The sequence below is a fragment of the Glandiceps talaboti genome, chromosome 2 (assembly GCF_964340395.1).
Source record: "Glandiceps talaboti chromosome 2, keGlaTala1.1, whole genome shotgun sequence".
Taxonomy (NCBI): Eukaryota; Metazoa; Hemichordata; class Enteropneusta; family Spengelidae; genus Glandiceps; species Glandiceps talaboti.
The window spans coordinates 27,405,837-27,550,015 of record NC_135550.1 but is presented as its reverse complement, the minus strand read 5'-3'; the positions used below and the strand labels follow the sequence as shown (position 1 = coordinate 27,550,015).

Below are 144,179 nucleotides of genomic sequence, written 5' to 3'. Positions count from 1 at the left end.
TCCAGCCAGTCATTATTACAGTGAGACGTTGAGTACACTTCGATATGCTCAAAGAGCCAAACACATCGTCAATAAACCTATTATAAATGAGGTTAGTAAATACTAAGATTATACAGTAGAAATCCCATCAGTTTATAATTGCCAATTAGCTGTCTTCTTTCTCTGACTATCTTAAGAGTTGATGAAACAGATGACATTTCTCCACCCACTACCATCAGTGAAGAATTTGATCATTTTTGGCAAATTTAGTATGATTTAATGTTCACTGTTTGCTAGATTCAAGTTAATTTTTAATGTATGATAATTTATGGGACATGATTTTGACCTTTGTCAGGACAACTAATCAGGTCAAGGCATTAATTTACATTAACCTAAGGGGTTGCATTTTTTCAGTGTCGTTACCATAGCAATTATACCATTCATACATTGATGAATTGATGTTAGCCATATTTTATCAAAAGATATAGAATTTTCTGAAAATTGAGTGACAGGGCGATTGTTTAGTTCAGAAAAGCAAACAAATAACACAATGTTTTGATTCCTTAACTGTCTTGAAATTGTTACCACAATGTGAAACTCAGCATGTGCTAGGTTTTGGAATTAATACTTTACAGTTTAAGTGGTAGTCCTAATTCTAAATACTCAGAAATAAAGACCAAATTAAGTAGAATTAATTTGCATTAAAGATAAAAGGCGTTAAAGAGTGATAAATAATAGCTAACTAATTACAGCTTTACTGCAGTCATGCTCAATTTATTATTTCTTGTTTTTTTAGTGATTTTTCTACTCTTTTCATTTTTGCAGGATTCCAATGTAACACTTATACGTGATCTTAGAGCTGAAATAGACAAACTGAAAACAATGTTGGAAAGGGCCAACATGGTAAGATAAATGATATAAAGGAAATAGCTTGCATTGTTGTAGAGATTAAACAAATCTATTGTCAATGTGCTGACTTTTAAATGACAGATTCAAAGATTGCAAACTACTAGCTAATCATATCCTGAAGTCGATTATTTTGATGTGTTAATTATTTATCTTTTGCATGTTTTTACAAAGCAAGAATCAAGACTTAACTTTCTGTCTGTCTGATTTCTGTCTGTTTGCTTGTCTGTCTGTCTGACTGTTGGTCGGTCTGTCTGTCTGTCTGTCTGTCAGTTTGTCTGTCTACCTCTGCATAGGGTTATATTTGTTCCTGTTCACTTTCACCATTTATTTGCCTTTATTGACCTGTATTGTTTAACTTGTAGGTGTTGGTGATTTAGTGTTTGTTGACTCACATATTGTTATTTTTATCAGAGGGGATCTCAGTCATCATTAGCTGGTGATGGCTCCATATTTGAAATGCTGCATAAGAATGAAGAAAAGGTTGAATTACTAACGTCAGCTTGGGTTGACAAGTGGACGGAGGCTGCTTCCATTATGCAGGTATAGGGAATCACTCACTGTCTGTGTTTTATACACTCTAAACAATGGTAACAGTTTGTAGTACTTTCACTCTTTGAAAATGACAGTAGCCATGTCACGTAAGAATTTACCAGTTGCTGAAAACACTTACATATATTTCTCCAGTAGCTGTATGCCATGACATTGCATATAATACTCTTATTTTGTCAGTTTTGAGGTGTCCAGACAAAATGTTAAAATTGACCGATTGTCATGTTTAACCTTGGCCTGTATAAAATCTAATCTCAAGCATTTGTCTTCAGACGGCATGAAAATAATGACTTTGTCTTCAACTTGGACAGACAGGGCCCCAATATGTCACTCATATTTTCCCTGGAGAACTAAGAAAAATTACATCTGATTAAAATGCTTTGATCAGATGTTACATACTGTAATTATCATAGACCAATAAAAGATTGGCATTTTTGAAAGGTTTAGGATATCGTGAATTCTATTCAAGCTTGACAACAGTGAATAATGTGATAAATCAACATATGTGTATTGCATGTAATCTTGCACAGATTTCTTTATATGCCTTTTTACAATGCATTGATTGTAGTGGATGAATTGGAAACAGTTGGCAATGAATTATTTCATATTAAATAGTATTGATGAAAAGAAAATTTGCCCGGTTTGTTTTGCCTTGTATGTAACATAGTAACATCTCTGTTTTGTTGCCAGGAATGCAATGTAGGTATAAGAAGAAGTAACGTTGGTGTCATCGTAGAATCTGAATTACCTCACCTTATTGGAATGGACGATGATTTATTGAGTACAGGGATAATTCTATACCATCTGAAGGTAACCTTGGTTGACTGTTTAGTTACATTGTATGTCTTCAAGCACTACTGCCAACACTCACAATTATCTCACTCTTACTTGGTGCCAATATTTACATACTAGTCTTACTCATGAGGTGGATTTCATAGACGTTTAATAAATTCAAGGTGTTTTCAAGGATGATATCAATTAGCACAAAAACTGAAGATGTGAAAATTTTACGAAATTTGAATGTGAAAGTAGCATGTACAAAATGTAGGTTAGTCTTGCAACAAGACCTCAGATCTGTGCTCAAACGATTTCAAAATAAAAGCTGAGAATGACAGTACCTCTGGTGCACAACTCCAGGGTGTAAATGCCCTCGATGTGCACCTTAGGTGCAATGTGACATTCATTCACCTAATATCAAAAGAAAGCCAGATAGTCTAGCAGCTAAACTACACGTAGGTGTGTATTATTAAAGAAGAGTCACATTATCGTGTGTAGAGTTCTAAGTACATGTACCCCGTAAGGTATCTGAATGGATGACATCAATAATCCTGACGCCATACACAGTATACAGTCCTATATATCATAGTATTGTGTGTCTGGAATATTGCACTCAAAGCTTTACCAATATGTTTGAGAAGTTATGGTAATTACAAATTTTGGGAACCATACATTAGATAATATCGATCTTATAGCCACGAAAGTGATTACAAATATTATGATAAAAAGTGTACAGGCTAAAATGGATTGAGATATGAATGCTACCCTTAATTAATATTTTCCTAAATTGTTAGATTAATAAGTTGTAAGACTATAGACAGTGGAGGGGAAACTTACAAGTATGTTACCCATACAATAATACAAGCTTTATAAGATATGGAAATACAGACTGTGTTGGTAAGTGATGTCACTTTCAAACCTGTATGTACGTTAAATACCATTGTGTTAAAGATCTAGCACTGGTGCTATCTATCTCCATGATAGTTAAAAAGTTTGATTGGTTTGTTTATCATAGGAAGGTGAAACCAGGATAGGGAGAGAAGATGCCGCAACACCTCAGGACATTGGTAAGACTTCAGTCTACTTTAACATCCTATCACCCCTGTATTACTTGTCTTGGTATGTCAACATTACTGAGATCTCTTTTAGGTTGTCTGAGCCACCAAAATGGTACATATAATGCAAGTGAGAGTCTATAGTGTAAAATCGTGCTCAGCTAATAAAACATATCAGAAAGTAAAGAAGAAGAAAACCATCAGTTGACAAACAGTTCATGGATCAATGGTCACTGCTTCAAGACTAGAAGTACATTGCCCTGTTATTGGTTTTGAGTAGTGATACATTATTTATTGAAGAGATATCAATGGCAGATACAGACATTTCTTAAAATAAAGTTTCTATTATTGATAGAAAACAATTCAGTGTTTCTTTCTTTCCATTTTATATAGTATTAAGAGGACCAGCACTTGAAGAGGAACACTGCCGTATCATCAACAACGGTGGTGTTGTTACATTGTATCCATGTCAGAACTCAATGTGTGCTGTTAATGGCAACGATGTCACTACACCAACTCAGCTGACACAAGGTATACACACATCACTTGTATTTCTTGCTATGACAGAAACCCTGTCCTCAAGTCATTCTTGATATGACTGTACTTGATGTGTAGAGTTGCAGCGTATGTCAACACTCTGATATTTTAGTTGAAGATTCATCATTGTTTGCCTGCAGGGGATGTTGACAAAACTAATGAAACATTTTAGTAGGGTAGTGAAAGCTATACAATAACAAATTATGTAGCATCCATCCAGCCCCCACAGCAACAGTGTACCTAGAGTAGTGTCGTGTGAAAGTTATACAAATGAATTATGTAGCACCCACCTATGGCAGCCCCCACAGCAACAGTGTACCTAGAGTAGTTTTGTGAAAGCTACATGACTGAATTATGTAGCAACCCCCCCCCCAGCCAGCCAGAGGCTGAGCAACAGTGCACCAAGAGTATAGTGTAGTGAAAGCTAGATAACTAAATTAGATTATGTAGCACTCGCACAGTCCAAACAGCAATCATGTACAAAGAGCATAATGAATTTATCTATGCAATTATGCCACGCTCACCCAGCCCCCACCATAAGAGTTTACTAAGTGTAGGTGAATGAAAGCTATACAATTATGAATTATGCCACACTCACCCAGCCCCCACCATAATAGTACACCAAGACATATTCTGTAATAGCATGTAGACTTCATTGAAGGTTGATGAAAGGTATGAAACAATGAACACTTAAACCGCCCCTCCCCCCACTTACACAAGAATGGAAAGAGAAATGAACCTCAAAAGTACACGTACTAAATACTGTGCTTTCTGAAAAGTAATTCTTTGAAAGAGTTCAACGAAGTGACACCCCTGATTCAAGTAGGACAGACCAACTCGATTATAAGGAATAACAGAATAAGACTACCATGACTCTTTGAAGAGGTAGTAGCAAGACATTACCATCAAACCTTGGCAACTTGCCTTCAGTCTCGGGTCATGGTCCATCGACTGTGAAATCAATTTATTTAGGAAGTAGATAGTACAAGAAATTAAGTTGTCATTGTGAACTCCACTTGTCTTTCACTTTATATCCCCCAGTGTGTTCTCAATTTATCACCAAAATAAATCACCATGGGCACCTTTTTCACGTCCAACATTTTTTTTGGATGGATTCTATTCCACTATTGTATTTTTTTACAGCATCTGTAGAGACCAGAGATTTGAAAGTTTTTGACTTAGGTGTGAAGGTTATAGAGAAATGTCCTTGTTTTATCTCTATGCCATGGTATTGTTCAAAGTATTGCAGGGTTTGTTTGTGATGATACTCCACTCCCTAGCATTTAAAGATCCATTATTGTAAGGCTTTTAATGGGGTCAATTGCCTGCATACAATATATCTCATTGTTTGGCCACACTTCTTATCTGAAAAAAATCATAGCACTGACCAGAGAATGCATTTAATGATCTTGGAGAAGGGTAAGGGTTTGGCCGATGTCATGTGATTTGAAATTGTGTTGTGTTGTGTTGTGTTGTGTTGTGTTGTGTTGTGTTGTCTTTTCACTCTGACAAGTAACCTAAAATTTAAGATATTTTTTATTTTGACTTCATGAGTTCATACTTAATTGTAACGTGAATATTAGCTTTTAGGCAAGGGTTAGAGATGGAATACATTCTAATAATAAATAACTAAAATTTGAAAAGGTAATTGGTTAATTTTGAACATTATCAAATAATGTCAAGGTTCCTTGTCGATAACAACTGCTAGCCTTCTCAAATCTCATCCAGTACTCCTAATTAAATCTGTAACAAAGATGTTGACACCTTTGAGGTATCGAGTACTAATCTGAAATCAATACTATTCAAAATCAACAGCTTTACAAACAAACCTGATCACTGTATATGTGTTTTGCCTTGTAATCCAAACCACCTATTGGTAATCTTTGATATTGGATATTTGCAGGACATTGAACTTATTTATCCAAAATGTTTTTTGTTCATAGCCTCTGTTCTGATCTTTCAAATGCCGTGACCAAGGCAAGGTGAAATGTACAATAGCAATGACGGTGTTTGCAGACTATAAGATATATCAAAGTATAAGGGTGTTCCAAGTTTTATTGTGACAAACATGAAAGGCCAGGTTGTAAAATGGTGGGCTTTCTATAGAATCTCATTATGGAAGAGTTTTGTGATGATTGTAGGGTGCCCTTAATCTGAATAGCATGTGCATCATTACCATGTCTGTTTACAAGCAGTATGGATGGCATATAACCAAGAAATAGTCAGTGTAGATTAGAATCACCTGATGTCTTTTGTTGAAATTTAAAGGAATTAGAGTATAAAGTACTCAAGCAAGGTTAAAGAAACATTTATTTGCCTTCAATAATTAACAATTTGTTCAATTAAACTTTTCCAGAAGATGTTAAGCAATGGAAAAGAACTTGTGCATAAAGTACTAATTAACATATTATAGAACATTTCATATTTGTAATAGGAAGCAAACCTCACCATTCTAAATGTATGGAGCTTGTATAGCTGTCAAGTTGTAGGAAATGTATAGCTGCAGTCATATGATATAGCACCCTCTAGTGTTGAGAAATTGAATTCTTTTTTTTTTTGAGCTCGTGAGAATGATGAGGTTAGGTAGTCTGTCGCCACCTAGTGGTCAGCTTTAAATAATTTTACCAACAATATTCAGTAAATGCAAATTACTGGTTATGATAAAGTAATCCATCATTTTGGTTTTAAAGCAAATAACAACTTGAGATCTAAAGTACTGTGTTCATATCTGAGTGTCAATGATAGGTTTTGAAGCAGCCAAGCCCACCTCTACAAATGGAATTTCAGTAATTCGCTTTTATTTTCTTATCCATTGTAGACGTTTGTGCATAGTTTGAACATCAACTGCGTTGTTGCTGTGTGTCTTTCAATGGTAGCCAGTGTATAGAGTATGAAAGCGCTCAACTTTTAACAGGAGGGTGTGACCTTATTTTTGTGCCTGGTAGTTTTGGCATCTAGCCAGTTTGAGCATTAATCACCCAATGTCAATAATTTAGCGATTTCATGTTAATGCAGTTTACTGACATTTTCACCTGTATACCGGAGGTCTCACTGCTGGGGGGCACTTAAAAGGTTTGACTAAAAAATGACAATCAGAATGTCTTTGATATACTCAAAATGCTGAAACACAAGTAATATAATTTTATGAATGACTTTTATGTCATATGTAACCATACAAGCACCGATTGATAATTTTTTTTAATGAGATATTTTGATTTCACATAGCAGGATGGGCAAAATCTGATCACAGGTCGTATGGCTGCTGTGACAGGACAGTCTAAAATATGTGAGTCCAGTGAATAGGCTTAGGAGTAGTATACATGTATAATTATTTTCAATTTAATGGTCTAGCTATCCTGTCTGGCTTTACTCTGGAACTATGCTTTCATTTATATCACAGCAAATAATGTTGTATGGACTCATTTATGTGTCAACTGTATGAATGTCTGGTGTTCCTAATGCTGGACAGAGTGGTTTAATTGTATATTGAATTTTAATATTTGTAAATAATGTAGGCTCAGTAAACTTCTATTTTCATTGGTTTTTAAAATTTCTGTACACACAACAAGTGATTTTGATATTAAGGGCTTTAAGAAAAGAAAATGCTTTACTTAATTATTGCATATTTATTCAAGTCAAAATGGACCGTAAAAATTACAATTATTGATGAAATGATAAGAATCATAAAAAGTTAATTGTTTGATAGCATATACTGTAAAATAAATGTAAAATTGCAAAAAAAAAAGAAACAAAAATAAATTATTGAGACTACCTGTGTTTCAAATCGAACAAAATACAGTACATGTACAAATACAAACAAAACAGCTGTTTTGCATTTTCTATAACAGTTACTGTGAAACCCCATTGAAAACCAAACCATTACTTTATGTGTCTAGTGAAACCAGCTATTAGTTGGTATTATAATAACACACTGCAAATGGAATACAAATAAGTGTACATTATATGTTCCTCTCTGCATCACAAGTGATTTCAGGACAATCGTTCTCATAATTTATGTGGTTTTTTTTAGTGCCTGTAACCAATTTGAGGTCCCATTCTTTTGTGAAAATGTAAAGTTACCAGCCAGTAAAACTATGCTAAGCATACACCATACACCAAAACCATGCATTTAATCCTAGCACAGCTCAATAAATGTAGAACAGAAATGTTTCGTGATTTACATAGTCAACAGAAAAATTTAGTTTGAATTTACTTTGGGAAAACAGTATCACAACACAAAACAATAATTGATTGTATCATGAACATAAAAGGACTCCAATTTAACATTTTAATGAAAAACACAGTAGCAATATTTTGCATTTACCAAAATAGGAAAAAAAATGGAGAAAAAATTCAGTGGGAACTGGATTGAAATACCCATGTTTATCATTCTGTAATTTGATTTCACAATTCTTTCCTGCCATAAGTTCATTGACCAGTCAGTCTGTTAGTCAAATACTCATAATCCACACATGTGTACATTATAGTGTCTCCTTTTTAGCTAATCTGCAAGAATTTATGACAATTTGAAATTCCAGACTTGATGGGCATAAAATGCAAAGAGAAATTGTTCTGCATTTTGTAGCTGTTGACATTCATGATCTCCTGGATTGTGAGTTTTTGTTAGCATTTTTGTATTTTTTTTCATATTTAGGTCACGTAAATACCGATGTTACCTGTCCACCCATTGTAAACACTATGCTGTCATATCTCATCCCAAGGGTGTATACTCATAGAGCCCCTAAAATACTGCTGGACTATTGTTCATATTGTGCTAAGAAGAAAACAAGATAGAATAGTATTGTTTGCCATTCAAGTAAAACGAAGGGTCACTTGAAGAATAGGGGGTGTGCTGCCTGTAACAGCAGTGATATTTTCTTACACTCAATGCCAGCTACCATCATCAAGCATGTAACAATGAGACCGCAGCATGGCTGGACATGTTGCTGAGCAACCGTTTCTTCAATTCAGATTGACCCTGTGACCTTGGCAGACTGCCAATATGGCAGCTATTGTCACCTGTCCAACGTGGTGTACTATATACCAGTTGCAGACAAGAGACCTGAATTGTAAATTCTAATTAGTTTGTAGTCTAAGGAAGTCTCATGAGAGATGTTATAGCTTTTCACCAAGAGTTCAGTCCACCCAGGGTTCCTAACTTCTAAATATGGAGTTGATATTGGAACTATTTGCTGAATCATATCTTTTTGTCATGTTGTGTATAGGTGCTGTTATCCTATTGGGGAAAACCAATATGTTCCGGTTCAACCATCCTGCTCAAGCAGCTAAACTCAGGGAAAGAAGAAACGTAAGTGATTTACTCCTCGTAATGTTTTTGCACTCTTTGCTTACACACCTACACGATCATAAACCATCAATAACATGGTTCAATAGCAGGAGACAATTGTAATTTTATCAAGCCATCTTCTTAAAATTTCACTGCAAGTTTATGACCACATATATCAAGCTACTACTGTACGCCTACCAAAGTGCTACTGCTGAAGGAAAAAAGTTGCGTACTTCTCTTTAACTGTGAGTAAAGCAACATAAATGCTTTGTGTTTTTAATAACCTTGACAGACGCTGTTTTTTGTTTTCTTTTCAATCTCTCTCTGTGAGCACTAATTGTAGATAAATGGCATATTTTCTTGCAGGCAGGGGAGATTATAAGGCGGTCCTCTGTAATCAGTAGACTACAAGTAAATATCTTTCTATTTTCAATACCTTTCCATGCCGTACGTGTGTCTGCATTGCTGTGTTATCACCTCTCTCTATCCATCACTTAACTAAGTTGTTTATTTCATATGTCAAAATATCTTAGCTTGGCTTGTAATTTCAGCATTGATTCCAGCATCAGTGCTATCTTTGCATTTATTGTCTTTGCAGTCATGTAAGATTCATTTTGGTCATTCAAATGGGTCTGAAAAAATCACAACTTCTAGCACTTTGACCTTAGACTTGATTTGAAAGACCAAAGGTGGGCTCAGGGGAGTGGGATGTTGTGGCGGTCCTTCTTCATCAAGAAATAACTTTCTTTATGTACAAATTTTATGAAAAATGATAAATTTATATAATGTACATGGCTGTACAGTACATCTGTTCATGTGTTAGAATGATCAATCATGCAGCTACAAGTTGAAAAATATGCACACTGTCAAAAAGATCAGGCAGGCCATTTCGTCAGTACTTTGAACATCTACATATGAGCTGTTTTGATACAAAATATGACACTTCAAGTTCAAGTCTTGATTGTAAGTAGTGTTTTGTAAATCACAAGTCTATCAAAGTATGGCTGTCATTTCAAGTGACCCATTTGAGTTACCAATCGAAAAGTCATTTTTTCGTACTTTTCATCTTGCTATGCATTTGATCCGTATTTTGTATTGCAACCATGCGTTAACCCCATCTACATAAACCCTTGTCTCCCTTGCATCCATTAGTGTTGTCATCATGATTTCATATCTCCTCACATATTATATGTACATGTATTTGCTGTTATTATATTGTGATTGTGTCGAGTGTTATGTGCTGTTCTTCAAGACATTGTCAACAAGTATTGAGTGACCTGACTCAGAGTGCATGTATTGACAAGCTGTTGGGGGTCAGACAACAACTCAAGTCATGTCAGATTTTATACATCAAAATTTCCAACCGTTACGAACTATTGGCAATGGCCCAGCAGTTCTATCCATGCGGGTATAAGTTAATTATTGATGTAAAATGAATCAACCGTCATATAGATACAAATACAATGAAATCTTGAATGTTGATCAGATGCAAAGTATTTGGCATTCAATAAGTAATTTCATCCAAATCATAATTGACTTGTTTCAGTTGTCATGCACTGAGTGACCCCCATTGATGGTGTATTTGAACTTTTGAAGTTCAATATGTTATTTTTGTCACTTTAATATGATTGCACTACATGCATGATGTGTGATTTAATTGTATGGTGTATGCATGTTGAACTGTGTTGAACATTTTGTCAGAATGAATATATACACAATTTTGATATATTTGTTTATTATTTGACTGTCACCTTGATAATTTTCCTGCATGTTCTGAGACAGATTTGTGGTATTTGTCTTCTTTTACAGTCGAGTTTATTCACCATAAAAGCTGCACCAGAGCCAGTCACTAAAGTGACCTCTGACGATAGAGTGAGTACCCCAGCACTGGATTTAGCAGTATATTATCATGGCAGTTCATCATATTCTCTCAGCTTCTCCTGCAGATTGCTTGCCTGATATCCCTGCACACTGCCAACAAACCAAATTGCACCACAAACTTATACAACTGCACTCCAACTTCTAATTGCATCCTTTTCTCTCCACCTAGCTTTATCCATTGCATCCCAGAATGTCAGCAGCTGTGCATTTAACTACTTTGCCATGGTTCGCTGGTCTGCCATTTTGTTTGTCATGACACCCATAGCATACATGTTTTGTGTTACTTTGTATTGTTTTCCTTTGTTGAAACCATGTTTGAAAGTTGTAGTGTCAGCACTTGAACCTCCAGCCTGTTTGTAAGTCAGTTTATTGTCATGAAAGTTTGTTTTACGATTACTTCACTTTTTGGAAATAAAAAAGCCTGACATTTTGTAGTTGTAAGAAGCCATAATATGTTAATTGATCGTGTCAAAATCCACACTCTCACAATACAAATTATGATTAGTCTCACGTTCTATAGTTCTTGTGACAGTCAACCAGTGTTTTCTTGTTGTTGGTAAATGTCTACTTTTTTGTTCGAAGAAGCAGCAAATCCATTTTCTCAGTTCAGACTTTGAGTCACAAATATTTACAATGCCTGGTGTTGACTTTAACATGAGGTGCATTAGTAGTGTTTGCAGAATGTTACTAAGAATGTAGCCGTTTTTTTTAGAGTTGATGACGTTATCATTTTCAACGTATTGTCACCCCTTAGTAAAACACTATTGAAAGTAGTTGTTTGTGTATGACTTTTCATACATGTAGATGCTGTTTATGTCTCACTATGCATTGATATGTTTTGGATGGCATAGCTTTGGTATTTTATTTCTTTTCCCTTTCTTTTGTTTTAAATTTTTGTCCAATATTCAAAAAGTATGGACTTCTTTAGGATATGTTACAGTTTTACTTTGTGTACTTTGTTTCTTTGTTTCTTTTTTGCTTTTTTAATGCTTTGTTTAGTAATTTTTTTCCACTAAAATCAGGTTGTTACACTCAGCCAATCAGGAGCCTCATTTACCTTTTAAAGGCAACAAAGTATTGGCATTTTTGCAGTATAACATTTCATTATGTGAACCTTTTTTACAGTACCAACATTTTTTTTTCTTCATATTTTCAGGATTTTCACATCATATAAGTTTTCTTTTCCTCTGTAGTGATTTTTTCATCACCATGTTGTCTAGTTATTATAATTTTTGCATATTTTCTTCGTTTATTTTTACTTTTGTGCATCAACCCATCATGTACATCAATTTCCATATCATCTCAAAAAGATTGCATGTATTCTTGTATCCTGCCATGATTCCCCTCTCCCCATCCAACTTTTCCCTCAATCCTACATCCAAATATTCCAGCATTCCTTTGCACACATTGTAGTAAAGAATTATTTGCATTTATTAATGTTCTCCATATATTGCAACCCATTTTACCCTTTCCCTTGATCATATTGAGTTTGTTTTCCAAAACTAATAGGTTATTGAAACATTAAATCTTTATGTGTATCAAACATAATTTTAACACAAGATTTTGTTAGTATGTCAGTTATTGAAACACAAAGTTGAATAATCATAGTGTAATTGTTATTTATATTACTTATAAAACTAAAAAAAAAAAAAAACGGGAACATTTTGAAAACATAATGTCTAAAATGCTGTAATAGCTTTAAGAATATGAACTGTCAGCCTCCAGAATATGATTACAAAACTTTTCATCACAGACAAAATTGAACCATAAATTTATCATAAACATGATTTCAAAATTCAAGTTTTGAAAATTTGATGTACAGAGATAAAACTTAACTTCATAAATAGTTTTCACCTGAGAATGAAGTTGCTAATAAATAAAAGATATACTAATATACTATAGGATCCCTAAAGACAGTTTTGTAATACATAATGCATATACATGTCATACAGACAAGTAGGGCAGTGTTGCTTATGTTGTCTTTTGTTTCTTTTTACAGTCTCAACAAATGACGCTGACAGTAGGTGGTACACTGACTCGCAATATTTCAACAAATTCTCTGGGGTCACTTGCACCAGAAGACACCACTGTGGATGCTAGCCTACCTAGCCGAAGTCCTGTGTCACCCATCATGATGTTCAACCCTCAGTAAGTACAATAACTAATCCATAGAATTGTGTTTTTTAGAGCAAGGTGCAATTCTCTAAACTAATCTCTTACCAGTTGCATTCATATACTTACCATTGAAAACAAACCCAATAAATCAGTGATGGTAGTCATTTGTTAAGTTTTCAAAAGAAATATTTCAAAAAAAAGTTGTTCTTTTACGGAGCTTTGCATGTAGGTGGGGATTTTATTGTTGATTAACAAAGACTTGAGATATCTTAAAGGGTCAACTCTATGCCATGGTTTCCAATTATTGTTTGTTCTCTCTTAAACTTAAAGGCTTGAAATTGAAATGCAGCAAAAGATTGAGACAGAGAAGCTTGAGGAGACCAAGTGAGTAGACATTGTGTTCTTATGTTGTAGTACCACTCTAGTTCACTACTTGATGTCGTACCTTTGTTCTTATCGTGCAGTGAGTACTCTAGTTCGGTACTTCTTGTCGTATGCTTGTCTCTTGGTGTAAGATTGTAATATATGTTGATAATGGTAACTCTAACCTAGTGGGGATTGAGCTGTGAAGTTGATCAACACAGGTCTCTCTCCACACACAGACCACACAATGATTTGCTAAACTGTCGTAACATTCGCTACATTCCTGGCAGAAACTTATGTCATTAGTCAGTTCTGAGAGAATTATTGGATGAAGACAGAAATAACAAATTTGTAGAAGGAGTACATTCCAAATTGATTACATGTGTGAGATTCATGAGAGTGAGAGAAGTGAATGTTCAAATGTTAAAGACCACAGAGTGAATTGTTAAACTGCGTCACTATTGTAGCATTCAATGAAATACTGGATGAAACATATTCAATGCTATGACCAATTCTGACAGACTTATGATGTTTTGAGACCAGCATAATGAATTTGTAGAAGGCATACATACCATATTAACAAACTTAAGATAGGTAAATGTGCAAGTGTTACAAGTTGGATTATCTTTCAGGTAGACATGATATACTTCTTTACCTTGCCTCAAGTTTGTAGCTTCTTGTATGTGTACAATGCAAGAGTTCATTTTGTGATTCATTGAATTGGTTGATTTTCTTATTGAACACACATATGGAGTGTGTATAAAATTGAGAATTGTATCTAGTGGAGCTTTCAAACTAAAAATATACTCAGTCTGACTGTCATAAACATAGATCAAAGACATAACATTTGTAATTGTAAATCTTATGAAGTATTCCACATCTATTTTCAAAATTGTCCCATTTAATACTTCAATGCTATGTGCACCAGATTTTTCATCATTTTCATGTTACTCAAATTTCTGTGTTTCTTTTAGACGAAAACTTGATGAATTGAAGCAGGTTCATAAGGAAGCTGAAGATGCTCATGCTGTCAGACAGGAAGAAATGAAAAAAATGAAAGAATTATGGCAAGAAGAAATTGACAGGGAAAGGAAACAACTTGACAAACTCAAAGCCAAAAATGAAGAAGCAAAACTGAAACATGAACAGGAATTAAATGAAATGAAGCAAAAACTTGAACAAGAGAAAATGGCAGGTAAAGTACATGCATTCTTCTTCTGTTATTTGTTTTCCAAATCTTTGAATTTGACTCTTTTCATTCCAAAGTGTAAGTTTGGTAATGTGAGAATGAAGCTAGCAAATTGCCTAATTGCTGTGTTGACCTCATTTTGGTGTACAGAAATGTTAGATATTTCTATACATGTAGTTCTTTGTTGTTACCTCCGTAGTTTACTGTCCATTGTTCGATGGTCTTTCATCTTCACAGAAATAGCAGAAAGTGAGGAGAACATTTCCTTTGTCATAATTTAATGAGCTTGAAAAGTTGATCAAAATTGTAGGGGTGCCTTTGTGTAGCAACATCATGTTAGTAGTCAGATACTGTATATGTAGTACAAGAGGATTATACATTTTCAAAGGGCTCTATAATGGATTAACCCCCCCCCCCCCCCCATACAACTTTTGCTTGATAAAAAAGGACTTGCTTAATTAAACACTGACTTATCTTATGAACAGATACATTTTGCAAAACCACAAAAATGTTGGTGTTTTATTTTCAATTAATGGACTGATTTTCTTGTGTTTACAGGTGAGCGGACATTATCCACTGAGCTTCAAAAACTGAAAGAAGAAATATCAGAGGATAAAATAGCTTCAGCCGTCCAAACAGATCTTGCTCTTTCCCATGTTTTGGAAGTTGCAAATGTAAATGTCAAAGAACTAGACCAAATGGAAGTTGGGAAGAAAAGAATAGCAAATATTGAACTTCTTCAAAAGCAGTCCCAGAAAAAGGCAGAGGAAACTATCAACAAGCAGAAGAAAAAGTTTGAAAAGCAGGAAAAAGCAAGTACAGAACGAATCAAACGGGTAGAAAAACACTTGAAGAAAATAGAATATGCAAAGGCAAAGTATCTTAATGAGAACAGTAACAAAAAACAACTCAAACCCTCTGGAATGCAGGATTTGTCGTATCAACAACCTGCAAGACGGGAATCTAAGACATTGAAAACTGGTGCTAAACCCAAAAGAAAGCTGACACCTACAGGATCTCATCCTAGAGATTCAAGGTCTAGAACTCAGAGCAGTGATGACAGTTCTACAACAGAGAGGAGCTCTAAAACAACTCGCCCTGTGTTTTCTAGACTCTATCCTTCATTTGAAGGGGAGAGATTTAAATTTCTAAGGAGACGACATCACGACAGCAGTCCAGATGAATATTCATCAGATAGAAGGAGAGATGACTCACCAAATGCCAACTTTTCCAGAAGACCACGAGAAGTTTCTGCATCTCCTGCTAGAAGGCAGGTGTTCCCTGTTCCACGAACACCGGGAAATCTAAGCAGGTCCCAGAAAAATTTACCTAGTGCTGCTAGTTCTGTTAGGAAAGGACCGGTGCATGTTGGAAGAGGGGTTGGCAGAGGCCCAAAAAGTCGACTGCTTGACCCAAGACTGAAATCTGTGGCTGTTTGCCAAAGTATGAATGACATTGCATGCCAGACACAAACAAGTGAGCTAGCAGACTTGGCAATTCAAAGAAGTCGCAGCTTAAGCCCAACATCATTTACAAGGGATATAGGTATAGGTACTGATGTAGCTGTAGAGACTGTACCTGTACAAACTAAACCAAAGAGTGTGGTAACTGACAGAAAATCTGTCCCATTAAAAAGGGGCCAACCTACGGCAGCTACAAGTAAGATGCCACACAAGAAACCAGAGAGGGTTCTATCAAACAGAAAAAGAGGCTCTACCAAAAGTACCGAAAGTGATGATGCAAAACGTCTTACTGAGAGAAAGGCCAATATTAGAAAACCCTTTAGAAGGCCAAGCAGGCCACTCAGGGGAAGCCACAATACTGCAAGTGGTTCAGATGATATTGAAGTTGAATGGAGACTTACAAAGTCACAAGAACAATTGCTTCAGGGAGAGAGTGATAGTTCAACATCACCTAGAAGAGGGTGTTCTATTGAGGATATCACTTTCCAGCAGTTATCAGGACTACCTCTTGAGAGATTGCCAGGGATGAGACCAAGAGGTTTCTATGAAAGTGTGGACTCTGTCTTTGATAATGGTGACTTGCTAAGTTCACCAAGCACTGATCCTTACCCCAATGATAGTCAGCAGGGTGATGATAGATCACTTGAGGAACTTTCAGAACAAGAAGTTGACTCCTTGGATGAGGAAAATGAACCTACTTCAAAACGAAGAAAATCTGGCAAGTATGTTTCAGTGGATGACCCTTACTTATTTACAAGTCCAAGTGAAACACCATGGAGTCCATTGGAACCTAGTGAAAGTATTGATTCTGCTGTTGGATTGATGGCTACCAACGAATTTCTGTATGAACGCACACATGGATTATTTAATAGCCAAGGCCCACTTGATGAAACAGAAATTCTGATGTACAGAGATAAGGATGGTAATATCAAGGTTGGAGATCCAAGGTTTGCAACACCAGCAGACAGTCTTGATGGTGATGACGTGAAAGGTACACGTCATCCAAGAAGTGAAATATCAGTCGACAGTATTGAAGGGTCTGAAAATTTTTCAGATGACAGCCCTCTCACATCACCGAGAGATAATTCTCCTGAGAAAAGTGAAATGTTCAGAAGTGTGACCAGAGGCATTGACCTTTTAACAGACAATGTACAGAGTGAACATAGTGAGACAAACGGTTCCTCTGCAGACAGTAGAGTTTTTGTGACTCTTCCAATGTGTAGTGAGTTTGTGAACAAGGACCAGAGGAAAATGGCAGCTACCAGGCTACAAGCAAAGAAAACTCCTGTTGTAAGACCTCATGTATCCACAGAACACAGTCAGAGTCAGAGTAACTGGGAATTCAGGAATATTGCCACCATGTTTTCAAATGGAGAAAAGAAGTCTGATAAACTAGAATACAGTGACTTTGAATTTGCTGGCTTAGGCCAAATGGGAGATAAACCTTGTAGTAGCAGCCTATTTGAGGGCAGTAATAGTAGTGCAGATGTAGGGATAGATGGATTTCAGAGGCAGGAACCCACTCACGGTGATAAATATGTTGAATCTATGACTGAAAGTCGACAATTTCAGGTCTTGTCTTCCATTCCAAGAACCACTAAAGGTCCAAGATTCCCAGTTTCTATGGAAACCAGCACACAAAGTGTTATGGAGTGTCAGTATCCAGTAATAGAAAATGACACACCAAAATGTCATGTAGCGAGTCAAAGAACACTAAACATTCCAATAATTACATACACAGAAGTTACTAACGTGATACCAGAGGGTGAGGAACATTTACAGGATAGAGTATATCCAGATACTTCAAATAATTCCTCTCAAGAAATGCTGCAAAATAGTGACTATGAATATGATCTTTTGTCATCAAACATTGATACGGATACGTCAGTCGACACTGTAACCACAGACACATCTATAGAGACTGTTGTAAGTGTAACTACATTACCTACTGTCATGGACATTGCTCAAGAAAGTATTCCAGAGGATATTAGCAGCTGCCAGGCAGAAGATAATATGGCAGAAACTGATGTGGTAGACGTAGAACACACTGTCCTTTACAAACCTAGCAGCATTTGTGTTGCCATTGAACACATCACAGAGACTACTGATACCACAACAGTAAGTATGGCCCTCCTCCCTTTTTTGGACAATAATCTGTGTTCTTTAAAACACAGTCTATATTGTTACAATTTCCCATGAGATCTACAGCTTTTTTTATTTAGATCCCCCCAATCCTACTGTGCTAGTGAACACATATTGCCTGGCCATGAGGGCTATAGCACCCGTTTATTACACCCGAGGGACTGTGAGTTACCAGAATCACATGCTATTTCCTGAGGCCAAAGGCCGAGGGAAATAGCATGTGATTCTGGTAACTCACAGTCACGAGTCACATTGTAAATCATATCACCATTCAGTTATATAGAAGTAAATTATTTGAGGGGCATTGTGTTGTACGAAGACATTTTGTCCTGAATTTAGTTAACCTTCAGTTTACTCAGCATTGTAAACTGAATATTTATAAATGTGCATTTATCATTCTAGGAGCCAAAATTGATGTATGCTAACTTTGCGGAAGAAAGCCTTCCTGTGAGAAATACAGCCACAGTTGATGAAGAGACAACAACAAGTGATGTTGACCGGAGTGATCTCTCATCTGTAGCTGTCAGTGAAGTGCCTGTGAGCCACTTGGGCAAACACTCAACAACATCAAGTACTGAAAGAAAATATCCTTCTTTAGTTGATGCTTCTTTATCACAAACAGCTGATGTACCATGGTTTATTCCAACAACGACTGAAGCTGAGTCCAGTAAAGGATTACCCTATTCTGTAGCAACACTGGTTGCAAATGAAAAGGCTGTCACAATTGGACAAGCTGTAGTTGGACACCAAACTGCTGCATATGTTTCTGGTACCCAAAGTGTAACCAATGGTCCCCATTTATCTGAAGAGGAGGATACTTTTCTGGTTGACTCTCACAACAAATTACAACTCCATACAAATTTGAGTGAGAAGATAGCAGTTCTTGATCATGCAAAACAGGCACAATGTAATACTGACCAATCAAGTCTCACTGCACAAAAGGCCAAAGATACTGATGAGTGTGAAGAAATTCCACCAAAGAAGATGAAAAGAGACAATGATGACACATCATCAGAAGATACACCAACGTTTGGATCTGAGCAAATGGATACCAACAGCAATATTAGTTCAGAGTCATTTCCTCTGGAAGACCTCTCTGTTGAGGAGGGTAACACTTCAGATGAGGAATCTAGTTTTCTGGATTCCTTGAGCTCTTCAACAGATGATGGCTCTTACATTATTGAAGATCCCCTACCAGAGCGTGATGCCCTGGATGTACTGGAAGAAGAATCTGGTGAATACACTGATAGTAGTAGCAGCAGTAGTAGTGATGATGATGAACGAGAAGAGATCTTTAGACCACATCGTGAGCTATTGGATGACTCAAAAGAAAACGAAATAAAAGCTGATGTTGTGACAAGACATACTGATGATACAGACAGCATTGGGGATGGTATCATTGATGAGAAAACTATACCTGAAGACAGAGCTGTTGAATCTGCAGATGTTGGCAGTAATGTATCATATGTACCTATACCCGAATCTGCCGAAGAACTTCAATCCAGTGACCAAAGGGCTGACTATTTTGATCTAGAGGCAAATGATCCAAATGAAGGCAAAAATCTCCAACACGATACTCCTCTGATTGATAAACCGAAGGAAGAACCACAAAACAAGAATATTGATGAAAAAAGTGATGATGAAGATGCAAGCCCACCAATAGACCTATGTGACTCATCTATTGCACCAAATGATAGAATTGATGCTGAAAATAACCCAACTCTGACAGACAAAGAAAATGATAACAATGAAAGTACCGAACAGGATCCATCAGATTTGAAGAGTTCAGTGAATGAACCTGTTGAAGGTGTTGAATCTGCAATGTTTGCAGAGATAGGTGACCAACCCATCTTATTGAAGCCAGCTGTTTCAGAAACCAAACCACTGCCAGAACCAGCGAGTCTTCTGTGTGATATTACCCCACAAGAAATAAAACCTGGTGAAGTATCAGACCAGTCGTCTTCAGAGAGCCAAGATATTGAAGTGAAAACTATTCCAGTAGAAAAAGATGTAGTAGAGTCTTTACCAGTAGAAGAGAATAATAACATGTCTGTGGACCAACCTTCTATAGACTCTGAACCTTCTAATAAGCCTGTCAAAGCGACCAGTCCAGTGGCACATCCTCATGACATACTTGGTGAAAAAACTTGTGAACCTGAAGAAGGACACAGTGTTGATAATCCCAAGATGAGTGCAAACACTGGACAACCCGAAGAAACAGAATTCACTAAAGAAGATATGAATGTTAATGCTGTACCATGTACAGCTGTTGAAGGATGTATTTTACCAGAACATTCTCAAGAAACTTCATCATTTCCTCAACTGTCTTCACATACTGCACATGATGGTGAAGATATTTCTTTGTCAGTTCAGTATCCAGTTGTAAGTGAAACAGAAAATGATGGACTGAAAATCACAGATGTTGTATGTGATGCCAAACCAAAAAGTAGCACATTGGAAAATATCCCAGGGAAAGAATCAATTGCAGTTGAAACTGGCAAGAAACCTAGCAGTGTGCTGGAGACAGAACCACTTGTGGTGTCACAGTTGCATGCAGATACCTACAACACCTCTGAGGAATTTGAAAATGCCACCATCGTGGAGCAGACTGGAATATCATTTGTAACATCCACTGTAAATGATATTCCACGTACTCAAGTTGACAATTCAACATTTGCACAGGATTTGGATGAATTGAAGGACGATCTTACAGAAGAAGAGTTGGCTGAACTCAAAATGATGACAGAAATGTCCCTTTCAAATAGTGTCTCTGATAGAGATGAAATAGACAACACAATTACAATTGAAAATCAACAAAACTATAGAGGTGATGAAGAAGACAAATTAGCAAGTGTATCTGAGCAGCATACAGAGGTAACAGCCAGACTTCAGCAGGCAGTCCAAGAGGTTTCTGACTTGATTGAAATGGAGATGGTAGGATTGCCTGTTGATGTTCAGCATTTACATGGGCATGGAGTGGATGAAGATACTTCACTTTTGAGGAGACTTGTTAAACCCCACCTGATTATGGTTGAACAAGGTGTTATGGCTGGTATTTCTTATTCAGATGAGGAAGTTGATGAAGAACATCAACCATATGAAGCTGCCATGATGGAGCAACATCCAACAGTTGACCCTAATCATTACTTTATTCCTATACGGGAGGAGCCAGATGGCTGTGACACTGAGTCACCCTTTTCAAGGTCAAGTTCAAACTCATTGGACAGCTATGAAGGTGAAATGATGCCAACAGAAGACCAACCACCATTACATTCACCTGATAACTCAGCATATCACCCTGTGGTAGATAACCAATTCGCCAATCCCCACCTTGAGATGAACTCAAACTTATGCCAAAAGTCGCCAGGCTTTGAAAGTAACATAACACAATTAGAAAATGTTGAGGCTGTGGAAGAACTGCAAGCAGCATATGTTACGGATGAGATTGCATCATTACCATACACTGCCCATGCACAGGAATATGCTGAAAGTTGCCTGGCTAATCAGGAAGGTGACAAAGCAATGCCTGATATTGAAGCAACTGAACTGATTGGAGAACCTGAAGATGAGAACACTTTTTCACACATTGCTAGCACCATTGATGGATGTAAAGTTGTAGAAAATAATAATGCAACCTCGCAGAAAGATGAACCAAAGAGGCCAAGCAGTTTAAACTTGATGCCAACATACCAGCAGCAAGAACCACTTATCCCATCACATGAAAAACGGAGCCCTGGTGAATATGGTGGTAGTCCTGTCAGTGGGAAAGTTTTCTTTGAAAAGCCAAGGAAAACACTTACAGATAATGCATTGCACCGAGATATTCCACCAGTTGACATCTATGTTGCAAATGCCCAGTTGTATCGCATGTCACCTAGTGAGGCTGTTGAAGAGAATTTATCACGAGAGGTAAATCCCAAGGAGAAGATTGACCCATGTTTGTTTGAATCTAGTGTATGTCTTGAGACTGCATTTCCTTTCAACAGTGAAGTAGTTGAACTAGGTGCAGAACAACAGGTCACTAGGGCTATATCTCCTCCAGGATCCCCTGTTAATTTGTTGATGATAGGAAGAAAATCAGCACTTATGAAAGAAATTAAGGAGAATCACTCACAAAGAAATGGTCTGACTTCATTGATAGGAAGATGTAGGGAAGATTCAATTGAACCTTGGGATGAAGAACTAATGGATACTGGTGGAGATAAGGGTGGCCAAAGCAAAAGTAATGGATCCCAAAGCCAAGGGGCAACTGGTGGCAATCAGCCTCCAGCAAGATCTTCCAGAAACCCAGGCAGCTATTATTCTCACCAAGGTAGAGCCATTGGCTCCATAGCTGGAGGCAGTGACGATGGTGATGGTGATGGTGATGGTCACAGGAATAGAAGAAATGGAGCTAGTCATGAATATCAATGTCAAAAGCATACGCCTATAAAGAAAACTGTTAGTCCAAGGCGAGGCATAAGAGATCAACAATATTCATTTTCTCAAGAAAGAGTTATTGAAGAAGGTGAAAGTACATCAACTACACAAAATGTTGATGAGAAGAAGCTTATTCGTACTACAAATACTCAAAAACAGCAGGTTACCCATGTAGAGCTTACTGCTTCTGTTGTGAATAAAAGAGTTGCAGTTGAAATACGTCCAGCAACAGTTATTGCACAGGTAACACTGGGTAGAAGAGCAACTGTTATGAGAGAACTTCAAGAAAGATTTACAACAAAGACAACAGAGAAAGTCACCAAGAAAATCACAATCAAAAGTCCTTCTGTTAGTCCAAAAGTTGCTCAAAGAGTCTTTGCCTTCCCTCAACCGAAAGAAAGGACACTAGAAACAACATCCACAGACCGGCTTACACCAGAATTGGTCACTGTGTCAAGCTATTCACCAGAAGAGAAAACACTTACACCATTTTCTATGGAGACAGTAAAAGACAAGGATATGAAAAGTGAGGAAACATTTCCTCAGTATAGTGTTCTTCCACCATTGAAACTTCAGACAGGTAAAGTGAAGTCTGTTCAGAATCCTGTTGTTGTGGTGGATGTTATTTGTGAGCCAAAGACAGATGACAAACTAAATAAAGATCAACCGCTAAAACTTCCCACAGAGATGGTAATTGATTCAAAATCTGCAAATGGTGAAGTAGCAATGACAGATATCAACAAACCAATTCCAACATTAACTGTAACTATGGAAACTGATAGTGATCCAAGTGATGATCAAGGGGAATTCACAATGATATCAGATTCCAATCCACCTGAAATGTTCAGACCTACTGAGTTGGCTGAGAAACTTCAGCATGTACTAGGTGATACAGCTACTACATCGTTGTATGAGGATTCTGAACCTTTGGATACAATAGCTCAGAAAAAGAGGAAAGAGAAACCTTCTGAAGAAGGAGAACTTGAAAATCAAATTCCCAATCAAGTACCTGAAACAAAGGCAATGGGTATTTCATCAGATGCCCCATGTTCTGCACTTGTTGATGGCCACAAAAAGATAAAGCTGGACTCGAAGCCAAATGATGATATGGGAGATATCAACCTCTCACATGAAAATAGTAAGGTCACAGTCTGTGGTCAAGCAGATGATTCAATGGATGTCACTGAAAATGTTTCCACATTGCCCACTGAAGTCAAAGCACAAAATGAACCAAACAATTCCATTAAAGATGTACCTGTAATTGAGAAAGTAGTCACTACCCTGCATCAACTAAGTGATTCAGTAACTATTAATGAAGATTCACCAGCAGGAAATGAAGTTGTAACAGTCTCTGATGAACCAACCAATTCTGAGGCAGTCAGGGGAGCTATTCTTGCTATTGGTGAAGAAGTAACAGTCCTCAATGAACCAAAGGAAAACATGGCTGTCAGTCATGATTTACCTCATGTGGGTGAAGAGACCACTGTCCTCCATCAACAATGTTTTATGGATGTCACCAAAGAATCTGTGTCTGTGGGTATGGAAGGAACAGTCATCGATGAACTAAAAGACTCAATTTGTGTTAGTGAAGATTCATTTCTTGTCCCCAATCATCAAAAAGAATCCATGACTGTCAGTGATGATTTTCCAGCAGAGGTCAAAGACAGCCCTGCCCTTGATGAAACAAGTGATTCCATGGTCATTATTGAAGATTCACCTGTACAGGGTGAAAAAATTGCAGTCCTAAACCAACCAATGGATTCCATGGCTGTCAGTGAAGATTCGCCAATAGCAGATGAAAAAGTAGCAGTCATTAATCAGCCAAAGGTTTCTGTGGCCATTAGGGAAGATGCACCTGGGGTTGTTGAAATGTCTGTCTCTGATCAACCTAAGGATTCAGTGACCAGCAGTGATGGTTCACCAATAGCGGATGAAACAGTTGCAGTCCTTGATCAACCAAAGGTTTCTGTGGCCATCAGCGAACAGATGCCTGTATTGGTAAATGAAGTAGCACTCCTTGATCAACCAAAGGCTTCTGATGCTGTAAGTGATGATTCACCTGTAGTTGGTGACAGAATCATAGTCCACAACCAACCAATGGCTTCAATAGCTAACCGTGAAGATTCACCTGTGGTGGGTGAACAAGTACGTGCCTTTGACCAACCAAAGAAATATATGGCCACCAGTGAATATTCGCCTGTAGTTAATGAGGGAGCAATAGTCCTTGATCACGTGGATGCCAGTGAAGAGGTTGGCAAAGAAACCACTGTCCTTGACGAACAAAAGGATGTCATTGAAGATTCACTTGTAGTGGGTGAAAAGGTAGCAGTTCATGATCAACCAAAGGATTCCATAGCCATCAGTGAAGATACACCTAAGGTTTGTGAAAAAGTAGCTGTCCTTGACCAACCAAAGGTTTCCATCACCATTATTCAAGATCCATCTGTAGTTGGTGAACAGGTCATAGTCCTTGACCAACCAAAGGACTCCATCGTCATCAGTGATGACTCACCTGCAGTTGGTGAACACTTTGGCAAAGAACCTACTGCCCTAGATTCCATGACTGTGAGTGAAGATTCACCAATAGTGGATGAAAATGTAGTCGTCCTTGATCAACCAAAGTTTTCTATGGCTGTCAGTGAAGAGGCACCTGTAATTGGTACACAAGTAGTAGGCCTTGATCAACCAAAGGATTTCATTACTATCAGTGATGATTCACCTGTAGTTAGTGAAGAAGGAGCTGTACTTGATCAATCAAAGAATTCGATGGGTGTCAGTGAAGATTTGTCAGAGATGGAGAGAGAAACCCCTTCTGTTAATCAACCAAAGGAGTCCATAGTCCTCAGTGTTGATTCACCTGTAGAGGCTGAAACATTTGTAGTCTTTGATCATCAAAATGATCACATGGCTGTCAATGATGACTCTCCAGAAGTTAGCAAAGAAACCACTGTCCTTGACCAACAAAAGAATGTCACTGAAGATTCACCTGTTGTAGGTATAAAGGTAGTAGTCCTCAACCAACCAATGGATTCCATGGTTGTCAGTGAAGATTCACCAATAGCTAATGAAAACGTAGCAGTCCTTGATCAACCTAAGGTTTCCATGGCCATCAATGTTGCTTCACCTGTAGTGGGTGAAGAAGAAGCTGTCCTTGATCAACCAAAGGTTTCCATGGCCATCAATATGGATTCACCTGTAGTGGGTGAAGAAAAAGCTGTCCTTGATCAATCAAAGGATTCCATGGAAATCAGTGAATATTTGCCACAGATGGACAAAGAAACACATTCTGTTAATCAGTCAAAAGATTCCATAGCCATGAGTGACATTTCACCTGTAGTGGGTGAAGAAGTTTTAGTCGTTGATCAACCAAATGATCACATGGCTGTCAGTGAGTCTCCAGAAGTTAGCAGAGAAACCACTGTCCTTGACCAACCAAACATTTCCATGGCAGTCATTCAAGATCAGGCTGTAGTTGGTGAACAGGTCAAAGGCCTTGGCCCAGTGGATTCCAATGTTGTTAATGGAGATTCACTAAAGTTTGGAAAAGAACTCAATGCCCCTGAAGTTGATCAACAAAAGGGTGTCAGTGAAGACTTGCCTGTAGTGGGTGAAATTGTAGTAGTCCTTGATAAACCAAAGGATTCCAAAGTCATCAGAGATGATTCACCTGTAGCAGATGAACAAGTAGTAGTCCTACATCAACAAAAGGATTCTATGAATGTCAATGAAGATTTGCCAGAGATGGACAAATACGCACTTGCTCAAGAGGTTAGCAAAGAAATCCCAACCCTTGAGCAAGTAAGTTATTCTGTGGCTGTTGTTGAAGATTCACCCTTAGTTAGTGAGGGAGTAGTAGTCCTTGATCACCCAAAGGATTCCATGAATGACAGTGGAGATTTGATAGAAACCACTGTTCTTGATCAGCCGATGGAAATCCGTGAAGATGCCTCTGCAGTGGGTGAAAAGGGGGAAATTTGTCATCAACCAAAGGATTTAATAGCCATCAGGGATGATTCACCAGTCATGGGTGAAGGAGAAGCAGTCCTTGATCAACCAAAGGATTCTAATGTTATTTTTGAACAGTCACCAGACACTGGAAAAGAACCAACTGCCCTTCGTAAACCAAAGGTTTCTGTGCCTTTCAATGAAGATTCACCTGTACTGGATGAAGAAATAGCAGTCCTTAACCATTCCATTGCCATCAATGTTGAATCACCAGAGATGGAAAAAGAAACCCTTGCCCTTGATCAACCAACGGATTCCATGAGCATCAGTGAAGATGTACCTGTAGTGCATGAAAAAGTAGTTGTCTGTGATCAAGCAATAGATTCTATGGTCGTCAGTGTTGATTTACCTCTGGTGAGTGAAGGAGTAGCAGACCTTGATCAACCAAAAGATTCCATGGTTGTTGATAAATCACCTGTAATGGGTGAGGGAGCTCAAACAAATGATCAACCATGTGATCACATGGATATTACTGATGAATCACCTGAGATAGCCAAAGAAGCCCCTGTCCTTGAACTATCAAAGGATTCCATGGCAGCCAATAAAGAATCCCTTGCAGCTGGTGATCAAGTAGGTATTTTTGATCAACAAAGAGATCCCATGGTAGTCATTGAAGATGCACCATTAGTGGATGAGTCATTACTAGTCCTTGAACAACCTACGCATTCTATTGCTATCAGAGAAGATGCTCCTGTAGTTGGTGAAACATTGACAGTCCTTGATCAACAGAAGACTTCCAGAGCTGTCAGTGATGAATCACATCTAGTGGCTAAAGAAGCTCTACCAAATGATCAACTCTGTGATCCCATGGATATCAATGATGAGTCACCAGAAATGGGCAAAGAAACCCATATCCTTGAACAATCAGAAGATTCCCATTCCCTTGGAGTCAGTGAACAAGTAGCAGTCCTTGATGAACAAAGTGAGTCCATGGCAGTTGTGGGAGATGCACCGCTAGTGAGTGAGGGATCACTTGTCCGTGGTCAACCCAAGTATTCCATCACAATCAGTAAAGATGCACCTGTAATTTGTGAAAATGTGGCAGTCATTGATCAACCGAAGTCGTCCACAGTTGCCAGAGGTGATTCACCTGTAGTAGGTGAAGGAGGAACAGTCCTTGATCAACCAAAGGATATGAATGCAGTAAATGAATATTTACCACAGGTTGTCAAAGAATCAACCACCATTGTTCAACAAAAGGATGCTGTGGCTGTTGCCAAAGATCCACCTGTTGCGACTGCTACTGCAAGAGAGACTCCTATTGAAGGATATTCACAAGAAACTTCATCACAAATAGAGGATCTGCAGAGGTCACTCCCCCCTTCACTCACAAACGAGCCTGTAAAAGGGAAGGACAGAGTTCAAGAGGGTAAAATTTCAGTTGTAGAGAAAACCGAGACACCAGTGACTGAATCTTCACCAGAGTCAAGAAAGAAAGCTCAGAGAGTGCCCACTTTTATTCTTCTCGAAGAAAGAAAGAAGCAACTCACTGATGACACATCAAAACCAGGATTAAATGATCAAGTCAGAAATTATGCTGAAAATGGCCCAACAACAGGCACAATCTCTTCACCTTTGACAGGACACATTGACCATCATACTGGTTTCTCCATTGCACCTCCATCAGCAAAACACTTACTAAAGGAACCAGCAGGACAGGAAAATGATTCTGAGAAATCAAATAACATAATAAAACTCTACCCTCTCAAGCCAGTTGTATTCACTGAACCAAGTTCACCAAACATGACAGCAGTTTCAGATATTTCAGCAATGGGAGAGGTAGATGTAACTCCACAGAGCCAGATACTACCAGCTCAAAGTCATGAACATGAATTTGTTGAAATGCAAGCTGATAAACCTACTATCACAGAACCTCAAGCAGTACCATCAGACGAAACACCAGAGGAAGGTTTTGAGATAGTGCCTGCCACAATGGAAAGTGGTTCTGTAACTTCTCCACAATCAATTGATCTTATGACAGGTACACAGCAATTAAGTGACCAACCTTACTTGCTTGGTACTGTTGACACTGATGTTGTATCCAGGGAACAGGTTAATCCAACGTTTGCCCAACTTGAAAGTACCCATCATGTAGAAATGGCTGAGAATGCTTCTCCATCTTCAGGGTCAATTTCCATTGGCCGTCCCATTTATGAAACTACTGAAGCAGGAATTGCCAAGGAGCTAGAGCAAACAATTGCTATCTCTCATATAGTTAATCCGGGTATATCTCAAAGAACAAATGCTAATGTTGAGATCACAGGGGTTGTACTCCAGCAGGATGAACCTATAGTGACACCTAATGATACCAAATCAGATGGGCATTCAGTAGACAGCGATAAAACATCAGACACAAGAGAGAAGATTCAAAGAGTACCATCTTTCATACTTCTTGAAGATGATCAAGCTAGAAAGAAGAGACGCATTTCACAAGATGACTATAAAATGGAAAGTGATGATGGTGTACAGCCAGTTAAAGATAACAACATGGGCAGTGCAGTAACAAAGAACCATCAAGACCCAGACAGCGAAGTTGAAGAATTGTCATCCCTTGTATCTAAAGCTCAAAACACTTCTCTTCCAAAAGATACTGAAGGAGTTTTGCATGCAGATGAAGTTGATGGAGCAAAACAACCCAGTAATGCTAAAGATGGCTTTGTAGAACAAGCCCCTCTGTCTCATCAGGAGGAAAGTATAAAGACTTCCACAGAGGACCCTGTACATTCAGTGCCAACAGAAATCACCAGTGATGACAATCCCACTGACATATCAGGAGAGCAAGTAAAGGCCGAACCAAGTGAAACATATCAAAAGGCACAAATCTTTCTCCACACACTACCTCGAGAGAGTTCTGTAGATAGTTCAGAAAATGCTAGGATGACTGACACTGTAATAACACCACCTCAAAGTGTTGGAGATACATGTAGTCTGCATGAAGATGTTCCAGTAGAGTCGGCTGAATATGAGGAAGTTGAGTCTGAAGGATTGCATACAGAAGATGTTCTACCTACAGTAACAGAATTACCAACAAATGAGGAAGTTTTGGATTTACAGCCTGACAAGCCTGAAGCTGCATCTCTCAAAGATTCACCAGATCTTAAACAATATGCAGAAGATCTGCATGATGAAACACAGAGTGGTGAGAATGTAGTTTCTGGAGATCTAGAGCTACCTGCAAAGAAATCACCTGAAATCATTGAAGGCAGATCTTCGGGGTTGCCTATGTCAGATGCTCAAGAAAATGCAAAAGACCACGATGCAAGTAGTTATGAAATTCCCGAAGAACAAAAGGCTTCAGTTGTAATTACAATTGCTGAAACTACCAACCTGCTACCTAACTCTCAAGAAATACAAGTTGCAAGAGGTGATGATATCCAAAGTATGGAAAGACCAGCTGTCATAGATGATAAACCAAAGACTTCAGAACAATCACATACAGTCACTGTAAGGGATGGTGGCAAAAAATACCCAAGTCACATGCCTGTACAACATGAAAGAGTTCAAGAAGTTGAGAAGCATACAGATCTGCTCCATAAAGCAATTAGAGAGGCTGAAATGTTGCCAGCTGAAAGTGATAGAGTCGAAGACTTGCCCATAGTGTACAAAGATCTTGAACTTACACAAAGTACACTTTCTACTACTCCTACAGACCTCAGAACTGATAGTGTCGATGGTAAAGTTCCTGTACATCAGTCACCAAAATTCCATTCAGCATTGGTGAAATCAGAAACAAATGAAGGTGAAGATATTGAAGTTGTTGGGATGGTAAAACCAACTATCGTTCAAGCAAGTTTTGCTGCTCATACAGAAGAAGCACTTGAGTTCAAAGATAATAATGATCTCGGCTCCTCAGAAATACAAACTCAAGAGGGTACAGTGTTATCAGAAGAACCAAACATTACTAAACCAGTCAATCTCGAGACAGGTGACATGCAGGTACATCAACAGGTCTTGGCTGAAATTCAACTTGATAAACAAGGAGTTGATGAAAAGAATGACGAAAATACCACCTATACGGAGATTACAAATTCTCATGAAGAAGTAAAGTCACCATCAGATTATATTGACTTGAGGCCTACTGAGACAAATGGAATAAAAGAAATACCTGGTAAAGGCATGACTGATTTGGAAGGTGATGAACATCCATCCATAGAAATCACTTCAGAAGTCAAAGACACTGAACTAGTGAAAGAAGATCTTGCCTATGACCCATTGCCCAAAAAAGATCAAGACGTCACACATGATTATGTTGAAGCACCTGTTGATGTTTTAAATGAGAGGCCAAGTGTTCCACTTACTGAATCTGTTGATTTAAAACATGCTGATGAATCAGTACCTAAAGTCTTTGTGCCTAAAGAAAGATATGAGGTTGTAGAGCTGCTTCCAACTGAAGAAATGGACAGAGATTCTTTACATCAAGCAGATGCTACCATGGAAGATGTACACGTAAATGTAATGCTACCACAACAGAGTATACCAAATGAGGAGCCAGTACAAGTTTTCATTGAAAGATTTGAATATCCTGCTGCCATTGAGGCAACAGTTGGTACAACAGTTAGTCTTGAAGTTTCTGAAGTGGGCGAAATTAAAGAAGTGTTTACAGAAACATTGAATATTGACAATGTAGGTCAGGAATTAGTACAAGTGAGACCACTGCAACAAGACCAGACACTGTTCCAAGTTTCAACATCTGAAGAAGACAACTTGTTGATTAAATCAGACAAAGTCCGAGATATATCAAGGCCTTCTGTGCCAGAGAAGGTTGCCGTGTCTGAGGAGATAGCAGAATATGATACACCAAGTGAGGAATATGTTTTGCAGGAAACAATTGAATCAGTTTCATCACCAATAGAAATGCAATATCAACCAAGCCAAATTGCAAATATTCAAATCGAACAAGCAATGCCATCAGTTCAACAGCAGATGGAATCTTCAGACAGGCAAAGCCTTGAACAAGCAAGTGATACACGGCTTGATGATTCATCACAGATAATTGAAAATGATATTGTTAAACCAGCAGCAGATGAATGTCAAACTTCAGCAATGCCAAAGTCAACTGTTGACTCAACATCTGATCTGACCATACATGTTATAGATAGTCTACCTCAAGAACCAGTTGTTGAAAGTGGTCACCTTTACAAAGATAGGCATGAGGAAGCTGATCAACATTCTGATGTGAATGATAACACCCAGGAGATTGCAGAAACTGTTGATGCAAATGAAGTTATTCTGAAAAGAGGATTTCAGAGAACAACACCACCTTTCTTTCATGATCCATCTCAGTCTATTGAAGAAACACAAGTGGTAGAAGTACTTGAAATCACACAAAAACCAGAGGCTTCTGAAGGTAGTGTAATGAAAGTTGAAGATGTCATGCCACCACATGAATTGGTGGAAAGCAATGCGGAAACCATCCAGACAGAACCACTGTCAGAGCAAGTTACTGTTTCTGATTTGGAACGCCAGAGAGCAAGTGGGCTACCAACTGGCAGTATTCCTGAGTATATAAACAAGATAGAAGACGTACAGGGTGAACCAGAACCACAGCCTAATGCACAAGAAGTTATTTTTGATCTTGGTGAACAGGTATCAGTCAGAGAGTCACGTTTCATGACATTTGCAATGTTTGACATAGTTCAGGAGATGACACCCATGCCAATGGCTCTTATACCAACAACAGTTCCTCCTGATACTGCAGTCCAGTATACAGTTCCAGCCACAGTTACCAGTGATTCTCCCACCCAGCATTATATAGCTGTACAGGTTCCACATACCAAAAATGACAGTCAAAGGATGGTAACTGAATCTAGTCCATCCTATTCCTGGAGTAATGGAGTAGCTCACCCTACTGAAGTTGTGCTGTCCAAAGACACCAATAGTTGGAAACCTGCACCAGATGTCATTAACAAAGATGCATATGAGATGAACGAATACACTTTGCAACACCAACCAAATCCACAAGAGCTTACAATAGAGCTTATGAATATAACAGAGCATCCATTAGAATCATCTGGTGAATACTGTGTGATAGATATTAAGAGAGAACCACCAGAAGGAGGCATTGTTAAAATGGATTTTGATTCTCAGGAAAAGCCTCGTGATATAATAACACAAGAACTATCCAATCAATTGTATGAAACAGTTTCCCCTCCTGAAAGTGATTCAAGGACAACACGTTTGGAAACACAACCCGTACAAGATGCATCTGATACAGTGGAGCAGATGGTAGTTGATGAACAACCACCATTAAACCATATTGATGAAGATGAAGACAATTCACCGACAGAGACAATCTCCAAACAACAACCTGAAACCAGAAGAGAACATGATGAAGCAACAAAGAAAGATGATGAACCTCTCCCTCCAGAAGATGAAATATCTGAGAAAGGAGTAAGTGATCTGTCAAAGGATACAAGCAGTTCAGATATCTCACAAGAGGATGTTGACAGTGAAAACAAGGTTCAAAGAGAAAATGAAGTAGACAAAGACATTAGTAAGGAAGAAATGAAAGACCAGAATCCTGATAAAATTGGAACAGGCAAAGGAAATATAATTTTGCACACATTGAATAAACCCAGAACTGTTACCAAGACAGATTTGCCACAACAAAGCATTCCAGGTAATGAAGATTCCAGTAATATCACATCATCGAGCCAAGAAGCAGATGTGCACAAACAGATTAGGCTTTCGCAAGTTGAACCTGAAGACTCAGGATTTGTTAGTATATCAGAAAAGGATACCCCGGTAAAGACTGAAAAGCTGCCAATCACAGAACAAAACATAGTAGCTGATGAAGAAATGTTACCAGAACTGCAGAGCCAACCAACAACAGTCTATGTTTTAACAGAGGAAACCTCTTCAGATGATGATAAGAATGACTCTGTCCTTAGTAAAACCAATGTGGAAGAGAATGTGGTTTCTTTAAATCCACCAAGTGAAGATAAAGTAGTGAAAGTCATGATGCAAGGTGACACCTCAAGTACTGAAATCATTGCAGCAAAGGAAATCATTCCTGTGGAAGATTATCCTACCCAAGTAGTTGAAATCTCTCCTGAATATGCATCAAGTGAGGTGGCCCCTGAAGAAGACCACTCTCTTGAAGATGTTCTGAGTCTTCCAAATGTACAACCTGTGAAGGAGACATTGAAAAGAATGGAATTACCATCTGAGTCTGAAGTAACATATGATACGTTGTATCTCGCAACAGAAGAAGGACATTCAGAAAGAGTGAGTCCCAAGGCTATCTCAAAGGACAGAATTAACACTGCAGATACATCGAAACCTGAGGTACTCAGACAACAGGTTCCTGAAGATAAAGAAGTTTGTGATGCTGCAACCTCTGAAATCAGTCCCCAATATTCATCTGATGATTTGATACCTGAAGAAAACCAATCTATTGAAGATGTCCTCAGTATTCCAGGTGAAGGACCTGTAAAACATAAAATCATAAGAATGGAAATCCCATTAGAATCTCAAGTAACATATGAAACATTGTGCCTTGCCACAGAAGAAGGAGATCCAGAAAGAGTGTGTTCCACAGACATCCTAGAGGAAACAACTGATAGCGCACAAATTACAAAGCCAGAAGTATTAATGGTTCCAAAACATAAAGAAGAATACCATGAGACATCAGAAGAACTAACCTCTGTAACAGATACAGCTGAGCCAAGAGCTACATCTGTAACTGACATTGATACCAACGCAGCAGACAAGGAGGAAAGAACTCTCTTCTTGCCTGAAACATCAAGAGTAGCTGTTGACCCTACAGATAAAGTAACACAGGTTATTGACAAGGAACCATCTGAAGTGACAATGAAAGAATCATCAGTTGTCTGTGATGATACAAAGAAATATATACCTCTTCAAACATCTGAGGGTGATTTAAGCACCTGTGAGAACCATCCTGAAAACACCTCAAATGAGACAACACCTGCAATAGACCTTTCATTTGAAGATGTTCTGAGTCTTGCAATTGAACAACCTGTGAAACAGAGAGTGAAAAGAATGGAAGTGCCATCTGAGTCAGAAGTGACATTTGAGACGTTGTATCTTGCAACAGAAGAAGAACATCCAGAAACAGTGAGTTCTGTTGATATCTTAGAAGAAACTGCCAATACAGCAGATGCTTCAAAACCTAAAGTACTTAGCAATCAGACACATGAAGAAAGGAAACACCCCAATTTAACTCCAGCAGTGCAAGAGTCTGAGCCCGAATTTAAACCTATGCATGCTGTGTTCACTGTTGATGAGGTAACCACAGCCTCATTAACTGAAATGCAAAGTGCAGTAGATGACACTACTAACCAATCAATGCAGGCTGCAGTAGAGGTACCAAGTGCACCCATAGACGAAGACCAGATTTCATCTGTGCAACTTTCTGAGGATATAAACAATGTTGTACCCCAGGAAGATGTTTCATCACCCAATAGTAATACAGCACATGCATCAATAGAAGTGATACAAGAACCAACCCAGACACTAGAAGATCTCTTGAGTCAGCCACATGATGGACCAGAAAAGCAGAAGTTAACACCAATGGCAGTGGACTCACATGTGTCTGGAAATGCGTTTCATACACTGGCTCCTGGAGAGGCAGCTGTTTTGAGTGAAACAGTAAAATCTCTTAAAGAAGAAGTACCAGATATGGAATCATATGTTGTGATAGAAGGCCCTGACATAAGTGATACTAACCCCATTAATGAAGACACCATACACACAGTTGTACAGCAGGGCACCGATGACGGAGATGAAATGATAGAAGATACTTCACAAGAATTGACCATTGCCCCTGAGATGCTAGGTGTCAAACATGAATCTGTTAAAGCAGTATGTTTAGGTGATGGTTCACCAGAAGAGAAAATGGGATCTCCAGAAAGCCTGGCTATGTCCAGGGAGGATGCCATACTGTCAAGCAAAGCAGAAGTTCTTGAGATTAAACAGTATGAATACTCTGAGGGGAGCATAGGTGTTCTTGATAATGCTGTCATTCTACACATTGAATCTGCAACAATTGAACAAGATGAAGCATTAGCTCAACAACAAGTGACTAAACCATGCAAAACTGAGGAAGAAACTGTACCTGGATCCAAATCTAATGTAGATAATGAAGATGTTAAGATCTACGAGCAGGGCGATGTTGGAGAAATCCAGGAAATTGAGTATCAAGATGCATACATTGATGCCCCACAAGAATATGAAGATAGGCAACTCTCATATCATGTACCAGTTATTGAAAACTCTGAGGCTCCAGAAGTGTACGTTCTCTCTCCAACAGCTGAGCAGGCATCTGTAACTGTCAATAGAACAGGAAGTTTGACAACATATGTTATTTCAAGAGATGATTTTGACTTTCCAGAAGAGCAGATAGCATCTACTGATATGGATGATGACGTCATTGAGATGGTGATAGAGAAGGAACAAGTCACACCAATAGAGAGTTACCTGGACCAGCAGGCTGTAGAAAATAGCTTTAAGGAAGAGAAGCCTAGAGAGCTATTGGACAAGGATTACGTAGTAGATGTCAGGATTGAGCAAAAGCAGACTCTCCTTGTTGATGCTGGTACAGATGCATTACCATTATTTCAAACAGTTGCAGAAAAAGGTTCAGACACTGAGAGTGAGACAAGAAGGTCTAGTTCTTCAGAGGTTAGTAGTGATGGTGACACACAAATGCCAGACAACTTTGAAAATCAAGATGAAAAGCAACCTGTAACAGTAAGAGAGTTTAGTTTGCCTGCTGGCTTTGTTGAAGAACAAACTACCCTTGTATACCCAGGGGAACAACCACAGGATGATCAAGATAAGGAGGTACAATTGTACATGGAAAAGAGTAAAGATCCAAATAAATCTCTACCACCAATAATGGTAACGACTGGAACAAATACAGATGGACCAATGAAAGCAGGCCCATCAGTCAAAGACAGTATGACAGATCCTATAACACATACAGAAAGAGAGGTTGTACAGTTCAAAAGTGAAGGTACGTCACCCGTTCAGTTCTCAACAGAAATGATGGATGTCAGTACAGTTACCGATGTAGAAGTAAAGTCTGAATCTGTTAAGCCCAAATCAGCTGAAGCCAGCACTTTGACTGAGCCTGAGCAGAAACAAGTTGTTACCACTAGTACATCACCAATAGAAGGGCTTGAGAAAGAAGAAATTAACAATCTTGATGAAGACAGCAGGGAACATGCAGTATCAGTTGATGCCAGTGTTCTGACAGATCGTGCACAGGAACCAAGAACAAGGAGTATTGGCTTATCACCAATAACTGAACTGACAATGACAGAAACTGGTAGAGAGAGCGGTGAAGAGAAATCCACAGAATTAACATCTGAAACTGTAAATCCATACAACAAAGAATTAGAAGAGAGAGATCTGTCTGTAGTACCTGAAATGATTGATATTAGTACAGCCACTGGTGAAATGATGAATGCTACAGTTAAACCTTTGTCAGCTGATGCCAACACTTTGACTGAAGTGGCAGCCAAATATGTTGTTAATACAAGTACATCACCAATAGAAGGCGTGTATGACGAGGTAAATGATACACTTGATGAAGATAAAAGACAGGAAACATCAATAGTTGACACCAGTGTTGAGGCTAATCAGGAAACAGAATTGACGACAAGGAGTGTTGGTACATCACCAATAGCAGACCTGATAAGAACAAAAACTGATGTTGTAACTATGGACACTATCTTAAGTAATGAAGAAAGCCCTATTAACATTACATTGGAAACAATTGAACCTAAAATCACTGATGCAGCAGAACTTCAAACAGAAGGACAACAAACAAGGAGTCTGTCGACAGCATCTCCAATGATAGATGCCAGTACGTCTATGGATGAAAGGATTGGGGAAAGTGTCAGACGTGTGTCAGCAGATGCTAGCACTTCAACTGAAATACCAGAACGACATGTTGTTAGTACAGGTACTTCACCAATAGAAGGCATCCAGGATGAGATTAGTGATACAGTTGATCTGAACAAGAAGGAAGTGACAGTTGATGCCAGTGTTCTGACTGACAACATTCCTGCACCAAAAACAAGAAGTATGGGAACATCACCGATAGCAGAACTCTTGATATCAGAAACTGACAAGGAAGCCAACACTGATGATCAATTAGAAAATACAGACAATATAAAAAGATCTACCACAGTGATTCTTGAGACAGATGATCCCACCATTGCTGATAGAATAGGATCTGTCAGTGACAATAACGAAGACTATGGTCCACCTTCATTGTCTGAAAGTAGTGATTCCAGTACATCCACTGATGAAGAAATGGGTGGAATATTTAAACATCTGTCAGCCGATTCCAGCACTTCAACTGAAATTACTGAAAAGCATGTTGTTAGTACAGGTACATCACCAATACAAGGCATGTATGAAGAGGTAAATGAAGGCATAGGCCAGCAGAAAGAAATGGTTGATGCTGGTGCTGAAACAGACCAAAATGAAGAGCCAACAACAAGGAATATGGGAACATCACCAATACCAGAATTGATTACTGCAGAAAATGAAAAGACACCCATGGCAGAGCAGCAGGTAACCATTGGAATAATCAGTGAAGCTAATAAAGCAGTGTCAACAGATGCTAGTACATTGACTGATGTGATAGAGAAGGAAGTTATCAGTTCAAGCACATCTCCAATAGAACAACAAGAGGAAGAAGTCGATGGTAAGAGTAAGGTTGACATTGAAACAGTATCATCAACAGACCTAGCTACAAGGAACATGGGAACATCACCAATAGCAGAACTGATTGCAACAGAAACCAGCATCGGATCTGACATGGAGGAACACATGGTTGCAGAAAACAACACAGCACCTTTATCTGAAAGTGTTCAGTACATATTGAACAATGAACTAACATTCACTGAAAAATTTGTTGATGATCAAAGTGTCTCTAAGGATAAAGCTACATCACAAGACCTCGATGAGAGTTTAGTTAGTGTTGTCAGATCAGAATCACCAGTACATCCAGTTGAGCAAGAGATAGAAATTGTCAAAATGGCTGAATCTAAGCAAGACCTTGCACCTCAAGAACGAATAGTTGATGAAGGAATGCCATCCACAGAAGATGAGTTGAAAGACAAAGAGGATAACACCATGCAAATATCAATTGGTGATAACATTCAGGAAGACATTGGTGATCTTGAAGAGGAGATGAGGAATGATGGAACCGTAATTGAGTATACTGAGATTCCCATTGTAACACTTGACTATGTGGAATGTTATCCGGAAATAACCACTGCCTTCCCAGAAGATGACATGACTCAAAAATACTCAACCATGGCACTGGATCAGGAACTTCCACAGAAGAAACCTGAGAAGTGTACAATTGGAACAAATACAGATCCTTTATCAGCAGATGCTGTGGTCATGACTGAGGATGATAGTGGATATCCAACATCAGAAAATGAAAAGAGCACTATCAAGCCAACAAGCTCCCATGTTAAAGATCACAAAGATTCCTCCAACCAACCAGATAAACCAAGTAAAAGTTCCATTGGTGTTAATACTATACCAGTATTTGTTGATGCTGAAGTGGCTACTGAACCACATTATGAAGATGACACCTGTAAAGATAGACACATGGTTGGATCAATACAGATTGGACAAGTAGAACCTCAAAATAGAACTATCAAAGCAGTACAGCTGATGTCAACAGGAACCAATACCATTCCAACATTCCATGAAATTGCCACAATGACAGAGTCAGCCACCAGGGAAACTGTGGATTCAAAGAAGACAAGGAAACCTCAGATGGCTACAGCTGCTGTCAACACAGAACCATTGTCAGCAGAGCAAGCTGTGCTCACTGATAACATCAATGACTATGATATTGAAGAACAATACAATTTGCAAAGGCATGAAGAGATGAGTAGAGATGCAGAAGAACTGCCTCCACATTCATTCTTATATGATTCTGGTCTCCTTACGCTTCGTGCTGAAGCAGCTGTTACACAATTGGAAGATGTTTGTCAACTAGAAGACACCATCGCTCCTGAGATTACAGATGGTCAATATGTCACAAGATCAGTGCAGGTACCAGACATTGATGTGTTACCAAGGTTGCAAAGTGTCAGTGTTAGCCTTCAAACTGAATCTCAAAGTCCAGTGCAGACTAAAGAAGCTATCGATTCAAATCTTGACAAAGAAGATAGTGACAAACATGCAAAGGAAGAAGACATTATGAGTAATAACACAACTGAAACAGGCATAATGACCGAAACACCAAAACAGTCCTATGCTGAACAAGGTACCCAGGCAGATCACCTGGACCGTAATGTTGAGGTCAGTGAAATCTTAAGAGTAGAACAAGGTAGTCAGACAGAGAAGGCTGCTATGCAGATGTTTGATAGAAGTACTGAGATTGGAACAGAAAATGCAGAAACACCTAGAGAAGAAATGCAACTCAAGAGTATAAAACTGCAGGAATCTACATTCAGTGAGCAGGGAGTACAGGTTGAAGTGAATGGAATTGCTCCTGTAAGTGGAACCACAGATGCTGGTACTATGACAGACCCAACAGAATCATCCCTAGTCAAAGACCTTGATGAAAGCCTTTCAAAACCAATCCATGGACAAGAAGAAGCCCTTGCAAAACATGTCCATTTTAGTCATGATATTATCACTGTTAATGAAGAGGTTGATAGAGACACTGAGCCACTTACAGCTGATGCACACATGCATCTTCCTGACCAACCTGAAGCGGTAAGCATAGGAGAAGAATCTCCTAAAGAACATGAGCTAACACAGACTGAGTATACAGTAAACAACAGGGCACAAATAGCTGAGAGGAAAGAAAATGACCAACCAAGTGAAGAGCCTATACGCTCCTTTGAACAAATAGAGGAACATCCAAGAGTTGAGGCAGGAGCATCAAACATACAGTATCCACCTACTGGTAGGCCAGGAGAGATCAGGCCAACTTTTAAATCTATCACAGAAACAGCATTTGTGGATTCTGATTATGTCACTGAAGAAGAACATATAGATGCCATGAACAAGGAAAGTGACACTGAAACAGAAGCAGATGATGCCACACATTACTTTATGTCAGATATAGAGGGTAGTAGGAGTGATCAAGAAGCTGTACAGAGCAATACAGAAAGAGGAGCAGCTAATCAACCAGAAGAGGTAGATGATTTGACAACTCTGCTGCAAAGGATGGCAAGGAGCAGACAACATGCTGAGATGGTTACCAGACGGTCAAGAGATGTTCTTCCCCAACGCACAGATGTACAACAACAACCTAAGCAGAAAGAAAATGAAAAGGCTGAAGAAAAAGTGGATGACCTAGGAGAATTACTGAAAAGCCTTTCAAGACGACGACAGGAAACAGAAGCAGCAGCCCAGCGAGCAAGAGATGTTGTCACAAGATGGAGACAGTTCAGTCCAGGAGATGACCTCTTAAGCACCCCCACTACCCAAACTTCTGATAAAGAAGAAACAAACAGTGAATCAGCAGAATCAGTAAAGTCAGTAAAAGAAGATATGGATGAGGAGAACGTTCAGCCACTTTACACTGTTCCAAGACTTTATGAACTTGCAGCAAGGAGGATATTATATGCCTCGCCAACAGAATTTGTGTTTTATGATCCTAAAGCATCACTAGCAATGAACAGTGTAGTTGAAGCTATTATTCCAGAAAGTGAAGATGACAATCTTGGTGAAGTTGTTGAAGCTATCATTCCAGAAAATGAAAATAGAAACCTTGAAGAAATACCTGTTGATGAGCTAGAAATATCTCCAGAGCATGCATCCACACTACCTATGAATGATGCCTTCCAACAGTTTTTAGATAACATTAAAAAGCAGGATACACCAGTAGGTGTAAGAGAACCACCAAGTGAAGAATTGAGTGAACAAAGAAAGCAGGCCAGAGAGTCACCGGACCATACAACTCATAGAGAAGAACTTACAGAGTCCCTTACCGCAGAGTTAACATCAATAAAAGAGGAAACTGATAGGGAAACTGAAGCTAAATATGTCATGCCAGTGTTCTCAGATGTAAACCTTGACCTTGACTATGAGGATGATGAAGACTTGATGGCTCTCAGGGAGACACAAAGAAACATTGATAGTGTTATGGCAGAGATCAACATGGATGACACAGAGGAGTTTGAAGAACCAGAGGACCTGGATACGACGCATCCAGAGCTAGTTGCATTGATGGATGAAGTTGATCAAACTGAAGATGAGTTCATTCAGGAAACCCCAGAACTCCAATCAGCAGCTTCAGACAAGGAAAATGAAATCAAAGCAAGCACTCCCATAGATGATCCTTATGATGCTTCAAAAATAAAAGACTCTCAGACAACTGACATGCATGGATCTGATGATGAAGATATAGACCCAGAAGTATACAGACTTAGGGCTTTGTCCCTGTCACCTGTGAAGCCAGATAAATATGATATTCTCGATAATGAGGCTGATGAAATCGAAGATGAACAGAAGACACACAACAAAAGGTTGCAGAGTATGAATCAAAGTGACAGTGAACATAGAATAGATCAAACAGAGGCGAGGGGAACCTCTACGTCCCCTATACACACTGATGACCATGGTACTGATACACTTGACATGTATGTTCCTGCTGATGTCAATGTCAGTGACATCCTAGATCAGATGCGAAAGGAATATGTCAAAGTTAGAGGCATTCTGGATAGATCTGCAAGTCCTCCAAGGAGACCAAAATACACTGTACCAAGTGAAGACATGCCATCAGGAAGCAGCAGCAGGGATGTCATGGATTCAAATGTACCTGACTTTGATATCAGTACTGAAACTGCATCTACAGACACAGACAATATTGTGTCCACACATCGAATCAGAAGTGATGACAGCAGTCCAATACCAATCAGAAGAAGAGAGTATGACAGAGAAATCAATATAGAAAGAACAATGGAAAGGGAGATCAACACTTCAATTGATGAAGAGAGATCAGGAAGTGAAAGTGTAGACTCTTTTACTGTGGTTTATCTGAGAGAAGGGGAACCTCTACCGAGAGCTTTACTACAGAACCAAGACATAATGAGAAACCTCTTCATTAGCCATCCTTCAGTAGCAAATACGAGAACAAGTGATACTCAGACTTACATACAAACAAGAGATGAGGCTTCATTGACAGATGATTACCTCCTGAAAACAGAGAGAGAGTTAGACAATGCACAACGGCAGTATGATGACTTGCTGCAACACTTGCATGATGAGGAGGTAGCTGCAGATGTAACAGCAAGCACACCAACTGACATGTCCACTCAGACAGAGGGATCACCATGTTTGATGGTTGATGAAGAGGTTGAGACAGATGCATCTTTGAGTAATCTCTCACCATTAGAGGCAGAAGCATTGAGTAAAGATAGAGAGTTGCTTCTACAGTGGCTTGGTTTGAAATATGACAGAGCTGATTTAACAGTGCAACTCATGGAAGCAGATCTTATGCATGGTATTGGAGAAACTGATGCTATTCTGCGAGCCCTTGAAGAAGATTTCCCAACAACAGGAATGGCCAGAAAAACAAGACAGCAGGTTTTGGCAACTCGAAGGGCACAGATTGACATCTTCTTGAAAGAAAGAGAGATTACACATACTGAACACAGAAATATAATTGACATATCCTCAACTAGACGTTCAAACAGAGCATCACTCTTATCTCGTTCTAGAGATTCTCATCGTGTACGACCAATGCAAACAAGGGAGCAGTTACAACAGCTCAGACAGAACTTATTGGGTGATACTACTACAGACAGTCCATCTGACATTGATTCATTGCTTGATGAGTATAGGAGAGCAAGAGACCAATCCAGGCGGGAAATTGCCAGAGCAAGAGCAGTTCTAAAGGAGAAAACTCAAAGTGAGGGAAAGAAAGTCAAAGCAGAGTTGACACATCTCAGAAGAATGGAACAAACAAGAAGGGAGTTGGCTGCAAAAGCTAAAGAAGAAATTAGAAGGGAGAGACAACAACTGTTGATTGAAAGATCTCAGAGTGAATCTCCTGCCAGACCAAGAAGCATATCACCAGACAGACCATCATATTCTTTCATTGACCGTCCAAGAAGTGTTTCACCCAGTAGAACTTTCAGTTCAACCATTCCTGAAAGGGTAACAGCAACTGGGAGGAGGAAACCCTATGAGACGAGAGCACGATTACCAGGAACAAGGAATGACCTAGACTACCCTTCGGCAGGATATGAAATGTATACTACTCCAGACTACAAGAGAGCTAATTATGGCAGATCACATCACTTGTCATCTGAGAATATCAGATCAACAGGTTGGGGGTCCACAGAAAGACTTCAAGATAATAGATCTACAGAGGTTTCATCAAGGATAGGCAACACGCCACAAAGATGGAAGTCAACAGATGCATTGTCAAGACCTATGACTAGAACAGCCTCACCAGATGGAGGAGCTAAACCTTGGAGATTGGGGGCTGTCGGTAGAGCTAGAAGTGTGTCACCACAACACAGAATGACCAGTACTTATCCTACCAGACCTGGTGTCAGTTTCTCATCAAGAACATCAGCTGCAAGTGGGCCAAGAAATGTATCACCAGAAAGACCGGTCAGCTGGATGGGAGATCATGGAAGAGCTTATGAACTTTACAGTCCACGGAATCAGTCCCCAGAAAGACCCACTGCCAGTTCTTTGTCTAGTCAACAGGGGATACAACCAATCTTGGTGAGTACAGAAGTATAGAAACCATGTAATATCTTTACATTAGTCACATAACCTACCTCGTTAATGTGTCACTGTACATCTAAAAAGTCAAAGAAAAAACATGAAGAAAAAAATGATATACACACCATGGCATTACCAGCTATAACATATCTTGCTTGCATGGTCACAATTCAACAGCCAAAATAAATCCTTTTGATAAAGGCTATTGATATCACAAGCAGTGGTTCATGACAAGATGAGAAGTATTAACAAGGATCTGTAAGTTATAATTTCAATGAAATTAAAAACTGATCGCTATCTTTAATATGTCACTACCAAATTGATTTTTGTATGGTTTCCTTCAAATTACTATGTGAAACATGTTATATATTACAGGATGCTGTTGAAAAAGAAATTGAGCATCTGAGAGATCGTTACAGTTCTCAGTCTGAAAGTGCATATGAAGATTCAACAACACAAAGTTTTGAAGAGCTCTATAAAACTGTCAATAAGGTAGAGAGAGGCAGAAGAACATCACGCCCAGTATACATACGTTCTAGAGACTCAGCATCATCTGCACATCATCGAAGCAGAGACAGGAGTGAAAGTCCATTAAGACAGCGGTTTTCTATCGGGTCCAGAACTTCAGCCATTCAAGAAGAATCTAGTGCAGCCTTATCTGGATCTAGCTGGTCTGGCAGACCAAGTTCCTTACCTAGATCATCTTTAAGACCCAGCTCATCTGAAAGACAGACAACATCTCGGACAGGGAGCCATATTGTTGGCACAAGCACTGTGTCTTCATTAGATAGGTATTCCTCTCTCAGTACTGATAGTCAAACAGAAAGGAGGTACTCATTAGAAGATAGTGATGATGTACCCCATGACAGATTTTCATCTACCAACTACTCAAGTGCATCAGGAACATCAGACAATACAGATAGTTATGGATACAGAGGTAGAAGCCCTCAGCAATCACTCAGGATTTCATCTCCGGTAGCCTCATCAACATTTACTTCTGGCATATACAGTAGAAGCAGGAGTCCAGAAAAATATACAAGGGACAATGCTAGGAGTCAGTCTTCTATGAGTGTAGAAAGGTGAGTAATAGTGAACGATGTGGCTTTCTAACCAGGTTGTCACTGAGAAAATATTTGATCACAGACTTTTACCAATCCATGGTTATGAGAGTAGTATCATTTTGAGAACAAAAATTGTGTTTGCTATAATGTGGATACCAAAGTAATTTTTGATACCTGCAATAGCACTTTACCTCATGCTAGAAGGTCAAAACAGAACAAGAAGGTTGACTTATTCATGTATGCCTATAGTAATGCATGTGAAGTGCATGGAGCAGAAGTTATGGTGTCGACCAAGAAATTGAATGTTCATTATTTTTATGATGCGCCTAGACAGTAATATTCTATTTCAGGTACCGAGAATTGTATGTCTTTCCTGTAGTATCAAGTTATCAAAACTACCAATTATTCTGACTATGCATTTTAATAACTGTATTTTAAATAGTGATTTTTTAACCAATTATTTCAGCAGAGTGGAGTCCAGGAGAGAAACAACTACCATGTCAAGTTACAGGTGTGAAACACCAGAAAGAGACACCTCAACCAGAGTTACACAGCGTCACACAAGAACTGTGACATCAATGAGTAATTCATCTACAGAAAGTGAAAAGTCATCGACTGATAGAAACTTAAGAAGACAACAAATACTACAACCAATATGTAGGTGTAAAATGATTTCTCTCAGAAAGTTAATTTTGGGCATTTGTACAAATAGATATTTATGGAAGTAAAGTGTCCATTTAACTTTTCATGTGATCTGGAGAAAAACAGGTCAGATAGTCAAAATGACAGAAAAACGAAACATTGGACACATCAAGTACAACATAAAACATGCAAGCATATAAAAAAACATATTTATATCAGTATACATTTTTCATATTTTATGTTATTGTAACAAAAGTGAGATCTATGCAGAGTTCTGCATGTCTCTCTGCTTACATTAATAATTTGGTTTTTATACATATGGTTTAATTTCAATAATTCATATTTTTGCAGCATTGGTTTCCAGAGACTATGTGCAAATTGCCAGACAAGCAGTCCAAACACTTCTAAATGAGGTGAGTAATGTCCTTAGTCTAACTCACTCCATCCAAACCTTCAAAGGGATTAATATTTCCATAAATACCTCAACAATAAACCAATCATAAAGAAAATATTGTTGGCTAAGAAGTCAACATTTCTCATTTTATAAGTACATAGCGTTGTAATGAGTTTTGTCATTTATTTTAGTGATATTTTGTACAATGCTCATATCTATTATTCTTTTTTTGTTCCAGACCTTGTTGGCTTGTAGATTTGACCCAAGACAACCAACCCAGCCTTCTGAAGCTGGTGGTTGGAGGTAAGTGTCTTGTATGTGTAACAAGCAAAGTGAAAATATGTGCATTTGTCACCAATTGTAAAAAACAAAAACGTCTTGATTCTTTCCTTCTATATCTTACAAACTGAATATGTTTTCTTATTTTTAATTTGGACTTTCCATTTTGACACGCAGTCAGAAAGAAAACCTTTTATTAAATACTCGACCCTTTATGTTGAAAAAAATTAATACTTGCAGACTCAAAAGTTTGTGATTACAGAAGTAATTTTATATAAAATGTAAATTTTTTAAACAGCGTAACGATAGCAAGAATACAACAAAATTTGAACAATATTGTATGTTACTTTTATCTATCAAAGTTTATACGATGTTTACATTTGACAAGATTGCATATTCAAGATCATTGCACACTAAGAAGAATGGCATTGTCGAGATTGATGCAAAGTAGTTCAACAAAATATGCAAGGTTGCAGTATACAGTCCAGTTGATAGTATTAATTGTATATATATGGTCTTTATCTGTAGTTTTCAAGGTGAAGAACGAGAAGTACTAATTCTACGCAAAGAGCATTCTGACCATCCAGTACATAGGTAGGTTTAATAGCCATTTGTCATCAACAAACAACACCTAAAGTTTCCTTGTAAACAACATTTCACAGTGTGGTTTCTGTACTTGTACACACTTTGGAGATAAAAATATATCAAACTGATGTTTGTATTAAATTTTTAAGAAAATTTCAAAACAAAGTGTTAAATTTATTTTGACAATTTTCAACCTTTTTTTTCAGTTTCCTTGGTATTGGTATCATCAGGGCTCCAGCCAGGGCTGTTTATGATGTCATTAGAAACCCATCATCGAGATATCTGTTTGACAGAATGCTGAAGGTAGGAAGGCTGTCTTAAATGACATAAATTAATGCTGAATATTGCATAGAAAAGATATCTATTAATAAGATATATTCTTGACACTTTTTTTTTCTTCTAAAAAATGCGTACTTTCCAGGATTCAGTTGATTTAATGTAATCTATATGCTTTCTTCTGAATCTAGAAAATGAAAGTCATTGAGAAGTTATCTGACAACGTTCAGGTACTCTACATGCTTCATGAGACTGCCCACTGCTTCCTGAAACAAAGTAGAGATATGTGTATCGTCCAGGAGGACTCAATCAAGGTATGAAACTTGCTGTAGTCTTTTCATGAGATCTTTGCGCTTGTTTGGATAACTTGAAAGATATTCACTCATAACTTTTATATTGTATGTAAAATTAAAGTCTGCATCAGTACTTTGACATGTGATTAGCTTTCTTTATAGATGTATTTACTTTGAAAATTGTTGGCAGTAAATATCAAGATAACAGCATTATAAAATTCTATATTTCGTAGAAAAAGTAACATGTTTCAATAAACTACATCTAATGTTGAGTTCTCTTTCACTTCACAGGGTAAAAAGCATCTTGTCGTTGCTACCTCAGTACAACATCCTGATTCTCCCACCACAGAGGGCGCTATCAGAGCTGAGGTAAGAACACCATCACTTATTTTATTGCAGATATCGCCTTCCAAGGTTATATCCCTGTGTTTCTCTATCAAATACCTTTGGTTATCATCAGTTAGAATGCTCTGAGTCAATGTCAAGACATATATATGACCTTTAGTGTGGATGGAATTACAAGACGTAGTGAAAGTGTGCAACCTTCTCACTCCCACAACTTTCAAATAAAATTGACATAATTACGTGCTATCGGTACACATTTGAAAAGTAAAAGACATAAGTCACAGTGTGTGCCTCAAGAACAAAAATTTCTCACAACAATCTCATTGAGGTAGATCTTGGTTTATGTTGAATGTGCTGACTTCACTTTATATTTATTTGTCTTTCTTTGCAGGTTGTTTGTGCAGGTGCTGTAATAGAACCTGTCATTATTGATGGCAGAGAATGTTGTAAAGTGTCGTACTTAACACAAGTAAGTGCAATTTCTTTTCAAGAATAATATTATGTATGATTGGCATTGCCCTATCAAATCACATTAAATGTCTTTGGCTAAAAACTAGAAATCTTTCCAAAAGCTGAACTGTGTGTTTTGCTGCCATAATATTGAACTGTCCCGAGATTTTATTGATTCCGACTATAAAGTTATTCTATTTTACATGGTCTTCTCTTTGTTCTATCATTGTTTTTAATGCAAGAAACTAAAGGGTATTACCTTACTATCAAGACTAACTTTAAGATGCAATAAAATTATGTCCCATATGGACTCACAGATGCACAAAGACAGATAAACAGACAGAAATACTGACACACTCAGCACATCTACACATATCACTTGTCAGCTAAAGTGAGAGACAAAATAGTGATATTTTTATGATGTTTGACACATGAAAGAGAGCACAGTTTGATCTTATTTGAATTCAGTGTTTTATATTTGGGTTATCATCATTATTCTCTACAACTTGAAATCCTCACAAGTCTGACTTATATCTGATGTTTTCACCCTAGGTTGACCTTCGCGGAGAGTTACCAACAAGACTACTAAACCTCATTGCAAGAAGACAACCTCTGTGTATTGCTTATATGAGGAATTACATTGAAATTAGCAAGCAGTGAAAATCTTGTCAACTCCTACAATTTCAATGTTTTAGGCAGTTGAACACAACTGAGACAATATAGGCATGAAACAGAATGGCCATGATGGTCGAAGACATACACAGCTCCATGAATACAGACGGAGATTGATGTATGCACTGTATGCCTTACTGAGCAAACTCAGTATACTACATGGACTAAACAAGTAAAAAAGACAGTATGAAAATACTAAATATGACATTGCTACTACTTTGCCCCCGCCTATCCTACCATACAACTACATTCATCTCAACCATAGAGATTGTATTTAGTATTCCTCAAGTTACTATGTACATTGAGAGAATATATAAGTCAAGTTTGTTAATAAGTTTATGTTAGAGTTAATGGATACATACCGTATATTGTTAATATGTTATTTTGATACCCAGGTGTCCCTATAATGGTAGCTACCTCACTCCATTTATAATAACTAGATGGAGTATATTTACACTTAATAGTTAATGTACACTACAAAGCTTGATTTCAAAAAAAGAAAAAACTTCCAGAATCAAAATTTTTTTAAAACCAAAATCCACCCAAGAACACGTATGTTAATATTCAAGTGATTGGTTGGATATATTTTTGTTTTTTAATTATTATCCATTTGAAGCTGATACTTGGCGTGGGTATATGATTATTACAAAGTTAAGAAACAATATCTTCCTCCAAATTTACATAAATATTTGGTATAATAAGTTTTAAAACTTTCCATAATGGAAACGTTAATATTTTCTGATATATTTCAAAGTTATGTCAAAGGGCCGTAGAGTTGTTTTTATGATCTGAAATCTGATAGTTTAATACGACAGCATGGGTTTCAAACATTTTATAAATATTTCTGTCCATTTGTTCGTTCATTCAACATTTCTTCCATCCAGAGTTAATCAGAGTAATACTATTTTCAAATCAAGAGAAAGTAAACAAAAATAATATATATTTTTTATTTGATCAACATGTATATTGTACATAGTAGGGTGTAGCAACCTGTCAAAACTAAACGCCAGTACTATTGACTCTTTAGTACTGCACAGAAAATAATGATTACGATCAAAATGCATGTACAGCTTATTATTTATTTTGTAATTTATATTATTTTCAGTGTTTTTTCAGAGTGGTGAAATGTACCCTTTTTATGCCCTTTTCTCCGACAAAAAAAGGCAATTGAAGCTACCATGACTATGGAAATAGCTTGGCATATTTCTTACTTACACGTAATTGAAAAGAAGGCTGTCCATCTTGTTATGTATGTAGACTTTAAAGACAAAAAATGCCAAATAATATGCTGTGAAATTATTGTGTGTGGTTAATGTTTCGCAACGAAATGTGTAAATGTACGTGTTTGTTTCTGCATGCTTTCTATGATAAATTGAACACGCAACATATAATATAAATGATTTTGAATTCCATCCGTATAAAGTAAATATTTTGATGTATATCACCTGTGGATATTTTACCCATTTATGTACAGTTCATGTAACATTTTATATTACCCCTCTGGATGTACAGTTTAAAGTGTCCTTATGAAGAAAAGATGAAATCCAAAATGGGGGTTATTTTTGTATGAATAGAAAGAATTACTGAATTTTTAAAAAAAAAAAGATAAATTCGGGACTATTTTTTGCATTCACTCCATAGAGTGCCATATTTATGAGACAGATGTTTACTGATATAACACCTGTCTGCATGCCTTACATGAATATTTATATTGATAAGTACAGAATAATGGAAAGGTCATTCAGAGATCAAAGGTCAAACTGGGTTTATGGTGTAGTGTAATATCATGAATACCTTTTATCCATTATATGATACCTATACAACTATGCAGCTCCGTTCATACTTACTATATCAATTACCATATCATTCTAAGCACTGCTACTTCATGTTTTCAGATGCTTACTTGTAAAACACCATTTTTTTTCATAGAAATAAAATGATCTATTATTAAATAATTGTGATGTTTTGTTTTTTTCTGTAACATGGTTTGAGTGTTTTCAACCCCTCCAGTAAGATGCAAACGACCTGAGCCTGTGACCCAGAAATATAATGCCACCAACACAGACTTTGTAATCAAATTTGAAAAATGTCGTCATTTTAATAGTCCAACATTTTCAGGTAACTCCCCTCCCTCCTCCCTTAACAATTCAAAGAACCCCTTCAATCTAACTACCCTCACAGCTCAATATTTCCATATGGGGGTGTGCGACCCAAGTTGAAAACATCTACCCATGTACAATCCTACAAAAGACCAAATGTTAGGAATTTCCAGTCACACACAGACCAATACTACTAAGGATTACTGTTGCTAAGGATTGAAGGAGAAAAATCTCAGGGAAAATCTCCCAGTCATTTACCTTTATTCTGTTGCTGTTTCTGTTCTGTTTATGAACTCATTCTGTTTCTAAAGCATGTGGACATTTTCTATGTTATCGACCCATGATTAGGGAATTTCTGATGAAAAGTCGACCCATGTTTAGGGATTTTTTCGTTAAAAAATCGGGAAAGTGGTAACATGAAGACAGTTACAAATCATTTATACTATTGGCATTTCTCCTGGTGTCGTTGAAGTATAAGTAAGCTTTCGAAGTGTACAACATATTATAGTAAAATGGCCATCAAACGCATCAGCTTATACTATCTTTTCAAACTCAAATTGAATAAATCATAAGCTAATAGCTTGGAGGAAAATACGAAAGCACTGCTGACGACATTCATCGGAAAAAGTTGGTCCATATCTAACTAGAAAGATGTCACGGTTACCATAGTGATGTAATGTAATGTACAATGTACGTGTATGCTGAATTCAGTTCATAAAGATAGCTCAACTATATGTCAAATAATAGATGATTGGTGATAGCAGTGCATGTAGTAATGACGAGGTACTATTAAAGTCCATAGTATAAATGTCCTACACAATTTAACCTCTCACAGTCCCTCTGAAACAGACTAAAATTACTCTGATAGGCTTCGTTTAACGTTCCCATAATCGGTCTAAAAAATACAAAAAGGCCTCGTTTAACCTCTCCCCTCCCCCCATAGTCCCTCTGAAACAGACAAAAGGTACTAGGAGAGGCCTTGTTAACCTCCCCATAGATCCTATGAAACATATTAAAGGTACAATGATAAGCCCACAGTCTTTCTAAGACAGACAGTATGGATGTAGCATTTCTATAGAATGCTAGTATTGGGTGGCTGGTTGGTTGGTTGGTCGGTAGGCCGGTCGATCGATCGATTGATTGATTGATTGATTGATTGATTGATTGATTGATTGATTGATTGATTGATTGAACATACGGACGAGCGGATGGATAGATGGATTGTTGGATGGAGGGATGTGATAAAACTATAGTCAGCCAGTAAAGTTTTGATTTGGGTATTTAAACATAAACGCATGAGTTGTGATGATTTTTCTAACTTACAGTACATTTAACATTAAATTAATAACATACTTTGTTATTGAAAAGACATACTTATCCCTATGAACACTTACTTGTATTGCAATGTTTTCCATATGTCAACTCTTTAGTAACCATTAGGCGTATTTATCAAAGGAATGGATTGGAAAGCCATCTGGCTGTTTCAACAGGATAGGCATACTTAATGTTGTTTTATTTGTAAAGGTTAATTCATAAATAGGTTTACCGTTCACTGGTATCAATGGTTTTCAGAATTCTCGGAGGATTTGTGGAATTTCATTCCCATACTTCACAAGATGTATGTGTTTTCGCCAATTCAACATCGACAGTCAGGGTTTACAAAGTCACCAGTTTGGACTCAATTGCCAAGTTTATATGTAGCAAATTTTACAAAATACGAATTCATTTAATAGTCTAACAAGAAATTTGACGTGTTCTCAAAGGTTCTTGATAGAGGCAGACCATATAGGAAAGTTTTCCTATCGCAAGAGGGCGTCGTGAGAGAATATTAATACTCCCAATTGAGGAAACATTTCTCTTGTTTAATACAATTGACCAGGAACATTTTCACCAAGAATTTTAAGAATTTCGGATCAATGAAGTCCCATGTAAATATTTCAGTTAGTTTATAACTGAACGTGTGGTTTTGTTTATCAAAGACAAATTATCACTTAGCAGACCACAAGGTAGAAAACAATAACGGTAAAATAAATAATACAAATGCGTGTTGGCGGCATGTAGAAAGTTCTTTGTACATGACCCGTAGCTCGGTAACAGAGTTTGGGCGGGTACATACAAGTCGTCTGAAGACACGCCATCTATGTCACGTTAGGTCACACTACATAATCCTTCTATTTGGGTACATAAACACTTTAATGCGTTCAATATGTATAATGAAAGTACAAACATGACAAATGTCACATACTTGTTCGTTAATACACTCTATGAGATCGAAATACTGACAAACACCAAAACTGGTAATACGGGTACAGTATACAGTGGGTTTTAAATCAAACAAACGGTAGATAAATATACTTCGGTGAATAAACAACCAAACATATATTGCTATAGTGATGTGAACACGGTGCGGTTGTTTTACAATAGTACATACATTAGTCGGTATTTCAGAAATCTCATAGCGTGCGATTTATCGTTGTTTTAACAGAGGTCCCGTAGCATGGCTATTTCTAACATGACGGAGAACAAAATTCCTCGTATCAAGTGGTCTTCGAGTTTCCCGAAGGCGTCCATTTACAACAACTAATTATAGATTGCAAATTGATATCTGTTAGCGGAAAAGCTAGTTGGCCATACATAGTAAGATACGTTATTAATATTGTGTGATTCACCATTCTGTATGTATGGGTGTCTAATTGCAGAGACAGTATCCGTTATTCGTCAAGGGACTGTATGACATTAATCATAGTGACAGTCATAAGAAAAAGTCGCATTTCCTTCCTTGTTGCCATTAAACTAAATTTAATATCTTAGTTTCTAGGTGTCAACCGTCTGAAACAAAAGGCAAGACACATGGTAGTACTTTATTGACCTTTGTCCCATCCATATATCGTAAAATTTGGGGATCGCGGGACGGTCTAAAATAGCATGACAGCGAACGTAGCCATGGTATTGGGACGACGGTGACTTACTGGGACGACGGAATTTTGAACTCTTTAAATATAACAGTAAACAAACCATCTTTAAAATCTTTTTTCAAGGACTGAAATAATACCAAACTGAAAACCGTATACAATTTCAAGGATATCCCGATATGTAAATCAGACATAGATGTATATCAACCGCAGCATAAATGTATTGCTCACTGTAGTTCCAGTAAAACAACACGAAGAGTCGTAATAAGATAGTTTGTAACACCAACACTAAAGTATGAATACATGACGAATAAACTAATAACCAGTAGCGTTAGTACACTGCTGGTATATCTTAGGGGTAAACCATATGATGAAGGAGGGGGGCTAGAGGAGTTGGACACAGAATAAGTTTTACCTTCTTTACCCAATATGAGTTATGATCTGTCTGTCTGTGAATACGGTGGAATTTATGCTTTAATTTTCATATAATTTGGTACAAACAACTTAACGGTGATGATAGATCGCAATTGTCCTACAAAGCTTGTTGATGTCGCTTTTAATTCGAAGTGGTTTCAACTTTTACTATTGCATGGCAATAATTACAATATCTTCCCTGACACAACCTTTTTTTCCTCACACAGTAAGGGACAAATGTCTTGTCTCTCTTTTCCTACCACACCCCCCCCGAAAACAAACGGTTCTCCCCTTAGAAGTATGTTTTAATATTTCAACATTTACGTACGTCACATACAAATTAATGTTACTAAAGGTACGTTATACAGTTCTCCGCGGAAAGAAAAAAATCTTAAACTTTGATGGTACTTTGTTCAAGAACGGCTTACTCCAAAGTGACCACCAAACATTATAATATTAAAAGTCATTTCAAAAGATCCAACAAAGTTATGATTAGGAAACCTTATACGAAAATAGGTTTTGTGTCAAGAACATTTAGAGAATATTTTGATTTGAGGGATCGGTAATTTTTTGCGTGCGGGGATGACAAGTTAAAGAACTGTCAATCAAATTATCTTTTACTTCAAGATGGTCACGTGATGCTTTTACCGACGGTCTACTTCTTTTATCGTAGGAACAGGTGATTACTGTGCCACAAAAGTCAACCATGTTTTCATGTATTAAGTTACACAAGAATTTAGTAGCTTAAGCTGAGAAAGAAAACATTCAAAGTTCGACAACCGACTAAAGTTTTTAGTGACAGAGTGAAATTCGTACAAATCCATTGAATAGCGACTAAGTATGTAAAGGTTATCAGATCAACATCATGATCTTGTACAATCTAACCGATGTCTTTTTTTGAAGGGCGTGTATATTTTTGGAACCTGCAAATCCAAGTAAATTATACTTTTTGAACACTTGCATTATTTTTAAAGGGTGTTATCTAAGAGGGAAAAAAGAGGAAAGTATGATGCAAATAAAAGCTTAGTAATAGCGATCAATTTGTAATTAGTAAATACACGACAAAAGAGAAAACGAGATTTAAAAAACAACAACATTTTTTTGAGAAAATTCATTTGGTAAACATCATCTGTGATTGCACCATATCTAAAGGTAAATATGATACAGGACAATGACAATAGATAAGAAAAAATGGTTTTTCAAAAACTTGGTAAAATTTGATACATAGTTCACTAAGCTTACCATTCGTGACGTTAGGACATTGACCCTTTTTTCTTCTCACAACCCTTCAGTATTTTTCTCCAGACAGATGCTAATAGTTGAATACTCTAAGGGACTTTTATTTGTGTCATTGTTATAATCCGCGTATCAGCTACACTTTTCTATAAATTAATGGTATTTATGGTATTTGGTGGTGTTTTGTCCGTGGTGTCGGATTTTTAAGACTGTCTTCCATTAGCGCAGATCTTATTTGGATATTTTCTTTCCAGAAAGTACTTTGTCATAGTCCGAAAAAACAGCCCTTTTTGGTTTTATCTTATTCATCTGGCCCTTCTTGTAAAGGTTAGATAGTTTTGCGACCTCTGGTATGCCCATCAGGGAATTCTGAAATTTGAAGCGAATTTATTTCTGCCCAAGTGTCATTTTCTTGATATCCCTAACTGCTTGAAGAAATATCCTACATGGTTTTTTAGTTCGCCTACGTTATACTAAACTTACAAATATTTGTTTGTAATTTTACAAAACCATCGATACGTCACTAACGCGACTTGTTTATTTTGTACCACATTTCCAGTAAAAACATTAGGTACGTTGCCAAAACTTTTAACAGAAAGTATATTATAGTCTTCTTGGCGAAAAATCAAAACGTGTCTTGCTAAATGTCATCGGACAAAACGTTCTGTGACAGACTTCGTTAATCAAACCTCTTAACTTACAATTGAATGAATTCTTTTCTATTCCCATAACACGGTTTAACCCCCTAATGTTATCAAATATCTCCCAGCGTTATTTGGTATTGCAGTTTGAAAGTCCGCCATGCATAATCATCACTTGGGTTTTCAAGTGGACATTTTCCTTATCATGAGGGGTCTGCTGATTGTTGCTCGTGGCGTCAATACCACATTTGACTAACGCTCGCACAGCGTATAACCATTGCCTTGCGTACAGGGGGAAAAGTTGGCATCGTTTTTGCATTAGATGTTTCCTGTAAGAACATTTATGATACTGGTGGGAGCGATGGAATGTTGACTTCGCCTCTAAACGCCTGGTCTGATTAGTATCCGGCAGAGTATCCTATTTTAGTCCTTCGTAAAACCACAGACGTTTCCCCGTCGTAGAACAAATCGAATCAACGACTTAAGAAGGTAAGTTACATGACATGTAGTGGCAGTGATTATCAGATAAACATGAACACAGCTGTTGTGTACATCACACGTTATACAAAGACTGGTTGATTTCAAAAAATCATAATCTTACTTACGTAAGAGACATTACAAGGACGACAGTCTGTGACAAGTTTGCTTTATGTATAATTATTTCTAAAATAACGTCAGCTAGACCTCAGAGGCTAAATACCTATCATGATATTGACCAGTGTTAGATTTTACTAAACGTAGGAAGATTCGAGTCCACTATGGCTAATTCGTAGGATACCAGATTATCTTACATTATTTGTTTCTTGAAATACCTTCTACCTATTAAACCTTTGTTTCATTTGTACACCTGTGGACAGTGTCTGGTCAATATACTATTTTAAATGACCTCAAGGCAAGATTACTACATTCCAGGTTATTATTGTCGATTGAATTTGAACACAGACTTCGAAAAACTATTCAATACCCCAAGCCACTGTACCGGTCCAACTATTCATTGTCGTAAAAATAGTACATAGCCCAGACGGTTTACGCATGCTACTGTCGTTGTTTGAGTTTATCGATTTCACAAGTTCGTGATTTTCATGATAACGGCAAGGTCGTTCAGACACTGCGGACAACAAATGTGGCGTCTTGAGTTACAGTACTTTCGTGATAAATTTTAACATAAAATTCGCGTTTGACCGACATTGTAATGAAAAGCTGATCTGAACTGACTAAAGAACAGATGTCTAGGAAGATTGATGTAATACTTTATTAGCGTTTAGATCATATAGAGACAAGTACAAATTGGGGATTTCCGCTCGAAAACAGTTTATATTGGTATTTCCGATTTAAAGTCCGTATCAAGTGGTATCGACAATCGTTACGTGACTTCGAAGAAAATACTGTGTGATTCATGGCGCTGCATGACAGCTTTCTCAGTCAACTGTTTGGCAGGAAAAAAGAAAACAAACTTCAGGGACGTCGTTTTAAATATTCGTTAAGTTTAGATAAAATTGATTGAAAAGATTAATTCGAGAACTGTTAGGTGTATAGCGGTAAAAAGCTAACAATGTTCTTGAGAAATTTAACACAAGCGTGTTTGACACAACTGATATTTCTTGCATGTGTTCCTCTGGAAACATTTTTTTCTGTGCGATCTATTTTGTTATGTCGGATGCACATGAGTTATGGTTGGGTTAAATTAATATAAATAAAAGTACTGCCCACAGTTGGATCTCTTCAGTTTCGTCTACGTTCACACTGGCTTCAACCATACCCGAGACAAATAAATAATTTTTCACAAAACGTCACTCACTGCGTCATACAGTCATGGGGTCGAACGATGGTGACTCAAAGTGTCACCCTTGACCTAGCCTAGCGTGGTATAACTTGTACATTATACCTTGAACGTGCTCCAGCGCAGTTTATCTTGGATTGTGTAGATAGTTTACTTATGTACGTTTAATTCGCTATACTCTGTAAGGTTTCACATCGTGCTCTGATATTTTGAATGGAGGTAACTGTTTGCTATACATGTTTGTCAGTTTTTATGCAGAATAATCGATTTCTCTGACATGCTGAGAAATCCACACAGTCGCTTGCAACTGGTTGGAAAGATTTACTTATCTGGATGATGTTTACTGGTATCTCACAGTGGTATTGTATAAAATCTTGTTGATGTATTAATACATTGTTTACAAACATTTGCTTCCCATAACTGTTTCAGGCATGAATAGCATTCCAGTATAACAGCAGGGAATCATTGGTGTCCTCAAACACGAAGTTCATTAGTTCATTTATTTGATATCTCAAACGATGGCAACATTTTACAACTTGGTAACATTATCTGCCGTCTTCACAGCCGTTAGAAGCCAAGGATTAACGTTGGTTGTAGAATCACCCAGTGGGTAAGATTTTTTTTAATGTTGCCATCACGGCTTTCCTTCTTAAATAAAGTAGAAATTCTGTAATGATATTGTAAACTTCAGCGACCTATAAAGAGAACTAATCAAAGTTCTTTGAATGTGGTGATAATTACGAACGAAATGGTATCTAAACTGTCATCGTTATGCTGTGTAATGGTATACTCTGTGGTACAATATGATGTGATGCAATGTGATCTGATCGGATCTGATGGGACGGGACAATGAATATATTGTACTTTCCTAGCATGATTGGTGCACGTGTTTGTTGCCGATTTTAACATAATGTCAATTTATTGATTATATATTATTATACAATCACAATGTTAATGTAGCCATATTGAAATTGAGACTGGAGAAATTAATTTCTGATCATTTCGGTTCCCTGTTTTATTGATCGTTTGATATCTTACTGGGTTAAACAGCGTATATGATGTACAATTACAAATTTCTGACCTGATGTCAAGAGACATTTTGTTTTGAAACTTTTTGAGTTTAGTTTTTTTTTAGACCATCCAGTTTGCATTTGCGTATAACATTAAACAGAGAACTGGCAGAATACGTTTCCCCAAAGTTTCAAAACTAGTCATGTAATCAGAAGTGTTTGATATAGCTTTCTGAAAACGGTCATGTCCCAAGTTTTACTCGACATTGGGTTAGAAGAGCCTTTGGCTCAACAATTTATCGAGTTTAAATAAAGTCAAACAAACAAACAAACAAACAAACAAACAAACAAACAAACAAGTAGTGGGAGTGTATGGAGTTACATATACTAGTAAATGTAAATAGCAGGACATTTTCAAGAAACTTTAGAAGAACGTGAACAACTGCCGTTTAATTAATTCAGTTGCTCTGGAGGGGAAATGTGAACTTGACACTTTTAGACATTGTGTATAACATATAGCTGACAAACATACAAGGTGGTTTGAATGACACAATTTACGTATGGATATCTCGCCTAATAAAAGAGACAAATTTGAGTTCAACATGTACATCTGTCCTAAAAGTTCGCTGAAGGGTTGAGTTCTTGCAATATGAATAGTTTTGCCTGCACTTGCAATGACATCCACAAAATTGAAACACTCTAAAATGTTCATTTTTGGGGGTGAACGCTTTAGCATTGCCCTAAACCATTGGAAGGGTAAAATGAAATTACTTGTGGGTCAATTTTAAACCTCTCTGGTAACAGCATCAAGTAAGTTCGTCATATCCCCTGTCGTCGCCCAAATTGAACGTTTGATAATATCCGTTTCACGTACATGTTTATCTTCCCTTTCAGACCTAACGTGTGTGGAAACACATGCTGTCGTGGTTGGCGTCTCGATCCCGTCACAAACAAATGCACGATACGTACGACATGTAAGTAACTCAACCCACTACACTGATACTTTTTGATAGCTTGGCAGCAAATAATTAGGTCAGAGATTTATTTGTGTAAAGGTCAGGTCATTCTTTTATTTTGAAGCCTAGTAACGGCAGAGTTTCTGTATAAATTTCCTCTACAAAATATACACTGGTGATGGATGTAGTCAAAGTAAAATAACACTACTAAATCAGCTTTACAATCTGTGTTCTGTCACGTAAGGGGGCTACAGCAGACAGGGAGAGAGAACCCAGCTGAATTCGTACTCTGTCAAGATCATCCTCAAATAACTACCTATCGATGTGAGCAGAAAGGAGAAATTGATGCAGGGTTGCAAGACAATTTCTGCTTCCCGGGTTCTTCTGTTGCACGACATTCAATAGACCTTCATTAAATACAGAATATTACCATGTGAACACTTCATAATTTCGAACTATGAACAATACGATATGCAACGCAAAAAAAACTATATGGGGGAGGGAGAGGGAAGGGGAGATATATTTCAGTGTACTACTTTTGCGTGGAAATTGTGTCACGGGCGGGAATGTTAACCTAGTCTATTTCACACATGTGTGGAGTGATGAGAGACAGACATGGTGTTCTCTAAACACATCAAAGGTATCACTTTTCCTTGACTGAAAACGTGTGTATGTTGTAATATGTAGTAGACGAACCACTGTTGATCATCAAATGTTTTCGTCGTGCTAAAAATGAAAATTATGCATGCAATACCGAATAAGCATTACATGTTGAGCATACAATTTTTTCTGCACTTTCTATGGACCACACAGTCGGGAAGTCTAAATTTAGGAAAACATGTTGCATATCATGATGATTTTTACAGATTGATTAGTGGATGAAGTTAGAGTTTATAAAGTTATTATATATTCATGAAACCAGGAAGACCCCGTTAAACCGATAAAAGCAGGATACTTAAACTTATATGATTCAATACGTTGATTTCTACTTGATTGAAATTCACCACATTGCAGCCAATGTACTTGGGACCAACGAAAACTCTTAACATCTCACAATTTGCACTGTATGTCCCGTATGTGATGCAAGATTAGCCCTAAAAAACTTGCTATGACATGTATGTATGTATGTATGTATGTATGTATGTATGTATGTATGTATGTATGTATGTATGTATGTATGTACGTACGTACGTACGTATGTATGTGTTTGAAATTTTCGTGCTGTTTTTTAAAATTGACAGAACGTCGATTTATGTTTGACGTTTCTGCAGCTGGCTGTTGGTGTTTAAATGGAGGGCGCTGTATTGGATCAACTAACGTGTGCTACTGTCCATTCCCTTTTTATGGCCCTCGTTGTCAGTATAAAGAATCGTTAGCCATCGAGACCACTTACCGACCACCTATCATAACTACAGGTACGTCAGTTGACCACATTCCATCACATTAGTCTAATAGTACTAGAAACCAGAATGTCTATAGAATTCGGTACCATATTTTATACGTTTCACGTTTACAAATTACATAAAACGAAATACAGACACTGATAGCGTGCAAGTAAACTAAATGGCATATTTTACATTGCATCTCACTGAACACAAATCAACACCACTGTCGGATGCAACAAGGAAGATACAAACACAAAAACTAGTACTCGAAGTGAGATAAAATGTAAATATTTCATGTGCGTGCGCATTATCAATACTTGTATTGGGTTTGTGTAATTCATAACAAAACAACAACAACAACAACAACAACAACAAAGCAACGTGTGAGATGTGTGCCACTTAATTGGAATTCTATAGGCACTGGCTTAGTTTGGTTTGGTAGTATGTAAGCTGTATTGTATCACTAAAAACTGGATGTATTCTTATTCTTATTTTGAAAGAAAGTTAGTATAAACTACTCATCTTTGTCAATTTGAAAATTGATTCTAACAATTCTAATTGAATGTGTTTTTTGGAATATTTGTAATGTTTGAGTGGATTACGACTGCAACCCCCACCCCACCCCCACCCCACTCCTTACAGCTATTTGTATTTTAATTTAGTACTAATAATTGTGAATTCCATTACTAAAGTCCATGACGGGAGTCAAACCAACCAAATGAGGAAGTTAACATTCTTTACAGGGTTCAATGTCCTATAACTGTCATTTGATAGTCTGGATACTGACATTGACTTTAGAAATAGTTTCCAAGTCTTAAACTAGGTAGTTTAACCTCGAACACACCACCCGTATCTCTTTATCTAGTGTATCACGGTTTCTAAGCCAACATAACAGCGCCATCACGCACGCACGCACATGCACATGCATGCATACATACATACATACATACATACATACATACATACATACATACATACATACATACATACATACATACACACACACATCCATACATACATACATACATACATACATACATACATACATACATACATACATACATACATACATACATGCACGTGGTACACACGCAAATTACATAAAATATATTGTAGTTTATTCCAAATGTACCCATAAATATATTGAACCCCCCCCCCCCCATATATTTTAAGTCAATGAATAAATTAGTGTCAGTTATCATAGTAACTCTGTCGACCTCTTAAAATGTAATGTTGGAATAACTGCAGACCTCTAATAGATGATAATATAATGGTCTGGTGAATAAAACAAACAGTCTTAATGTATAATGGAACGTAGCTGTAACATAACATAACAATGTTCAAATGTCTCAATCCACTTTCCTCGTCACATGTGTCATGTTAAACTTTAGTTTTATATCATTATTAAAAAAAAATGTCAGTTAATTTGGTTTTCGTCGGGTTCCTTGATGGCAATCAAAGTTGTGACATGTTAAGCGAAAAAGAATATTCTGAATCTAACATTCCTAAACTTCCAATACTTTCGACACGGGACAAGTTTTCTCGAGTGTTGACGTAGTATTTTCGACTTCCTTCTGTTAACTTCAGTCTGAGAGATGTGAGGGCAGTGAAGATTGGTATAAGGAACACAGTCATCAGTAAAAAGTATATGAGTAAAACATGTGGCGCAAATACAGCAAATATTACAATCAAAATAGCACTGAACAGACTGTACCCCCACAGGTGTTTAAAACTTGATATAAAAGCGTTCGATTTCATGAATTCTTCTTCGACAGCTCTTTGTGGAATCCATTTACAACACCTACAAATGTTAGCCTGTATGGCTTTGAAAAGTCTGACGCATCCTACAAGTGCTTCAGGTGTAAATTGCAAAATGGAACAAAACGTTTCCAGCAATACTAAATGTATGTTGTTGAAAGACAGGATAGCTAACTTTGGAAATACTAAAACGAGGAACATAATTATGGCCAATGGAAGATGTGGGAATATAACATGAGCGTTGATTTGAAGAAATATGTACAGTAACAGGAGAGGCTTCATCAACATCATCCGGATGGCAGAGTGCGCAATGTACTTACTAACAAAGTCGAATTCACATTCTGTTCGCACCTTAGTAGCGTTAAAGTCACTTCCTTGAACTATACTCTGAAGCCATCTCATTGGTCGACCAATAATGGTGCTCCAGAAATACATGGATAGCAACACTTCTCCTTTATTCCATCTTCGCTCCCGAATATCCCACGTGATGTAGTTGTAACAAGGCGCTTCTAATAGAAACGTACTTCCTGCGTAGTATGGCTTGAGAATAGCCGCTTCGAAAGTGTCGTGGCTAAGGACATCTACGGGAACTTTTTCAAGCGGTTGTCCTCTCTTGCCAATTACTTGTTCGAGGTAGATATCGTTCTTTATCAGTGCCTTTCCAAAGAATCCACATTGACCAAACATGTCGTTAATAGAGTCGCCAACTCTTGCGTTCAGTTGTTGGCGAATCTTTTCTAGATGCATGAACAAAGTGTCGCCATCATCAACATTCATGATAATAGCAGGCTGAATAAGTCCCTTTTCGGGATTTCCTGCTGCAATTGCTAAAAGTTCATGCGCAACACCTGGAGCAACACCCGTATCACCATCAAGTACAAGCGTGTAGTCAAAATGTCGGCCTACAAGGTTTGCGACGTCGTGACAGTCGTGGAATAAAGGTTCGTCAGGTGTCCTCGCCATTTTGCCGTAATATTCTTTGTCTGTGTATGTATAAGACTTGTCGTCTCCACTACTTAACTGAATCAAGTCTTGATATTGCCCACACTTTCTCAGAACTCGACTGACGCGATGAATAACCATAAATTCGTTAGCAATTTTGGCGCAAAATTCTTCAGTGTTGGTTCGAAGTGAATCTTTTGAATATTTTTGCCAGAATAATTTTAGTCTGTCTGGGTCCACACCAATGTCGCTTCCGTAAATATAAGCGTAACATTCCGAAAGCAATGTTTCGTAGATAGTATTTCTGTAGCTCTGGCAGGTGTCAACTTCGTACTGTTTTAAGTTGGAATTTCCCGTAGCACTTATAAGGACGATGGAGATATTTTCGCTAAGGTTACCCATAAAGGCTTCGAACATTTTCTCGAATGTTTCATCAATGTCGGATTTACTTAATGCTAGTAAGTTGTACGCCATGATTAACTTTAAATTCGAGTAATCAGCTCTCTGGTCGGTGTGTAACCATCCTCGAACTCGGAATATAAAAGTTACGACAGTGTTCATCACTAACTCCATCACACAACTTTGTAAAATGGCAAGTACGACACATAGTATAACACCATGAGCAATGTGAGTCCTTTCCCAGTTGATATTGAATACATTTAGTACGAGAGCCGCGATGGAGAGTATTGTCCATGTTGTAAAAAATGCAACCACCCTCGCCTTCGTTCCCATGCTGTTTTCTTAACCGCCTCCGCACTGCTTGTAGCTGCCTTGTATAGCTGACTACCTCTTGCTGTGATAGCTTGTGATATTTGGAACAAAAATGTCGGTTTTACAATATATATAGGAGTAGTTAGATCCGCTCCACCCATTTGATATTGAGTTAGTTCCATTGAAAACATTGTTTGAACAACTTTCTCCTTAGAAACAGTGTTGCAATGGTATCAGCAGTACACTCCCTGTTGAAGGGCGTCGACTCATTCCTAGATGCTTACTTTTCACCTTAGTTTGAAATCAAGTACGTACAAGTTTAAGACAAATACAGGAATTCTAATGTCGTCACTGCAGTCACCTCACAGGTGATCATAAACACGTAAATGGGCGTGGCGGAAGCTATCACTATTACTTTTTTATATACGTAAGAACTTGAAAGGAACGTTCTAACACCACTTGTTGAACGCCCATGGGTGGTGGACTGGTGGTGACATATTTGGTGACCCGGAAGTCAATCAAACGTAAGCGTGTGAGTAACTGTGGTTTTGTAACAACACTAGAAGTCCTCCATCATCATAAATGTGTTGCCGGACACTAGTTTCACGCGTGATAGCCTTTTAGGTTCGACATAGTTTCCTCAATTTGAACATAGCAACTGTGCTATATTTTCAAGTACTTTATATATATATAGTGTGTGTATATATAGTATATATATAATGATGCGAGTTGTAGAGTTGAACGGTATAAGTATGGATAGTTCAGACGTTACACTCTAGCACTTACACTCTCATACTCTCGTACGGGATCGTTCAGGTCCAAGTCGGGAATTAGTCACAACTGAGAAGATATTTCGGCTTGCCAGAATCACCTATCCGAGTCCTTCTCCTCTGATTCTGGATGTTTAATTCTCACTTTAAATATACTTCCAATACAACGTTTTCCTAAAGGAGCGACCCGCGACTTGAGAACTGGAGAAACATGACGAGTGGCATAGCCAAAACTTTCTTGTAAATTTGTTTTTGTGCTTTTCTTTATATAACAACTAAGTAACACCGTTGCATAGATACATTATGTGATTATACAATGTAATATATATATATATGTGTGTGTATGTGTGTGTGTGTGTGTGTGTGTGTGTGTGTGTGTGTGTGTGTGTGTGTGTGTGTGTGTGTGTGTGTACGACGAGCCTTGATATTGCGGCATTGGGATACAGTGGCAATGAGATAAATTCTGTATGAATTTATACAGGACATCTCCGATTAATAATGATTTAATCCCATTCTTCCGTTTTCTATTGCAATTCCTTGAAATATCAAAAGTAGCCTCGGGTGTTTCCATGACTAACTAACTTAACGTAACTGTGGTCAACGTATGACTCGCACACTTAGGCAGTGCAGTGCAGTACAAATAACAATGGTCTCACGGAATGAAACAGTGGAATTGTATACGTCAAAGGTAGTGTCAACGACCGACTGAACAAACGGTTGCGGCGTCAAATTTCAAATCCTTACATGTAAAGGCAAGATAACGTGTTTCATATACACGTGTAGAAACTGTCTTTAAGTTACGGCTACTATCTGAAATTATAAAAGGGACATTCAACAGCATTGTTTTCTTTTTTCTAAAAAAGTAAGAAGATCTATTGATTCATGTTAAAATTACCCTCTCCCCATTTGTACTTCTTACATAAATATTGTCAATTTTTGTCATCGCTTTTTCAGAAAATTTATTTCACCTATTATAATACAGTAATGACATCACATTCACAATCAATGTATCCGGATTTATAATGGACGTGTTAGCAAATAACTTGTAACAAATGATCAGAATGGCATTCATAAAGTATCTGAAAGTATTGTTCCACCCATACACATGATGTCTTTTGTAAAGAGTATGTGAAGAAACGGTGTTACATAGTCATAGTGACTAGGGTATTATTTACATTGTTGTTATGGCAAAAGTTCCGTAAATAACCTAAACTGGCCACTGCTAGATTGAAATATTGCATCGTGTTGCTCACTTTGTGTTACCAACAAATATCCATCTAGTACTGACGTCACACATACCAGGAGGTAGCCCATCCTTCACTTTTGTAAAGATTCGTCGCCACTTTTGGCGGCAAGAAACAACTATGTCGACACGAGGGCATGCCGCGGTAGATTAACCATCAAAATGGTGTGTTGAACACACAATAAATCAAAATATAAAATAAGGAAATGCAACGGGAAAAACTAACGTTAAGATAATAAGTATTAATCTGAATGGAACAGCTTTATGATCACACGAAAGACGGAAAAAACAAGATTGATTTTGATTTCTAAAATGTATTAAAAGAACAGAAATTAGAATGGAATACATTGAGAGGAATATTAAGGAAAATTAATATAGGTATAAATACATGTAAATGTAAAACGCAGGATTACAATGTAAAACACATAGAAAGAAGCACTGAGATTGGCGTACACAATTTTTATTGAACTCTCGTGAATTGCAAGAAGAACGCGAGAGACTGCAGACTGGTGCTAGTTGCCGCTTCAAACCTGGACCTTTGACAGAATGCAATGTCGTCTTTGGAAACATCCACAACTTTCTGAGCAAAAATTAATGGAGTGTCGTCTTGCTATCTCCATCCATGGGTAGCCATATACGTTAAATATTACGCCATCCTTAGTTGCGTTCGACGTTCCCTTCGAGGAAGTATCTAGAAAGTGTGTTTGGTTTACTCGTGAAATAACCATCGATTAGACTCAGATGGCATTCCATTCCTCCTAGTTGCAGACCACAAGCCACCATTGAGAGCCCTACACGAGTAAATCCTCGCCCACTTTAATCCTCGTCTGTATCAGGAAATGATCTCAACGTCAATCAAAGTTAAACCAAACAGATTTCGCTATAAAATTTAAACAGTAATGTAAAAGTCTACCGCCATTTCTCGATGCTGGAGAAACACATCATGACAGTTACATTCAACATCTTGTCGACACACATATTGAGAACTGTGCGGGAGATATTAGCTTTGTTCTCAATGCCTGTGTTAAACCAGAGTTTTTAAAACCTTGAGTTTTGTTAGGACCGTGCTATAGTCCAACTTGGTGTTGTATTGCTCGGAATACTTTCGAATAACAAAATTAAGTTGATCTTCTCTACTTTATATCCTCTCAACAGAACCACTGATAGCCCGACACTATATGAGAGGTCCTTGTTTTCGTGTCATTACATCTGATGAATGCAAAGCTCCCATTGCAGACATGCACACCCTTCATGATGATTGCTGCACCACGGTCGGGAAAGCATGGGGAAACCCTTGCTTCATATGTCCACAACAAATAGGTAACTATTGGATTGTTGTAAGATCAGATTCATTTATTGTGTGTGTGTGTGTGTGTGTGTGTGTGTGTGTGTGTGTGTTGACAACTGCTGTCGGTAAACTAGTGATCACCCGTTACCATTTCATTTCAACTCTTTTAATGTACTGTTGTATATGAAAAACCAACAAATGTGTTATGTATTTGCCGAATTAAAGGCATGTAAAAGACGAAGTGATATTGATTACATGTACTAATACGTTCATTCTTTATGTTTTATCTTTTTTAGGAAAGGAAAAGGATTGTGAACCAGGATTCAAAATGGACCCTAAAGCTAATTGGTGCGTGGGTAAGTAATCAGTTTACCGACATGCCAAGAGGTTAACGAATACACGTAATTCAATTGTAAGTGATAACGAATGTGCCATTAAATAGGGCATAAATGTCCATGTATGTATGTATGTATGTATGTATGTATGTATGTATGTATGTATGTATGTATGTATGTATGTATGTATGTATGTATGTATGTACATGTATGTATGTATGTATGTATGTGCGTGCGTGCGTGCGTGCGTATGTATGTATGTATGTATGTATGTATGTATGTATGTATGTATGTGTGTGTGTGTATGTATGTATGTATGTATGTATGTATGTATGTATGTATGTATGTACATGTATGTATGTATGCGCGTGCGTGCGTGCGTATGTATGTATGTATGTATGTATGTATGTATGTATGTATGTATGTATGTATGTATGTATGTATGTTTGTATGTATGCGCGTGCGTGCGTGCGTATGTATGTATGTATGTATGTATGTATGTATGTATGTATGTATGTATGTATGTGTGTGTGTGTATGTATGTATGTATGTATGTATGTATGTATGTATGTATGTATGTATGTATGTATGTGTGTGTGTGTATGTATGTATGTATGTATGTATGTATGTATGTATGTATGTATGTTATTGCTTACTATGGACTCATTTGGATCGCAATGCAATCTAGAATTAATTTGATCTCCATCAGATGTTAATGAATGTGAAGCTTTGGAGGGTACGTACGTGTGTGTGTGTGTGTGTGTGTGTGTGTGTGTATGTATGTAGGTAGGTAGGTAGGTAGGTAGGTATGTATGTACATGCATGTATGTATGTATGTATGTATGTATGTGTGTGTGTGTGTGTATGTATGTATGTATGTATGTATGTATGTATGTATGTATGTATGTATGTATGTATGTATGTATGTATGTTATTGCTTACTATAGACTCATTTGGATCGCAATGCAATCTAGAATTAATTTTCTCTCCGTCAGATGTTAATGAATGTGAAGCTTTGGAGGGTATTTGTGGTAACGGAATTTGCCGTAATTCCTACGGTAGCTACCAGTGTTCATGTAACATCGGTTTCTCATTAGATTCGTCGGGTACGCTGTGTGTTGGTAAGTTAGTCTATTTCAATGATTCTGCAAATGGTCCAAATTCTTTTCTAATTCTATACTAAAGAAATATGCATCGTAATGTTTCCCCAATGATATGTGTATACATTTGGTGCCTATCATCAAAACTGATTTCATGGTACTATTCATTTGTATGTTGATGATAGTATGGGATTTAAAAAAACAATTAAGGATTCCAGACTAGAAGCCTTGCTATTATTACACTAAAACCCACTCTCACAATGACATCGCCTGATTAAACTGTAACGCTGTAATCCGAGAAAAGCTGTATGTTTACTCAGCAATTTTGTTTTTGACTATTTACTGAGTTGTAACGGTTCGGTTGAAAGTAATACATGTACATGCATTGAGTCGATGCGGGTGAACTGCTATAGATTCAAAACATATCAAATATCTGCTTGTAGTAAAAATTGGTCTCCTGCTCATGTGATTTCAATAAACGTCGACATACTGTCTTTGGTACAACATAAAGATATTTACAGGAGTATCATTACAGGAAAAATATGTAAAATTGACTTTCCCTTATGGTATTATAGTAACCTGGTAGCATGTTTATACTTACAGCTTCAGTGACAGGCAAGTGTTTCCGGAGAAATCCACGCGGTTCGTGTTCAGATGCAGTTGGTAATCGAATGACTCAAATGCAATGTTGTTGCAGCATTGGTAAAGCTTGGGGTGGAAATTGCGATGCATGTCCACGTAGAGGGACTGGTGAGTAGTTTACACAAACAAGTGTGTAAACTGGCAGGCAAACAAACAAACAAACAAAACAAACAAAACAAACAAACGTACGCACGTACATACATACATACATACATACATACATACATACATACATACATACATACATACATACATACATACATACATACATACATACAGACAGACAGACAGACAGACAGACAGACAGACAATGCACACACAAAAAACGAACAAACTTAGTACCAAAAACTGTGAATTATATTTGTTAAAATAAGTAGATGTGCAAACAGGCTTTTATATAGACACGCGCAGACAGTAAGAATATGACTGCTGTCCGTGATGACGAGTGTCGCCTATGCCTTAGTATCCATAATGTTATTACATTCAAATCACACCAGTAATCATAATAAAATATTGAAATAAACGACATGAAAGTGTGAAGCACAATAAAATATCTAAATATACAATTACTTTGCTTGGGGAAAACTAAAACAAAGTCAAACTAAAAATAAGTAGTTGATAGATATTTTGACAGGTCTAGTATAGATAATCGTGTAAATGAATTGAATACTGTATTCATCGATTTGATTAAAGTAATCTCTTTTGGGGTTAGATTGTGTGTACAAGTTCTTTAATACTATACTTGCATTGAAGTACGTAGGACTGTAATACCAGTAGTAATATTACTGAAACAGTGACAATATTATATTAGCGACTACAAACAACAACGATAAAACCACCCGCGGCAGTGAAACGTGCGTGAAGACTGTAAGGCTAATTGAAAGGTATCAAGTAGTAACGATGGCGATGTGTGTTTATACAGCTTCATGCCAAAACATTCATTTATGTGGCCAATCGAATTTTTGTTGTCGAGATCCTGGCAAGTCATCATAACTTGGTAATCTTGATCGGTATTATGTTCCCACCGACACCATTCCTCAATTCACCACGGGAGGTACTCTCATAGTCCTCCTAATAACCTTTCTGCTTGATCTGACATACATTCTATATTTTTCTCAGATGATTTCCGTGCCCTATGTCCTTACGGTGAAGGTTATCAAGTGATAGGAGCAAGTGGGCAGAAATTAGGTAAGACAAGTTAGCGGTGGATATGGATAAGGACAACCACGGACAATAACTACACCATGCACAATATTTGAGTCTTACGTTTTCACATAATGGTATGAACGACTGTGCGTGCGCGCGTGCGTGCGTGCGTGCGTGCGTGTGTGTCTGTGTATAGAGTGCAAAAGTAATGAGTAGAACAGTCCTGATAAATAAATTCAATCCTGACGTTTCAAATCAATATTCTTTATCATAGGATATCAAGGCAAGATATATAGTAGGTCATCACCTGACTATATATCTAAATGTATATACACAATGTATATTTATATGTATGGCAGTACCAGTACAAAATGCACGTTGCATTGCTATAGTAAAAGTACACTAGTCCATTTATATTCTGAATATTTATAAAACATCTGTGTGGGAACGTCTGTAATAATTTTTTACTAATTGCCTGTTTTATCGTGGTTATAGATTGTACAATTCTATCGAGGTGTTCGCGGATAACTATATATTTTGCATTCTCTAACAACCGTCATTACAATTTTATAAGGTCTGTGTAATTTATTATCCCAACTGGATAATTAACTGATACTGTACCTGAAAACTGCAAATCGGGGTCTTTCTATTTTTGTCAAATTAGAGATTGACGAATGCATGAAGATACCAGGACTATGTAAAAATGGCAGATGTTTGAATACACTTGGCAGTTACCGTTGCCTCTGTGATCCTGGGTACAGGGTAAATCGACTAGGTACAAGGTGTATTGGTGAGTAAAGGAATAACAGACAAATAGATGGATGGATAGATAGATAGATAGATAGATAGACAGACAGACAGACAGACAGACAGACAGACAGACAGGCAGGCATACAGACAGACAGACATACAGACATACAGACAGACAGACAGACAGACAGACAGACAGACAGACAGACAGACAGACAGACAGATAGGTAGGTAGGAAGGTAGGTAGGTAGGTGGGTGGTTGGATGGGTCGGTGGACAGACAAGACGGATAGGTGGAGATATGTAGATAGGTATTATAATACACAAGGAGAGCAAGAGGCGTCAACATTATTTTCGTTCATGTATTAAAACAGACCAAACAGTATCGTCTATATTCCTCGTAGTCGTTGACCAAGTAAAAGTAAATTCGACAGCTTGACCCTTTTTATTTAGTACAATTTTAACATTTTATTTTTTTGTTATGACTTTACCACGTTCCATTCATTTACTATTTTATACATTACCATTATACTTGTAATCTCAACACTCGTCAATCTCGTCAATACGTTCCGTTCTCATACAACCTATATTACAATTGTTTTTTCCGTCAGACATTGACGAGTGCAATACCATTCCCGCACCCTGCTCTAATGGCGACTGTAGAAATACTAAAGGTAGTTTCCACTGTGTTTGCCAAGAGGGATATTATCTGACAGGGAATACCTTCCACTGCATGGGTAAGACGACTATTTCTTTCTATTTTTCTTGTCATATTAAGATGATTTATTTGTTACTAGTGAATAATCTTCTTTACGAGTGCGCACTACCGTTGGTGTAAGTAATGATTGTATCGGTGTAGTATGTAAGGCCCATTTCAGAGCGAATGAAGCAAGTAATTCTCTGAGCTGCTGATTTCCGCGGACGAGTGATGTTCATATTTTACATCTATTTTCATAGATATTGATGAATGTTCTGTGGGAGATATTTGTTATGGCCGAAAATGTTTGAATACACTTGGTAGTTATCACTGTATGCAACCTACTTGTGGAGAAGGATACAAACTAGTGGACAATGGAAATCGGTGTGAAGGTAAGGATTGGAGATTTATCTCTGCGATACTCAGAAAATCAATGAATAAATAAATAATAAGTAAATAAATAATTACACACACATAATCATACATACATACATACATACATACATACATACATACATACATACATACATACATACATACATACATGCATGCATGCATGCATGCATGCATGCATACATACATACATACATACATACATACATACATACATACATACATACATACATACATACATACATACATACACACACACGTACGTACGTACGTACATACATACACACACACACACACACGTACGTACGTACGTACGTACATACATACATACATACATACATACATACATACATACATACATACATACATTTCACTGGTTTTGATTTTTCCATAACGGATATACATTTGTATTTTTCCCACCAGACATCGACGAGTGCGAAGACGATATGACATGTTTGCATGGAGGATGTATAAACAACGAAGGCGGGCACCGCTGTGTTTGTTACTCAGGTTACATGCCGTCACAAGACGGGAAAGACTGTATAGGTTAGTACATTCCTATATTCTAAATCTGGTCTATTTCACACTTGTATAATTTAAGTATGACTCATAACTCAGTACGTTGGGAGAAACTGACAGGAGAGTTTGTGATGAATGGCACTGCCGCACCTTGACTACTCTACCATCACATGCATCACACGCCTTGCATAAGAATGTCAATTTCACTTGAAATAGCCATTAAATTTATTCCAAGGGTGTAACCTACATATGAGTGTGTATTTCCATGGCAACAATAGCAGACAACAGTTCGCCGATTAGTGTTCCTTCGTGATATGGCTACTCACACATACCTGACCAATTAATATGATATTCAAATTTTATTATTAATTATCAATATTTTATTGTAAGTTCTAATATTTGTCACCTTCTAGATATTAACGAGTGCGATATAGACAAGACGATATGTGGAGAAGGATCCTGTATAAATAATAACGGTGGTTTCCAGTGTGAATGTGCACCAGGACTGACTTTTCACCAGAGAACAAAACTGTGCAAAGGTGATTAATACGATTACAAGGACATAATTTAGGTGTCGTATAAGTAATATATATATAACACATTAAACCCATCATTTTCTACAGCATCATTGTAATCACAGACGGTGACGGCATTGTGGTAGTGGGTCGAATAAAATAACCATAATCAAGTTTCTTTGACTTGCAATAGTCTGTTTCTGTCCATTTTGGAAAATTCTTGCATTTTTCTCGAAAGTTTCGCAGGTAACGTTGCTTTGATTCGTGTTATAGCGCCACCGTGTGTTAGAACGTAACATCGTCTGATATTCACATGATATTCATTATTAGCTTTCTGTATCTTTACCACCGGCGATTCCATGAATACGGCCCCGTAACACCTTCTCTTTTCCCTTTAATATATCAATAGATGAAAGCAAGAAAGACTGCTACACTAACCTAAATGAACTCCAATTCTGTGAGAACGTCATTGGTACCAACGTATCTAGAGATGACTGCTGTTGTTCACTGGGCGAAGGGTGGGGCGATAACTGCAATCTCTGGCCGTGTCCTCTCGTCGGTACATGTAAGTATGTCTCTTTCTTCAGGATACCGGATAATTATTAAGAATGTCTTTGCTGAATTGTGAAAACAAACACAACCGTAGTAATTTGGTGATCAATTACATTGCTGGCATGTTCTCTCCATGATATATGTATGAAATCGAGTTTAATATGTTATGTTATTTTGTTTATTAAGGTGTCCTATGTGGACTTATTTAAATTATACAATGCTTAAATAAATTTTACAGCCACATCCAGCCCTCTGGCTTATAGGACACAAAAAGAGACTTCAAATTAAATAAATAAATAAATAAATAAAAATCACATACGTTTTAGTTTTAAATAAAGGTTTTCCTACGATTAAATGCTTCGTGTAGAAAGTTTGCGGTATCAATGGGAAATGTTAACATTAAATGGCATAGTTTATCGTAAATGTCCATATGACTAAAGTTTGGCATTGAAGTTATTATTTTATCCAGTAAAATGCTTTCCTTAGATCCTTATATAAATTACAGTAAAACATAAAGTGTACTTCATCCTCTGGTGAGTTTTGGCAGAAGTCACATTTTCTGTCTTCGACTTCAAGCCCACAAAATCTACCTGTTTCTATTTTAAGTAGGAGTATGCCAGTCTAAAACGAGCCATTATGGAGCGTTTTGCACGGGACATCTTCCCCTAGTGAATAATTTTCTTTTCCGTAAGTTTTTTTGAAAGTCGACCTACATGTAGCAGGTGAGTACCGTAACAAATCCTAACGTACTTAGTTATTTCTTCTGTTGCAGCCACATTTAACGAGCTTTGTCCGGGTGGTAAGGGGAAAATATTGCTCGGATCTCAAGAGGAAGGGCATCGACTTGAAGGTAAAATAAATCAACAACAATTTCGAAAAGAGAAGCATAAAAACACCCTAGTGAATATTCTTTGGCGTAGAATATATATTGTTGTTTGAGAAAGTATGTGAAATGAAATTAGCTATAACGTTCTCCCTTACTCTATGTCATCAGATCGATAGCCCTTGGAATACCATCTCGTAAAATACATGTATATAAAATTGTTCAAACTTGTCAAAAAATTACTAAACCGTATTCTTTGTGAATTTCTCTCTCTCAATAATAGACATAAATGAATGTGAAGTGTTCGATGGATTGTGTCCTAATGGAGAATGTGTTAATATTGACAATAGTTATGTATGTGAATGTCACAAGGGCTTCCAACTAAATCTTAGGACACAGGAATGCTTAGGTAAGTTTTAATATCAAATAAAAAGCAGATTAATCAGTCTGGTATTTCAGTTCAACCATTGTTTGTATGGTTGTGCATAGACCACCGGTAAACTGTCCGACCGAGAGAACGGCATGAAGAATCGAATTTCATTTGATTGAAGGATGGAGAGGCTGGCGTTATTATACTTCGGTACGTATAACAAGAGGCACACCAAAAGTTTGACATTTTAGAGTTGAGGCCAAAATTAGGCAAATAATCAAATTCCATCGAAATCATTAATAGTTTATTTGTTTGTTCATTCCCGCAGACGTGAATGAGTGTTACGAACAAAATGTATGTGACCAAGGTAACTGTGTAAACACTCCTGGGTCGTACAGCTGTGAATGTGAGTCCCCTATGGTGCTAGATGAGTCTGGTCAAAGGTGTACTGGTAAGAGACGTATTGGAATTCATGATTACATCAACGATTCGTAGTTTCTCTCTGTGGATTCTGAGAATGTGTAAAGTTGTATCACCATCTCAGTGCATTGGAATTCTAACATACAATATAATGACGAGTACAAATTAATTAAGACCACCAGACTAATTACAAATTAATTTAGATCACAGACTAATTACAATAAGATTCTCGGTCTCCTTCGTCACTGTTTTTCTTTGATTTCATTTACCTCTGTTTTATTAGCTCCAGTACCAACCTACGTAGACCCTGCTGCAACTGGTAACTGTTGGACCAGATTGAGCAACGAACTGATTTGCAATTCAGCCATGGACGGTGATATCACCACATTCACAGAGTGTTGTTGTGTTGGTGGTGTAGGTTGGGGACTCGAGTGTCGACTTTGTCCATTGCCAAACTCAAGTAAGTGCCATCGTTTAACAACGATTTGACAATGCCAGTATATGGGTTAAGTAAACAAAGACGACGACAACAAAATAACAAAATAAACACGAGTCAATCGATTAGTCAAGTAAAATACAACCAATGAAAGTTTTTCGTAGTGAAAATTATTAGCATACGTCCTATTTGCCACAATATTGAAAGCTTAAAGAGATATTGTTCAACTTTATACCAGAAATTCTATGATAACATTTTTTTTATTTAATTTTTTCGTGACATGTTTGGGTTTTGAATGTCACAAGTTTGACTTTTGATAGTAACGAGGAATTGTGTATTGTTGTTTCTAATTTCAGAGGAACACGAATCACTATGTGCTGACTTTGAACCCAAAGAAAGTCTGCGTTCAGGACTTCGGGAAACAAAATCCTCAATAGTTGCCAGTAGATCAGACGGTAGGCGTTGATACATAAGAGATTGTGTCATTAAGTATTGATATCTGACAACTCAATATCTCAGTATTTTATGTATGTATGTATGTATGTGTGTGTGTATGTATGTATGTATGTATGTATGTATGTATGTATGTATGTATGTATGTATGTATGTATGTATGTATGTCTGTCTGTCTGTCTGTCTGTCTGTCTGTCTGTCTGTCTGTCTGTCTGTCTGTCTGTCTGTCTGTCTGTATGTATGTATGTATGTATGTATGTATGTATGTATGTATGTATGTATGTATGTATGTATGTATGTATGTAGACATTTGACTAGGTTGTGCCAGATGCATGAGAATTGTAAGTACATGACTGTGGAACTATTGACTTTTTTTGAGCAATACTGAAGATTTTGTCTTGTTTGATTTGCAGTAAAATGTGACTGAACAAAAAGTATTATCAAAGTGCTGTCATGTAATGTTGTAGAAATATGGGTAATCTTTTTAGGACTTTCCAAAACCCTAAAATCAGAGACAGTTTACTATTTTTTCACAATCATCAACCGTGTTTGTTTTTTGGGGGATGTTTTTCATTATTACGTTTGATATCAGAGAGGCCTCAGCAAAGTGTTCTGTATTCAATGCACACTTGATATAATTTAACTAGTTTTGGGGAACCTTTTTTCATCACACGTTATGTTTAGGTCAAGAACTCGAACTCGACTGCGGTTTCGTCGATGGCTGCGTTAATGGTCGCTGTGTTAAGGTCAACAAAGGGTATACGTGTGATTGCTACAGGGGATTTCAACTCGTTGAGGATAGTAACACGTGTCAGGGTACGCTAACTATGTTATCTTGCTTTCCACTTGAAAGTGTTATAAAAATATTTGTCTTTCATTGCACATACGTCACACAACACGTCATTTATTTGATCGGGGAAATAAAGTGGTGAGGGAGAATACTCAGCAATCCTTAATAGTAAGACCAAACAAACAAACAAACAAACAAACCAACAAAATTCTGTGATTTCGGTTACCTTACTCTAGTTTTTCCAGTCGATCCTAAACATTCATATGCAATCTGAGATAAATATTTCGAAAACGACATGAAAACCAGAAATAGAATAGAAAATAACGTTAAGACTCGCCACTCTCCAATAAAAATAATATTTCCGATACCAACCTTACATATATGTTTGAAAGGTATGCAACTGGAACAATCACATACTTGCTTTATTTGGACAAAATATAAGCTTATCGTTCATATTCACTTTTACACTGAATGAAATAACAATATTTTTACATTTTTACATTTTTTATCATATCTTTTACGTAAAATCTAGATGATATCTTTTACTAAATCCTTTTCTGACCTTACAAACTACGTCATCACTACGTCATAGCTTGACAGATACCCCCCCCCCCATATTATGTCAATAACTGATGTTAATTTACCTCGTGTGTATTATTATTTTCTTCCAGATATAGATGAGTGTAAATTACTTGGTAACACATTGTGTTGGAATGCTCGTTGCATAAACACACCTGGTTCGTTCAGATGTGTCTGCAAAGAAGGCCACGTTGAAGCCACACGTAATTTCTGCATCAAGATACCCTCATAGACTTCACAGACCCTCTAAATACCAAGAGGTTTATCACCATTTCTTTCAATTCGTTTTGTTAAACTGTGTAAATAAAATCTTACATTCTGTGAGCACAATGTGTGAGTGACAGCAATATCGCTACTTTTGTAGCTGAACTTAGCTGATATATGCTTTGTACAGTGGACTACATTAACACATGATTATTAAAGGGAAAACATTTACAGGGGTGACTGTAGATTAGGCAGTCGCAGTATATTTAGCTTGCTATGTTATGATAAACTACACTATACCAGAGTTTTAGACACGTCATTTAGTCTTTTTTGACGTCGACCTTCAGCTTTCTTCTGGATATTCTTAATTGTGTGAACGTTATTTAGGTTCCGAAATGAAGTTTTGTTGTATGTCTTTTTTTTCGGCGGACAGTTGTGTAGATGTGTGTCACCAGAATGTGAGTGGCCCACGTCCGTCCATGTTGTTCTGTTTCGTCATAAATAAAACTGATCTTATCCACCACTTACTTTCGTAAGCTGAGTTATATAGGTATTACTTCTGATCACCTCATTATTAATAGAACAATGAGAGAGAGAGAGAGAGAGAGAGAGAGAGAGAGAGAGAGAGAGAGAGAGAGAGAGAGAGAGAGAGAGAGAGAGAGAGAGAGAGAGAGAGAGAGAGAGAGAGAGAGAGACCTATACAGTGTTTTAAATAATAGGATATAAATAAGAAGTAGCAAACTAGAGAGAGAGATGTCAAAGTGAACCAATTCGTACTCGGATGTAATATAGTGCCATTCCTATTTTGAAGGGGTCGAATTGTTGGTAACTGGAAATTCTCTTGCATGAAATGGGAAATATAAATATCAAATAGCCACTAAATTTACGAAGATCTGAGATGTTTACTTTTCTTACTTTTCTTTTCAAATGACAGCTCCAGAATTCGCTTTCATACAGGTGCTACAAAGTATTTTGTTTCAAGGTTTGTAATATCTTGAGTATCAGTGATGAGTTTCATGTATAGCTATACATGTTTCCTGTCAATTATGAAAAGTTCTACTCGATCTAGTGACTGGCTTGTGTTGCCAAGAAACCAAAACTACAACCTTATCAATTCAACCTATAGGGTTGTTGATGTATAACCAACTATATTTTCCGTCGAAAAACTACTCAAGTAATTCGTTCATGTGTTCATGTGTTTGCTTTTCAACCGGATATATCTCATCACTCAAGATATGGACAAGCATGTGTGGAACCCTTTTCAATCCCTGAAAATGCGACGTACACTGTACACCCTGTATACGTCACTTGTGTCAAAGATTGAAGGTAAAACTGGACACGTTGCATGATTAGTTATGCATTAAAAACCACGTCATTATGTACACAGTATACGTCATTTAGTCAAGTCTGTTTCTGCAACTGTATTTAAAAGAGACCTGTAAGGTTAAGGTTGCTACATTAAGTAATCCGACAAAAAGTTACTGTAACGATGGGTTTAACATTTTGGACACAAAATACGATTCTAGTTTTCCTCTTTGTCATGTTATTCAAGACGGCAACCTCAACGGAGGAAGAAGTTTCCTGCACCCTTAAAACGGAAATCACATTAACAGAGACAAACTCTGACACATGCCCTGGTATCAGGCAAGCTTACTTAATGGTGGAAGATGGAACGGCAAATCCAGACGGAGAGAAGCAACCATTTGTGGCAATTCCATCGTCAACCCATCTCAATAGTCTAGCAAAACGACTTGAAACGATGCAAGTTACGTTAGATGCATTAATGAGAGAGTTTACTGAGATGGGATTGGCTAGGAACAAAGATAATGAAAACAATGCAGAGAAAGAACAATCTCAGGAATCTGACACAGGTAAGTTGAATTAATAGAATTAGCAGGAATTTATAAAGTTCAGTGGCTTCATATGTCCACAACAAATATATATATATATCAATTGGGGCTATTGGACTGTTGTGGCCAGTTTAATTTATTTCCCCTCTGTTTGTTTGTGTTTGTGTTTGTGTTTGTGTTTGTGTTTGTGTTTGTGTTTGTGTTTGTGTTTGTGTTTGTGTTTGTGTTTGTGTTTGTGTTTGTGTTTGTGTTTGTGTTTGTGTTTGTGTTTGTGTTTGTGTTTGTGCACGTGTGTGCATCTAGATTTTTAAGAGTGCCTTCGGTCTCAATTTGTTCTTTATATCTTCAGAGCCATCGACAATGTCATCTGAGGAACCAAGGTTCAAAGTTGAAATTGTTTAGAACATTAATACGACATGACATTGAAATAACGGCAATGTTTATTTTGGTAATTTGTTCATTACGTGTCTATGATTATTACAATGTACATATACATTCATAGGAAAGGAAGAAAGAATCATTTCACCATCGATATCAGCTGTCATAGCCGACGTAGATCCTTCAACGCCAAGAACTGGGAAGTCTGGTAAGATATAGTCAATAAGTGAATTAAATGAATGTATGTATGTATGTATGTATGTATGTATGTATGTATGTATGTATGTGTGTATGTATGTATGTATGTATGTATGTAGGTATGAACGCTTACCAGTGCATCAATACTACATTAAATTATGAAGTATTTACTAGCTTTGTTTATTCGTAATTTTGTTGCCCTCAAAGGCCATGCAGATACTCGTGAGACCTAGTACTCCGGAAATCATGTGACCTATCAATATGTCCATGCCATCAGATCGAGTTGTGTGGATATCAGATATAAAGTATTTTGTCTTACAGTAAAAAAACTATATAATTTTAGATTTCCATTATATCTGAAAATATTCAAAGTATACTCTTACATATATATCAAGAATATTCTGCATATAGGTTGTGCTATACATGTGCAGGAATGGTATTAAAGGATAGTTAACTCGAGTGTCTGAACCCTTCTGGTATTGGACTGTCCTAATTCCGGTACAAACGGCAATGGTTTGCTTACAGTACGTCCATTTAGTCGCACACGTTTTCTATCAAACGTGTCTGGTGAAATCTCAAAAGTGGATGAACAGTTCAAAATGTCAAGACATATGTCAATATTCAAAAACCGAACACTTCCGACCATTCCTTCGGCCAATGTCATTACCATGGTAACTAATGTAAGTTCAAAATAAAACCGACAAAGCTTATTTAAAAAAACCCACATTTTTTTGGTGTAGCAAAGAGGAATCCAGTGGAAGAAAAATCCGAACTCAAGAATTATACATGTAACTGCGGAGAAGAATCAAACATCAAACCAGTGGGTGAGGAGATTGGTAAGTTTTTTTTCTTCATTTTATTCGGTTGTTATTACACTCTTCCTCTAACATTCATCCATTTTTCTTTTTCTTCTCGTCAGTAAAGTCATGCATAGTTATTAATATACCTCTATTCATGTTTTTATCCAAATGTTGCTCTTTTCATTCCCTGGGTCTATTCAAGGTTGTGTACGATTTTATATTCCACATGTTATATTACAACCTTATAGTAAGTCAGCTATAAAATACCTTCGTTAGTCTGGTTCAATATATTGCAATTAAATTATAAATACATAATTTATTTGTATAACATCATAACTTTTATCTCAATATATTTGATCTACAGAATCAAAGATATCTAGACATTCAATTATGTATCTCAATTTCGACGAGGATACCAAAGATGCAACTGGAAATGATAACCATGGCAACGTGATAGGAGAAGTGACTATGACGAAGGGGATCGGCGTTCAAGGAGGAGCAGCGAAATTCGTAGGTGCAGGAAAAATTAATGTCGATGGTTTCCGACTTCATAATTGGGCAAGTGGTTTCAGTGTTAGCTTATGGATCAAAAGACTGGGTGACTGGGACAAAAATGTTGCGATTCTGTCGAACGGAGCACCCGAGCATGGTACATGGGATATCCGTATGTCAAAGGAGATGGTGGGCCAGATGATAGGTGCAAATATCTTCACGTGCTGGGATGCGTACAGACAACAATGGACTTACCAAAATATCCCAGCTGAACACAACACGTGGCATCATGTTGTGATTACATCGAATGGAATGAATATGGACTTTTACCTGGACGGTGTAAAACGACACAAATCGATTCGCCAGTCGTGTTCTAGTGAACCACCTACACGCGACACTCCTCTTACCATCGGTGGTGGCGGTGTTGGTGCAACTGGCGAGTACTTTGATGGGTTGGTTGATGAATTGATTATTCTCAACACCAGTATAAGTCATGAAGAGGTAAAGTACTTGTATGCTAAGAATAACCCAAACGAATGCAAGGACCCTTATCTGGTGGCCCACTTTCCCTTTGATGAAGACTTTAACGACCATTCCTGTCACCATCGATATGGTAAAAGCGGCGAGGGCCAGTTTCTAGACTCGTCAGACTCAATCTTGGGCTCTGCTTCAAATTTTAATGGCAACGGAAACCTTGAAGTCAATCTCCTAAAGGGTTATCAATGGGGAAACCAGTTCTCCGTTAGTCTTTGGTACAAACGTAGTGCGAAATTCAACAGTGAGCAAAGTATAGTATGGCACAATACATGGGAAATTCGCGCTGGTTCACACGACAACCTCGCAGCAGTCATCAATATCAATGTAAAACAAGGTTACAGTCAAATTGTCTTCGGCCAGAGCTCAACCTACCCATACAAAAACATTGAGGCCAACGACAACGAATGGCACCACATAGTTATGACGTATGATGGCTCTCTGCTACTTTTGTACGTGGACGGAGTGAAACAAGATGGAGACGAGGAGTGCTGCACGGGAAATATCATTACGAGAGATGCTCCTTTGGTTATTGGTGGAAGAAAATCAGTAGTATCACGATCTGGTTATCAAGTATCGCGCTCTCGGTCGGTTGAACTAGATAATTTCAATGGTCTTATAGACGAATTAAAATTGTACAGACGAGTTTTATACACAGAAGAGATAGATGCTTTATATACCGGATTAATTGATGACTAAATATCGATCTTGATAGAATACTCGTGATGTTTTTAATTCCACCATTTTTTATGTTTAACAGCGGAATCAAAGTTGCGTTTTTCTTTATTGGCAATTGGACGATGCTATTACATACATACATACATACATACATACATACATACATACATACATACATACATACATACATACATACATACATACATACACACACACACACACATACATACACACACACACACACACACATACATACATACATACATACATACATACATACATACATACATACATACATACATACATACAGATGTGCTTGGGAAGCATTCAGTAGTTACGAGGGATGGACCGTAGGAAAACAAGTAAAATCTGACCCTCCTCCACTTTCTTCGTCTCGTAATTACTAAAAGGTTACATCATCATGACACTGTTTTCTTCAATGGTATGAGATTCTACCATAACTAATCACTCGAAGTAGCGTAAAAGTTATTTTGCAAAGCAAAAGATATTTCCGAAAGTAGAAGTATAGACGAAGCATTTTGTTCGATATCAGTACTAGTGTCAAAACTTAATATATTGATTCATTTAGAAACATAAGCATGTGAATACAGTGTCAAACAGGGCACAGTCCTACCAACTTGAAATGGGTTGGTTCGACGAACACCGTCTTCAACATGCAGCAGTGCGTTGTTCCTTTTGATCGGCAGACTCTTTTGAATACGATAGTATAGAATTGACAGAGATGATGGATCTTGCTTCGTAGAGCGTTTGTTACTTTATAAATAAAGATAAAAAATATATAATAAAATATAACACAAATGAGTGGTACAAATAAACGCCCTGGTCCCTGAAATTAATGTTAAATTACAGATCGTTATTTTCAATAATGGTTTCAGGTTAAATGACAAATTATATTCAGGTGTAATTTGGTTCATGTGGCATGTAAACTTCGGGTAATGGTTAGTTACACGTGTCGCCATGAATTGAGGACTAGTTTCGTTCATTTGAGATATTTCGTGCTTTCTGGCATATTGTAAATTTCAGTATAGATGTCTTTCATTTTAGCAGCGACTTCATTCAAATCGGCAAGATCATACTGAGCAAATAGATTACATCCTTCTACGAAGAAATGTTGACACCGACGTCTCTCCAGAGCTGAGACAAGACTTTTTAGAACACCAACGAATCTCTCTCCAAGCATCTCTCTCGTCCATTGGTCTGACCTGTGAAACCTCTTACTCTCATGCAACAGAATGGTTTTGATGTGATGCGAAGTAACTGGTCCGAAGTCTTCACGGTTGGCCTCGCGGATAGTCTTCAATATTCTTTCGCATTGCTTTCGCTTTCCATTTGGGGAATCAATATCGGTATGTCGGAGGAGAAACTTCTCACTTCGAGAGAATGAAAGATGCCACAAATTCTCATCTCCACCTTCTATCAAATTTTGCTGCGGTATTACATAGTAACCGAAGTCTTTGATGTCGTCCACGTCACTAGCTGTGAGCCAGTCATTGAGGTCATGACCCCATTCTTTTGCACTGGGAGGCCACTCAGACTGGAAGTTTAAACAAGGTATTAGGTACATATTGTAGCACTGGTCACCAAGGGTAATCTCTAACACTGTAGCAGCGTCTGTGAACGGCAAACAATAATTCATTCAGTCAGGAATTTACTACCTGAAATAGTTCTGTCTCCAAAAGATACGTGTCAGTGGAAAGTTAAGAGTCGTTAAATCCCTGCATGATATTCACAACTGTTGTAAAGGTTAAGTATCTTACAGATAATACAACACCTTGGGAGACCTGTGTTAACTATAACCAAAGAATCTACAAATGTTTTGGAGAGATTCAGACAATTTTCAATAACCGTACCAACATTAACACGACACAACGTAGGGGAAATATGATTTTAAAATGGTTTAACAGGTGGTTTATAGTTAAATAGTTAGAAATTAAATCTGCATTAAATTTACATGACAGCGTAGGAATAAAGAATAACATTTACATGATTATTGTAGTTAGTTCCAGTTACAAATGTGTAGCAATTAAACCATTCGTTGTCAGTTAAATCCATCCATATAATACCATATTAATAATTTGATATGTTGTAGTCTCAAGTTACAAGTAACTATTTTTTTAACGAATGATTTTACATATTTTCAATTAATAGCATTACACACATTATGTGCTATTAGATGCAATATTTGTCTTACCTTCTTGTCTAACGGAGATCTTCAGGTCTGAATCTAGGGGATTTTCTTGCACGACGGTTTCTAAGACACAGCAAAATTTGTGACGGAGTTTCGCTGCGGACAGCACTCCTAAACCCATATAGCCCTCTACGTGACATCGCTCTGGTTTACTTTCCACCAAATCGGAGATATCATAGGCGGAATGTTTGGCGATAACATAACCATAAGACGAAAAACGATGTTCTCTAGATCCAACATCATCGAAACCTTTAAAAGACAGAAGCTGAACCAAAGGCACAAGCAAGGTGAAATTATTGGACTTCGATACTTTCATTCCTTCGAAATAGCTGCCAATCGGGATTAATGGAAAATCAGTTTTGAAACGATGGTCTTCTAGAGCGACTTTTGTTAATAAGGGATTGACCACTTTTTCAATACACATTGATATCACCTTCTTTGAATCTTCCCGACTTGGTAATATTTTCATCTCTGTGAATTTTTCCAGTGCATGGTTCAGTTTGAGGTAATCTGCACCTGTCATATTGGTTGACATACTATTGGTACGTACTGTATAGCACAGCAGTGACTGCAAAACTATTTTAGTTAAACGTTTACTACTCAACATTATGTTTACTACGAACTCAATGTCTCATGTGACCAAGACCAATTGACCAATCAGATTGACATCTTATTTTGACTACTTAATCTTGCAGGCACTGAGATGTTATGGACGACGGTCTTGATACATACCATCATTTTCAAAGGATTGGCACTATCCGACATGAGATATTCATAACGACTCAATATTAGATGCCTTAATATTCTGGAAAGATGATAACATACCGATAAAGTATAGTGCTCTGAGTTCAAACGAAGGCTACAAGAGAAGGAAATAATATTCGTCGAGGACACGGAAATAATTTATTGCCAGAAATCATAGGTTTACAACATACTCGAAACTTAATATCTACAAATGTGTAAAAATATCAAAATTTACAAGTCAAATGAGCCATAAAATAGATAATGTAGAAACGTACAAAACACATTTCTGACTAGGGCCACAGAAATAGTTCTTAGGAACTAGTTGAGCTTGTGGCCTTATAGGACGCCATGGAAATGGTAGTGACTTAAAGCAGGACTCATACACGAGTATTTATTCAATTATTATATCATCATTTCTCGTTTCTTTAAGATATTTACATATTAAATTACAAATTGTATCTGGTGAAAATGTATTCTTCGCTCATTTATCTTAAGCTATAGGTTGTTATTTCAGGTGTTTTATATTCATATTCTACTTCAAAATATAAACATTTACGATACGTTTACACCTCACACAAAATTCAAAATATAAACATTTATGATACGTTTGCACCTCACACAAAATTCAAAATATAAATATTCATGATACGTTTACACCTCACACAAAATTCGACACTAATAGGTTACTATCCCGACTAGGCAGTCGATTCTCAGACCACGAATGTTGGGTGGTCGACGTCTGAGGTCGATTGGCATGAACTCAGATGTACGTTGAATTTTAAAGACACGAAGTGACAGCACAAAATGGCAAAAAAGTGGTTTTTAGTGAAGTTTTGAAGGCTCTCTGATTGGCAAAATGAGTTTACGTTTCAAATCATTAACACGAAGGGAAGAGAAATGTGAAGCGATGGTCATGTGAAAGTCCATCGTGGTCGTATTTATCAACACTGTATAAATAAGCCATACGTCGTCTCTCTTCCTGTTTCTCTTGATCTATTGCAAATATTTAGAATTGGCTGGTTGGTTGGATAGACTGCCTAAGATATCCCTCAGCACACTGGCCGCTTTGTTTAAACTTTCACTGCCATAATGCGCATACAAATTACAACCGGCGATGAAGAAATGTGGACACTGTCCTTTCTCTAAGGCGTAAATCATACTTCGCAACAGACCATTGAATCGTTCTTCAAGCTTGTCTTTCGTCCAATCACTTCCACTGGAAAACTTCATGCATTCGTGTAAGAATATCGTCTTGATGTGGTATGAAACGACAGGCGCGAAAACATCTCGATGAGCCTCACGCATGGTTTTCAAAATACGCTCGCATTGCTTTCGTCTTCCATTCACTGAGTCGGCATCGGCGTGTTGCAGCAGAAACTTTTCACTTCGTGAAAACGATAAACGCCACAGATTCTTATCTTCTGGGTCGATTGGACAAGACTTTGGAAGTAAGTGGAACCCGAACTTTTTTACTTCTTTGATGACATTGGGTGTTAGCCATTCATTGGTCTCTTTACCCCACTCAACGGCACTTGGTGGCCAATCAGAGGCGGCTTGGAATGGTATGCAGGGCACCAACTCAATGCTGTATGTTTCACCGTCAGCTGTTATACTTAAGACAGGGATATCGTCAACATCTGTATGTCGTAAAAAAAAACAAATAAATGCCAGCTACTAATATCTAAATGACATGTGTTGGGTGATACCAGATAGGTGAATGATAGCATTGCAAAAAGTGTGATTTATAAACTTAAGGCCTAAAACTGGAGAGAGTGTTCCTGGAACTTTGAAAGCTTTGTTGGATACTCGATTCTTGGGATAGATTCTTCAGTTGTATTAGGCCAAAATAGACGCAATATGAACTCCGATTTTAAAAATGCGAAGAGTATTTTATACAGCGTTTTGTATCAATTTAACAGAGACTTCATTAATTTCCACCCAAATATGTCAAAAGTCAGATTGGAAAATGATGCATAGGGGCCTGTAGTAGGCGTAAGTTGGTGGAAAACTGTTACTCTCAATAACTGCAACTTTTACTTTGTAATATGGCAATTTTGATATATTATGTCGTTGCGCTAAATTATTTCTGTCTCAGTTCCCAGTGACATCGCATTAGACTATTTTATTGGAACAAAGCCCAAATACAGGATGACCAATGTATTATACAATTAACTTGTAGTGGAATGTTCAAATACTTCTTTTGACAATTATTTACTATGGCTCGCGGATATACAGTCCTGACAATCTGTCACATTCCGTCGTACTAATGTTTGCATGGTTCTAAGTGGTCGATGTAGGAACGCATAACATAGTTCTCTTTCCGACAAGCCTAATACAATATAGTTTACAATGTCATGTTCTGACACGTCCAATACGATAATATTGCACACAACTGTCTCAATAAAATACAACTGTCTCAATAAAATACACTCTCAATCACTGAATATCAGGGGGAGTGAATTGTGGAGCGGACACACGTAAATCTTATTTTTTTTATGATTGCATTTTAAAAAAATCAAACCACGAGTAAAATAACCGTCAGCCTAGCCTACACGGAGGTATTCACACTAACACTGCAGTCTAGGACTATTCAAACGTATTCGTGGAATTCAATAGTTGAAATAGTGATAATATTACGTGCAAAAGTGCAACTTTTACTTTTGTCAGAAATGTTTTGAATTTATGTCATGTAGGTGAGCCAAAGCAAATAGTGAATTGTTCAGACAATAGATGCGTGTAATGTTCAGAGAAAAGATTATAACGGTACGACCGTTGGATTTCCTATTGTTATTTTCATGATAAACTGTTATGTACGTTGTAACTAACTTGTGAAAGGAGAAACATGCACTAAACTTTATACAGAAAGTAGGTATTGTTTAATAGTATATTATTAGCAGCTAATACTGCAGTACATCCTCAAATCTGCATTGAAAATGGGAAAAAACACATCTAAAATCTATGTTTTCATCCTCTATCATCTGGTCTCACCTTTAACTTCAACTTGCTTGTTTGGTGACTTTGGTAAGTTGTCAACAGCTCTCTTGACAAGATCAAAGAATACTCGCTTCACTCTACAGGCTGAAAGAACGCCAAGTCCGGTGTACCCTTTAGACTTTGAGGTGGTTGGTGTTGCTTCCACCAAATCAGCTATGTCATAATTAGAATGTTTGGCAACTAAATATCCATAGCAACCATATTTAGGATCTCGGTGTCCGACGTCGTCATATCCACGAAAAGACAGCAGGTGCACCAGAGAAACGAGGAATTCGAACTCGTTGGTCGCGGATACTCTCAAGCCCTCAAAATAACTACTTGTCGCCAATGGTGGGTCCGCTTTAAATCGAGGTTCGATTTCTGCAATTTTCGTCAAAATTGGTTTTACAGCGTATTCCAGACAGAGTGAGATAGCTTTTCTAGAGCCCTGTCGACTCGTTTCGATTTTCACTTTGGTAAAATTATTTAAAGCACCACTGAGTTCATCGTGGACGGTCGCCATTCTGGTCGATTTGTTACTGTAGTTACTGCTTGAGGCTAGAGGTACGAGCTCGAACAGGGGGGCCCTGACCTATAACGTGGTATGCACTATTTGATGTGGCGTTCTGATTTGCAAGGTCTAAATATTATTCCGAAAACTAATATTAGAATAATGTAAGGCAAATTATACTAACACTTTCGTAAGTCGTATTATCTGTAAGGCAAGTATCGTAGTCTCGCAAAATCTCGCGCTTACCCTGACGAACGGATTGAGGTCGCTAGACAGGCGAAGCAGTAGCAAACAGGAAGTGCGGTGACATTTGTGTGCAGTATAGTATACGAATATTGTAGATTCAACCATGGTGTCGACTGATGCCCTGTTATTTATATTTTCGCTGTTCGACAGCGCAGCGCTTTTATTTCTCGCAGTGTTTTTCGTATCCTTTTACACATTTATTGTCCTTAGAATTTAGATTCATCGGTTTTGTGGCATGTTGGTGGCATGTAGTCCACGGTATTGGGAGTGGAGTGGACAGTGGGAGCAGTGTGAATGAATACATATGTACAATTTACATGTGAATTACTGAATCCCGGTATTCATTGAATCCTAGATCTTGGAGGGGACGTCTTTGATTGAATTCGGTATAGTAAATGTTTTCTACCACGTACTGACATTGAGGATAGTAACATTTATCCCCTTCACTATGACAGACATGCATTTTGATGTGTGGACCACCTACCTTTGTTACTGGTCTCCTTTCATCGGATACCTTCCACTGACCAAGGAGGTCTCCTTACACCTCCATGCACTGACACTGTTGTAAATTCCATTCCTGCAATGTTTTGGATTTGGCCATAGGATATATTCTTAGTCAGGCTGGCTGTGTGTGCAGAGTAATGTACCAAAGTTGATGGCCTTGTGACATACATAATGAAAAGGAAGGTTAATTCACAACAATGTGAGTTTACCCACATGTGCACCACCTGTGCACTGGATTATGCTGGAGCATAGTTAAATTTTTATGAAATATATTGAAATGCAAATATTGTTTTATTGTAATGTAATAGACAAAATAATAGAATAGTGGAGGAATGATATCAACCTACAAGAACTGCATTATGCAGAATGTGAACACCACAGAGACTATGTGTTGCTACTGTATCAATTCAGTAATGTAGTGTGATCCCTGCCCAAAACCAATTTACATTACTATAATAATATGACAAGTACTGTATTGCAGTATTTCTGTATTTTGGTAGCCTGTTCGCTGCACTTTTGAGATACACTGTCAGCTGGTTCTACCTCCTAGCCCTTGTACCAATATATTAATATGAGGGTTAGGAGGTACAGCCAGCTAATGATGTATCCCAACAACAGAGTGAAAAGGCTAGTAATATTTGGTGGACTAGTAAAACATCAATGTCTTGATGAGTTCTGTACAATAGTGCTAAGACATTCGACCTCTGACCCTGTGTCAATGTATATAAAAAGTCTTTATGTTTAATCAGATTCAGGCTTTTCAAAATACTGGGAGGTAAAATTGTACTGAACTCATTGCTTATGTGTCAATATTTACCAGTGAGATCTACCCCTTTTATCCTTTTTGTTCCTGGTGGTTGAATGGTTAGAATCACCACCTTAGATATTTGCAAGTTCCTGTGAGCCTTACTGTTGGTATTTCTTTCTGAATGGCAAGATATGAACCATGATTGTGTCTCAGTCATTGAGTCAACCCTAGATACATATTTGGAAACCATGTAGGATAGAGGATGTTATGTGAAGGATTTAATCCTACTGATCAGCTTACAGCGGCTGCAATGAATTGTATGCTCTCCAAGGAGTTGAAGTTATAGGGCAGTTGTGTTGATATAGGTCTATGCCATGGGTAATAATTATGAAGTGTTTTGAGCAGTGTGTGGAAAGTACCACTGACTACTTACAGGTACTTACAGGTCCTCTTCTGACTGTAGGCCTTGCTGGGCCTCTAATGTCAGCTCTGTTTGATTTTGTCTACGAGTGGGTTTATCTTCATAGAAGACTCTTCTTTACAACATTTTGCCATATTTAATATCATGATATGATAGAGTATGGTGTGACTTATGCAAAGTAAACAAATTCAAGTTGTTGTTTTTTACCTTAACTATATTAGATCATAACTCTTTCAGATTTAGAATGTGATTATTTGAATGCCACAGCATGCTGTGCAAGGCTTAACACAGTAAGTATTATATTTACATTTATATTGATGTATGTTTCAGGTTTTATTGTACTGTTTTATTGTACTGTTGCAGGTTTTAATGTACTTTCTCCCATCTTGTACTTAATTGTGCACACACACACTTACCCCCTAGGGAGAAAGAGGATTTCTGTGTGTCACATGCATGTATTAGGTTTTGGTAGGTGAAGCTAAAATTTGACACTCAGATAAACCTAGGTATGAAAGAAAGTAGGTCAACAGAATCATGATTTGTTATTAACAAAATATTGAGTTTTTTGCAAACATTCAGATGAAACTGATATTTATTTATAGATTTATAAAAACATATAACATATATAAAATAATAATTTTTACAATATTATATCTCTACAATTACACTCTATAAGTACATATACAGTATATATAATTAAATTTTATGTATCACTGCTGTAAAATAATTTAGTCATTTATACTAACAACATTTATACATGTATATTTTGTATGTCAGTTCTATATATAAATTCAGTGTACATTTGTACACACGTAAACATATGTATACAGACACCCACACATAGATGTATCAACAATATGTAATCCATACCATGTGTGGTTAGAAATCCAAATATTCTAGTTACTAATCCCACAAGTACTTCATATTGAAGGAATGACTAAGGCTCACATTCATGTATTAATCACACAGGAGTGTACTATATGATAAATTAATAATACACTTGTGTCTAAGAGGCAGATGAGTAAGCTATTTTTAGAAAAAAGTGTTAAGCTGATTGCACAACTTCTCTGTATTTGGGTTACTAAGTTACTAGTATTTCACTAATGAATGAACTATTCAGCTATAGTCAAGTCATAGTAAAAGGAAGGATATCCTGTTAAGACAAATATGGTGCAAAAAAAAAGAAAAACAAAACAATGCTGATGATCTCAAGAACATTTGAGATATATTGATATATTCAGAGCAAATAATTTTTGTTTTCAATAATAATAATAATAATAATATTTAATTCTTATATAGCACATTACATAGTTGCATAAAAATCTCAATGCGCTTCACATGATTTAAAAAAATGCATTAAATGATTGGAGAATAAAAAAAGATGAAATAAACTATGAAAACGGTTCAAGTGTTAATCCTACTTTGTGCATGGCAAAAATAATGTTTTTCATATACCTTGATTTTTGCATCACTGTCACCACTAGAGGGCATGATTTATTTGACAGCTACATTTGTAGTTGTAATTTGTATACATGTATATGTATTCATTGTTCTTCAGGAGATATACAAGTGGACATGTACATAGACTAAATAGCTATGTAGTATCCTAGTTATAATCTTACATTACACCCACTAGATCTACATTTGTCATTTGAATAGTATTAATTGTTATTTATTTGTATTAGAGATTACAATGAACATATTTTTCAAGGTTTAAAGTGTGTAAGCAATGATACAATATTATCTGTGAATGTTTTGCAAAAACTAGTGTTGAACATTTCAATATGTTGTTTAGTTTATCAGATTAAAGTGAATATTCCAAACGATATTTTTTAAGACAGAAATGAAGTCATAAAGAATCATTCCAGCATTTTGTCTTTGAAACAGTTGAAGGTTATGTCAGGAACTTGTCTGAACTTATTATAACTATGAATTCTTCATAAAGTAACTTAATTTAAATGACAATTCATGTAAGAAACAAGACACATTGTCTATTTCATTGAGGGTTATCCTAAACTCAACTCAAATAAGATAAAACACAGTAAGTGCATGACAAAAGTGATCCTGGATATAAGCCTACTTAGCAAAGAACTCAATACAAATGCCAAGTAATACAACTTGTATTAGTACAGTACAACAGAGACATGTAGGTTTATGAGAGTTAATAATTACTTTCACTTTGTATTGTGGCAATATATAATTCCCATTGTAAGGTATACATGAATTATAAACTATACTACATTTATATTAAATATTGATGCAGAGTTTGAAATACTAGACAAGTCACAGACACTCCAAGGTCATAGACTTAGTCAATACAATACAATTCCTATATACTGCCATGAGCATGGCACAACTTTGTTGTAGTTTAACACTAAAATTTTATGTAACCTGATTGTTTGATGTGTGACTGTTTCACCTAATAAATTGTTTTTTATCTTGTTTTTTTTTTTTACAGTGGGTACTGCCAGAAATCATTGCACATTCTCTTGTAACATGTCTTCTAGTTATGAACCAAAATTGGATTTTGTTTGCTGTAAATATTCCTTTGGCTGCGTACCAAATATACAAGTAAGGACGTGTTTATGTCACTGTCTAACCTTTCTAAGAAAGTTAGATCAGTCTGTAGAGCACTAATATAGAATGCTCAGTTGGTGTTCAATGCCCATACAAATTACTCAGTCAAGAAAGAAAGCAGTGTAGTCAGAAAAGAAGGTAGTGGAGAATGTCTGTGTTGTACTATGGTCTTTTGTTATAACAGTAAGGATAAGAATGGTATTATGTGCATAGTTTGTAGAAAACCAATACATGGTGCTTTACTTATTCAAAATTGTTATATATCGCAACTTGTAAGAAGCAAACAATTAGGAAATCTCATAGATTTCAATTCCAATTCATGATTTAGCCTGGAATCCATAGTACTAGTACACAGCAGCAAGACAGTGTGTGTGCTTTTATTCTGGCCAACAGGAAAACATTGAGTGGAATTCATGATTATTGTATTGAGAAAACATTGAATATCATGATATTCTTCCCCGTAGTATACATGTAGTATGTACAATTGAATGATGTCACAACATAGTAATTCTCCCGAGGGGCAGAACACATGTTAAGTTACTATACAATATTGTTGACATGGACCTATGACTGTTTAACCTTTAGATGGTCTGAAAGTGAAAGAATGATACAAAGTGTGTTAAATCATGCATAAGACAACCTGTGACATTGCTTGACCCATGTTTTAACAATTGATGAATAGTATAGTAAGTGAACACTGTGGCTTTCTTCAAAAGTCAAGTGCCGGTGTCCCCTTATTTACTGCCTGCATTTCATATTTGTTTCTTCTTTCAATGTTGATATCAATATTTGTCATCGTCGTAAACCGCAGCCTCTTTTAAGGCACAGTCCAAGACACACCACATTTCATGTTGACAGTTAAAAATACTGACTAGTTGGTTTTTTATGAGCAATTTACAAAGTAGACAAATAGAATGATTTCTTGATTAATAAATCATGTTTATTATGTTGGAGAGCTGTTGAGGTTTCTTGTCCTTTCGTATGCTTTGGCCCAGTTGTCAAATGAAAGTTGTGTTTATCTACCATTAACAGGAGACTGTCACAGTATGAACTTAAAGTGCCACACCTATGTTTTAACATCTATGGTCTATGGTTTAAAGTGCTACTGGTCATTGGCGGTATATGGACTCAACCGTATCAACAAATGTCTCAGTGGTACACCATAGAAGGAAATACATTGAATTCATAGAGACATAACATCAATTATGTAGATGCATAGAAATGAATTGTCCCATTATTACTTTTTATTTGTGTATAGTCTGGTTGCCAACTGTGGTATTGTGAGTGAAGGTATAAATGGTAACGATACTGTATAGGAACTAGACTATTTTGTGTGTCACAGTTAAATAGAGAGGTTTTTCAGAATTGCTTTATATTTCTTTATTGATATGTTAATAATGATGTTATTCCTTTTGATACATAGATTTATCACCGTTCCAAGTGGAAACACTGGCCTTTATGATCCAACAGAAATTCACAACAGAGGGCAACTAAAATATTACATGAAATTATCCATGGTTAAATTAGGATTTCACCTACTCTTCTTTTTTATATACCTGTACAGGTCAGTATTTCTTACTCTTTACTTTCATTATACTATCCTTTGGTAGATGCAGATTGAGAAATTGTTGTGTGTGTGTGTGTGTGTGTGTGTGTGTGTGTGTGTGTGTGTGTGTGTGTGTGTGTGTGTGTGTGTGTGTGTGTGTGTGTGTGTGTGTGTGTGTGTGTGTGTGTGTGTGTGTGTGTGTGTGTGTGTGTGTGTGTGTGTGCACGCGCGCGCATGTAGTTTCTACTTTCAGAAAGACAAGTTTACAAGACTGCAAGTTGTCAAACCAAACTCAGTTAGATTTAACTCATTCTGATTACCATTTTCTCTTCTTTTTTTTTTTCAGTATGATTTTGGCTCTTCTGTCAAGATCAGATTAAGCTGTCTTCAACACTTTCAAGTTATTGAGCTGATGGCAAATGTCCCCACCATCTGTACAAGTATTGGTGGCAGAAAATGAAGTGTGTATGTTTATACCTAAATGACTGTCTCCTTTCATTTTATTTTTATATCATTAGCTCATAGTATTCAGTAATAAACTGAATTGTTAAAAACTCTTTACTTAACTGATTGAATTGTTCTTATCCAACAAATCTGATCCCCAGTTCCTGATACAATCATTCCATGTTTATCCAATTGCTGGTAGAAAATTGTCCCACCCAGTCATTCCTTGTGAGTTTATTGCTTCCTGTAAAACTAAGTAATACCTACAAATATCAGCCATATATTTATTTTGCTGTTCATATGTAAGACAAGATTTTCTAGAAAAGTAAAGCTAAAAATGATGAGTGTTTGCTGAATATTTCATATAATTCTGCCGACTGAATTTACATTCATGTTGATAATAATACAAGTCTTTCAAATACTGCTCTAAGAGTAAGAGTTGCACAGAACTGTTCATGTTAGCGTGCTCTTGGTGAGAGTAGATTTCCTTGTGTGTCCAAACTACTCCCACTCCATAAAGGCTGTTTTAAATGTAAAGAGATAATTATGTGCTGGTGAATGACCTGTGATTCCTATGTTCACCATTGCTTCTCTGCACACTACTATCTTTATTTCTGTAAGAATACAGTCAATGTACATTTTGCAGGGTATTTTTTACATTAAATGAAAATAATATGCAATAACCTTAAATGGTTAGATACCGGATACCGGGGTAATATCAGGCTATGTATTAAGCACATGTTATTTATAAAAGTTAAACCATATGAGAATCAGTGTCTTAGGTATTAAGAATAGCATAAGGATAATGCTTTAAAATCATGTTTTGTAAGTTACTTTTTAAACTAACTCACAGATTAGAAAATCTCAAAGATCAGAAGTGCAATGAATTGACAATTTTACCATGATTACCTTGTAGGAAGATGTACAGATAGATGACTTAGCTTTCAGGAAGTGGTTTAATTTTAAGATTTGTGTTATAAGATAACAGAATTATAGACCCAATATTTGTGAAATGTAATGTAAGAAAATACATGTATAGAATATTTGGATGTCTAAATCATTCTGTAAGAATATCATTTTTTTAGGTTTGAAAATATCTGCATTTAATCAATTGTACATGTTTTGTCTATGTGAGATGGTAGAGTAGTGCAATTAGCTTAATAAGACATATTGGTAGCAGTTACTTGATTGTCATACTAAAAAGTATCAAGAAAACCTGAAAACTGATCTGCAAGCATTCTAAAACATTCCATACCAATGCACCATAAAGAGGTATTTGAATATGATTAGCTAAATACAAGCTGTTATTTGAAAGTGTGACAACATATCAAGTTTGTGATGACAATAATACAGGTTGATTGACAGGAGGATAATCACTGGTACATCATTTTGTAAGATTCAAGATTACAGTTCAGTAAGCGTCAGAGTACATTGAAACTGCTTGTGCTTCAGAACACAGCAAAAGTTATGCAGGGCAAAGCAAGCCTATATGTTTGAACATTTTAAAACCAATTGCCTCCAATAATCTGTCTTCTTATTAATTAAGATATTATATTTCCACTAATTGATTTATGATCATCAGAGTTTCTTCAGTTATCACAGCTCAGGAGGTTGATTCACATGGGACTGTTTGTATGTAAGATATATTTTGACCAGTTCTCTTCGCATCTAGCTTCAGTCTTTTGAAGTAAAAGATGATGATTGTTGTCATACAACATACTATATAATTTACACTATATCATGATGAAAGAACAAGTGTAAGTGTGGCATACTCGAGGAATTTTCTCGAGTGCTTGCTGTGTTCTCTGCGGCAGTACTTTCACAAGCATAGTGAGTTAAAGTACAGCAGAAAACACTGCAAGCATGAGTGCAAATACCCCTGAGTACCGATACTGGCACTTGCATGGCATGGGCTTCTGTTATTATTACATATGTTTATCTGAAAACAGCAAATTTCTGTAAAAGAGACACCATGCGATCACACACTTTTGCATTGTAGAATGAATAATGGTGTCCTCATTTGCATATCATTTGCATCCAGGTATGCAATAATGTTTTCGGTATTGCACTGTTGTACAAATACTACTAGTATGCACACACTGGTGTAAAGCAATTTCTGGTACATATGTAATAATGTTGTTTATTAATGAAGTATATGATGTGAAACAAAGACTTTAAACATGCATGTATCACATGTAATGCAACCTTGAAGTAAATCAATACATGTCAATGGCCACATACACTATCATCAACAGCATTTATTGATCCCTGCTTTAAATGAAATTTTTATAAGTTGAAAAGATAGTTCTATTGAAGCATCAAAAATGTGTCAAATAGAATATTGGCGCATACCAACCATTTAGCATCAGAAAACTATTAGTATAGATTGGGTAAATATTTAGCTGTAATCAATGAGAATTTAAACATACCAGTAAGTCAGTGATTTGTTAGTCTGCAAGATATGACATGCTGTGCCACCACGTCGTCAGACAACACTCACTTTGAGAAACTTGATAGAGCTGAGCAAGTAGACCTATTTTACAGTCTCTGATTTTGTCATTCATAGATAATTTACTAGCCATATTTGATAACGTGATGTTCCAAGTATAGTGAAACATTTCTATTTTACTGTGAAATTTTTGTGAAGTTTGAGAAGAACACAAAAATTGTAATCCTTAGAGGAATAATGTATGCAATGTTTAATAAACTACAAGAGTACCCTTTTTACTTTCACATCTGTCTTGTGTGTGAAATATTTGATTGTTGTGAATGTGACAGGTTTGTGTGTGTGTTACATGGATCACTGTACGATATTTTACCCACAAGTTTGTCTTGATTTGTGCTGTCGAACATAGCATGCTTGAAATCAGACAAATCTCACCTGTGTACAGGGTTTTGTGAAAACATATTTGACATTTTCGAAGCAAAGAATTACCATTCATGGTTTCTGAATACGTTCAGATATCAATAATTCATTGTAGAAGGAGATAGAAATCTTATAACCCAAAATAGATCAGAAGGTGTTCGTAAAATATTTGCAAGGAACTACAGAAAATGTATGCAGCTGATATGACTTCCCCAAAGATATTCATTTTTTGAATAGCTATAACACAATAAATTGACATGTTAAGACTCTATACAGGCTTTCTACCCAAGTTCATGATACTTTGACATTTACAAGTATTTTATTCAAAGCATGAGTTGAATTTAGTTATTGGTGCATTGTTATACAACATCAAGAACATTTTCATTCTTAAGCATACTTCTACTATATGTTAAGAAATATTGCTTATTGAGGAAGTTTTAAAATAAGGGACTTCTAAGTATACCTTTCGGAGATAGTTGTGAGTAAGATAAAGATAGTGTACAGTGTGACGTGGATGTGCTTGTAACCATGTGTATCCATGTATGTAGGACGTCATGTAAATTATTTCCTTGGGCACACCCAACCAATTGTATGCCATCCAAGTTGAAAAAACCCTCATAAATTTAGCATAGTATTACACAGTACGTGTACTCTATTTCATATCAGTCAAATACTTCACTTTCTCTTTCTTACATGATTTTGTTCAGATTACTTTTCATGGATGGTGTTCTGCGTATGTTAGTATTGTATACATGTAGGCAGGTACACCATAACAGGAAATGAGAGTGGAGTATGTGAGAGGGTTAGTAAAGACGCGATGAGTGTGTAAGGGAATCTCACATAAACATTTGTTGGTAGGAGCAGTGCATGCAGTTTCAATTCACAGCCTTATGTGTGTGTCGATACATTTTTAGTTGCACTACTGAATATTTTGTCCCAGCACTTTGAGACAAGTATTAAGTAACATTTTGGATTGTTTTAATAAAACACAAAATGTTACCGAGTAATAATACATTAAGCGATGGGCAAATCACCTACTTCGATGTTCATACTATTATTAAGAGGACAATCTCCACCTCAATATTCAATTGCACAGTTTCATTGAGATTAGTATAGATTGCGATAAATATTAGTTTATAGAATTTAGCGTAGACAGAGGCTGTGCAATAAACTGACTTATTTGGGTGTACGATTGGAATGATGCGATTTGATGTAAAAGATGGAGAATGATATGAAAGTCAAAATATCCAAATATTATTTGAAATATAAGTATTGAAACAATCAAAGAGATATACAGACAATATCGTCTTTGGGACCGAACAACCTTACAAATCGAAAGAAAACTTGTCTTTCTATTATTTAAATTTACTCTAATAGTTTTATTTATGAGATTTCAAGTAAAAGTCAAACCCGAATTCGAACTATGTGTGGTATATTGGTGAATGCTTAATTAAAGTCTTGTGCAAGTAAATCGCCTGAACGACTACTTAGCTTTTATTTGGATAACTACCTGTGTTTGGTGGACCACAGTGTGTGCAAAACATTATTGTGCAATGACATCATGGCCACTTGGTTTTAAGACATATGTTTACAGTCACATATCATCGCAGGGTCGTTTGAACCACGTCGGCCTAAAACTCACCATGGATTTGTAGTCATTAAATTAGTTTATAGAGCATGAAGGATGGATTACTCACTTTACATTTATCAGTAATGTGGCTGAAAGATCGTAAACTTTGAAGACAATCGAAGGACAACTGACTGTCGGAATGTTGACGTACCACGACCTATCTTTACATTTAATGACAGGACTTTTGTCGATCGTCACAAAAGAATTCAAATTAAAGCAATTTCAAATTCGTGACGAGTAGCTAAAACAGCCACTAAAACATGTCACTTTTAGATGATATAATACTGTATTTCATCGTAATAAATTAGTTATTGCATTACGACCTAACTACTTACGTGTAATGTTTCGCCTGTACAGTGGAACAGGCCTTGTCAAAATACTAGTATCCGTTTTGTTGTTTTACATGATTATCGAAATTTGACAGATCGACCCTGTGACGGATCCCGGTTGACGGATCTTCGATGTATGGTATTATAATAAACATCTGGTGCCTGTGTTCTCTACTTTCTGAATTTTGTTTCGGATAAATCGTTGTATCATGGCAAATAATGTCCCAGCAAAGTGAGACTGAAAATAATCAATATCATAGAACGATATGGCCCATGTTATCACTAATGATGAAACAGAGTTCAACGCACTTTTTTTTCACAATTTTGAAATATTTTCATTCATTCATTCATTCATTCATTCATTCATTCATTCATTCATTCATTCATTCATTCATTCATTCATTCATTCGGTGATCGTTCATTCATGCATGTATTAATTCACCCACCCACTCTTTCGTTCGTTCGTTCGTTCGTTCGTTCGTTCATTCATTCATTCATTCATTCATTCATTCATTCATTCATTCATTCATTCATCCATTCATTCATTCATTCATTCATTCATTCATTCATTCATTCATTCATTCAACTTCGAAACAGTGGAATAAAAGCTCAATTCCAGATTGGTTACTTGTATAACAATATAGAATGGGGCAACATTCATGACTAGCAATAATGCTAGCAAAATAATCTGTACAATATTTCAGGTTGACCCAAAACATCACTGTACGTCAAATGAGGGCGCATTCTAAGCTAAAACAATGACGTCATCCTTTTCTGGTAGGCTTCCTTCACATCCGGGCAATATTTAATTTGTGCGCAATCGCAGTATTAGTGAGTACACTGTTACGTCGTTTTGTTCGTTTGTTTCACCGTGACTGTGGTGATTTTTCGTTCTCATCTGCATAGGAAGAGGACACCTTCATGACGGAGTAGTCCTTGGTATATGACCGATGGCTCTTTAACGTTGTAAGTATCCAAAGCTTTCGTTTGAAACCTCTTATGGTGGACTTTTCATGAGCCACTTGCATGGTCGTCCATAACTGTTGATTCGCAACGTGATGTCACAGTCGACTCTGACTGTGTGTCTGGAAACTTGGGCCCCCAGGTACAGCAAACTACCTAAATGTAGCCATGATACGGACCACTTCCGTGTTCTCTTATTAACCACAGGCATGTATTGATGCAACCAGCATATATATAATAAGCCAACATGGTGAGAAAGAAGGGAAGAAATGAGTCAATAATGCGAGAGGAAATCGGAATATGCAGAAAATACTAGAAATGGAGTCCTGGTACCTTACAGGATTTAGGTCGAAGCATAGGTGACCACTTCATTCTTTTCATGAATGGCAGGCATGCATCAAAATTTATGAGACCTGACCCTACACTAGTACAGTGTCATTAGGAAGTGTTTAGGGGATGACAAAGAGAGGTTTCTTGCTCAATATGTGGATTTTGGTTTTCAGTGAGTGGTATGATATCTAACAGTTAACAGTTTGCTGTTGTCTCATTGTCAAGAAGTGTGAATAGAAATAACAGGATGCTAATGTTGTTATATTTTTGACTTTCTTCATAGCTGAGGACTACAACCCAGCTGAGGAACCAACAATCATGGGGGCATTCTTGGCGAAACCAAAGACAGAAAAGGAGAATGAACATGGATCAGGAAACGGAATAAGGTTTGGTTTGAGTAGCATGCAAGGATGGCGTGTAGAAATGGAAGATGCTCACACTGCTGTGTTAGGACTTCCTTATGGACTTAAAGAGTGGTCATTTTTTTCTGTCTTTGATGGGCATGCAGGCTCTAAAGTTGCTCAGTACTGTTCTGAAAATCTGCTAGATGAAGTCACCCAAAATTCAGATTTTAAAGGCACAAATAAAACCACTGCATCAATCCAACCTTCTCTGGACAATGTCAGAGATGGTATTAGGACAGGTTTCTTGAATATAGATAAGAGGATGCGTGAACTGCCTGAGCTACATACTGGTGAAGATAAGAGTGGTTCTACTGCTGTATGTGTTCTCATTTCACCCACTCACATCTTCTTTGCAAATTGCGGTGATTCACGAGGAGTCTTGATACGAGATGGTAGACCTTGTGTCATCACAGAGGATCACAAACCTGTCAAACCAGCAGAAAAAGAAAGAATTCAAAATGCTGGAGGAAGTGTGATGATCCAGAGAGTCAATGGCTCCCTTGCTGTGTCACGTGCCCTTGGTGACTATGAATACAAACGTGTAGAAGGTAAAGGGCAGTGTGAGCAGCTTGTGTCCCCAGAACCAGAAGTGTTGATAGCTGAACGTTGTGACAAAGATGAAGCTATAATTCTTGCATGTGATGGCATATGGGATGTAATGTCTACTGAAGAACTTTGTGATTTTGTTCGGTCACGATTGCAAATCACTGATAATTTGGAAACCATCTGTAATCACGTTGTTGATACCTGTCTGGGCAAGGTATGAATGCTTGTTTAATTCTTTACCCTCTTACCCACTGTTTTCTTTTCAGCTTGCTTTTGTGTAGACCATTTTCTTAGGGTTTTTTTTCTTAAAAAATATGATGCCATATTAAAATACCATGTTGCAAATTACTCAGTAATAACCCCTTTATAATAGTAAAGTTGACAATGTGGAGTAATGGATCAAATATTGAAGCATGTCTGTGAGAAGACACCATTGCATGACTTCTTCTGTTACCATAATATTTTAAGACCAATTCAGTTTCTTGAAGGATCTTTTCAATCCAAGTAAAAGACATACATATTCAGATTTTATGGTAGGAAAGGTAGCAATGTGTATTTGTGAATGTAGCCTAAATACACCTGGTATTTGCATGATAATTCAGCATTTGTTCATATGCACATCACAATAAATACATCAACCAAGCTAAACAGTTTTGAAAAGGTGTGCACTATATTGACACGCTTGGGTTTAGATAATGATATGCGCATGTACATTTCAGTGATTAATTATATAAACAGGAAGGTTGATGAGTTTATTCAGGTATCATTTATTCAAATCATGAAGTGCCTGAAAATTGTCCTATAAATCCATTTTATACCAAAGTTCACACACACATAGTACTAATTCTAAGATTTCATAATCATGATGAGATTCCTATTTTAGCAATGTAGCACAGTAGTATCTATATTGTATGATTGACTTTTATAGTTAGTTTTGTACAAATTGGGGTTTTTTAGCACATGGCATTAGTTCATGCAAAGGAAAACAAATATCTAAATTGTCAACCAGTTCAGGTCGTATGGAGTTGTTACTAGTAGGTTATGACCTTATTGTATTGAATTTGTGTAGATTAGTTGTGTATTATAACTTATTATTTATCAAAACTTGCCATTGAATGACATTGCATGGTCAAACTTGACATTTATGGTAGATGTATTCTTTGATTGCATGTATAATTCATTCACCTGTGCTACCTGTATGTTGAAATCATGAAGGGCTGTAGTTGTGATAATAATGTATTATATTTCAAAATCCACATTCTTTAAATGTATGCATGATAAGGAAAAAAAAATTGTGTGAAAGACACCATTTTGTTTCAGATTAACAGCAGCGTTTTAGTTTATTTTGTCATCTTGGTAAATATTTGTTTAGTCATAGGAAAGAGATAGATATTGAACAATAGCTATCAATGACAAAAGTACTATTTATACCACTGATGACTTGCAATTTATTTGTCAGTGTGTGACTAAGGGCACGTTTTTGTCACTTGAAAGACTCCTTCATACATGTACTTGTTCTGTGTGGAGCAGTTCACAGCTGTATGTCAGCAAACACCTAATGGCAAAGATGGACCAATTGTCTGATAGAATTGCTTATTTATTGCTTTTCAGTCAATTGAGGAACATCAATATATAATTGATAAAACAAAAAAGGGAAAGACATCCACTATTTAATGCTACGTCTAAGTATTTCAACATACTCTTTGTTTATGTGGCCTTGCAAGCCCGTTCATTTACTCGCCAAAACATCAAACCCAATTTATGTATTGTCATTCAACAATTCTCAGTCCTGCTGTAGTCATTATTGCTACCTGCCATATTGTGTTCATAAATTAAAGGTCGCTCAAAGGTCAAAGTTCAGGAGTGAAGTATGACTCATTCAGCAATGTTATGGCCTGACTGAATACTAATACTATTGTTGTTCTCAAAGGATGAATGAATTTGATGTATAAAGTGATTTACATATCTATTAGAGTGTAGGTAGAAGAATAAACACGCAATTTTATAAATTTGCAACATGATGACATGATGATGTAAAATTTTGTACTTGACGAAAAATGAGAATTTTACCAAGCAAGGGTATTTTTGCTTTCATTACTGCAGGGAAGTCGTGATAATATGAGCATTGTTTTGGTGACCTTCAACAATGCTCCTCAGGTATCAGATGAGGCAAAGCTGAAGGAAGCAGAGCTAGATGCCAGATTGGAAAGCAAAATAAAAGGTATGTATACTATCATTGATCGGGCATGCCTGTGGTTTGACAATGTCAGTAAATTCCAGTGACATATAACCACTGTCAATTCAATGTGTGGCTATATGCTTTTTCTAGTAAAATGTATTTTGTCAGCAGAAAGAAATGTCATAGCATAAATGTTTTTAAATCATTTCATTGTACAAGTATTGTTGTGTGCTATGTACAAGTATTGCTGTGTGGTATAGCATTTCCTCACTTGCAAAAATGAAACACTTGGTTGACATGACAATTCACAATTTTTACAAATTCTTGTGGTTTCCAATTCATGTTAAAATGTTTGACTCTGTTCTGAAAATATTCCAACATAAGATACTTTACTGTTTTCAAATGTTTTCATACCAATGTTTTCCCCAAAGGTATAGGGGTGTTGTTTTGGTGTGGAAAGGATGTGACCTAAGCATGGGGTTATTCCCTGTGGTTTCACAGAAATGAGAGCATTGATTAGCATTGTTTACCCACATTCTTATGGAACCCTTTGATAGGCAAATTAGCACACCAGACAGTGTTGGTCAGTTTGTTCCGAAACACTTCCAAGAAACAATGCAATTTGCTTTAACATTAACAATGACTATGACATATCACTGCTCTATACAATATTTACCAAAAGCTTAATGCATGATAACTTTTCCTTTTGATGTATGAAACACATTTTAATCGTCATATAGATTGATCACAGCAAAACATATCAGGAAAGTAAGTGACCTTGTTTTCCAAGGCTCACCAAATTGCAGTTATCCTCTAGTTCACCAATCTTTCCATAGTTTTGGTTCAGAGTTAGTATGATATGGTCTCATTGCTTGTCACACTTTGCTGCAGATGTGAAAGTGAAAATCAACTGTTTGTACATGCAAATAATTGAGTGCCAGAAAGCAAATCAGGACCATTTATGCACCCTTTTTCTTTTGATAGATATTCTAGAGGGGTATGAGCCTGGTGATATAGATTTTGGTCATCTCATGCACATATTGTCTGGTGAAGAAATTGTAGGTTTACCGCCTGGAGGGGGTATAGCTGCAAAGTAAGTAGTTCATGCACTTGACGTAGATTGTATCTAACTTGTATAAAAAGCAAATATAGGTGTACAAGCAGCTTTATGGAAGATTAATGATGCCCATTTACTTTGTATCATTACTTGAATGGAGAACAAAATGTAGTCATTATTGGGGTGTGACATAGTTTAAGCATTACACACTATGGTGTACTTGAATTGTTCAACCTAGTCTTGTCTTTGCTGAGGTCAGGCTGTTATGACTTGCCTGATAGGCCTTAACAACAATGACCCTACACATAGCAACTGTTCCACTAGGGTGTTTGGTTAAATAGGGCTAAGGTTTTACAAAGAATGTTACAGTGACTATGTTAAAGTAACTCTTGATATTTTAAGCTCATGAAATGGATAAATTGCATATCCCATGAAATCAATTTTCCAAATTTGTTATTGGCCCCCTGACAACCATAATAATGGCCCTGGCAACCACAAATTGACTTAATTATTATCTTCATAGTAACAACATAGAATAATAATTTCAGTATAATTAGTTGTGCTACAAAGCCATTATTTCATTAATCCTGTAATTACACATACATCTAGTATTGTATTGTATTTCATGATACCCTTTAATTTCTAGAAAACCAAAATGTTCAGTTGTAATCAAAGTATTCTAAGGAGTATAGCAATATCATCATGTGTGCATAAAAAGTGTGATAAGATGCATTGTAATATCATGGCATGTTCACAATCAACAACATGCTGAAGTAAGTATCAATAGAATGAGTCACCAAGCTAGGCAGACTGTTATTCTGTACATGTGTCACATGAAGAGCTACATGTATTCTTGTAAGATTGTGAAATACTTGCACCTGATATGTAATAGACTAGATATTATTTTTACAACCACAATCCAAAGTTGATAATCCTGGAGACGGCCAGTCCTTTGAAGGGAAAACTGCACGGTTATTAAATTGATACATCTGTTTTGTTCATGCCTCAGTTCCCTTTAAAGTGCCTTCATGTGTGAGATGCCGAGCCTCACATATGACAAAGCTGTATGTAATTTTGTGGCTGTCTGCTTTTTCTGTGCATTTTCTGTTTTCCTAGCTTCAGACTGGAAATTGATAGATACAAAAAAAAATCTGTTTTCCTAGCTTCAGACTGCAAGTTGAGAGATATTCCCTTTTCCTAGCTTTCAGGCTGCCCTCAGTGTTGAAGTTTTAAGAGAAGACTTCCTTTATCCTTCTACTCCCCATCTTTGGTTTTGAAATATTCTGTATCAGTTCACCACTTTTAAAATGACATGGTGTTTATAACTTGAAAATACATTGCATTTTATTTTGTTATTTATTGGGTTTGCTTCAGGGCTTAGTTAGCACAATGAACTCAAAAATGTTGACATTCATGATTGTGCTAGGAGTTTGGCATACATTTGAAAGCATATTTTGAAAATTTGAAGGAGTGTGTTAGTGCCACTATTGTGCAAGCAGTTCTGTTTTCATTACATGTGTATGTGTACACAAACCACCAAGTACATTTATGAAGACAGAGGAGAAAAAAATTGATCAATTGGTATTTGGGAATTCATTGTATTAGTGGGAACAGTTCGGGATGACATGATCTAGATTATTACAATGTCTTGGGGTAAATGTCCTACAACAATAACATGTCTTGTCTGAGTAGTCTAAGTGTAGTGATGAATCGTGGTGAAAATATATAAACTCAGTAAAATCATAATAATAATTATAATATATACTCTATTTTGGTATGTTTTGTGCAAAAATTACAGAATATTAAAGTTTCCTTGTATGTGTGATGTGCTAAATGCTGTGTAAATGTGTTTAGGTTTATATAGCAGTTAGCTGAACAATAGTGCGATTGTTTCCAGCAAATTCCTTTCTTTGCTGGAATAAAATAAACAGAATGTGAGAGTGCTAACACACTAGCAGTGCTTGTTTGTTGAAATGACATCATTTGCAGATTTCCTATGTTAATTGAAATAAGAGTAGGATTAATGGATACTGTGCTAATGTGTGAGTAAATGACCCATTCCAAGGACAAATGCTACTGGTCTTACTAGAAATGCTCTTAAATCCACATTCACCATTCTAGAGACAAATTATGATTTTAAGTACAGGGTGATGTGCAATGTCAAAATTCTAAGTAAGTAAAATTGAGCAAGAAATGACCTCTTCTTTCAAAATCTTCCAATGTAGATTATTGTACACATAATGTTTTGAAACTTGACTTGGTAACTCGACTATTGATTAGGAAAATAAGGAAAAAGAAAAGAAAACTCTACCCTATGAAAGGTACAGTGTATAGTAAATGTCATTAGTAGTAAATCAGTGTGAGTGATGCATTTTCATTCAGAATTATAAATGGAGGATGCCACTATGATAAACTGTATACTACTGGAACATCTGTTCTCTGACACATTATTTGCAAGAGTCAAAACAATGACTACATATCCATTACACAATATGTAACACAGCCCATTTATCAGAAATAATAGTGATGGTACCACACTGTATGTACAGTGTATGCCATTCAAAGGGTCACACAGGTACACTTTGTTCAACATAAAAAGTGAAACTCATTTCAGCTGTGCCAATGTCAGTTATTTCCAGGAAAGAGATGGCATCTGTATAGTTCACCCCTAAAATAGATTTAATAATGTCCTTGGATACTGTTTGTTACAGAATTGCTAACAGATAACTGTGAATGAATTATATGATGAAGACAGAATGTGATTAATTATATAATGATCAATACATTTATTTTTTATTGAGCTATTGAGCCATGTCCAAATTTTACCATGAGTGTGAACGAGAGCCCTGATTTTTTAACCTGCAGATTTGAGTCAAGTTTTATATTTGTAATTATTGACAGTACATGACAGGAACTTGTACATGTATTAAGTCCATGATTAGTATTCAAAATCATGATCAAGGAAACACACATGCTTCCTGAGTTGCATGTAAAAGTGACAGAAGACAGAGAAAATTTGGTCTGCCCTCAGGACCAATATTCTTTTCATGGGGAATATTTAGCCTGTGGCTGACCATAGAAAAGCAATAGTAGACAGAGAAAATAATGTCCATACTCAGGACCAATATATTTTTTCACATGGAATATTTAGTATGTTGCTGACCAAGTGTCTTTCTTCTTGTAGGCGTAATACGATTGAGGAAATTTTGCACAGATTAAACCCATCAGCCAAACAAGATGAGGTAAGATGAACATTGAGGTTATCAGATCACACATTAGCTAATTATTTCATGTAAATCAGTCTCAATAATATTAAAGTGATAATACAGCTAGTAATTGGCGAGTGTGCTTTGGATGGGTAAATGATCATGTGCGATTGAAACTAGCGGTCCAGTAATAAAAAACAAGGAAAACATGCAAATTGTATGATTATGGGTTACATGTCTCCTTGTTATTTATTAGTGAGACTGGTAGTTTACCAGCTGATGTTAATTTATTATGACCCAAATAGTCAGTCAATTGATTATGCTACATTTCGTGTGAAATGCGCTATTACTTAATTATTTGATGTCATTAATTGAAAGTGTATATTTCTACTTGGTTGTTTTCCAGCATAACACTAAGTTAGCAAATATAACATGAATTCTACACATGAATTTTATCACACAAATTGTGTTTTTGAAACAGAATTTTATTAGTTATGATCTTAATAAGTGTCTGTGACTGTATCTAGTACCAGTTACAATAAGCTAAACTGAATCTTGAAGTATGAATGTTCATGTAGTCATTTCATATTATTTCGTGAGTGTGTGTGTGTGTGTGTGTAAGTATCAGTCTGTAGTTGACTGATTCAGCGTCACGAGAGTCAGTCATGGTTGGGTTGATCATACCAAATAACTTCCTTGTTTTAATTTTGTTCTACAATTCCAATACATGTATATGTAGCATGTCAGGTTAATAAGCATGGTACTGATATTGTTACTGCTGTACTGACTAATTAGGACCATGTTGTTTAGTTTCATCTCTGCTCTCTTACAGAATAATTCCACGGACGATGCATGGTAGTAAAGCAACCAACCAAAAGGTCAGCTTTTCAGCTTTTGACAATGCTAGAGAAACTAAGTGTCAGTGTGAATTCCTCCCAAGTAGTCAGGAGATGATAATGAATAAATGTGTGTATGTAGAAGAGTGCTTTTTTTGAGAACATTTTGAAGTTGAGTTTTATTAATAATAATCATCATCAGAGTCATCATCATCAGAGTCATCACTTTTGTTATTGTAAGTTTTGCCGTGTGGTATTTGGGATGGGTATGGACGAAATATCAGCTAATGTTAATAACATAACATAACAATTACTGTGTGTACAGCTATTTTCATGAATGTCTTCATTTAATGGAATGAAACAAACAAAAAAAAAGTTCTTTAAACATTCTAGATTGATAGATTCTGTTGTAACAATTTGTATGCATGACAGTGATCTGACTTTCCCAAGTATTCATGAATCTAGTGAATTTTTAACAATTAGATGCAGACTGTGAATCTGTAAAAATGAGAATTTCACAACTGGGTCCAAAGTTATAGTGTTATGGTACCCAGAGAGTAAAGTCAATTATAGATTCATCCCACCAGCGTTTTATTCATGTACACACATAATGCACTTGTTGTCAAGACAAAATATCGCTATCAATGGAAAGGGGTCTAAAAATCAACCAATACTCAAAGACTGTTTAGACAATACTTGAGTACTTGCAATTACATTTTAGATGATGCACAGTGTCCAAATGACATTGTAGATATAGTAACTAACATAGGCACCATGGCAGATATAAGGCTGCGCTACCTAATTTGATTTCATCCTATTGGTCTCTGTAAATACATGTGGGAGATTTGAATTTAATGCGCTTATTATTCAGAGAAATGTATTGGACATGAAATATATGATCATTTGCAAGCTTTTGGTATTCAAGTTATATCTAAAAGAAGACAGTGGAATGAAATTCTCATTCCATATAGTTATACGTAACTTCCAGGAGCAAAAAAAAAGTTTGCTATGATTTGATATTTTCAGCTGGTTCTCAGGAACACAGTGGCCCTTTTAGAAACACACCAACCTTTCAAGGTTGTGCTATTCAGAGCGTGAAGTTCATCAAAGCCTTGGATATCTATCATGATGTATGTACAACAATCATTAAAAACAGAAGACATACATCAGTTTTCCTACATTGAAGGCACAGATTCATTGTATAGTGTACTGATTGAAGTGACAGTAGTCTTAGTGGCTTGGCTGTATAATAAAGTTACACTGATGTTTTTCTGAAAGGAAGTAGTTTCTTAGTGTTTGAACATATACCGGGTACTAATTTTTGATGTACAATTCAATTGCAAGATAAAGGTTAACACTTCAGCAACTTTATTGATACTTATAACTTCTCCTGGTGTGAGGTGTTTTAGTGAGATGTATTCAGACTTGTTTCCACAAGATATGAAAGCATATCTGATTTGTACATAGGCAACTCCTTCAATCAACTTTCAGACTAGGTAGCAGTGAAGTCTTTACAAGTACATAACATAGAGGTATTAATTCTAGGTATTTGCATATAGATGTGTGCGCATGTCTGTCCTGTCTGTGTGAGTGTGTATGCATGTCTGCCATTTACACATATGTGTGTGTTTAGTTCAGTAGATTCAAATATGATGCTAGCCAGGATGTTTGATCATTGATCCCAACAGCTACTGTAGTTTCTGAGATATTTAATACACGGCACCATCACTTGATTCCAAGTTTTACTGAAAACAATGGCATCTAAGGACCAGAATTGAAATCTGTCAGATTGAAGGAGTGACATATCATTGGTTGACTTGCAGTAGTTAAGAAGCTGGTTGCTAACAGGTTATTTGACACCAGTGTTTCATGTTAATGAACCATATTATGGCATACAACCAACCTTCTAAACTGCTTCAAGTCAATCCACCTATCAGAATTCAGTAACTGATGAACTCTTTCAAAAGAGCTAGTATTCTTATGCCAACTTTGACACCAGGCTTTTTGCTGTAATTGGTTGGTTTAAAGCTTTCTGCTGGTGAGTTTATAGAAAATGTAAATAAACATGTGCCATAGTAGAATGCATTCTGAGTGTTTATTTTTTTAAACATACAACACCCCACCCCCCATTTGCTGTCCTTCTCCCAAAAATGATGTTGGAATTATACCACTGATGTTACCTCAAGCTCATTATACATGCAACATAGGCTGTCCTAATTGGACTTGCCGTGTCATATGTGCTTTAGATATATTAGTTATATCAATATTCGAACAAGGGTGGTAGGCAAAATGAGAAGAAATGGGCAGAATTCTATGTGGAGATCAGGTCTGTTTGGGTTCAGCAATTCTGATTACATTGTAAAACCATTATGTACACCAAAATGAAACTTCCGCTGTGAGAAATGGTCAAATGTCGTTCTGATATATAACATCCTGGTCTCAAGTGTGTATATTGTAGTTCTGAAGTTAATTGTAGAGTTCAATAGATATATTCTTTAGGTCTGGCCATTTCCCATGTTTTTGCTGACTCTTTACATGTAATTATACCTTATATATATTGTATCAGTATGAATGATCTGATCACAGACAGACATTGATAGACAAAAACAGACAGACCATAATACATTGTGACCAATTCGTAAACTGTGGAAATATTATTCTAATGGAAATGTTATGAATGGCTTGTTATTGTAAGAACACAGACAAAGATATGATTTATTTTAGCATAAAATTGACAAGTAGAAATATGACAGGTGAAACACTATGCTTCTTTCTTAGAGGTTGGGGTCTTCTCTGCCACTTCAAGTGGATTAGGACTCCTCTATGTGGGAAATCAGTTCATCCTGTTACTGTGTTCATTACTGGTATCTAGGTAACTGTAGAAGGGGGTGTCACCATTCATGTCATGTTTGTCAACATCTAGCTTTTACAGTTCTTTGTTATTTATGACCAAATGATGGTATACCTCTACCAAATTTATTACAGCTTTGTGGGGTAGAGGTCATCTTGTAGCACTGGAAGTCACCACATTTTCATGTGTAACGCCAATAACTCGATGGGGTGGGGGTTATCTGGCTTGGAATGTGGGGATGTCTTTGAAAGATTATTTCATATACCTTGCAATACTACACCTCACCAACACCATGCACATACACAATCTGATTAAAATCTGATGTAGTGAACTTGGCATGATTTCTTTATTTACCTCTTACTATTATTGTCATTTGTTCTTTTTCTTGTTGTGAGTGCCTTGTACCAACATCTGACACCATACCATAGGAGTTCTTGTACAAATTCCATATTTTTGAGTAGCTAATCAGAATCTGTCTTGCAACCAACACTCGAAACAAAGAGAACCACTGAACAACAACATTGTCTGTGCTCGAGCTATTTTTGAACGGGATATTCTGAGGTACTGTACCCACATGTTTTGGTGTACATATCATGCATTCTCATTTATCGAGTAAATCCACTCAGCACTTGCATTTTGTATGAGAACTATGGTATTGTGTCAAATGTCAGTACAAAGTGTTCACAGAACAAAAAAGAACAAACAGTGAACAATAAAAGAAGGGATTAAATAAAGAAATCGCACCAAGTTGACTCACATTGGATTTTAATCAGATTGACACTGACATAGCTTTGTTCATATCAGTTTTGTTTTGGTGCCATTCATTAGTAACATTTTGATGCCTATCATAATTCTATCCACTACATTATTTTGCACACATCTGACAGATAATGTGGTGTATACTGGTATTATATGGTATTCTCCTTTGTAGTATCTTGTGTGTGCAGTCCTGATAATATGTATACAACCTTAGAGCAGCAATACATCTACTATCACTCTACAAGGTATGGGAATACTTGAGTGGTGCTATCAAACTACTGGCTGCATTTGAATTAAACACAATCATTATCTGTTTATTTGTCTATCTGTATGCATCAAATACAATAAGATGAACACAAAGCATCCTGTCCTGAAATGTCTATATGCATACAAAGAAAGACACTGATAGGCCATGTCAAAGAAGAAAAATAAAGATCAGGACACAATAGGTATTCTCATAAGAGTACAAAAAAAAGGTTGACCTGTTAACGTTTAAGCGTGAGTATTTTTTGTCTGGTATTTTGCTCAATTTATCACACTTAGTCTTGGCAATTCAAGCTTCCTTATCTGTCAATCTCTGACAGCAATGGATAAGATGTGTTTGTTGCCATTCCATTTTGTTTTCATGGATAGATTCAGAATAGTTATAATTTCTTTGTCCCACAATTGTCATTATTTTACTTGATGACATTCTTGATGCTGACTATTCTTATGATAAACAGCTATGAAATATTCCATCAAAATTAATGTTCTAATGAACAATGAAACATTTTTTTTAGACGGAGTTAACTGGGTTGGTCAGAATGGGTCTACATACACAACTAAAAACAAATGTTTTGCTCAGTTTGACATATATTCTACAATTAAAAGACAACATACTCAAAAATTTTGCTGTGCTTGATTTGTACATATACAATCTTTTTGATTAAAATCAAAATTATTATTGTCTTCTTTAACTTAGTAATGAGTACTTCAGGTTTATTCCTTATTCCATGAGTTGACAATTTGGAGGAGTAATCCATAGTACCATGCCGTTGCATACCCAGTAAATGAAGATTGTCTTCCCAGCAATATATCTTGGATACAGTGAAAGAAGTATACATCTGGCAAGAATTGCAAGGACTGTTGTTCTTATGTTTTTATCCATCACCTTTTCCCTAACCTTAGTTTGACTTTCAAAACTTTGGGTACATGTCTGATAGTGAGAGAAATCCTTGTTTTTCTATGCAATGCATCACCAACACTCCTTCCTGGACATGCATCCAGATTGCATACTGTCTCAACTAGTCTATCATCACTTCTTTCCTGAATACCATGAAGGTATTTTGTGTAAATGTCATCTTTTGCTACAAGCAAACTACACGGTTCTAACAGGAGAGAAGCAAACAAACGTTCTTCTGGAGGTGCAACTTTTTCTTCTTCAACAGTCTGATGAAAAAAGTGAAATAGAGGGAAAGGTAACATCCATTGATCTCGTTTATTTTTTAAATAAATTCTCTATCATACTCTTGATATGAAAGGAGAAACAATAATTTTGGTACAAAACCTGCCCTAGCAATTACTAATGTATGGTACGATCCGATGTCAAAATTGTGCCAGTAAGCCATTCTAATGGTCAATGTTGTCTATGTTCAAGAGTGCAGGTAAGGAGCGTACAACTGCAATATGGCAAGCAGGAGTGCAAGTACCCTGAAGACAACAAATTATGTCAAATGAGCATAATGAGGTGTGTGTGTGTAAGTGAGAGTGAGATAAACATGTTTTCTGCACAAAATAAAATGATCGTATCTGTAACTTACAGTTTTATTATCTCTTTGTGTATTTTTGCCCTCCTCAGCAGTTGGATGGTGGTAGTAATCAAGTATAGTGTGACTACCCAGAGTAATTGTTGATATAACTGGATAAAATAAAGGACCATCTTCATGTGGCTGGCATATTAAGTAAAACAAAACATGAACCAATTAAGAATGGAAAATACTCTCTTGGTTCTAAATATTTGCCAATTGAGAGGTGCATCGAGTTGAATACTGTCAGTGTCACCATGCACGGAAAACCTATTCCTATGTCAGAAAATTGAAAAATTTTATGCCTTGAAATATAGTAGCAATATAATAATGATACATATGGTATGCACACACAGTGGTTACATATGTACATACATATGTATGAACATACTATGTACGTACATACATACACACATGTGTACATATACCGGTATATACATACATACATACATACATACATACATACATACATAGATATACATACATACATACAGACAGACAGACATGCATATGTATGTACATATGTACACACACATGCACACACATACATACTGCCATACACTCATTGTTTGAGTCAGAGATGTACAGAATGTATTGATTACATGACTAAATATACATAAACTACACCAAATTAAGTTCATATATACTAACACGTGTTGACACTGAAACACAATATAACAAATTAATCAATTCAGTTTCAGATTACAACCACTGGATTGAAAGAAGTTAATTTACCATGAAATACTTGACTGACCCATAAAAAAACTACTTTGCCGATTCTTAAGATAAGTGGAGAATTCCCGAATTTGTGGTCTACATGAAAATCTTTAAACCTTTGACTTATTGCAGTGTTTGCGTTAAAATCAACAATACCAATAGATTAAGAATTGAAATGAATCAACACAACATCTTCATTTCCACCAATTTGGTCAGTGATTTGTTGTTTGACTATACTATGTGTACTAGGTACATGTACTTACCATTATACCTTGCCCACTTTCATATTCATTAACAAGTACATGATTTGGGACTTTGTCTTCAAACACCCCAAGTGATGCTATCTTCTGTGTGTATGTCTCTAACCACTGTGACAAAGACAGTACAAAATGCATAGGATAAATCATTGCATCCCCAAAAAGTTATACTAATACTTTTTAAATGGGCATGGTCTATAACTTTATGGTCTTCAGTGGTTACTTTGTTTCATGGTGAGATATACTTATGTCACTGCCAATTTACTCCTGCCCATAGTGTTACTTGGTATTATGTGTGTGAACTTTGTACATACTCATTAGCAATAGCTAGGGCTTCACTTACAGACTACCACTTACAGGTCTGCCACATTAATACACATAATTTCCTATTTATAGCATACCAGTAATAAATAACAGGTTAACATCCATCATAGTTGAAAAAAATACTCATTATTAAACTCTTTTGGTTTGTCACATATAAAAAGTATTTACAAATCTTACACCAGTTTCATTTTCTGTTTTCTCTATAATTCTGACACACCATTTCTTTGAATATATGTACACATACTTCCTGTTACTGTACAGTCATGGCCAAATTATAGTGATCAGAGTAACCGTAATTGTTTATTACTTTTCAATGGGGCAAACTACATGTAATTTGATGTGTGGGTGTTGTGTGATAACTTTGGCATAGTTATCTATGCTAAGGTACAAAGGAGCATTTCAACACTAAAACAGTCTACAGAGCACATTGATCAAGGGGGTCATGTCAAGGGTCATGTAAAGTGGTGACATATTACTGACAGTTTTACCTGTTGCCAAGCTATGAATGTACTAAACTATATATTAATCTTCATAGCAGAAAATTTGTTCAATTTTATTTTTAAATGACAAATGGCTTCAAGCTCAATCATACTTGACTGTTATTGTCTGTATACTAAACTTACATGTATAGCAGTTTATTTTGCAACATCCTACATTTCAGTGGAGAAAAGTTTCAAAATGTAACCATTATAGGGTTGATTGAATGAGCTCAATAAACAAATTTCATTTGGGGGAGGGGAGGGTGGGTCTGGCATCAATGTAATAGCTGACTTTCATTTTTGCACTTCTAACCAAATTTTGAAAACTTTCACAGCTTCAATGTTAATTTACTTCCAATGTGATCTATAGTGCTGGGTTTTCCGTTTTTTAATGTGTTGACAATGTTTTTATGTTGTGTATCGCTCACAGTGGTGTGACTACTACAATTTTCATTTATAAACATGTTAATGTTGCACTTTTAATGTTCATTTCGGGAGAAGGGAGGGGTTTTTGCTCTAAACGAACAAAGTTTATTTATTGTGCTTGTGTGACATTGTGTGATTGTCCCTTAACATTCTGAAGTGAGCTTTGACAATAACTTCTGTCCCACACCAAAACAGAGGTATGGATTTGATTCAGTTTACTTTCTCTTGCCTGTCCACACACCAGATTTTGATTCAGTTTTACTTTCAGTCAATGATTGCATGTATCATATTGGGAAATAACTGCATTCTTTAAAATATTTGCAAAGCACGAGCTAACAGAGATTGAGAGTTCATTCTTGCTTGAAACAAAGTGAATCTGAAAGGCAATGGTAATGTTCCTCACAGATGAATCAAGACAGTGATCAGAATTGTGAATTTGTAGTGGGTAGTAAATGAGGGTAATCAAAATTGTAGTTAAATGTATAGCAACATGACCTAAACAGTCTTGATCAAAACATCATATAATATCAGTTCAAGATTTTACACCTAAATTCAATTTATGATAACATATTTGTCAGCTGTGAAATATTACTACTTGTACTTGGTTTAATTGTGGCAGTAAATATCATCGCCACCCCATAAAGTTCGTTGTTTTTCACAGCTATAGATTGATTATGCTGATATGTGACTATGTAAATGATTGATAAATCAGGTCAGTTGAAATAAATTGCATGTATAGCACTTTAACATGTTAGTGGTCCATTTTGCGTTTTCTTCTCTGTTGTGTCCTCATGCCTATTGGCAATGAAAACATCTCTGAGGTGGAAAATTACAGACAATATAGCTCTTGTGGAATATCCAAGATGTGCAGTCACCGATGTAGTCATTTACTTGAAATAACATGTAATAGCAATAGTTTATTTTATAATTTGTGTGATTTTAACTTCTGTCTAGTGTGCTGTGGTTACAAAATGTTCCTAATGCCTGGTCAAAGGGTACATAGCCTTGTGATTTGCATAAATTCGGTTCTTTAGACACCAGAGCTTTAGAAAGCCCTCTATGTTAGTGCTAAAATTACACACAACATACATGTACCACTAAATTATGCGTATGTGTGTGTGCATGCATGTATGAAAGATCCTCAGTCACTGCATGTTGCATTTAAGTCTTTCTATTTAGCTCTTCATTAGTATTATTATTTTGAAATAATCAACTAGACAGTTATTAGACTTCTCCTAAAGATCACAACTGATGAAGATCAGTGAAAAAACCATACTAACTTTTGTTTCATAGAAAACTTAACCTACTTCTAATTGTACTCAATATGTCAAGCTCATGTCCATAACCATGCTCACTGTTTTCATCTATAGACATAGATGTGCAGGTATACTGAGTTAAACATTGCTATAAAAATAGGCCTGGTGAAAACCTGGTGTACAATAGCCAGTAGCCCGGAATCTATGTCAATGGGGATTTTGAATTTATTATCTCCCCATCAGACTGGGAAATCAAAATTCAAAATACACGATCTAGGCTAAATAGCCAGCAACAGACAGAACTCTAAAATAGCTTCTATGTTCTTAAAGAATCTATAACTCTTAACATTCCTTTTAAACCTGGACTGACCATTACAGTAACCAGAACACTTTAAGTTACTTACCTTGGGCAGTTTTTCTGTTACCATGCCTTTTGGGTGTGGAATTCCACCTGAAAGAGGTGCATTTGAATATCACATTACATTGTAAATATTTGTGAACTGAATACAGTCATGAGATGATAAACAGGTTTTCAATGACTGTCTGTCTGTTATACAATAAAGCACTCACAAGTCACTACACTGGTACATGTACTTCAGTATAGTTAAGTATTCACAAAAAAGGACCATTATAAGTGTTTGACAAACAGGTATTAAAGTATCCTTCTATAGATATTAAAAACAGATGACTATGAATATACTTCTAATAAGTAGTGGTATCTGAAATGGTTCACCATCTATTACTACTACTCAGACCATGAAGCCAAGAACAATACCAAATAAGTTATCCCAGGACTACATGTATACAACTGATAAACTCTTGTGTACCTTCACAGTATGTCAAAGCTGACATTGCATTGCAAAATAGCATAGGAAATAGATCATACATATCATAATATTGACACAGATGCATACATAGTTTCTTCTTTTTGTTTTAATCAGAATTCAAAAGAATAATAAAGACAATAGAAATAATTGTAATTGACCGACACAACATTGTTACATGTATTAAGAACAGAATCACAAACTCACACGGCTGTGAGAAATAATCATCAATCATAAAAAGAGTGTTACATTGAGTACACCAAGGCATGATCCCAAATGATGCCTTCCTGATATACACATGTAGTTATTATATATAGCAACTATTATTATACAGTCGAGTCTTATGTTTTTATACTGCTATGTAACAATAGGTACTAATTGCACTAAAGAAAATGACTTTCACAATGTTAAAACCATGTTAAAGTTAAGGAGTATATAGTCTATAGAAATAAATGGTGTATTGATTATTTACCCCAATTCTGTAGTCGTCTGTGTGATAACTGGGTCCATTTAGGCTTAGGTGCTCCAAGTACCTAAAATATGAAATTAAAAAGTCATTATTAATACTAATAATCAGTATATCACCATCAAAGCAGACATGGTGATGTATTTGTGGTTCACTTCATCGTGTTGTAAATTAATCCATCATATATTCTTTGATCTCTCTGATCCTCTTTTGGTTCTATTTTTAGCAAAGAAGCAGGCTGAGGCAGACATTTGTAGATGCATTCAAGATGAGTCATCAGAGGCTGAAAACAAATGTGGGTCATGTCAAGAACCTTTAACACAACTCAATTTGTATGTCCTAACACTGTTAGCATATGAAGCAATGAAGACAAATTACACTTCTAATGCATTAATGTGTGACTGTACATGAATTTAATCACTATAATTATGAAGTGAAAAGTAACCAGTCTCAATAATTATCTCGTGGTGGAGTGCATACCCCCCAAAGTGTGTTCTGTACCTTTGTTGCTGGTATTCAGAATTGCATAACAATGTTCCACCATTAAAAATATCTAAAACACTTAAACACTATTTCTAGCAAGATTTTAATCTGTGAATGTACTCTACTACAGACAATGTGGCTATCTATGTGAATGGCTGATTCTGAACCATGAAAACAGTGTACATCATACATGTATATGTAATGTCAAATGTCATAACTTATTTATATTACATGGTATATTTAATACTCTATGCTACAGCCCAAAAAAATGAAAACAAAGCCGTTTTGGTTAAAATACTGTCCAATAAAGATTTTAAATTTGGGAAAGACAAATTATTCAGCAAAATGGGGCATCAAATTTCTAACACATCACTAATGATAACTCTCTGTAATGAATGAATCTTGCACTGTAAACAAGTCTTACATTCCAAGTGTCCCATGTCATGGCTAATCCAAAGCCATTTATTTTGTTTCAATTATTACGCAAACCAAACTAAAGAACTCTTACATTTTACTATGATAAAATTTCTGATACCTATGTATATAATCAAGCAACTTCCTCTACTACAAAAATGTTAGGGCTTAGTAGAAAAGGTGAACATTACATCAATAAGAATACATTATTATTTAATATAAACAAATTGCAAAAATGACATTACATTTATTGGGTCATTGGAATGGGGAGATGTGTTATTCATGCAAATAACTGGATATTTGCACATTAACGAAAAAGACAGATGAATTAATATGTAGTTACAATATCATATGTCAAAACATTCTACCAAAATATTTATTTTTGATATTGACAAATACTCTAAATGTATAGCTGACTTACATTATAAAACTCACTACAGAACACACATACATGATGAAAATTGAATTGGTTAACTATGACTAAAGTGCAGGCAAGTCTTTGATATGCAAATCATTGACAAATTATGCTGTAGATAAATTTCTATATGCTCTCTATACATTACCGAAAGGCAAATAAAGCCACATAGAAAAAAAATTACTGAAGAACTGTAATATCAAGTATGGTTAAAAGAAATATATATTGAGACATTACGATTTAAAAATTTTATTATAAAAACTTAAATACTAATCTATGATTGTGTACTCCTATTTAAAAGTAGAATATGACGTGACAATTCTAATATATTGATGACGTGTTTGACGTGTTTCTTCATATATTTTAAGACACAATACATGCATATACAACACTAAGTTTTGCGATAATTCTATGTTGTCAACCAAACCCTACTACTGCTTGAATAGTAGAATGGAGTATGCAAAGTTATCCTTAAGGCAAAGTTTAAGAAATACATGTGTGTGTAACAAGTTTCTTGTTCCAACTGAAAGCGTCTCAAAAAGCCCCCAGAAAGTAGTCAGTACAATATTTGAATTGTTGAAGTTTGAATTCTGTATCAATGATTGGCTATAATCTTGGTAAAATCATTTCAAGGATGTTGTTGAGACTTACCTGAATTTTAAAATTATTTTCAAAATTAGACTTTCAGCAATATATCATCCTCAGAAATTTATCATTTTCTTAGTAATAATATATGTACATGTAGTACTATTTTTGACAGTCTAAATCATGGCTACAGATAAAGAGAATATCTGCCCTCACTACATATCAAAGACCTTCTCAATCACATGAGTGACAAAGTAAAGGAAAATTGACTTGCCTGATCTATGAGAAACTGTTCTTCCTCTTTACTGATGAAGTTAGGAACGTAATACGCAGTTGGTGGTGCCTGAAATTACAAGAAAAGACAATTACCAGTAATACTAATATGTAATTATTCATTAACATGATATTTTTATAGAAAGGTCATACAGAATGATCTTTAGATATGATATGATTGTGTGCTACTTGTATATTATAATTTAAATGCTTAGGGAGGTGCTGAGCTGCCTGTGAAAGATTGAAAAAATTTACACTATTTGACACTTCACCTCATGTTTACCAGAGGTAGACATAACTTTCACAATGTTGAAAGACAGACATATGCTAAACAGCTTGTAACTGTCTATCAAATTAACCTAGAATTCATGCTGCCCTCAACACCCTGTCTGGGGAAGACAATTATTTTTAGAGTGGACATGGATTCCCAGCTTGTACAAAAACTGGGATTATTTGTCAGAATTCACATGCTGGCAACATTTTATCAAATTATTTTTAAGTTTTCAGAGCACTTCAGTTCCAAGATTGACCAATTATATGGGTAACGTAATTGTTATACCTGTATTGTATTGTATTGTATTGTATTGTATTGTATTGTATTGTATTGTATTGTATTGTATTGTATTGTATTGTATTGTATTGTATTGTATTGTATTGTATTGTATTGTATTGTATTGTATTGTATTGTATTGTATTGTATTGTATTGCATTGTACATGTACATGTATTACACTGCATTGTGTTCTGAAGTGATGAAAGTTCATCTGGGATCATAAAGTGGGCAATGATAGTTTGAGTTTACTGGAGAGAGAATAATCAAAAAGAAATTTGGTATTCCATTAAGATATCGGAGCAGTGACAAATTCAAAGAATATTGGACAAAATCAATATAGACAACAACTACACATTTAACTTTTTTTTGGAATCAGTACAATAACTGGAAAATAACACATATCGTACAACAAATAACAAATGTCATTTCAGAATCAATGCTACTATATTTCTATGCATGATTTAAATCATTTCTTTGTGAAGTTACATGCCATGCCATATTTCCTTTCATGTTTAACTTGTTTTTGTCATTTGCATATTAAGGTTGAGGTTGGGTCTTTTTTCCATTTGTCTTAACTGTGCAGTTTAAAACAGTGTTCTAATCTTGCGAGTATGTGCTCGCTTGTGAGCTGCATCATGTATGTACTAACAAGTCTGGTTTCGCAAATCTTTGACTGTCTGAAACATGATTGATAACTGCTGAGGCAAAACTGGCACACACTTATTATGTAATCCTATATCTGAAAAAAATGGTCTATAAATTCTTTAGTTGTCATAATGCTCCTATGGATTTATAAATCAACTTGTGACAGTGAGTTGAGCTTCTTCTTTTTTTACCCAGCCAATTGAGCCTGGTATAGTATACACAGTGTGTGGACAGGTTCTGGGACTGAAAATATCAGCACTTGTGGGCTAGAATTATTGTGTTTTGAGGCATGACTAAGCTATAAAGGCTTTTAGATATCAACAGTACTTGAATCTATGGTTTCATTTTGGGCAGTCTTATTTTGCCTTGGGTAGTATTAAATTAGTAGAACTCTCCCTACCTACCCACCCCCAAAGTTGGCCAGAGTGATGTCACATTGAACTTGTCGTTCTTGCTGAGAAGTTGGAAAAAAAAATCACATGATGAGTTTTTCTGGATTTAGAGATGAAATAATATTGCTGATTCGGAATGCACTATGTCAACAAGTTACACTGGCACAAACCATTGTGAGGAAAATAACTCTGGTACACCTTAGTTCAGAAATGTAGCTGTAATAAAAAAGTTAAGACAGGAACCCTGTTTGTCTTTTTCATTTAATCTTGAATTTAATATAAAGAAATTAATAGGTATCAATAAGATCATGAAAATGAGTGCATAATTTCTTTGTTATGAATATTGGTATAGATTTTACAAATATGTGAATACACTATATGGAAATATCTCAGTGTAGGGATAAAAACTGAAAGAAAGACATGTATATATATTGCCAACAGAAATAAAGTATGATATCAATGTTTCATAAAATGTGTGAATGAAACACTTCTTGTGATCACATGCATAAATAGGTGTAGTAGGAAATGTACATGTAGTAAGCCATTTACAGGCATTTAGAGGTATAAAATATGAAACCATACACATATTTGAATATGGTCTTCAGTACCTTGCAGTTTTACTATCCAGTAGGAGTACATATTATTATCTGGCCCTTGTGGTTATCGCCTGCCTCATAATCAGACAACAGGTAAATGACGTTTACATTACTGCCACTATACATTTTGCAAAGTTACAAGGTAAACAACTTCTCCTGAGCTTTAATTTTGGTCAAAGAGACAATTCAAGAGGAAAATATTTCAAGGACCCATACAGGTTACAACGATACAGATCATCAGAATTTTCAAGCCCCCCCCCCCCCCCCCAGTAAATTCTGTGTTTCCCTTACTGTAAAAATTATGTAATGTACTCTTTAATAAACATTTGTTTGGGTAAGAAGTACATACACGTATCAGATGGTATGTTACTGTATATTAAAATCAATATACAATGTCACCTCCTCAATCGTCACACAATATGGGTACATACTGTACACATGTCCTAAGTAAAATAACGATTATGCAATATTTTGAGTACACCAGTGGCTTTGACTTACATGTGATACGACATAGTCTCCAACAGTTTTCGATGTTATTTCAGTAGCCATCCTAAACTGTTTACATAATGGTTGGTTCTTTCTTACGAATAAATCTACTGGGACCTTTCGATTTTTCACAATCTGGGCATTCGTTTACTTTGTGTACACGTACTTGACTCAGCTGTCCTTGCAGTCCGTCTGCAACTTGTTTGGTAAAACGTGACGTGTTTTCAGCAGAGGATTCGTTGTAGACGCAATTTGAAACAAAAATGGTATCATTTTAAGTGGACACTTATGAGTTAAAATGAAATATAAAGAAATTTAGTGAGCGATTATGATATATATGAATATAAAGAGAGAAAATTCACCGAGAATATTATAAATATTATTACGAACTTACAGTCTACGAAAGATGCATATGAAAGACCCTGTAAGTCTGAATTTTAAATTCAGTGGAGGGATTTCTAGATGTAGAAGTACATGTACACGTGACATTTGAATTGATTATTTGATAGGCATAATTTGTTATTTGCAACTATAAAAACTGTGACTCTGCCTTCGAAGAAAATTAAATCGTGACATTTTCCTTCGTCATATGTAAAATTGACTAATGCTGTTTATCTCCATTAACTTAAGGAGACAGATTTTGGCGACGGGGCTTACCAGAACGATCGGTAACTTGGTGTGTTGGGGGGAAATATCCCAGAAAATTACCGTAAAATGATCATATTTAGGATATTATAATTGTGGAGCTTGGAATGTAGGAATCGTACATCTAGGAAACATATTCAGAAGTGAGGAAGAGCCAGTGAGAAAGGTAAGGGACCTCAAACATCAATGACTGCATGGCCAGATCATGGATTCGTGATTGATATTTGAAGGATAAAATGTACGTACATGCTCCCGGTACACAGACTGTGCGATGTCTGGGTATATTTTCATCTTAAGTTGACACAGAAATAACACATTTAAAACTGCAAGTTGTCTAAATTGCGCACACTGTAATGTTCATACCCATGTTTGTGTGTTGGTGCCTATGCTATGGCAAGAGGTATCAATATTATGATTGAGCGCCCTCACAAACAATAGAAACATCATTGCATCAACAAAATACTTGTAAGTTTAACTAGTTGTATATCACACGTACTCGTAGTAAGGTACAATTGAACCAAAGGTGATTTATTTTGTTCGAAACTTTCACTTGAAATAAAAAAATAGATGCTGTAGTATAAATTATGTTAACATGAAGATTTGCCCAAATTTCATTTTTAGATTTCATTGAAAATGTCAGTTTATTCCTGGAAGTATGGAGGTACATATCCCCATATACATGTACCGCCATGATGGAAGTATACTTTTATTTAGTTTAAGCTATAAATAGTAAAGTGTAGTCATTACACGTTAGTTGGTCAGAACTGCCATTGTTAAAAAAAGATGTAATATTGAAAGTAGAAATTCCAGGTTTGGGAATTGAGAACTTGATACAAGTGTAAGCTGTACTTGTTCTTTGTATAGAATGAATGACCTGTGAAATGGTTTAGTCACACAAAGGTTTGCTAGGTTTCATTTTAATGGCAAGAGTCCACAAGTGTTCAAGGTAATGAACTCCACATTTCAGCACGTGATTGGTAGATTCTTATTTACATGTACTCATTGCTTCCAGTGAATGATGACCTCATAGCAGATTTGTTTCTGATTATGGTGTTTTTTAAATGTATAAGTAAAAGGAGATAAAAGTAAGAGGTGACAGATCAAGTTTTCATTTCATAACTTGAACTTCAGATACTACATTTGCAAAACATGACTAAGACGAGTCAAAACTCTGCAAAGCTATCTTAATTTTATAAAGAAATCACAAGTTTATAAAGGCAAAATGAAAATAGATTGGTCGGCCATGATGATGTGTATTTTCCTTAGAAGAGGTCCAACGTTCAAGTTTGAATAAGATTTCATTGTTTTGGTCACCTTATATAAAGTAGAACCATGGAGTCACCAGAAGACAACAACAGCATTGTGATTGATCTTGACAACTTCTCTGATGACATGGATGTACAGATTGCCACTGATGAAGTACCACAGTTATTCCATCAGCAGATCATTCATAATTTCACACCAAGAGCATACCAGGTGGAGTTGCTTGAAAGAGCACTTGAAAAGAACACAGTGGTATGTCTTCAGACTGGAGGTGGCAAGACATTCATTGCTGTTATGTTGATCAAAGAGTTGGCTCACCAGGTCAGGCCTGCATTTAATGAAAGTGGTAAAAGAACATTCTTCCTAGTAAACACAGGTAAGTTGTTTGGAAAGCTTGAAGTGATCAAGGTCCCTCCCAATTTTATCCACATTCTATTAACTATATAAATTTAGCTGAATGTGAGATTAATATAACATCAGCTATTTTATTTGTATATAACATTTCATAGCAAAACTGGTGTTTAAAATAACTAAATTGTTGAGTGCTATCCAAACTTTGCTTAGATTTTGTTTATCCTGCTAATTGTTAGGTACATGTGAATTAGTTAAAAGTCAGAGAATCTACACATATGGATGTATACATTTCATTACTTCTTTGGGTTGTTGGTGGCTGAGCAGTCAGCTTATATGCTTCTTAGAATCTTACCTCTGCAGCCTGGATTCAAACCCACCAAGCATCAGCTGGGTTAGATTAAATCATTTATTACCAGGTCTGTAGTGTATGTGAGAAGGATGATCCTCAGTTTGACCCTGCTGAACAACGCAGGTTTTCTCTGGGTACTACAGTTTCCTCCTGCTTCTTTAACACTAGGGCACTGGGGTGCTGCTCTTGTGGTGACCATTCAACAAATTTCTGAATTTATGAATAAAATATTGTTTTTATTATTATTATTAGTAGTAGTAGTATCTAGTCATGAACAGTACATGGAAATGTAAAAATCTTAGATTAGCAAATATGACTGAAATGGAAAAAAAAAGTTAAACTATATCAAGGTGGTATAAATTCTTGTACACCATTGATCTTAAAGTTGAAGGTTTGCGCTAAGTGTCTATCTAGTCTTTATTTCAAATGGATAAAACATCATAGGTAAGCCAGGAGACCAATGTATGAATTTCAAATGCAATTTTTTAGATTATGATTGAATCATTCTTATCATCAATACTGAAATGCTAAAATGGGATATTCAATGGAGAAGTGACTATTTAATTTAAAGTTTGTCATACAAAATTTGGTTATGTATAAAATAGTCTAATCCAAACCCTATCTTGATTCTTGTAGTTCCATTAGTGGCACAGCAGGCAGGTGTCATCAGAACTCACACTGATTTGACTGTTGGTGAATATGTTGGTGCTATGGGTGTAGATTTTTGGAAGGGAGAGAAATGGAGTGAAGAGTTCAGCAAACATCAGGTGTTGGTGATGACATGTCAGATCTTCCTAGATATATTGCTGCATGGTTTTCTTGGAATGTCCAAAGTCAATCTGTTAGTTTTTGACGAATGTCACAGAGCAGTAAAGAACCATGCTTACCGCGAGATCATGAAGATGTATGATGTATGTCCAACTACTCAGTACCCTAGGGTCCTAGGTCTTACTGCAGCCATTCTTAATGGAAAATGTGATCCTGCCAAGTTAGAACACAGATTAGGTGATTTGGAGAAAACTATGAGAGGTACAGCTGAGACAGCAACCGATGCAACACTTGTCAGTCAGTATGGTGCCAGACCCAAGGAGATTGTCATCCTTTCTGAATCATACGACGATATCAACAAACTGACTGAAGAGGTTCTAGAAATACTGTTCAAGGCCAGGAGGTTCCTAGATGACTGTAATGTGAAGGACATTGATGAAGAAATAAAAGACCCCAGATCACTACCAAAGAAGGCATTATCTGAGTGTCAGAGTACATTGACCGTGTTAGGACCATGGTGTGCAAATATCGTCAGTCAGTTGATGATTAAAGAACTTGAGAAAGTGGAGTCACACGAGACTTTAGAGCTCAATGTACACTTCATACGATTTGCAATGACAACTCTACGGATCATACACATGCGATGTACTGAAGTTTTTGGCAACACACTGAAAGTTAATACCAAATACCTGACACCAAAGATTTTAAAGCTTATAGGAATCCTCAAACAATATAAACCACAGATTGAAGAAAGCCAAGCATCTACAGCTCTGAAGCAATCAGAAGGGCAAGAGCAAAATGTCAACTCAGCAACAGAAATCTCAAAAACAGAGGAAAATACTTCAACAAGCATCTCAAATGGTTATACATCGACTCACTCTCAAATTAAGTCAGACTCAAGAAAGACAACTAATTCTCACATTCAGGAAAACAGTCATGGTCACACATTTCGAAACAAGATGCAACAAAAACAGAAACATCTCAGTCACTTTGGAGAGCAGCAGCCAGGATTGTCATCATTATGTGGTATCGTGTTTGTGGAACAGCGGTACACTGCAGTAGTTTTGAGCCAGCTACTAAAGGATTTGAGTAGACAAGACCCAGATTTGGAGTATCTGTCAGCAAGCTACATCACAGGACATGGACTCAGGTCATCCATGTCAATGGGCCATGCTGAAATGGAGTACAAAAAACAAGAAGATGTCCTTCGCAAATTTCGCAGACATGAAACCAATCTGTTGATAGCCACCAGTGTTATTGAGGAGGGTGTAGATGTCCCAAAGTGTAACTTAGTCGTCAGATTAGATGCTATCAGAGAGTACAGGTCATACGTCCAGTCCAAAGGCAGAGCAAGAGCACCAGAGTCTTTCTTCATTATGATGGTCAACAATACAGATAAAGACAACTTCATTCATGATTTGAAACAGTTCAAATGTATTGATAGGGTAAGTATAAAAAATACTATCCATTGAAAAATAACCACGCAAGATTATTGTACATGTGTCAACATAGACATAATAAAAATGTCAAGATGACCTGACAATTACATTGTATGAGTTGAAAAAGGTAAAAAGATAGCAGTGAAACAATAAAGATAGTATAATATGCTCCAAAAACCCGACACAACTAAAAGTGTAATCATTGAAATAGTGCCAGTTAGGAAATAGCACAGGCTTTATTAGATGAAAAAGTACTCAACAATTGATTTTAAAATAAGGAGGTGACTACTACTTGTAGGAATTCAAAAGATAATTCATGCAATCGTAATTCTTGAAATATTTATAAGGTAATGTTATGTTATGTCTTACATTGTTTTTCAATGATTATTGCTAATGTAGATTTTGGAACGAATCTGTCATGGACGAGACAAACCCACAGAGGAAGAAATTGATGCCCATATGGCAGATGCACTACTACCTCCATACATGCCAAATAAAGTTGAAGGTGGTGCTAGAGTCACTATGACTTCTAGTATACCTTTGATAAATAGGTACGTGATGTATCATTAATAACTTAAACATGGCTTTTAAATTATTAACCAGCAACTGAGCCGGATATTGAAATATTATTCATAGCAATTGAACTATGAGTGGTTTTCGTCAATGCATTTTTAATAATTTTCATTGCTAATGAGAAACTTCATTGAAATAATACACAATTCACAATTCTCCAAATACACATAAATGAGTGAAGGACATCATTGCGTGTATAGATGTAATACAGGGTTTTCTTTGAGTTTTGTTAATTATGTACATGTATCACACTGTACTCTACATATTTTTTGTTCAGTATTACGAATGTATTACCAGCTCAACTAGTCTGTTGATACTTACTTTATGTTTAGTTATTAGTTCACTGTTTGTCTTCCTTCCTATCCTACTTGAGAAATAATTTTTGTCTAGCTTGGACAGTCTGTGTGTACAATATTAATAAACAAATTTAATATTTCTTTTCAGATATTGTGCCAAATTACCAAGTGATGCCTTTACCCACCTAACTCCTAAATGTAAAACAGAACCAGTGGATGACTCAGACCCACCGCTGTATAAATCTACTCTATACTTGCCAATCAATTCACCACTTAGACAACCCATAGCAGTAAGTCTGATATTACATTGTACCTGTAAGTCTTATCACAAGCTATATAACATTTGTAGAATTGTAGAGATGTAACGTTATTCATCATCCACCCCACCCCACCCCTGCATGCACTCGTGAATCTGCAAGAAAGACATTGATAGTAAGAGAAAGAATAGTTGATACTCTGGAGAAGCTATCCTACTTTCAAGCCAGGTTGTCAGAATACACTTTGTGCAAACTTTCTACGTGAATAATTCAACTGATATTTGTGACCATAAAGAAGTTACAGTGTCTACATCCTCTGCTTTAAATGTTCTCCAGAGGAGGCATGAGTTGTAAAAACTACAACACTCATTTATGGGACATTCATTATACCAATTGTGAAATGTATGATTAGAGATGTGTGTAATTAGACTCTTTCCTTAGTATATTCTGTTGCACTAGTACATGACATTACAGTCTAAATAGGAAATCATTTCTCTCTTATCTTCTAAAGGGTCAAATAATGCAACGGAAGAAATTAGCTGAAATGGCTGTCGCTTTAAAAACTTGTGAACTTCTTCACAAAGCAGGTAAAATCCTTGAAATCATCAATATTTATCATTTCATATAATGTACATATTTGATATTGGTATTGGAAACAGCAAACATGTATTACTGATAGTATTATTTGAATGCAATGATTGATTTATAAATATCTTCAATCCCTGATCAGACAACAAAGAAATCATGATGAGATAACATTACAATACTTTGTCTAAATTTGTGACATGCATGGTATTCAAAATGTAGAATTTGATGCTCATGAACCCTTTTCTGTATTGTGATTTGTGCCTGTATTCTTCAATGTCTGGGCAGCTGTATTACATAGGAGTTCATTATGGATCATCTCTATGGATTTTCTTTAATATGAAAAATAGTGTTACTTCTAATTGATAGACCATGAAAGCAGCACTCAGAGTGAAAGTGATGAGGGATGTCATTTGCTCCCAAAGATATGGGAGCCACCTCCTAGATCATGTCACTTCATGATGTGATCATAATAAACAGCGCCATCTATGGTAGTTTAGAGTGAACTAGCCCAACAGTTGGCAGCATATCAAATTATGTTCTGTGTATCAGTTACATTTCTAATTCCATTCAGAGTATTGTGCAATTTACATGTTATTAGGATACATTCAAGCAAGCTAGCCCATATTTTTCTTTTTTAGCAATGCATTTCATACAATGCTGACAGAGGCCTATGGTTTTGCGATGATGTTAGGATATTTGGGTCTTGTATTTGTAAATACTGATGTATATTTCATGACAGCTGTGTCAACACTGTTTGCTATATTGAATGAATGTTTGTGATTGCAGGTGAACTTGATGAACATTTACTGCCAGTTGGAAAGGAAGTGGTGCCATATGAAGATAGAGATACTTTAGAAGAAGAAATGGACAGTGATGGCCCACGTCCTGGTACCACAAAACGAAGACAGTACTATTGTAAGCAGGTAATGTCTGCAATAGTTACCTTATATTGAGTCCAGGACATTTTTGGTATTTTTGTTGTCTTTTAATGTTGCCTCTGCTTATCATTAAAAACAGAAAATGAATATGTGTTGTATTCATTAATAGTAACTGCTGAACCAAAACTTTGCCTTAGAAGAAATATCAAATTGATTCATGTTTGCTGTGTGTGGGCTGAGTCACAAGGCTTTCATAGGGTACCATAATGCATTTGATTTTAAAGCTTCTTTTGATTAAGAGCTTCCATTGTTGTCTCTTTTGAATTTCATCTCATGGTTCCTAACATGTGCTTTGTTGTCGTAACAGGTAGCAGATGCCCTGCAGCATAATTTACCAGGTGTGAACAAACCAAGTAACTTATATGTGATGAAGATGACATTAGTTTTACCACTGCCAGATGTACTCAATACTCGTGGACGGAAGCTGTACTATCCAGAAAATAGTGTGCAAGGATTTGGGTTTATCATGTCAAAACAGACACCTGCTGTAAGTTTTCCTATTGCATTAGAATTTTCAGAGTGTCCAGTTATTCAGAAAAATAATTCACGTAGACTTAATTTGATTATCTGTTTACTCGCAGTTTGGTTGAACATTCTGTTGAGAATGTGTAACCTTATTTTGACCTTGAAGGTCAATTTCAAAATGAAAATTATAATTAAAACTTTGTAATGTAAAGATGAATTTACCACTTTCTGTGAATTTGAAATCACTGTATAAAAAGTATCCTTGAGTGTGTGATGACATCAGAATACTTTGATATCACTTTGTGTACAGATGTGTTTGATTTACATCATATCAAATCAAAACAACATAATTGTTAATGCATCATGATAGCTAAAACTTCACATGTAACTACAGCTGATCTTTAATTTGTAAGTGATACAAACCATGTCTCTTTTCCAACAATACTTCAGATCCCTAGCTTTCCAGTCTATACTCGCTCTGGAAAAGTGAATGTAGCCATAGAGTTAGCAGCCTCCAAAATCTGTATCAACAAGGAGAAGATGATCCAGATCCGAAAATTCCACAAGTGTGTATTCACTGAAGTTCTGAGATTAGAAAAACCTTCCATGAAGTTTGATCCAGTCAATTCTCTTGCCAAATACTATGTTGTACCGGTACTAAAAAGTAAGTGTTAGTTTAGTTCCAAAAATTACAATTCTCTTGCCAAATACTATGTTTTAATGATATTAAAAAAAAAAATTAAATGTGTATATGTAGTCAGTGAGATTGCCATTCTCTTGCCAAATACTAGGTTGTATGTATTATGATCTACGATTATCTGAAAATATATTATTTCATAGGGTGTTGAAGTAATAATTTGTTTGTGTTATATTCCCAGAGCAGAATGAAGAGGAAGAGGAAAGCTATGAAATTGACTGGTCTTTCCTTGAATTGATAAGTCAGTGTAGTGGCAAATTGGATTATCCCAAGACAACTAGGTACACAACATTCCAGCCATTTGAATTTGGCACAACAAAGTATGAAGATGCTGTAGTGACACCAACATATCGTAATTTTGATCAACCTCAAAGGTACTATGTTGCTGAGATTTCAGATCTTTCACCAGCAAGTCAGTTTCCATCGGCTCTGTATCCCACATTTGCAGAGTATTATTATCAAAGATATGGTCTTGAAGTCACCAACCTGGATCAGAAGTTACTGGATGTCGATTACATGTCTTCCAGACTCAATCTCCTGACGCCTCGCTACCTCAACCACAAAGGAAAAGCTCTGCCAACAACATCTGCACAGACAAAGAAGGAAAAACAGGAAAACCTGCAGAACAAGCAGTTCCTGGTGCCAGAGCTGTGTTATATTTACCCTATTCCAGCCTCACTTTGGAGGAAAGCTGTCTGCTTGCCAAGTATTCTTTATCGTCTCAATGGATTGCTCCTTGCTGAAGAGCTACGAGCTTTGGTTGCAAGGGAGGCAAATGTAGGAATGGCGACATTACCACAGAATTTTATGTTTGACAATCTGAGTTTTGGCTGGGATGAATTTATCATTGATCAGAGAAGTGATGGAGATGGTGAAAGTGATGATGAAGCGGAAAGATGTGAGTGGGCTAGTCTGGATTCAAGTGATGAAGATGATAATGATTTCTATGATTTCAGTGATCCTGTAGAATTCCATGTAGGTGATGAAACTTTGAAAGCTCTCAATAAGATCAAGTTACTTTCACCGGATGAATTCTTTGAACAGCCAAAGGAAGAGCAGGAGGATGATGATGAAAAGTTTGGATGGGATGATGATATGGGAGAGAATCATTTGATATCATTTAGTGGCACTAGTGACCGAGAAGCACCTATATCACTTAGCGGTCCTGATCATGAAAATCAGAAAGATGTAGATGTGTTTGCAGCAATGGACACTTTTGACTTCAAGGCTGCAGGTAAGAAGCAGAGGCCAGTGAGAACTTCTACAGAGAAATTTGCTACCATATTTGAAGAGGTAGAGGAAACAGCAACAGAGAATGGTGAGCCAGCATTACCTCCTGATAAGCTAGATGATTGTACCACAGATGAAGAGTTACAGACTAAACCTGGACCCAATCCTGCACTGCTTCTACAAGCACTTACCATGTCAAATGCCAGTGATGGCTTCAATCTGGAAAGGCTAGAGATGTTAGGTGATTCTTTCCTCAAACAAGCTGTAACCACCTACCTCTACTGCACATACCCAGACCTACATGAAGGCAAGTTATCATACATGAGGAGCAAACAAGTCAGCAATTTGAATCTCTATCGCTTGGGAAAGAAACATAACCTTCCTGGGCGTATGGTCGTCTCTCTGTTTGATCCACCAGTAAATTGGTTGCCTCCAGGGTATGTCATTCTGCCCCCTGCAAAACGACGAGGTCCTGTAGTGACGGATAAATCCTTTGAGATTGGATACTGGGGCAACTGTGATGAGATGGAAAATTTCAAAGCAGAGCCTGATGTTCCATATGACCTGCATAGTGAACAAAGTCTGTCAGATAAAAGTGTGGCAGATTGTGTTGAATCTTTGATTGGTTGTTATTTGGTTTCCTGTGGCTTCCGTGGCACTTTGTTGTTCATGTCCTGGCTGGGAATCAAAGTTCTCCCATTGATCAAAGACGATACCAGCAAAGAAGTTTCTGATACCTTACAGAATGGTGTTCATCATGATGAAAATGGTGTGTCGGAAAAAAGTGACAGTAAAGAGACTGCTCTCTGTAAAACAGACAGAGTGATGTATGGCTACCTGAAAGCTCCACCTTCACCGTTATTCACACACATCTCACACAGTGAAGAAAGACTAGCTCATTTACTTTCAGGGTATGAGAATTTTGAAGAGAAGATCAACTATACATTCAATGACAAGGCCTATTTACTGCAAGCCTTTACACATGCTTCATATCATTATAATACCATCACAGATTGTTATCAAAGGTAAGAATTACAAATAGCAATTTTGAATGATTATGTATTTGTATGTGCACATGTGTGTGGATGTAAGTACATATTAGCCTATACATTTGTGTGTATAAACATGTGTGTGATGTGTTTGTGTTTGTGTGTGTGTGTGTGTGTGTGTGTGTGTGTGTGTGTGTGTGTGTGTGTGTGTGTGTGCATGCGTGCGTGTGTGTGCCATTTTTATCATTGCCTTCATGATGTCCTATTCTCATATGATGTCTTACAGGCTTGAGTTTCTGGGAGATGCAATACTTGACTACCTCATTACAAAGCATCTGTATGATCACCATCAACACCACTCACCAGGAGCACTGACAGATCTACGATCAGCTCTCGTCAACAACACTATCTTCGCTTCTTTGGCAGTGAAGTTTGACTATCACAAATATTTCAAAGCCATAGCTCCAGAGTTGTTTCATGTGATTGACAACTTTGTCAAATTCCAGCATGCAACTGAAGAGACACAGGGTATCGACTCTCAGGTAAAATCCTACAATTTAATTTTATCATCCTTTTATTTTTGTTCAATATTTGAAGAGATTACCAGCATATAATTATGTAATATCTGTTGTATATTATGAGATAGGTATCATAAGATATGTACAGATCTTATAATCATATGATGTTGGGCAATCCTTTTTAATGTGTATATTTAACTACATGTACATGTATGTCTTACCACATCAAACTGAAATGTCTACAGTAGCTTAGAAGTTTGATGCCATGATTCATCCACCTTTTCTAAGTGTTGAATATAATTTACATACCTGACTTTGTTGAAGACGCAGTTTAAGATTACGATTACCAGATTATGAATTTAAATGAATTAGTGATGACAAGATATGATATAATTCCTAGAGGGTTTCCGCTTTTAAATATTGCCTCTTAAACAGTTGTACAAGATGTAATATTTTCCCTTTTCACATTTTGTGACAGCTGAACAGCAATTTCTCGGATGATGAGGATGAAGAGGAAGAAGAAGACCGTGAAGACATTGAGGTTCCTAAAGCCTTAGGTGATATCTTTGAATCAGTTGCTGGTGCTATTTACTTGGATAGTAATATGTCCTTAGATGCTGTCTGGAGAGTTTATTACACCATGATGAAACCTCACATAGGTATGTACAGCATACACAACATTTCATCTGTGATGTCTTGTGTGGGTGATACTGTAATGTATATATGCATAGGTTGAATAGTGAGTGAGTGCAGGTTGAGGGATGGGATGTGTTTAAAGATTCAATTTTCACAATGAAGCCATTTTGGAGATTTGTCCCAACCTTGTACAAAAAAAGATATATGACATGGAACAGAATTGAATGATTTGAGTCACAGTTGTATCTACTATGACAGTTATGGAACAGCAGTTCAGTACCAGGTTTTAGTACCCTATTCTCCAGAATTGCATCTAGGATGACCTTTTTAATTTTGACCTGGTTTAAGCATGCCATGCAGAGACTTAAATCTGTTCATTTCTACTTTTCTTTACAGAAAAGTACTCGGCCAAGGTACCAATATCACCTGTGAGAGAGCTCCTGGAGATGGAACCAGAGACTGCTAGATTTGGGTAAGATACACTGCAAACCTCATGCCTCTATTCATATATAGCTTTTTCTGCAATGAATTTGTCTCACCATGGTACATCCAATATATTGTATCATCAATACTTTATAAATATCATAGTACAACTGTACTCTGACAGTCCCTTTAATAGTACACTGTCAGTCCTTTGAAAGATAAATGTGTAGAACTGAGTATTACTGTGAGTCACCCACTTTGTTTGCAGGGGATATGGGCAAAGTTGGTGTGCCACAAAAATTGATATGCATTGGTGACATATGAAATTGGCTTGGAGGGCACTCTGAACACTCATGGCAGAACCAAGCTTAAATAAACTTAAACTGAAATTGTCTTCTTGTTAGAAAAGTTCTTCTCTAGAAACCTTGGTGGCATAATTTGGTCTTTACTGTAAAAGGCCTGACAAGGACTATTGTTGAGAGACCTGCAAAAACTTACATCAGTTGCTATATATATATGTTGTCATGGTTATTCTTATTGTTGGTATTGAAGTTTGTATGGAAGATATTAAAGTAAGCCACAACCTACCTTGTAAAGCATGACGCACAAGCAGACTGACAAAATACACCTCTCATCTGCTTATATTTACATGTCTTGGTTATAAAATGCCTAGTATGGTATCATCAAAGTGTTGTTGTTTTTCAATATTTTTCCAGTCTACCTGAAAAAACACTGGATGGGAAAACCAGAGTAACTGTAACAGTAGCAGGCAAGGGGACTTACCGTGGCATTGGTCGAAATTATCGTATTGCCAAATCAGCAGCAGCAAGACGAGCACTACGTTCTTTGAAAGCTCAACAAGAAGATGTGAAAAGTAAAAAATAAAGTAGAAGTATTGAACTTCAAGATTTGAACGTTTGTAATACAACAATTGTAGTATTTTATCAACTAGTCTTGGTTTACAACAGAATATGTTCCAGGACATGTAAATAAGGCTTATACCATTTGGTAGATCCAAATGTAGTTTTTGAGCTTTGACAACGCAAATGACAAACTCATGCCATTATCATTGTATCTGTTTCTCTTTATCTTTATACAGATGTATGTATGAGAACAGATTATGTTTTATGGTCTAAACATACCAGTTTACTTTCATGATCAAACCTTGCATATTTATTAGACCTCATAATTAGTCACAATCGATTCATTACAGAAGGCTATTTCACTAGAATGATATATTTTCATCAAGTTAGCCCAGTGAGTTATGCTTGATGGATATATTGTAACTGTTATGAAGTATACAGTTTTGCAAGTTTAACACTGTACAGTAATTACATGTAACCTTTTCAATTAGACAATATTGCAACAAAGCTGAATACCAAGTTCAAATTAATTTAGTTTAGACATGATTTTAGATATAAGGAGACATATTTGTGAGAGTATATGATGTATGCTGAAACAAGGAACCATGTTAATGACTCAATCGATATTTTGAAATTGGACATATTGACAAGAGAAACATCAACATTTTGAAACAAGGACCTTTCAACAAATCACGTAGTATTAATATTTTTAAACAAAGACATATCGACAAAAGAGAAATGAATGTTTTGAAACAGTGATCTGCCGGCTAGTTTTTTCAGCCTAGTACATATATAACTAACTTATTAACGATGGTGTGTCATCATAAATAGAGATTTTCTCATCTGTTTTGTGTAGCTGTGTTATTTGGAAGTCTTACTTTGGTTTAAGAAACTAATAGGCAGTACACTGCCAGACAGATATCTACCGATAGGCAGTATATTGTTAAACATACTGGTATATATCTACTACTGTACTAGTACTAATAGGCAGTACACTGTTAAACAGATCTTTTAATTCTCTGTACAATGCTAGTACATGTCAGTGTCTTCACAAAGTGAAAACAACTTTCCTACCATTTAATACACCTTTTCAAGACCTCTAGTCTCATAGTGATATTTCATATCAAGTGGTTTTTTTTCGCTCAACAAATCAGCTAGAGCTTGTATTATTCTACTGAGATACTGTTATTCTTACCACAATGACAGTCTAATTTTATGCAATTTTTTAAGTACCAGCATTTATCATTTTGCGTAATTAAGCTCAGAGGTAAACATATCATTAGTAACTAGGTTACACCAAGTGTATCATTTACTTTTGAAGATTTCAATCAATGGTGTCAATGACAATTCAGCCAACATCTCTGCTTTAGAATGTCACCAGTTCAACAAAGGAGTCAAGTTTTGGCTGTTTTTTTTTCTGTTTTATATTGACTTTGAACTTGATCTGGACATCAGTATGGCTCTGTGGTGCAGTAGTATGCCAGAATGCATTTTGATTGGAATATATAGAATGAAGTTGCCAGTTTCAATTTCAGGCATTTAAAAAAACAACAAATAAATTGTAAGAAATGCACCTGTATGACTACTTGGAATTACTAGATAGTGAAGCCTGTACCTGTGGTATACTAGATAGTGAAGCCGGTACCTGTGGTATACTAGATAGTGAAGCCGGTACCTGTGGTATACTAGATAGTGAAGCCGGTACCTGTTGTATACTAAATAGTGAAGCCGGTACCTGTGGTATACTAGATAGTGAAGCCGGTACCTGTGGTATACTAGATAGTGAAGCCGATGCATGTGGTATACTAAATAGTGAAGCCGGTACCTGTGGTATACTAGATAGTGAAGCCTGTACCTGTGGTATACTAGATAGTGAACCCGGTACCTGTGGTATACTTGCATCTTAATCTTTTGAGGGATGTATTTTGACTATTTGTGTACAAATTATGTGATGACCTGAAATTTTGATAAGTATGAAATCAGCTTATATAAGTCTAAATGTGCCAAATAGTTTTGATAGTGTAACTTTTGTCAGAGATGTTAATTGCAATGATCAGTACATTTGCAGAGCGATGTGTCATTTTAAAAAAAGAAATCATGATATGCTGCAAGAACTCTGAATATGGTACTATTTGAGAAAATGATTGACATAATAGTGTAAAAAATTCAGTTGAAATATGACATTTCCTATTGACTTGTAAGCTTTCCAAAGATCTCTGTCTTAATTATTTGTAGTATAAATGTGTGTATATCATGTCTATCAGCTATATGTTCATATAATTTGATATCTGTAAATTGCATCATGCAGGACAAATTTCTATGTAAGGATCATCAATGATCATATTGAACATGTAATTTGTGTATAAAAAGAAGTGAAAGGTGCATTGTTTTCCAGGATTTGTAAGGTACTCTTATATGCCATGATCAGAAAAGGCTTTTGATATATACATATTTCTGTCCTTATTAAAGTGTGTAGCAATATCAAATCACAACACAACTGTTGTCCCTTGCAAAGGCAGATTACATACAAACTGCACACAAAGATGATTTGTGTTCAAATACATTCAGTTGATGATTTTGTGTTGTTATTAAACCTGTTTTCAAATGTCATGAAATTTACACAATTTCTTATAAATTATCAAAAACCAAAACTTTCAAATTATGTTGTTAAGACTTATTATCATGCTCTGCTCATTTTGATATTGTAGATGACTTTCAACAGAACTTATAACTTAAGTTACAAAGGCAGAAGATTTATTGCATGTTACAAGAGCTATTGGTGAGAGGAATATGGTTCAAGTGTCCAGCAATATGTATGTGTTTAATGTTTTCATGTCATAGACCATGTTTGGCTAGTACTTTCCATGTCACATACATAGAGGAATTTGTTTTAGGGACAGTACTTGTTTTGTCATTGCCTTACTTTGCTGATGTGTGTATTTAATGTATATTCTCAGAACTTTACACAAACCAAGATAATGCTGTGCCATGACGCCTCAATTGTACTTGTGGCAGCTAAGAGGTTATAAGCACAACTTTCATATTCCGTGTCAGATTTGAGGGTGGACATACTTGATTTAAGTCTTGTTAGTGGAGATTTTTTACTGTTCAAGAATGTGAACATGCAATGCTTAATATATCTGTGTACTATTATCACTCAAAGAAATCTGATGCATTTTTTTAATTTTTTTACATCAGTATTTAACACTGGATTTAGGCAGGAGCTGACAGCTCATCATACATCATGGTTGAACCACCAGACTTCTTTATGACAACAATAAAACTGTTTTCGCTCAGACAGAAGTAGCATTGTGTTTTACTGTTGATGCAAGGAGGCCAGATGGTTTTATGATGATGTGTTTTGTGAGAGTAGAAGTGAGAATGATTAAAAAGCAGATTTAAATTAACATTTTCACCTGTTTTATTTACAATGATCATTCAGTATGAACTGCAAGGACTCTACAGCTTTGCAGTTTGTCACATTTAGTGACTTATCGTTGATGTACTCTGTGAAGTATTTTGAATAACAGTACAATAATGAATAGCCAGAGTAGATAATTGTGTTACTATATTCATTATACTATGGTATGACATGACATGTCATGTTATGGCACTGTATCATTTACATAGTCAAGGACAATCATGATTTTTCAGAAAGTAATCGTACAAAAGTGCATCATTATATCTCAGAACACTGTGGTAAGGTTATATTTAACAAACAGGAAAAAAAACCCATTTCATTTATGGGTAAAATATCACTTTCTGCTATCACTGACTTCTGTTAACATGGCCATATGGACGATGATTAAGAGTATTCATTTTTGAATTTTGAATTTAAGAAACAATTTTATCATGGCTTCCTACTTGACAAATCAATGTGAAACAACATATGCCAAGTCTGTGTTTGTAAATCAATACATTGCAAAAGACTGATAGATGTGTAAAATCTTTCTTACTGTACAATAACAAACTTTTTACACATTTGTAGGTTTTTTGAATGTATTAATTTACAAACACAGTTTTGGTCAATGTTGTTTCACATTGATTTTTGAAGTAGGAAATGTTTCGTAAATTAAAAATACAAAATAACTACCAAATCCTCATCCATATGGCAACTTTAATGTTACACAAATAAACATCCTTTCTCTTGAAGTCAGTTTGAAGAAAACCACATTATGATCAGTTTTCTCCATTATGGATTCTACACTGCACCATAGACCCTCCACCCAGGTGGAGGGTCTATGACTGCACTTTGTATTACATGTGCTATGATCTCTTGGTCACATGACAGACATTAGCCAGTGTAAAATCTCACATGTTTGTCATATTGGGCAACAAACCTAAGTTAAGGTATTTGACATCATTTAGAACTATTAAAACAATGTTCACTATCAAGTATCTTCACTGAAAATAAACAAAAGGCAAACATGGTGCTACATCTTTATTGCTGGCTCACTCCATGACAATTGTTATTCT

General features: G+C 36.4%; 8 protein-coding genes across 11 annotated transcripts; 5 read left to right on the top strand and 3 right to left on the bottom strand.

Moving 5' to 3' along the window:
* Positions 1–31,515: 31,515 nt before the first annotated feature.
* On the top strand, positions 31,516–51,271 carry LOC144453475 (uncharacterized). Of its 2 annotated transcripts, none has more exons than XM_078144786.1 (11): positions 31,516–44,364; positions 44,740–45,443; positions 45,895–46,082; positions 46,419–46,480; positions 46,700–46,764; positions 47,269–47,334; positions 47,532–47,628; positions 47,793–47,915; positions 48,186–48,263; positions 48,631–48,708; positions 49,242–51,271. In XM_078144786.1, exons 1-11 carry the CDS (start codon positions 31,525–31,527, stop codon positions 49,347–49,349), a joined length of 14,409 nt encoding a protein of 4,802 aa, XP_078000912.1. In that variant the 5' UTR covers positions 31,516–31,524; the 3' UTR covers positions 49,350–51,271. The 2 variants fall into 2 exon arrangements, with proteins under 2 accessions (XP_078000912.1, XP_078000910.1); XM_078144784.1 differs by having other exon boundaries at positions 45,892–46,082.
* A 5,540-nt stretch (positions 51,272–56,811) lies between these two features.
* Positions 56,812–79,745, top strand: LOC144449437 (latent-transforming growth factor beta-binding protein 3-like). Of its 2 annotated transcripts, none has more exons than XM_078139980.1 (22): positions 56,812–57,152; positions 58,873–59,053; positions 60,348–60,418; positions 61,681–61,824; positions 68,374–68,538; positions 68,803–68,862; positions 69,837–69,962; positions 70,545–70,691; positions 71,703–71,771; positions 72,394–72,519; positions 73,090–73,215; positions 73,436–73,567; positions 73,992–74,114; positions 74,501–74,626; positions 75,012–75,167; positions 75,927–76,004; positions 76,261–76,386; positions 76,676–76,798; positions 77,051–77,227; positions 77,560–77,658; positions 78,341–78,472; positions 79,118–79,745. In XM_078139980.1, exons 2-22 carry the CDS (start codon positions 58,962–58,964, stop codon positions 79,255–79,257), a joined length of 2,538 nt encoding a protein of 845 aa, XP_077996106.1. In that variant the 5' UTR covers positions 56,812–57,152; positions 58,873–58,961; the 3' UTR covers positions 79,258–79,745. The 2 variants fall into 2 exon arrangements, with proteins under 2 accessions (XP_077996106.1, XP_077996099.1); XM_078139973.1 differs by having other exon boundaries at positions 60,348–60,427.
* Positions 79,746–85,159: 5,414 nt separating this feature from the next.
* LOC144446227 (cyclic GMP-AMP synthase-like receptor 1) lies at positions 85,160–86,891 on the bottom strand. Its single transcript, XM_078135982.1, has 2 exons — positions 86,372–86,891; positions 85,160–85,791 (listed from the first exon to the last, which is right to left on the bottom strand). Exons 1-2 carry the CDS (start codon positions 86,889–86,891, stop codon positions 85,160–85,162), a joined length of 1,152 nt encoding a protein of 383 aa, XP_077992108.1.
* Positions 86,892–88,105: 1,214 nt separating this feature from the next.
* LOC144447367 (cyclic GMP-AMP synthase-like receptor 1) lies at positions 88,106–90,608 on the bottom strand. Its single transcript, XM_078137355.1, has 3 exons — positions 90,101–90,608; positions 89,543–89,551; positions 88,106–88,749 (listed from the first exon to the last, which is right to left on the bottom strand). The coding sequence occupies exons 1-3, from the start codon at positions 90,606–90,608 to the stop codon at positions 88,106–88,108; spliced, it is 1,161 nt and encodes a 386-aa protein (XP_077993481.1).
* Positions 90,609–90,926: 318 nt separating this feature from the next.
* LOC144451543 (protein cornichon homolog 4-like) lies at positions 90,927–99,815 on the top strand. The gene is made up of 5 exons (XM_078142422.1): positions 90,927–91,023; positions 92,737–92,805; positions 94,974–95,086; positions 96,516–96,656; positions 96,985–99,815. Exons 1-5 carry the CDS (start codon positions 90,946–90,948, stop codon positions 97,016–97,018), a joined length of 435 nt encoding a protein of 144 aa, XP_077998548.1. The 5' UTR covers positions 90,927–90,945; the 3' UTR covers positions 97,019–99,815.
* A 2,921-nt stretch (positions 99,816–102,736) lies between these two features.
* LOC144448569 (protein phosphatase 1B-like) lies at positions 102,737–113,504 on the top strand. Its single transcript, XM_078138848.1, has 6 exons — positions 102,737–102,873; positions 103,484–104,364; positions 106,254–106,371; positions 107,314–107,422; positions 110,571–110,628; positions 111,425–113,504. Exons 2-6 carry the CDS (start codon positions 103,519–103,521, stop codon positions 111,449–111,451), a joined length of 1,158 nt encoding a protein of 385 aa, XP_077994974.1. The 5' UTR covers positions 102,737–102,873; positions 103,484–103,518; the 3' UTR covers positions 111,452–113,504.
* Positions 113,505–115,343: 1,839 nt separating this feature from the next.
* LOC144453383 (putative RNA/DNA demethylase ALKBH6) lies at positions 115,344–126,596 on the bottom strand. Its single transcript, XM_078144664.1, has 7 exons — positions 126,425–126,596; positions 123,743–123,811; positions 121,578–121,638; positions 120,686–120,732; positions 117,803–117,907; positions 116,838–116,966; positions 115,344–116,466 (listed from the first exon to the last, which is right to left on the bottom strand). Exons 1-7 carry the CDS (start codon positions 126,473–126,475, stop codon positions 116,185–116,187), a joined length of 744 nt encoding a protein of 247 aa, XP_078000790.1. The 5' UTR covers positions 126,476–126,596; the 3' UTR covers positions 115,344–116,184.
* A 465-nt stretch (positions 126,597–127,061) lies between these two features.
* Positions 127,062–139,732, top strand: LOC144446741 (endoribonuclease Dicer-like). 2 transcript variants are annotated; one of them, XM_078136578.1, is made up of 14 exons: positions 127,062–127,223; positions 128,386–128,696; positions 129,660–131,236; positions 131,630–131,781; positions 132,248–132,389; positions 132,868–132,943; positions 133,731–133,867; positions 134,190–134,369; positions 134,798–135,011; positions 135,226–137,299; positions 137,550–137,805; positions 138,260–138,440; positions 138,814–138,889; positions 139,557–139,732. In XM_078136578.1, the coding sequence occupies exons 2-14, from the start codon at positions 128,390–128,392 to the stop codon at positions 139,723–139,725; spliced, it is 5,541 nt and encodes a 1,846-aa protein (XP_077992704.1). In that variant the 5' UTR covers positions 127,062–127,223; positions 128,386–128,389; the 3' UTR covers positions 139,726–139,732. The 2 variants fall into 2 exon arrangements, with proteins under 2 accessions (XP_077992704.1, XP_077992696.1); XM_078136570.1 differs by having other exon boundaries at positions 128,383–128,696.
* The last annotated feature ends 4,447 nt before the right edge of the window (positions 139,733–144,179 follow it).

Bases quoted from the DNA above. Each gene is read 5' to 3' on its own strand.
- LOC144446227 (XM_078135982.1), bottom strand. From the start codon at position 86,891: ATGACAGGTGCAGATTACCTCAAACTGAACCATGCACTGGAAAAATTC. The intron at 85,792-86,371 runs GTAAGACAAATA...TGCCGTTCACAG, and splicing joins GATCTCCGTTAGACAAGAAG to ACGCTGCTACAGTGTTAGAG.
- LOC144448569 (XM_078138848.1), top strand. From the start codon at position 103,519: ATGGGGGCATTCTTGGCGAAACCAAAGACAGAAAAGGAGAATGAACAT. The intron at 106,372-107,313 runs GTATGTATACTA...TTCTTTTGATAG, and splicing joins ATTGGAAAGCAAAATAAAAG to ATATTCTAGAGGGGTATGAG. The intron at 110,629-111,424 runs GTAAGATGAACA...GCTCTCTTACAG, and splicing joins CATCAGCCAAACAAGATGAG to AATAATTCCACGGACGATGC.
- LOC144453475 (XM_078144784.1), top strand. From the start codon at position 31,525: ATGCAATATCAACCAAGCCAAATTGCAAATATTCAAATCGAACAAGCA. The intron at 46,083-46,418 runs GTAGGTGTAAAA...ATATTTTTGCAG, and splicing joins ACAAATACTACAACCAATAT to CATTGGTTTCCAGAGACTAT. The intron at 48,709-49,241 runs GTAAGTGCAATT...TTTTCACCCTAG, and splicing joins AAGTGTCGTACTTAACACAA to GTTGACCTTCGCGGAGAGTT.
- LOC144446741 (XM_078136578.1), top strand. From the start codon at position 128,390: ATGGAGTCACCAGAAGACAACAACAGCATTGTGATTGATCTTGACAAC. The intron at 132,390-132,867 runs GTAAGTCTGATA...TATCTTCTAAAG, and splicing joins CACTTAGACAACCCATAGCA to GGTCAAATAATGCAACGGAA. The intron at 137,806-138,259 runs GTAAAATCCTAC...ATTTTGTGACAG, and splicing joins CACAGGGTATCGACTCTCAG to CTGAACAGCAATTTCTCGGA.
- LOC144453383 (XM_078144664.1), bottom strand. From the start codon at position 126,475: ATGGCTACTGAAATAACATCGAAAACTGTTGGAGACTATGTCGTATCA. The intron at 120,733-121,577 runs GTAAATAATCAA...CACCTCTTTCAG, and splicing joins CAGACGACTACAGAATTGGG to GTGGAATTCCACACCCAAAA. The intron at 116,967-117,802 runs GTAAGTACATGT...TTAATATGCCAG, and splicing joins AAAGTGGGCAAGGTATAATG to CCACATGAAGATGGTCCTTT.
- LOC144451543 (XM_078142422.1), top strand. From the start codon at position 90,946: ATGGTGTCGACTGATGCCCTGTTATTTATATTTTCGCTGTTCGACAGC. The intron at 92,806-94,973 runs GTAAGTATTATA...TTTTTTTTACAG, and splicing joins GCTGTGCAAGGCTTAACACA to TGGGTACTGCCAGAAATCAT. The intron at 95,087-96,515 runs GTAAGGACGTGT...TTTGATACATAG, and splicing joins GCTGCGTACCAAATATACAA to ATTTATCACCGTTCCAAGTG.
- LOC144447367 (XM_078137355.1), bottom strand. From the start codon at position 90,608: ATGGCGACCGTCCACGATGAACTCAGTGGTGCTTTAAATAATTTTACC.
- LOC144449437 (XM_078139973.1), top strand. From the start codon at position 58,962: ATGGCAACATTTTACAACTTGGTAACATTATCTGCCGTCTTCACAGCC. The intron at 68,539-68,802 runs GTAACTATTGGA...TATCTTTTTTAG, and splicing joins CATATGTCCACAACAAATAG to GAAAGGAAAAGGATTGTGAA. The intron at 68,863-69,836 runs GTAAGTAATCAG...TCTCTCCGTCAG, and splicing joins TAAAGCTAATTGGTGCGTGG to ATGTTAATGAATGTGAAGCT.